The sequence below is a fragment of the Streptopelia decaocto genome (genome assembly GCF_964273445.1).
Source record: "Streptopelia decaocto genome assembly, chromosome: 5".
NCBI lineage: Eukaryota > Metazoa > Chordata > Aves > Columbiformes > Columbidae > Streptopelia > Streptopelia decaocto.
The window spans coordinates 55,145,922-55,247,466 of record NC_138659.1 but is presented as its reverse complement, the minus strand read 5'-3'; the positions used below and the strand labels follow the sequence as shown (position 1 = coordinate 55,247,466).

General features: G+C 37.9%; 3 protein-coding genes across 8 annotated transcripts; 2 read left to right on the top strand and 1 right to left on the bottom strand.

Moving 5' to 3' along the window:
• Positions 1–2,984: 2,984 nt before the first annotated feature.
• Positions 2,985–31,562, top strand: PDE6C (phosphodiesterase 6C; the record flags this gene model as incomplete). Its single annotated transcript, XM_082053838.1, has 22 exons — positions 2,985–3,464; positions 12,938–13,090; positions 13,202–13,291; positions 13,522–13,662; positions 14,241–14,315; positions 14,404–14,468; positions 14,580–14,646; positions 15,396–15,443; positions 15,671–15,820; positions 16,486–16,629; positions 16,713–16,781; positions 19,888–20,034; positions 20,417–20,524; positions 20,632–20,741; positions 22,766–22,853; positions 24,510–24,610; positions 25,674–25,781; positions 26,016–26,079; positions 27,079–27,153; positions 27,287–27,370; positions 28,559–28,712; positions 31,489–31,562. 22 exons carry the CDS (start codon positions 2,985–2,987, stop codon positions 31,560–31,562), a joined length of 2,595 nt encoding a protein of 864 aa, XP_081909964.1.
• Positions 31,563–33,948: 2,386 nt separating this feature from the next.
• LOC309440372 (protein FRA10AC1 homolog) lies at positions 33,949–57,286 on the bottom strand. Its single transcript, XM_082053950.1, has 14 exons — positions 57,153–57,286; positions 53,213–53,289; positions 51,887–51,979; positions 51,765–51,810; positions 50,973–51,049; positions 50,207–50,290; positions 49,768–49,852; positions 44,527–44,572; positions 39,972–40,085; positions 38,939–38,981; positions 37,343–37,467; positions 36,688–36,726; positions 35,187–35,271; positions 33,949–34,719 (listed from the first exon to the last, which is right to left on the bottom strand). Exons 1-14 carry the CDS (start codon positions 57,183–57,185, stop codon positions 34,677–34,679), a joined length of 990 nt encoding a protein of 329 aa, XP_081910076.1. The 5' UTR covers positions 57,186–57,286; the 3' UTR covers positions 33,949–34,676.
• A 152-nt stretch (positions 57,287–57,438) lies between these two features.
• Positions 57,439–89,189, top strand: LGI1 (leucine rich glioma inactivated 1). 6 transcript variants are annotated; one of them, XM_082053948.1, is made up of 9 exons: positions 57,439–57,540; positions 76,299–76,363; positions 77,113–77,184; positions 81,060–81,131; positions 81,235–81,306; positions 85,459–85,530; positions 86,771–86,940; positions 87,363–87,527; positions 87,612–89,189. In XM_082053948.1, the coding sequence occupies exons 4-9, from the start codon at positions 81,106–81,108 to the stop codon at positions 88,427–88,429; spliced, it is 1,323 nt and encodes a 440-aa protein (XP_081910074.1). In that variant the 5' UTR covers positions 57,439–57,540; positions 76,299–76,363; positions 77,113–77,184; positions 81,060–81,105; the 3' UTR covers positions 88,430–89,189. The 6 variants fall into 6 exon arrangements, with proteins under 6 accessions (XP_081910074.1, XP_081910071.1, XP_081910073.1 ...); XM_082053945.1 differs by having other exon boundaries at positions 76,299–76,748; XM_082053944.1 differs by lacking the exon at positions 57,439–57,540 and adding an exon at positions 57,779–57,907 and having other exon boundaries at positions 76,299–76,748.
• The last annotated feature ends 12,356 nt before the right edge of the window (positions 89,190–101,545 follow it).

The window sequence follows — 101,545 nt, the reverse complement described above, 5'->3', positions numbered from 1 at the left end:
TTTGGTGGAACTGTGATAAGCATTTTAAGTGGTCTTGCATATAGGAAAAAATGGACACAGAAATGAGCTTACAAAAATGTTAACCCAACACCCCCAAAGAAAACAATGTAATTGTGTCAGGTTGCCTCTGTTCTCACATGTGATTAACATGAATGTGTAAATCTTATGCAAAAGATAATTTTCTAGAATGTTTAAACTGGGTATTAGACAGATCGTCTATTGACCCTTTATATTTCAAAGAAACTAGTATGTAGAATGTTCCAAAGTCAGTAAGAAAATATGACTGAGCAAGTCATGCAAAAAAATGTTACTATTCCTTCACACAATTTCATTGGAGCTCTTAAACATTCTTTTTTAAATGAGTAGCATGAAAACTATTGAGCTACAAATGAGGAACATGACAGATGAAGAGAAATAATGTAACTCTATGTAAATACGTATAAAATTATTTTCAAGTCTCTATTGCTTTTGTACATATTGATCAAATAATGAAAAAAACCCCACAGCTATTCAAAGTCTAAGATATATGTGCATTTCTTTATGACCATGAGCCAGCACTGTGCCCTTGTGGTCAGGAAGGCCAATGGCATCCTGGGGTGTATTAGAAGGGGGGTGGTTAGTAGGTCGAGAGAGGTCCTCCTTCCCCTCTACTCCGCCCTGGTGAGACCACATCTGGAATATTGTTGTGTCCAGTTCTGGGCCCCTCAGTTCCAGAAGGACAGGGAACTGCTGGAGAGAGTCCAGCGTAGGGCAACAAAGATGATTAAGGGAGTGGAGCATCTCCCTTATGAGGAAAGACTGAGAGAGCTGGGTCTCTTTAGCTTGGAGGAGACTGAGGGGTGACCTTATTAATGTTTACAAATATACAAAGGGTGAGTGTCACGAGGATGGAGCCAGGCTCTTCTCGTTGACAAACAATGGTAGGACAAGGGGTAATGGGTTTAAGCTGGAACATAAGAGGTTCCACTTAAACTTGAGAAGAAACTTCTTGTCAGTGAGGGTACCAGAGCACTGGAACAGGCTGCCCAGGGAGGTTGTGGAGTCTCCTGCTCTGGAGACATTCAAAACCCGCTTGGACACGTTCCTGTGTAGCCTCATCTGGGTGTTCCTGCTCCGGCAGGGGGATTGGACTGGATGATCTTTCGAGGTCCCTTCCAATCCCTACCATTCTATGATTCTTTTGCTGTTTTCTTGTGAACCACACATGTGTACAGTGGTAATAACTTCTTGTTGTGCTGCAGTTGCACAGTCCTGCCACAAAGTTCATCTCACCAGTTCACACCTGTAAGAAAATCCTGTAACCTCTTCCACCCACCAGTGAGGGTCCTGTGTGCCCCCCTAGACTGTGAGGGGTAAGTAGCCCAGCCGGAGAAAAGGACCCAGGCCAGAATGTGTCCATACTGTGCTGATTTTCACATACATTTTTAAATCCTCATGGCAACTGCAGTCTGTCAAAAATTAATGTCTTACACAGTGTTTGATATCACAGTCAGAGGGAAAACTAATGTATTGAGTTAGTGACATTACAGACCAATCACTGACCTATTCTTTGTGCACGAGAGGATCAGTGTCAGTTGCCCGTGTTGATTCTTTTAGATCTGTTGATAAAAATGGATGTTGACACACTGTGGCCTCTGACAGACAAAGTTGTACTTTGACAATTACTCTTTTCAAATTAAGAACTGTCAAAGGATATATGGTCTATTTTCTTTATATCAAGAATCTCTTTCTGGTCTCTCATCAATAGGGATGGCACAAATAGAAATAAGATTGTATTGCAGCCCTAGTACTACACTGAAATTCAGATCTGTTTCAATGAACACAGATCATTTGCTGTCATAGTTGGCACTCAAACTCAGTGTTCTCACACACATAGCCCTGAGGTGTTTGATCCTAAAATTCAGCACAGTTTTCATAATTCCTTTTGCATCCATCTGAATAATGTTGAACTTATGATTGTAGGAAACTTCACATGTCACGAAGATACAACCAGAGTCAAGAGTCTCTTTGCCCACTGTCTGACAGTGACTACCATTTTTCTGCTATTTAAGAAAGCAGAGATCTCCCACTTCTTCTGAAGAAGGCATAGAAGAAACTACCTGCCCAGTTACTTATGCTTATAGAGTAAAAATTTTACTGTCTCCTGAACTCAATTTGAACTCAAGCTATTTTCTGCTTTTACTCTTTCTTTTATACTACTTTTGAAAAAAGTTATATATAAGTCATATCTGGCTGTGCTGAGTCAAATTCTAATTGTTTTATGCCGTCTTCACCTGGGTGAATCACTTGAGCAAGCTCAGACTTTTGTAAGGTCTTTAAGATTTCTCCAGTTATATGCATATATAGCTTCATAATTATTTACTTTAAGTAATCCAGTTTCTATCATCTCCTGGCTATCTCCAGGCAAGCTAAATTTTGCAATTTAAAAATTTTCTCTGTAACATTCTGTGTTCCTCCCCTTAAGTACCTCCCACAAATACACGTGTGCATGTCTGGGCACGTGTATAATGTGGGCTAAGCACCTGAGTGGAATTCCTCATATTAACTTTCAATGGGAACTCCTGTGTGCATAGTACAACATACATACTGTGAATGTTGGAAATAACATACAGGTATACATATCTACACATCAGACAATGTTTTATAAGGTCTAAGAATTAATTGGTTAGTTTAAAATGCTAAAATGATTCCCTTAGGATTTAGGAGCTAAGAATGCTCAGGGGTTTAGTGTCCTGACATCTCTTTAATTAGCAGTCTCCAAGATCTCACACTAAGAAGATGCTAAGCCAGTGCCTTCTGTCATATCTCAAGAGTTTCAGAAGGCTTGGAAGCCACAGAGGAAGGTAAATGTACTATGCCTGTGAGCTATACAATATGTACAAAGTACCATTTTCTTATTAGTATCAAGTCAGGACTTCTTGCTACCACTCCTGCTTTGATGGTGATGCAGTTCTAAAAGAAATCCTAAGAACAATCCAGCAAAAATGGGTGAAGTAAATAAAGATGCCGTTGAAAAATACTTGGAAAACAACCCCCAGTTTGCCAAGGAGTATTTCGACCGGAAATTGAGAGCAGAAGTGCTGGGAAGTATTTTTAAAGTGAGCCCTGGAGATGTGAAGGAAGGAGTCAGCTTCAAAGACATGTCCCGTCTGGAGGAATGTAACATACTTTTTGAGCTGCTAACAGAAATCCAGGATGAAGGAGGCCATATGGAAAAGATAGTGCACAAGGGCCTGCAGAGGCTGGCACAGCTGCTGGCAGCTGACCGGTGTAGTATGTTTGTTTGTCGATCCCGAAATGGTATTCCAGAGGTAGCCACCAGGCTCCTCAATGTCACTCCAACTTCCAGCTTTGAGGACAATTTGGTGAATCCAGACAATGAGACTGTTTTTCCTCTGGACATCGGGATAGCAGGATGGGTTGCTCATACCAAGAAGTTTTTTAATGTACCTGATGTGAAAAAGGTAAGTGCCTTCTCTTAGGGAATGGATTTCTGTGCATTTGTTTACTCATCTTCCTGCATAGGGCTTGTGGTACAGAGTCACTCTTCAAAAACATCCCAGGGACAAAAATCCGGACCAAAAGCACGAGGAAAGCAGCAGCAGAGTTTACTTAAAATCCAGTAGAATCACATATGTAGCCTAGTGACGTACTTCCCATATCCTTGCACAATAGTTGCACTGTAATTTACTATAATAAAGGAGAAGAATATTAGATTAATAGAGACCAATTGGGTACTTGTGTTTCTGTTGAACAAAACAGGCTCCTATTCTCTTTTCCAGTCCAGGCTTGCAAGTGTTCTCTCTTATCATTCCATGCTGCCGTATTTGTACCTCTGAATACAATTAATTCTCAGCTTTTGTCATTAGGATGCTTCCTTGTAAGTAAGTGAATGAAGCCAGATGAAGATTATGTCAATGTTCAGTTTCAAGTCTGTCTTCAAATTTAAAATATCTTCCATTGACCAGATCCAGGGCTTTTGTTCAGAACCATCTATAGAAGAAGATTAATGAGTCAGAACTGCTCTAACATTTTCAAAGTTCCTGTTAAATTCTCACAGAATCACCTTCTTTAGATATGGTGCTGATAAGGGTTACTACAAATCTTAATTAAAATGATGAGTGACCTAACAGAAATTAAACTCGCATGAATAAGAACTGCTTTAAAAACTGCACTGAAACACAAGGGGAAACAGAAATATGCTTTGTTGTAGATTTCTTTAAAAACAGCTAACCTTATATTATCAAATGGTGACACCTTCATCTCTTTTTAGTCTTATGTGGAAAAGCTCAGCATAATAAGTGGTGCTAAGATAATTATATAAGATGACAGCCTGGATTCTCAGAATTTCCTATACAGTCAATTTAAAACTCTGGGCCATTCCACAGGTGGAAACCACCTCAGTGTTCTAAGCCTGATATAAATAATAAAAAACTTTATATACTGCAATTATTGATGTTTTCCAGGATGCAAACAAAAAGCAATATATTTTATCATCTTAAAAGCTGGCGGGCATAAAGCAATAACGGAGTGCTTTTGCAGCTCAGAAACAAATGAAAATGTATATATACGTAAAAACAACATTCCAATATATAGTAAACCACCTCAGATGTGAGTAGTAATCACAGGAGCAAACAGAAGAATGATTGATCTGAGAAAATAAATCAGTTGATTTTTAACTGCCCACTAAGATGCCTTCTTCAGTGGCTGTTGGTCTGACAAGAAGCATCTGATTTACTGCCTCTTACCACCACATGGGGAGATTGGAGGATAATCCTTCTAAATTCTAAAGGCTGATTACATGAGAAAAGATCAGGAGGATCAAGAAAGATGTGCCTTCTATCAGACTCTGCACTGCTCCTTAATATAATGATATGAGAGGTGCCCAGAGCAGGGCTGCCCAAGTATTTCTGCATTTGAAATTGGATGTGTTCAAAATTATGTGACAAATGTAATTTGAACATACTTAAATAAGAAAACCTGTCTGTCCATCTAATCCATGTCAGCTGAATATCTGTCCAGCTGTTATTCAGTCACTCTAAGGTAATCTTTACTTCAGTATCCATTGACTCTCTTAGGATTACTGACGTCTATGCCATTAGGCCCGCACTTAAAAATGCAGTTAAACCATGGTGCCATTAATCCACATTTGTTAACTAAATGTCATCAGAACATTGACATTTTATAAGTTAATTGCAAAACTCTCAGAGACGTCTCTTGGACCAAGATTTTGTTATTTAAAAACAACCCTCAAAATTCTCACCATTTCCATTCTAATTGCAAAAAATGTCAGGTGTCTAAATCCACACTCCTCACATAGGCAAAGCTCCCACTAATGTCACCAGAATATTTATCTCCGTAAGGAACCCAGAACCACAGCTTTAGTCAGTAACATTTAAGGAATATAATTTGTCCGCGGCAGCAGAAATAGGCAGCCAGTGAAGTCTTTATCATGTTTGTGAAATGATCATTATTTTTCAGATGACTTAGTATGCACTTCAGTCAAACTAGATTGGCTGCTACCCATATCCTGAGCAAAAAATGACAAGCAGAGTTAAACCAGAGAGGAATTTTGCCCCCACTACCTTGTCAAATACAAAATGCACAACAAATAATTCTAGATGGCTATAGTACTCTAAAGATGTCATGTCTAACCATTTTCTATTGTTGTCGCAATCCATATCCAAACAGCATAGTGGTTTTTAAGTGTTAAGCACATGATGACATTGATAAACCCACAGTGAGACATTTTCATGCTTCAGTCACCACTCCTTTATAACAAGAGTGAATGTAATGAAAGATCACAACAGCAAGAAATAATTGGAAAATGTAAGACTCCATTTTTAGTGCCTGGTAGCCAGTTCTTTAGGGATTATCTCCTTTTTCAACCTGGAAAGGTACCAATAAACGTGAGGAAGCTCCTCATCCTGACTAATGCTTCAGAAAAGAAAAGCAAATGAAAATATATAGACCTTCCGTAATTTACTTAGTAGTCAGAACAGTCTCCCCCCACAAGATTATGAACCTGTTGACTGTGAGAGCTAATAGTGTCTAATCCAGGATTTAATAGTAGTGAGAAACAGGAGGCCAGGCAGGACCGCTACCCTAATAATTTTCCTCACATTATTCCCAGGGGCTGGCAGAGTATGTGACGCAAATAATCCAAAGTAAAATGACAGGGTGCATAAAACTTGATATCTCCATTAATGATCTTTAAATATTAACTGATAACATGGACCACATGATAAAGTACACTTACCTTACATCTTTTGCTAAGGCATTATTTCCAAATAAGACTAAGAAATAAGAACATTAAACAAGGAGCATGTCTTCTGGGGAAACAAAATCTCATATGCTCAGCCTGTAAGAACCAACAATAAAGACTATATAGATATTTGCGTTAATCTATCATGTATTTAAATTATTGCATTATTCTTTTTAATTCAGAGGTAGTTGAAGACAAAGATTTAACTGAGGATTGGGAACTCAAGAAATAGTATTCCTTGTTATAGCAGAATATAAAATTATATAAATGGTGAAAAAATGCTTCAAAAGAAGTGAAGGCTTTGGATTAGATCCATAAAGGGACTCAAATGTTCTGATACTGAAATAACAAGCCGTCATTTTTAGAGATCCTGCACAGGAATCCGCAACCCCCGGTGAAGTGAAGAAACAACAGAGTGTGGAGGGATTCTGGTGCTTCCAACTCAGATTAAGCAGCCAGAGCATTGATCATTATGGCACATAATTTAACCACTGGAACCCTATGATACAAAACAACTTAAACACATCTTCAAGTTGCAAGCACTTGTGTCATCCCTTTGTAAGCTGATCCAGCTTCAGTTTGCATGAGGTTGTTTTTATTTGTTTTGTTTTGTTTTTCCCCCTTTTTTTTCTCTGGGAACTATATGTCTCTTCAATGCAAATGTGGGAGAGACTTTAACTCCAGGCCTGTCTGAAGTGACAGGACTTTCAGATTCACGGTATGTGTCAGTTCCTTGACTCCAGGCTGTCTGAGGGGCTCCGTCCCTTTTATTGAATCTACACCAAATTGTAAAATAAATGAAAGATTATTTGAAGAGGGGAGAGAAAATTGCAAAGAGAAGCATGGGTTCGCAGCTCAATGGTTCAGACTCCCATGTGGCATCGAGGAGACCCAGACATTAAACTTTGTCCAGCTGCTCTGTGTGAACAGTTGCTCTGGAAACACAGCAGTGGTCCTTGGACCAGACAGTAGTTTTAGACTCCCTCCTAGGGCAAGAAGACATATTCTGGAATCAGGTGAATCCATGTCAAAAATATGAAGCAGTGGGAAAGCACAGGAGAGCATGAGATGGTCAATGACACAACTGGTTGCCCTGAAAATGGAAATAATTGAGTCACTTTGTGGTGGAGCTAGTAGCAGGGCAGTCACTTGCTAATAAGATGTTTCAGTTCTTAACTCATGTTCTGCTAGAGCCCCAACAATATGATCTTGGAGAAGAAACCCAAATATCCAACATAATGACAAGGCAGAGTATGTTAAAAAAAAAGCTTTGAAAGCCAGAGGAAGATAGTTAAAATAATTTTAGAGGGAAGTTCTTGTGAAACAAACTCAAGAGTTATTAAGATGAGAAGAAATGAGAGCAAAGATATACAACACTACAGAAGTACTGCCTTCCTGAATGTCTGGAAAGAAATGAGAATTGAAAGAAACAATCCTAAGAAACTAAAAATGTGGAAAAAATTGAGAGGTAGACTTTTACCTGGGAAGAACTTGCATTGTAAATATTAATGTCTGCTCCTCCATTTTATCATCTTGACAATAAAAACCAGATTGTGATAAACTCACACTCAGTATGGTAAATATTAACTGGAAAAATGGAAATGTGTTCCAATTTGATATAAAGACAAATATTTTGTCAGCTTACAAGAAAATATTTTAATACAGAAACAAATGTCTATTAATTGTGCCTTCCACAAGAATAACCCAAACCTTTCTTTCCTTGAATTAACTTACATTAAAACAGGAAAGCTCCCAAAATGGTAGGAAAAAAAAAGAACATTAAAAATTACAATTAAAAGCTTTGTTTTAGCCTAATATTATTTTTTATTGTGAAAAAAATATATCAATATAATACAGATTCAATTTTTAAAAGTTGCAGAATAGCTGCTACATACAGAAAATGACAAGCAGACATTACAGTGACATGTCTGAAAAGATCAGCCCCAAAATGTTGTTAAATATATATTAATTTCTACTTAATTCAGTTTCAAAACTCTAGTGATCTTGAAATACCAAAGTCAATTTGTTCTGCAATGCTAGTAAGTTACATGCCAAAATGTAGTTGTTTTACATCCCTGACAAAACATGATTATTTGAGTGTGGCCTAATGAATGGCCAACTCATTTAGCTAATTGGTTTTGGTTTTGGTTTTGTATCAGGCTGATGACATTTTCGTAGCTGACAGTAGGTGCTTTCTGTTTTCCATTCATCCTCAATTACATCATTATGAAACAAAAACATTTGTGAGTTGAAATTAGGATAAGCAGAAATAGGAGATGAAGCGATATAGCACACCAATACCACCTACTCAGTGGTAAAAATACTGTTTGAGAAATCTGAGCCAATGCAAGACAATCAGTGGGAGAACAAAATATCAGGAATAGGAGAAGATACCTCAGGGTTATCAGAAAGAAAACCAGAAACATGTAAAGATGGTAATAAGAAATGTGTGACAGTGATCAGAGTATGACACCAGCTCCTGATGTCAGGGGTTCCTACAGCTCCTGTTCCAATAGTGCTCCAGACCCACTCCTGGTCATCACACATGCAAAGGACGACACACTTTGACCAGTCTGAGCTCATCTATCTAAACCAGAACCTCCAGCCCAACATGAGCAAAGTAGTCATAACTGCAAGGGGTTCCAGAAAGGCTCTGTGCTTTGTAAGAGGAAAGAGGTGGAGGAAAATAGGCATCTGCTATCTTGGCATTATCACCTTGGCTGCAGGATTAAGTCTTATCACCTTTCCTTAGCTGTGATATTTGATTAAATTCACCAGACTCAAAATGGAGAGGTAGGCTGCACAGTAAGTATTGACATGTCACTCGGAGTCAACACAAGAAGGAAGGAACAGTAAGAGCTTTTAGAATGAGAGTAATTGTGATGGTGATAGGAAAACCAAGGTATAAATGTCTTCTGTGGGACATGAAGAAAACAGCATCATGCTGCTTCCTATCAAGGCCTCCAGTCAGGGAAGTAAAGGTTTATGGGAAAGCCTCATTTCCTAACATTTCAAATATGTGATGAAGATGCTGATGGTGTACCAAATTAAAAACAATTGGTGATAAACAAGTATACTGGAGATGTGAGAAACCTCAGTACTAACAACTTTGAGCTGCTGTTCCTATTACCTCAAGTGAATCAGAACAGTGAATCTTTACACTGACGAGACAAACAGGGCAGAGGGATCCTTGTTCCCTTATACTTTTGTTTTGAGTTACTTCTCACACTTCTCCATTTCTCTGTCTTTCCTGCATTTGTATAAATTACATACTTTTGCATGTGCAATGGAAATCAAATTAACAAGGGATACACTACCTCATCACTTAGAATAGTTGATGCATTTTCTGATCAAATTTACACTCAACAAATAATTTATACCGCAGACTTTGACCTGACATTTCCAATAGTGTCAAACTCACTTGCCTCAGACTGCATTTTGTCATTAATCCAATCAGAAATGCTAAAGGCTTAGCTCAGTGTTCTGAAGTAGAGTGTAGCAAATCCTAAGATAACTTTATGAATTGGGAGATGTATTTTCTTTATTAAATACTGTAGGATGAGTCAATGAACATTAGAATTATGGTCTTCATCAGTTTTTAAGCTTGACGTAGAATAAAGCCTGTGAAAGGTTACAAATTTTTGCAGTGCTTTTTTTCACAGTTTGCTTGAAGAACTGTGGGATATCTAAAAAACAGCCAATGAAGGAGAATTCATCATGAAAGAAGTAAGGTCTTTAAAAACTGTTAAAAGAAAGGATAGGAGAACATATCACTTGCAAGAAAGGAACAGAGATCTCCAGAGAGAGCCATAAAATGAGACAGAAGACAGTTCCTTCCTCTGGGCAGTCCATGAAAAAGAACCTTTCATAAACAATAAAGAAAACACTGTTGTTTTTTTTTTTTTTAACAAAACTACATAATTGTAAAGTATTATCTGCTTTAAAATTAAATTTCTTCTTGAAATGCCTGTGGTTCCCAGGGGAGTGAATTTTTCTCATTTGTATTTATTTTACCTTATTACAGTTGTGTAGCTACAATTCAGAATCAGATGTGATACAGTCTCAGTAAGCAAGCTCATTTGTAACTGCCATATGAGGAAAATAAAAATTATTTTTAGAAAGAATGGCCCTATTATTCCCTTTCACAGAGGTATAATCACACTGGTTTCACAACAGTGACTTCTGTTTTTGTAAATTCCACCGCTAGCTATGAGATGGAAATTAGGCTTATAAAACTTAAAGGAATTGAAAATTAGAGGCCAAATGATCTAAACATAGAGCATTATATTTATATTTCATTGATAAGAGGCTTATAATAACAATGTATAGTAGCATTGGTAAGTTACAGTGAGATAAAACTTGTGTCATGGTTTAGAAAATCAAGAAACATGAATTAGCTACTAATTTGAAGTGTATAGGTTAGATCCATAGTAGCCTGCCAAACCCCCCTCCAGTTAACAGCACAGGCTTGTATTCTTTACAATTTTCCTGTCCTCTGCAAAAACTGTAAGACCGAAGTGCTGCTTCTGAACACTTCTAGCCACTACTGCTTTTACCTGCACTTATTAAACAAATTAAGACTCAGCAGCTGTGTCCTGCTGATTCAGCTCACTTTGTGTATACAGGTCCCTTATAAGCACTCAGAAATACAGAAATGACTGAAATTTTTATTTATTCCCTCATATCAGCATACAACATTCTAAAACCAGGAACCTGGGCCTCGCCATTATGCTGGCTGTTCTTGGTGAGGCAGAGGGACACCAAAACAGGGTCAAATTCTCTGTTTACTTTATTTTGAAGATTTACTTTAATTCTAATGGCTGAGATAGCCACAGATTCAGTCTACATTCTCAGGGTTGTATATGCTATAGATTGATTCAACATATAACAGAAACCATTGCTAAAGTAGGAAGAGAGGAATAAAGAAATTAAGAGGAAAGATCCAATTGTAGACAAATAATTTTGATTCTTGCATCTCCTAGGCTTTTCATGCTTGATTTTACAACCTAGAAGACATTTGTATGTTTATTTGTTTGTTTGCTTGGTCATCTAAGTATTTTCGTGTATAATTTATGAATGCAGAAATTCCATTGTGTGGCAACCTGGAACATTCCCCAGTCCATCAGCAAGGAAGAGACCTTGAGATTCACCATGCAGATCTTGGATGCCTCAGCTAACACAGTAGTTAACAGTAGCTATACACATCAGCTCTGTGGGTGGACATGCACTAACAAGTCTGTCACTTTATAAGTGGGTTCATAAATTTTTGCTAACAGCAGGGAATTGGTAAGGTTTGGGAATCTTGGTTCCAGGTGGATGTCCCTAAAACAGGAGCCCTTTGGCCTCCCTTTGGCCAGTTGCCTTTCCTACCCATGGTGTTATAATGTAGTCTGACCTTCCCTGGTTATCAGGCCACTCACCACCTCCTGACATTCCCATTTAACACCAACCGTTCATCACCTCGAGAAATCAGGAGGAGATCTGTTAAAGGAAATTCAGGGAGAATCTGCCATTGACTGTAGACCAGGGCTTGAGTGGTCCTGTCTCTCAAGAAGTTTGAGCACTGAATTGTTAGAAATGGCAGATGCAAGGGGATGGAGAAGGGTCAGTGAAGATAGAATCTGGCTGTTTTACATGCTTGGTAGAACCATGTCACTTCTCAGTACGGACATTTTGACAGATTTCAATTCTCCAACTCATAACTCAGCTCATTTAGATGTATTATCATAAGAACATCCCAAAACACAACCACCTCTGACCAACAGATTTCACTGATAAATTTAAAACCTCTTTTCTAAATTAAAGAGAGCACCAAAGCATTTCAAAGAAAACACCGACAATTTCTTTGATGTGAGGAAATGAAAGAGTCTTCTTTGAAACAGGAACCAGCTTCCCAGTATTTTTTACAGAAAGTAATGAAAACAATAGCATTTGGTTTCAAGGATGAAACTGGTAGGGTAGTTAGTTGTGGCTCTTACATCAGTCATATGGTCTCATTCCCACAGGATCCCACACCCAACAAAAGCAGCTCTGTGTCCTGATCGCCCTGGCCCTGCACCCTCCCATTCAGCAGAGGAGTGTGTTGGGCTGGGAGCAGCAGGGCTGGGAGTCTGGCAGCCAGGAAGGCATAGGAAACAGCTCAGACAGATGCAAACCTGCTGGAGATGCCTCCCTGCCAGAAGCATTTTAAGCCATATACATTCAAAACAGGACGTAGTTTTAAACATGGTGCAGTAGGACAGTATCACGACTTTTATCTACAGAAATAACTAAATAATGATAAATATTAACATAGCTATGAAGTAATTCTCCTACATGCAAACCATTGTTATTAGACTCTTAGGTAGATTAAAAGCCATATCACTCTCTCCTTTACTCTAGATTTTCCTGTATTTTTAACTCCTCAGTTTCTCCATTATTCTAATAAAAATCTGCACAGAACATGGCTTCAGAAGCTATATTCATAACCAAAGCCAAGTTAAACTTATATGTATAACTCTGCAAGATTGGCTTAAATAATGATAATAGGTTTTTTGCAAGTATAAACCTACTGCACTGTGAAACTGTGCTCATAACATTGTAAACAAATTATCAAATGAAATGACAATTTGCTTTTGGCATGGTGACTAACTATAATGCATTTCATCTGTGTTTTGTTTTCTTTTCTTTCAGAACAACCATTTTTCTGACTTTCTGGACAAAAAAACTGGTTATACTACAATCAATATGTTGGCAACCCCAATTACACAGGGTAAAGAGGTGCTTGCTGTTGTGATGGCACTCAACAAATTAAATGCGACTGAGTTCTCAAAAGAGGATGAAGAGGTAATCTCAAATGTCACACAAGAGTACAGTTGTTAGTTCAACAAGTAGTTTGAGTAAACCCACCTCTTGTTTTGATCATTTTGTCTTATTTTTACTCTTTGGCATTTTTAGGTCTTTAAAAAATACCTCAATTTTATATCTTTGGTCCTAAGAAATCATCATACGGCATATCTCTACAATATTGAATCCCGAAGAAGTCAGGTATAGAAGAATTCGTTAATGATAATACCTCATTTTTGTGTGAAACCATTATTATTCCCACTATCTTATATTCTTGCAAGCTTATCGAAGTAAGGATAACATCTTTTTAATTTTTTAATTTGATACTAGTAATGCATCTTATCATTTTATTCTGGAATGCCTAGAATTTATACGTTTATGTTTTCTTACTGTTGGGAACATTTACCCGCTTTCTCTTTCATTGTAAATAGATGCTTTTGTGGTCTGCCAACAAAGTATTTGAAGAGCTAACAGATATAGAACGGCAGTTTCACAAAGCCCTGTACACTATTCGAATCTATTTGAATTGTGAACGATACTCTGTTGGTCTGCTGGACATGACTAAAGAGAAGGTAACAATCATTTTGCCTACTTGCTTTAAGTGTGCTACTCCTAACTTTAAGCTATAAAACCCATCCTTCTGATTAATTTGTTCTGCATATTTCTAGTGCATGTCTCTCAAAGACACAAAGTCACCATGCTTGCTAGGCCTTTGGGATAATTTATATAATATAAAACCTAACCATGTTACAAAAATTACACGCAAAATAAAAGCATGGCAAAGGAAACAACCATGATAAACATAAAGGCTAATTCTGAAATAATTTTTCATATGGATAATTCCATGTGAGAAAGGGTAGAAGAGAGAAGTGCAGGTCTGATTATTGCTTTATAAATACCTGCCTTCTAAAACAACAATTAAGCTGTACAACCACCCAGAGATAAGCTTCAGAGTAGCCTGCAATTTACTGGTAAACATGTCTTGCCTGGAATATATTTAACAATGTTTTCTTAATATTATCTGAAATGCAACCATAGTACAGCTATGGAGAAGGAAAAATAAAACTGCTATCCACAGATATCATACTATCTATGAACACAGAACCTATTTTTTTTTTCTTTTGCTAAACCCTTTGTATTGTTTTTTCAGGAGTTCTATGACGAGTGGCCAATCCGGCTGGGGGAGGCAGAGCCTTACAAAGGCCCCAAGACACCTGATGGACGAGTGAGGATATTAATTTCTTTTTTTATGAATCTTAATTTTGACACTGAGTTTGTACAGGTCACCTACATTTTTTTCTGGTTTTATTTAGGAAGTCAACTTTTATAAGATTATTGACTATATTTTACATGGAAAAGAAGAAATCAAAGTCATTCCGTGAGTATTCATTGGCAGCCTGCAAATGAGTGGCAATTAGATAAATTGCTTGGATATAATAACAACATGTCTGTATTGTAGAAATAATTTAATTTCATTCTCTCTCTAAAGGTCACCTCCAGCAGATCACTGGTGTCTTGTCAGTGGATTGCCAACATATGTTGCTGAAAATGGATTTGTAAGTTCATAGCAAAAGTAATACCTAAAAATTGTAGTTCATGCAGTTCTTCTGATTGAACAAAATAAAACCCCAAACCTCCAATGACCAAAAACCTCTACAAAAATACAACGCAGTTTCCAGTGTCATTGGTTCCCAGTGAAATCATGTGAATCAGTAGTGTGGGTGGAGACAAGACCTCAGCACAAACAGCCAACGCATCAGGAAAACTTCCCTCTGATTGTGGTGACATTGGAGGAATAATAATGTGTGTCTGATGTCACTTTCCAGGTGTACTAAGTCTCACAACAAAAGGTCAAAGTAAGAAAATCATCATATATGGAGTTTTATTTTTTTTTTCTTCTTATCTCTTCTTGGGTAGACAATATACCTAAGTCGAAGTTGTGCTGTATGACAGTTATTAGTAATCCTATGGTATTTTTAATAGCAGTAAGGATAGAGCCTTTAGTACTCACTTATTTCTATGTACAAATCCCCACGGCATTTGAAAGTGGAAGTGATTTCCTTAACCATCGTGCTTATGCTCTGTGAGACAACAGACATGAGGGACTTTGCTACAAGCACTCCAGAATTAGGTTTGTTAGAATAACCATATTTAATTTAATAGGAACAGTTTTAATTGCTGTAGCAGGCTAAGGTGCTCACTGTTGTTAGCTTAAAAAATAAATATGCCTTTTACACATATCAGGCGAAGTCTTGGTGCACATTATATTCCAGTTAAACAGTGTCTCCTTTTCTTTATGCTGTAGATTTGTAACATGATGAATGCACCAGCAGATGAATATTTCACATTTCAGGTAATTCTGGTAATCTCTAATTATGTATAGATTACAATATTTATAGTTATAGAAATTGTAGAAAAATATGCTAATGTTTTCCACCAATTATTTATACAGTTGATTACATAACTAATTTCTCCTTTGTTTGTGATGCATGGGTTTTCGTGTTACATTGCCTGTATCAAAGCTGTATTACTACTTTCAAATAAATAAATAACATTTCCTGTTCTTTGGCTTTCCTACAGAAAGGACCAGTGGATGAGACTGGCTGGGTTATCAAAAATGTCCTGTCATTGCCTATTGTCAACAAAAAAGAAGAAATTGTGGGAGTTGCAACATTTTACAATAGGAAAGATGGAAAACCTTTTGACGAGTATGATGAACAGATCATTGAAGTAAGCTTAATAGGATTAGAGGTTTTAAGTAGCCATATGATGTTAACAAAAATGTTATTGTAAGAAGTAATTTTGAAATGTCTAAACGCTTTCAAATAGGCTATATTAACATCTCAGCAAGTGTCTATTTCCTTCACTATGCAGTTTCCTAGGAATCAGAGATTTTGTTTCTCTTTATAAAACTGAAAATCTGAGATCATTTACATTCTGATAATGAACAGAAGTCAGATGTAATTTTATTTTTTAATTATTTGACTCTTAGTGACAGCCAGCATCTCCTAATTAGCAGTGGGTAAGCAGGTATGACATTCTGCTTGCCAATGGATATCATGTCTGTGATCATGGGAGAGCATTCATGACCACATGCACTTGGGCAAGATAACATGCTACACAGTGTACCCAAGTCCACTCAGCTAATTTAAGCTTCATAAATCTCAAAGTCCCATATACAAAATGGGAATATGGGCCTTTAATTACTAGGTTGAGACAAAGAACATCATTAAAAGCTGCACACACAAACCTGCTGATGGAAGGTAAAGGCCCCTAACAAGTAGAGTTATACACATTGCTCATCAAAGCAATGTAGTTTTAAAAAAGTAAGTTCAAATTGTCAGCTTAATTTTATAGTCATGGTGTCACCTTCACTTTGCTTGGCTTTGTTCCAGACTCTCACACAGTTCTTGGGGTGGTCTGTCTTAAATACTGACACTTACGACAAAATGAACAAGCTTGAAAACAGGAAAGACATTGCTCAGGAAATGCTTATGTACCAGACAAAGGCCACCCCTGCTGAAGTTGAATCTATACTGGTAAGTTTCTGTCCACAGTTACAAAATTAAAGAAGAAAATTTCCTACTCAAAGACTGAATTTCTTACTCATTCTTATTTTTAGAAATACAAGGAGAAATTAAATGTAAATAGTTTAGAAGAATGTGATCAAAAGGATCTTATCAGGATTTTGGTAAGTCATTAAACTGAAAATTCTGGTAGCACGCTTATATCAGATATTTATGTGTCTTCATTACAGAAAAAGTTGTGTATAGCCAAATTCTGATTAATACAATTCATCTTAGCTATCGGTTCCACAAGCTAGATGGAGCTGATTTAGTAATACATCTTCAACCTCTTTGGTTCTTTGAGGTGCAGACCCCACTGTTACCTACAGGGAAACACTCTGTCCCAAATATGTGTCAATAGACTTGGATAGCCCAAGTTGTAGAGAAATGTTTAGAATTATAATTAACATTTAAAGTCTTTAACTTTCTTAAATATCCATGGGGACAGTGCTATACTTATAACTGAATTTATTTAATTTTGAAAATAAAAGAAGGGATATTGATGTAAGGTCACATTCGTTTTGAGTAAAAGAATATGTGCAAGAGTGTCCAGTGGAACCGAACTACTTTTCAGATTAATTTTCCTGCATTTTCTTAGGCAGAGAAGTTCAAAGAGAGTGATCAGTGACTTCACAGTGATGAAACAGATTTGATCTAATCAGCCAAAACTCTGCTCCTACTAAACCAAAAACGAGTGTCTTTTCCAGACTGTGCGGTCTTTTGACTGCCTTAGTATTTCAATCTAGAAAGGGAGCACCTTTTTGGAGGAAAACTCCTGCTTGTGCTCACTTAGTGCACTTCCTTTTTTCTTGTGGAGCAGTCCTGGAGTACATGTGCTGGCTTACTTTACTTTTAGTGAATGAACTCCCACTGTTAATAGATCAAAATAGAGCTAGGCTGAAGAAAAAAGGTCAAATACACACAGATCTGTTGACTTCCAGTACCAACCAACTCACATATTTCCTCCTATTCCACCATGTTTGCTAATGTAGAGATAGCCATAGGGAAAAGATCTTATTAAACTATTTTAGTTATGTAAATGTGCATGCTGGAATGTAATGGTGTTAGGGTTTTGCCGGCTCCCACAAGACAGATGCTCACACAGCTTACAAGTGATGAAACCAAAATACATAATCAGACCATGTGTAGCTTCATATACCTTTTAAAGTAAATTTAATTTAGCTGCATGAAGAATTGCAAGAATTAATAGATAAACATTATAAAATATCTCTACTGGTAGAGCAACAAGTGATTTTTATGGTACAGACTCCAAATATAAAAAACATAATACTGGTATGGATTTTTAAATCTCAAAAAAAGCAATGAAAATGAGTTGTCTCAACATCGTGGACTCAGAAATTCAAAGATCTAATATCTTCTGCACTGACAAGGCTGCATGCAAATGCCTTATCCTGTTATAAGACCTGGAATCCCAGAGAGCTAATGGGATAAAGCAGGTGTTTCTAGATCTGATGATTCACAAAGTAATGGGTCTTAGAACACCACTGCCCCAGGTTTCCCTGTCCTTGACCTCAGCTCAGAGTAGATATAATGGAAAATCCCAAGGAGAAGGAAATACCTTTGCAAGGATGTTCAGCCCTACTTGTTGAAATATATGCATACCTTTAGTCATCTTCTTTCCTTCTCCATAAAACGGAGATAATTTTAGACTATTATGGGGGAAGGGAGTAACAGTGATCATATAACCTAATTTTTGTGTTGCATCAGACTTCCCCGAATTAATTCTTGTTTGGACTGGGGCACATCCTTTGAAATATAATACCTGTCCCTAGGCTTTGGGATATACAGATGAAAAGTGTTATAAAACAGTTCAATAATATTGCCACCACCAGTTAGGCTATTCAATGTGAATCTATATAATGTATACAAATAGGCAACTTAAATTGAATACAGGCTCCTTACCTTTCATATCCTCTGCATTTTAGAATTTAGTGTGTGCTATATGGAGGTTCTTCAGTACAGGAAAGAGCTGGTCTAAGCTCCGTATCTGCTCTTCAGAGAGAGAAAAATCCCTGAATGGCATCCAGACAGCTTCTAATGAAATTTAGTACGTGGGGAAAAGATTATGCACTTACACAGTACACTGCTTCTGAAGTGACCCCTTGTTTTTGTCAGTGGTCAGGAATGTTCAGAATAGACAGTTGTAAACTACAGAAAGGCAATGACTAAGACAGAATGACCACCAACTACAGCACTAGAAAGTAAATGATACTGAGGTATTTGAAGCCATAATAACCATGATTACTATATGCTTTGGACATTTAAGCATTGTAACAATTTTTACTTTATGCATACACGGAGATCATTCATGACCCAAGCAGTCAAGAGTCTACTGCAAGCAAACTAAGAAGAACACAAATAAGATTTGTGAATTTTTATGTCTGATCTTGTAGGATATTCCAGTCCACTTTCTATGTGCCAAATCAGCCTTACAGGTTTGTCTGTTAAGTGTATATAGTCTAGCATAGACAAAGAGAGACTGTCACAGGAGATGAGGTAAGACAGACTAATTTTGAGAGCTGGTTGTGGAGCAGAAAGAAACCACTAGCACTCCAGAAGTTAAAAAACATACAGCAATCTTTATTTGCCTATAGTCTCTCCAAGAGAAGACAAGGCAATGAGTAGGTAGGCATGCAAGCAAGCCTTCTGTTATTAAAAAAAAAAAAAAAAAAAAAAAAAAAAAGTTGTTATACTTTATTCTACCATAAAAGTAAAATAATGTTTTGTTCTAGACAGGTTGGTTTTGGTCACTATGTTCACCATTATTCATAAGATCCATAAGTGAAAAGCAACACTTAATAAGAAAAATTTTAGTTGTGAAAAAAAGCTGAACTGCAGCCTTGAGATCACGCTAAAAGGGAAGAACCATAGGATTTTATACCAGGAAGGAAAAATTCCAAGGCCTGAGATTTCTAAGCTAAGAAAATGTTGAGATGGTCACAACAAATAGTGTTGGAATTCAGAGTAGGAAGAGACACTGTCTGGCCAAGATTTTTACCTATCTTGTTTGAGGGGAAAGCTAGCAGTATCACAATTCTGTTTCCTAACTTAATACACATCAGTTTGTACTGAAACCTGAGGTCTTTGAAGATATAGTAAACATACTGTATTTAGACAATGTTTCTACTGAAGTGAGAAAAGAAAATAAAAAACTTTTCCCACCTTTGTTCTTACCAGAAAATCTCTTGTGTGTTTGACCTTTTCTAACAGAAAGAAGAATTACCTGATCCAAAAGATTTAGAACTGTATGAATTCCGCTTCAGTGACTTTCCTGTTACAGAGCATGGCCTGATAACTTGTGGAATACGACTGTTCTTCGAGATAAATGTTGTTGAAAAATTCAAAGTCCCAGCTGAGGTCTGATTTATTTTGTTTTGTTTATGTTGATTTTAAGATAGAAGAGAAATAGCTGACTGTAGGTACTTTAATATAGAAGTAGGCAATACTAAAATATTAGTGGTACAGATAACAGTCTTCCATTCTTAATTAAACGTTTGCATTTGTCACAAAGACTTAAAACTAATCATGAAATTATGTGAGGTATGAAAGGAATTAAGTCAACATGCATTTACATAAGAACAATTTGCTGCTTCTATGTTTAACTCGATGAAAAACAATTATTTTCGTAGAACTTGCACGTTATTACAGTAATTTCATATTGTATTCCAGTAATTTTACAGGAACTCCATCATTTTGTTTCAATTAACAGCACAGTTTTCATCACTTATGTTCATAATAGGTCCTTACAAGATGGATGTACACAGTTAGGAAAGGTTATCGAGATATCACTTACCATAACTGGCGACATGGATTCAATGTGGGACAAACGATGTTTACTCTGCTAATGGTAATATTGCTGATATTAATCTTACATTCATTATTTAGTTTTCATTTCAATTCCAACTGGAAAATTCAGGAAGGCACACACTCAGAATTGTCTGTTTTCTTTTACAGACAGGCAAAATAAAGAAATACTATACTGATCTAGAAGCCTTTGCCATGGTTGCTGCTGCTTTCTGCCACGACATTGATCACAGAGGGACCAATAACTTGTATCAGATGAAGTATGTATAAATGCTCAAATATATGGATATGTAGTATTTTTAGTTGCAAATTAAAAAAAAAACATGTAAAAACTTGCAAAATATAAGGTATATATTCCATATTCATCTGCCATGAACGAACATTTACCCTATAGAAGATTTCTGCCTCAGAGCATTTGTCACGACAGGTGAAACATAAGGACAAAATACAAAAGCAGAATATTTTAATAGACGGGTCTCCCGGAGTTGCAATTTGTTTTTAAGAGAGACAAAGCTCGTGCAATGCTTGGATTGTGTCAGAGGCTCACGCACATGAGGCCACAAAGAAATGAGAGAAGTAAATTAAAATCCCTAACTGGATTACTTTTTTTCAAGACAGGGCACAAGCACTTTTCTGGAGAGGGATTCAGAATATGGCATACACAAGGGTTAGTTAGAGGGAGACAGGATTTAAGATGCATTCTTTTTCTCTGTTTTCTACTGTCTGATTTGACTAGCTCAGTTGTTATCCTCCCCCTCAGTTTACTGACAGATGTAGGTCCTTTCCTGAGGTGTAATCTCCTCATGTTATACAGGATTCTGAGCTAAAGAGTTTGTGTCCTGCCACTGCGTCCACATGCCAGAATGTCACACATCATGAGGTTAAGCTTTGCAATTCATGATCCTTTTTGTTCTGAGAAAATATTCTGAAGGATTCGTTATTTTTCCCTTGTTTGTGATGAAACAGTACTAATTATTAGATGCTTGTTATAAAACCATATTAATTCATTTTGATTTAAAGCTGTCTTTTAATTACAACGTTATGTATCAAGGGGAGACCTACTCTTCTCCTGAAGAGGGATCAATTTACCATTTAGTCTTTTATAAGATGTTAAGGCTTGTTTCTGTGTTCTAGCCAGAGAACCTAAATCTCTCAGAATGTGATATGCACCAGAAGATTATAACCATAATTTTCTGAGTACAGTTTCCCACCAACTGTATCTCCAGAATGAGTCATCCTCCTCCTCTGACCCTGGAGGGGCATTTCAGCCTACATGCTGGAGCAGTGACGCCAGGGGATTTTCTGATTATTCTCAGGGATTCTCCAGGTGACGTAGGAGGGAGAGAATGACAGACACTGATTCTTATTCAACGGGCTGCCTCTTATCCAAATAAGTTTAAGGGAGGCTTTTAATCTCCCTACTGTGGTCTTCCCTAGCCAAAAGCCCTCTGCATGAGGTCATACACAGTAAAGCTATTTATAAAATTTATCAGGCTTTACCACGACAGTCCTAATCACAAGTCAGAAAATACAGACAGCATGTAGCAATCCACCTTGGGTTAGCTGAGTAGCAGAGTTATTAGCCAAGGGAAGAAAGGAGGAAAATACACTTCCAAAGATGCAGAACCACCTGAAACCTATGAAGACAAGACACTTCTTCCTTCCTCCTGCTACCATAGTCTGACACAGAACTTCCTTTGCTTGAAGCTTAGCCCAACATCAGAGGCATGCTTTGAGCTCTGTGACAATACTGAACACACTTGAGCTGTCAGGACTTGTGCAGTCCATAAAACAGTGATTTTGAGGCAGGGGAGGAGCCCAAGGGCATTAGAGGAATTTAACTCTGTCATACTGTTACTTTAGATTTAACTTACTTGCAGCATTAGAATCATAGGGGACATGGCCCAAGTTATTACAGACAGACAAAAATTCAAAAGCTGTGCCACACAAGAAATACTAAAAGATGCATAAAGGCCATTTTTAAGGTACACGGAAGGTGTGTGGATTAAACAAATAGCAAAACTGAACATGCGAAACAAAACAGAGGCATCTGACCACATCTTTGACTCCAGTGGGCACTGAACATCCAGTGCTCTCCAGTTGCCATCATTACTCAGTCACAAGAGAGAAGGCAAGCAAGTATCTTTTTGCATCATACCAGTGTTTAAGATATATAGATTATACTCTCGGACCTGCAGATCAGAAGCATTTTAATCCTAAAAATTTGAATCTTTAATCAAAAATATTGCCTCAAAAATATAAAGAATTGCTTCTTTTTCAACAGATCAGCTGCTCCGCTGGCGAAACTTCATGGCTCATCCATTTTAGAGAGGCACCACCTGGAGTACAGTAAAACCCTTCTGCAGGATGAGGTATGTCTGCAGGAACCTCCTGCTCACACCCATCAACACTAAACATCCAAATCAGTTATGATGTTCCCAATTTCACCATGTCTCATCCACTCCTCTAAGTCTATATTAAGAAATTACACTAGAATTCAGAAGTTTAAGCCAAATTCTTACACATTGCCCACTTTTAGAGAGACATCAGTAATTTCACCAGAAATAGACTCACTCAAGCTTTTCCTTTGCGTCTTGCTCACAGTCCTCAGGGTTTTTTCACTTTCACAAAACAGCTAATATGGAAACCAAAGCAGAAAATACAACATGCACAGACAAAATACTGTCATTAAACTGCTTCCCCTGGTTCAGTAGGTCCGTGTTCAGCTGCTGGCTCTGGCAGCTGAGGAGCAAAGGGATGGAGCTGTTTATTATGCCCAGCTGTCAGCTGTTACCCCAGGCCAGACCCCCCCCCCCCACACCTTACCTTGCTAAAACAGCGAAAGCAGTACCATGAAGCTCTCCCCTGAATTGGGCAGCTGCTCTCAGCAGCCTTTGCAGCTGCTGGAGGTGAGGCTCCCCACCAAATCTCCTCAGTCTCCACAAAATGGCGGCAGCGCAAGCCCGCCTGGGCCCTCTGCCCCACGGGGCCCTGCTCCTCTGGCAGCCATCGGCCACCTTTCCTCAGCGGTGCCTGGCTACAGGGGGAGAGACTCTTTAAAACTCTTTACTATGTACTTTGTAGGGAAATAAGAGATTTCACAGGCATGCTCGAACACATGTGCCTCTTCCATCCCGCTTGTTTGCAGCAGCATGGCAGGCTTTCACTGCCACTCTCATTTTCCATTTTCTAATCTCTGTGGCGGTACTATTTCCTGAACTGAGGCCACAAAATAAATCTTAACACTAACCAGCAGCACAATGATTATAAAAAATCCAGGAGATTTATAATTCTAAATAAAACCAGAAACCATATTTACCTTTATTAATAGAAATGTCCTTTTTCAAAAGTGAGGTGCCAGGGACTAACCCCAGCTTTTTGCTGGAGACGTCGTCAGGATCTCTGTTGGCTCTCAACAGCACCCTGTGCTCTCACAGGTGTTGTCCCCTCCGTTAAAGAAGGAAGGAAAACTAGGACACTTAGAAAAATGCTGAGTGTGACACTCTCAGTCCCTTTGCCTGAGGAAGGCCCGTTGTACTGGCCATAGCAGGTCCCCAACAGTGCGGCGGGAGGTTGCGCTGACCCAGGGTAACAGGGAAAAAGGGTGTCTGATACAGAGCTTTAAAAAGTCTAGGAAAATTAGGTGTATGGAATGTGTACTGCAAAGAAATTACGAAGAACTGCCATTTCTGTACTAATTATGTGGAATACAGGTGGTTTTCTTTGGTTTTAACTTATATATGGCAATAGCAGGACTTGCAACTGGTTTGCGTCACTGTGGATTTAGTTATTTGTGCAGCCTCTGTGGGCAGCATCATAGGTCCACCAGCCATTCACACAGTTATTTAGCCATTTATTAGCTATGAATAAGGGACATCTTTACCAATTGAATAATTTTTCATTTGCAGCACTATTTTCATTTGGAGAAATTTTCATTTTGGCCAATTTTGTTATAGCAAACAATCTGTGTAGTACAAACCTAAACTAGTGTATTAAAAGGAACTGAATTTGTAACTTTCATCTTGCAGAGTTTAAACATCTTCCAGAACCTAAATAAGCGCCAGTTTGAAACTGTTCTACACTTATTTGAAGTAGCAATAATAGCAACTGACTTGGCTTTATACTTCAAGTAAGTACTGAATTCTGTATAACTTCCTTCTGAAAAAAATGTCAATCATATACTATTTGTAACTTTAGTTTTTAATTATGTAGAGTACAGAGATGTTTCTATGCAGAGTACAGTTATATTTAAAATTGTTATTAAGCCTAATTCTTGTAAAAAAAAAAAATGTTCTTAGATCCATTGTAAGCTTTCAAAATAGAGAACATACAAATGTACGTGATACTTAGTATATATGTAGTAGGTCATTCAAATATGCTTTTAGTTACAACAAACACTATATTTCAGAAGTGGGGATTCTGTAGCCTTATTTGAAGGTTGTGTGCATGTGTTATATTCAGTATACCACACTATAATTACTCATACTAAATAGAAGTACGATTATGGCATGGAAATTAAGATGCTGGTTTAAAAACAAAACTGCAAACATCAACTGATCACAGTGCCAAAGATTCCAAATATCAAATAATCCCTTCTGTTCCTAAGTTACTCACTTAATATGCTTTTATAATAGGTATTTTCCTTAAAGATATATGGAACTTTTTGTTTTGGTCCAGATCTCTTATGGTTGGGAAAATTTAGAGACAGGAAACAATTCAGTAAATTGTTCAACAGGAGCTATTAAATTTTAGTGAACAGTAATTCCACTATTTCATTTATTCTAAATGCAAATTAAAATATTTATTAAGCAATAAGTGGATTTTTGAGGGGACAGAGTGGAAGAACATTTATTAGTATTTACCACACTTTTCTCAATTCAATATGTTACAGAAAGTAACAAACATGTAATACTAAAGAGGTAAGAATTTCACCCCAAACAGTTAAATAGGAAGAGTTAGGAAATCGGTTATTTGTTTTTTTGTCAGAAATTCTCACATAGTATTTCACATGTCAGTGGTGTATAGCAAAATCTAACTGTGCTAGGTTACCTGAAAAGTTTGAGTTCAACATGAATAATGTGTCACTTTGATACTACGATGACTAAGACACTACTTTGGAAAAGCAGAAATATGGTTTTCTGTTTCATTTTTAATCCAGGAGCTATATATGGTTTATTGGTATGTTTTAACAGGAAAAGAACTATGTTTCAAAAGATTGTGGATGCAATTGAGAAAATGGAATCCGAAGAGGAGGCAATTAAATATATATCTATTGACCCAACCAAGAAAGAAGTAATCATGTAGGTGGTTAATATTTCATTCTTTATTCAATCAGCTATCTACGACCAGATTTTAAAATAATTTTGGCACCTAAACATGTAAATTAAGACTTAGTGTTATTGTCTGATGTCTTCAATCTTCTCAAAATGTGCATTCATCTGTATCTTAGATAAAAAAGGTCTCAATTTTTAAAAGGAATCTAGATGCCTATCACCATCCTAACTATACTCCTGTTTTGGTTTGTGTTTCCAAAGGGCTATGATGATGACTGGGTGTGACCTGTCTGCTATAACCAAGCCTTGGGAAGTGCAAAGTAAGGTAGGTACTTTTCAAACAGACAATACTACATTTGCTATCTTTTTTACTGCCTATTTGGTGCACGATAATTTAAAACAACAACAACAACAAACAAAACCCTTATCATTTTATGGATATTTAAGTATCTGCACCTAATTATGTTTCCAGAAAATAATCTGTGACTGTGGGTTGATCCACCCATTTCTGCTTGTCTTTCAGCTACAACCAGCATCCCTGATTCTGTCAGCTGTTCTAGCTACCCTTAAATATCACTCAGTTATTTTTGTGCTATCCACCTTTGCTAGTTTTCAGGTATTTTTAAGGCACAGATTTAACATCAGTATGATTTGAATTAATTGTGCCTATTCTGTAAATCTTGGTGCCATGTGAAAGTAGCTTAAACATGCTGAAAATAAATACTGTAATACAGTGTGACACTGCTTTGTACAAAAATACTTAAAGTACTTCAATACTTATTGATCATTGCACTGAAGCTTATCATTAGCCTTACAGGAATAGGTTTTAACAATGCATAATCAAAATACAACTGCAAGATGTTTGTTGAGCCTCCTAAGTAATACACATTACAGATAGCAGAAGACTCTGTTATGTTGCTAATATTGTCTTGTTCCCACTGACAAGAATCTATCATTTACTCAACACGTATCAGAATATTGGTAGAGATAATTTGCTGGAAAAAAGCTTTAAGTACACCAGAGAGTGTCTGTAATTTCTGAAAGCAGCACTTGATTATCTCTACAGGGATTAAAGAGTGGAATTTTATTGTGTTTTACCAAAACTCCTAATTTCTGGAGAGTTTTTAAACTACTTGGAGATAATGCAGCTAGCAAGAAATAAGTCCTCTCTTTGTGGAAGTTAGTAGTAATAGTTAAGTAGTAAACAGTAATATGCCAGTTATCGGTTAATCAACCTTTTCACATTTTCTGGAAAGCCTTGTTATTTTATTTATTTGAATTTACTGCTTTCTGCTGACACTTCCACTGAATTGTGATTATTCAGGTTGCCCTCATGGTTGCAAATGAATTCTGGGAGCAAGGTGACCTGGAGCGAACTGTGCTACAGCAACAACCAATTGTAAGTACTAAATAATATGAGTGAAGAAATATTAACTGTTATTAAAGCATTGACTAATGGTCCATGAATCTTACTAGAACAATATACCAAAAAGCATATCTACATAATCTAAATTACTGCTATTCTCTTCTAGCCTATGATGGACAGAAACAAAGGAGATGAACTACCTAAGCTCCAAGTTGGTTTCATAGATTTTGTGTGTACATTTGTATACAAGGTAAGAATATTTTTTTTTTGTTTCCCCACTGCAGCAGTTTTGATGGCACAATTAGTGACAAACTTGCAGTCAAAAAACTCTAGACAGCAGCAGGACTATTGGTCACAGGGTAAACAACTATCGCAACCACCACAATTTCTCAATCTTTTGTTACATAGAATTGCTCCCACAAAGCAAATTCAAGAGATGTGAAGCAAATTCATAAAAAGTGAAGATCTCAGCAAAACTTGAGGGTGCTGAGATTTTGTTACTACCTTGAAAGACTGAGTTAGAAAGCCCAGTCTAAGTCTTCACAGTCCATTTTAATATAAGCATGCAACATGTGGATGGTCACAGAAAGCAGGAATAGGGATAGGAAACTTGCAATATTCTGGAAATACAGATATTCTATATCTTCTGTAAGGCACTAAAATGCCAACATTATGAATCCCTGTCTAGCTTTTAATATGCCAAAATGTGATGCAGAAGTGTGACATGGAATATTTTAACATTTTCAGATACATCCTCATCAGCTTAGAATATACTATAGGATACTAGACTTTTTAAATTCTATCCTGATACTGGTAATCATATGATAAAATATCATGTATCATACTTATAATCGTATTATATGAATCGGACTATCAAATGTGGGATTAGGGAAGACACTAAAATGTGCATTGTATAATTCAGATCTTTTCCGACTGTGCACAATAGGGCATTATTGTCCCATGGTATACCCTGATACTGGTAATCATATGATAAAATATCATGTATCATAGTTATAATCGTATTATATGAATCGGACTATCAAATGTGGGATTAGGGAAGACACTAAAATGTGCATTGTATAATTCAGATCTTTTTCTGACTGTGCACAATAGGGCATTATTGTTCCATGGTATTTCCAGTAATATGCCATCACTGCATGCCCAATAACATGCTTTCAAATGTGCACCAGCCGTTATACTATTTCTTTTAAAATGTTTTCTCTTCTACAGAAACCCACTACCAGAGATGGAGCAAGTGCTTGAAAAACTGTTAAATGAAATAAAATTAATGTATCTAGCATACATACTGAATTAGATATAGTACAAAAAAGAAAGCTAATGTTTTCTCTGAAAAGCAGCAGTTTTTCTACAAATTCAGACTTTACACATCATTAGTGTTAACAAATTTCTAATTTACTAATTTAAATTGTTTGTACAGGAATTCTCGAGGTTTCACAAGGAAATTACACCCATGTTTGATGGTCTTCAAAACAACAGGGTTGAATGGAAAACACGAGCTGATGAATATGAAGAGAAGATGAAAGTTATTGAGGAACAAAAGAAAAAGGAAGAGGAAGAAGCTGCCAAAAAAGGTTAAGGTTCTATGGTTTTCATTTGTATATATTTGTAAGGCAGTCAACATATTCTCTCTCTCTCAAATTCACACATGCAGTGAACTTTTGGAATATTTATTGACTTTTATGCTAATGGGTACGTGAGTTCTGAATTAGGCAAATTAGCTTTATCTTCACTTGGAAGAGTAACCTTTAAAGATTACACAAATCCAGTACACTGACCTCATTTTCTTAGCTGCAGAATTATAGCGAACACGACCATCACCAAAGTGAAGGGAATGTAGAATTTCTTTTGTCTTAAGACTTAAAACTGAATGCAAATAAATTTATCTGTGAATGCTGCAATCACCTGAAATACTAGAAATGTATCAAAATTCTATGTGGCATCAGCCCCAAACGTATTCAGGTGCTTTGTTTAAGTTGAAAAACGAAAAGCATAAGTGAAAGCGATGGGAATGGATAGTGTGCTTTTGGAAGATGAAAAAGCAGCACAAATCCCTACTTCCATTCCAAGTTTAAGATACACTTTTGGCTCTAGTTCTCTACCATCAGTTTCTTGGCTGAAATACACTCATACAATAAATGTAACGCTAATCTTCCTAAGACAGCCCAAGTCCTAAAATTGAGAGTGTGGCTCTGCATATGATAACCTAGAAGACAATCTGATTTTATAGAAACTGAGAACCTATCACTCAAGTGTAACAGGAAAATAAGTCAGTTATTTTTATTCTTTATTACATGAGGAACAGCAGGTCATCAGCTCTGCCAATCAGCTGACTGAAAATGTTCAGAGAGTAAAACAAAAACATGTGTGATTTCTACAGAATTAGTTATTGTCAGCTAGTTTGAAGAAGAAAAGTTAGTTTACTCTAAGCCTGTGTCTCACATCTTTAAAACATAAAACAGTAGTGAATAATTTATTTGCTAATCAATGTCTGTGGGAAATAGGTGAGTATTCTTCACATTTCACACAAAGAGGGGCTACTCAAGGCCACCCATCAAGTTGCTGTCAGAGTGTGAATTGCACTAGGTAGTTACTGGCTCCTAAAACAAATGATACTAGGCTTGCAAAAGTTGTTACAAAGTTGCAAAGTTGTTACAAAGATGTTGCAAAGTGGTTTTAAAAGTACTGTAAGTTACATGACTTCAATAAAATGAGTCAAATATTATTAGTGTAATCAAATTACAAGAAATATTTTGGCCTACTCATACCGTGATACCACTTACACACACTTTCAGAGAAATTCTGTCCCCCCCCATTGTCTCCCAAATTTCTTTTTAAAGACACTTTTTTGCAATGAGTCATATTTATTTATGGCTAAGTCATTGCTGAGAACTAGCTGGCTGTAAGTAGGAACAAAGTACTCTTTCCTTCCACTGGAACACGAGCATTTGAACTTCACAAAAATACTAGCAAAACAAAACAACCTGGGACCTACACACAAACATCCTTGTACATTTGCTCTCTTGGCAAACATTGTAGTCGCTACAATCTGATCCTATGTCCTTAAACATGCGGTTCTTAAATAAAAATTAAATTATACATTTAGGAAGACTCAGGTAGTTCTACTCCCGCTTGAAGTTAGGACCATTTTACATCATTGGTATTACGGAATCACTTAGTCGCTGACTTAAGAAAAGAAGTATTTTCCCACAAGGAGCCTCACACAGGCAAGCATGGACACACTGATTTGCAGGAGCTAAGGATCGGACCTTTGCATATCGTAATTGGTATCACAAAATGTAAGTGAATTATTTTGCAGCATTTTAAATGTGCACTGGGATGAGGCCATGCACATTTCTGAAGAACAGATCTGACCCTGTCAAATCAAGGCCATGTAAATATATGGGTTTGTTAAGTCAGTTCATACAAACAATAATTTGATACATGCTGAACCACACTGGTGCCTCTAGATCACACTGACCTGCTGGCTATTTTCAGCCATTCAGTAGACGGAAAACAAAACAAACATATTTGCTGAACCACTACAGTGGAAAGTTCAGACCATAAACAGAATACAGTATAAGTATTAGAAAATAAAATAGTAACATTGTGTTGATTATATCCACAAATTACAAAGGGTAGGACACTGATTATGTGACATGTTTCAATGCAGGTGGAAAGGGTCGAAAATGACCTAGTAACATGGTGATCCACAGCTTTCAAATGTAAGTTTTAATTCTAATATTGGTATCTTACCTTAAATGAACCTGAGAACGCAATTTATTACATTGAAAGAATCTTAACTATGACCAATGAACATCTGTGGAATCATTTGAGAGAGACAGCAACAGAATCAGTAACTATAGGTAACAAACATAAAAAGTGTCTCTCTTAATTGGTAATTAAAAAGGGATTCATGCAGGGTTGGATAAAGGCTTATACAATTAGGTCAAATTAAAGTTCTTGTATCATCTGCTTCAAAAATAGATTCACAGATTATATTGATCCAAGACTTTATTTCTTTAGCATGGTTTGCATACCTCAGTTTTGTATGTGTGGGACAGAGCTACATACATTTAACTACTGAAACTTTCCAGTAAGAGTGGTTCAGTGTGTGTTCGGTCCTTTGAGAAAAGTTGGTATCAACTGCTACACTATATACCCATATGTATATATAGCATGCATTGTTGTTTCTTATTCCATTTCCCAGACAAGTAGCGAAAGCACGTTCAGTTTTCAGAAGGTCACACATAATATGCAAGTCACAAAAGCAACACCTTTTAGACTAGAAATTAGAGCAGCTAAAATTAACAGAAAATACTCACTATACTTTTCTTCTCTGTTTTTTAGCTGAAAATGCAGCTGGAGGTGGTGGTGGAGGAAGCGGAGAGGACGGAAAATCCAAAACCTGTATAATTTTGTAATTCTTTGTCTCAGACACTGTTTTCTGCTACAGAAAAGACATCTAGAAAGAACTTCAATAAGCCCCAGTGGATTTCTGTTTCACATAGAATAGTATAGAACAATCTGTTAACAAACCTCTTAAACACTTGCCATTTGTTGGAAATAATTTTTAATGGAGTAAACAAGGAGTTACAATTAAAAACTGGAAAATTAAAAGAAAAAATAATTGTGTGAAATGAGTTAACTGTGTGCTCTAGATATTTTTTCATGTCACTCAATTTATATACAGTATTTTTATTAAAATATGTAACTTCTGCACACTGTCCAGAAAAAATATAAATAATTTTGGTAGATCTTATATGAAATTACCGAATGAAATATAACACATCCAATTCAAACAAAACATTTTTTTTTTAAACTTTTATGTTTACCTTTTTATATTATGCTATCTCCTTAATCTGGAATTGTCCTTTTCCTTCATTCTCAATACTATATAAAGTTCTAGAGTAAATACCTCGTTCATCTTAGGAATGCTCAACGCAATTCCCCAGCTCATATTTATTAAAAAGCAGGTCCATGGGACACAGTATTTTTTTAAAACTACCAGAGATAAATCTGTAAATTGTTGCCGTAACTCAGAGAAACCACTCTTTTGCCCATGTGCAAATGGCTCTGCCCACAGTTCCTAAACTGACCACCTTCTATCGTAAAAATCTAAAAAGGCAGACCATAAACATAATACTTTGCACACAAGTAAGAGTTTACTAAAATGCCCACACCAGCGTATCTAGAGCAGGATCTACATTCACAGGCATTTTTAAAGGCTCATGTGCTCCCAGTGCATCTTTTTTAAAACACAGTAAATGAAAGTATTTGAAAACCAGTGAACTGTCACCAATTTAATCTTGGGACAGAGAGGAGAGCAGAAGTAGACCATATCAGAATTCACATTCCCTTCCTCTCTACAACCAAGGACAGACTGCACACAAATTAGCTCTTCATAAACAACAATCTCCCTGCCAAAACCTTCTGCTCTTGAAGAATGGGAGGTTCCTCCATCCTTCTACTCCGGTCTCACGAAGCTGGTTCTTCCTGCAGATGAAGGAAGGAAAAGGGCTAGTGTTTTATGCACAGATCTGAGTATTTCACTGGAACCAGTTCCACATCTAAGGGGAGACAGATGTCAAATGTAATTCCTGCAACAAACGAGCCTGACGGGCAGACTCAATCCTACCACTTTCTTCCCCCTTTCAAGAAAGCAGACCCATACCTTTCCTTCTCCAAAGGGCCCTCAACATCCACAGAGAAGGGAGAATGATTGAATGATTTGCCATATAACATACCTTTCTAAGAATGCTCTATGAATGTAGATACTGTGTACAAATATCACCCAAAATTGAAGGAATCCACACACATAAAAAAATTCATTTATTACATCCTTATTTATAAATGGGCCAAATATTTTATGCAGACTTGGTTATGACATAAAACTGGGTGTCATGTATTATCTTGTGTTTTAAACGCTGATACTAAAGTAAGCTATTTCAAAGTTGCTTGATCATCTGATTTTATTCAAACTGTATTAAATGTTATATTTAATATCTATACTGTACCTTTTCATAACTGTATTTTGAAGACCCAAAGAGGAGTTAGTTAACCAGAACACATCATATACACTACTTGAAGCAACAAATATAGCAACACATTTGACAAAAGCCCCTTTGGGCAAGTTGCATACATGTAAGCAGATTGCTGCAGATTGGATTTGACTCTCAACCAAGCTTGCATGATGACAGAGAATTAAGCTTTAAATCCACCTTCTTACCTAAAGAAGCCTTCACGCAAGGCTACGTTTATTTCTTGCTCAAGGACACCCTAAATATCTCCTTGTACTGTCATCTATTACGTAAGTACAAACTGTTTAAAATGTAATTATGTTAAGTAATATTTGTAAATAGAGTTCTCAACTTATTCATATGAGTTCATGTAAAATGTTAATAAATAAACCGCAACTATCTCTGCTGTTACACTTTCCACATTAAATACTTTTAATAAATACTTTCTATAAATGTATCTACAGTGGGAAGTACTTATAGAAAATATTTTTTATACAACATTAACTTTCCTCAGATTAACAGAAACATGAGAAAAACTTGTCCTTTATATTCGAAGTAATTTTAATCTGACAAAGAAAACGGCCACTGTAACTATTAATGTGCAGACCATTTCTTTGGAAACATAAAGAAAGCTTGAAGTTGTATGGCAATTTGAAGAGGAAGACGAAGTAGGTTTCTCAAGCAATATACATTCCTTACTTGTATATTTAGGATTACACTTTAAAAGAAGGATTAACATTCAATCAATGTTAAGGAGATCAGAAACCACAGATAGCATACAAGTCACATGTACATTCCCAGTAGAAAGCCACACACTTTATTTATATCAAAAATTTCACCAACCAACCAGATTTTTATAAGTGGAATTATCAGTCACATCATATTATAACTGAAACTTAAAGTCACAATGAACTAAACTTCTCTAAGGAGCAGGGGAAGCATTTCACATATGGTTTACTTAATTAAAGCAAAATACAGATATGATAAAAACTGAACTTCTCCAATAGCATTTCAAAATACTTACAGAGACTAATACCTGAATATTGAAGTCTACATGACCAATAAATTTAAGGCTATTAACTTGTGTTTAATAAATTAGAAATATGAATATATTAAAGTGTATGGCTTTAAACTAATAACAGTATCTTCCAAGATGCCCCTTTACAAAAATCTGACAATAACTGAACTTTGGGATAAAATAAAAAGCAGCCACCTTCCTTAATGTAATGTAAATAAACTATATTCTTGTTTGTTTACATCCTTCCTACTTTTAAGTCTGGGTGCCACATATCTTTTGCACTGAATTGAAAAAAATATTTATTTTATTTCATCACAAGAAAAATGAAGTTGTTACACCTGAAGCCTTCTATAAAGACAAGCTGCTGAGATGGTCCCTCTGAGTGACTGCAGAAGAGGTATATTGGCACAAAGAGGTCTCTGATCCCTAATTATGACCAGATTTCCACACATGAATCTTGGCAATTCATGAAGAAGTTGAGCCCACATCGATTTCAAGTTTCAGAGAAACAAGTCTTGAAAATACTCATCAAACTCCTCCTCCCTGTTAAAAAAAAAAAAAAAAAGAAAAAAGAAGTCAAAGGAAGTTCTGCTTTGGATCTGTACCTAGGAGATAATCTTTGTTTAAAAAGATTCAGTAGACTTCTGATCAGAATTTGTATCCATATAAACCATTTTGGCTTATTCAGTACATTCCAATACCCTCCACATTTCCCCTTCTGTGTGACAGCAGTGAGTTGGCTGTTCAGGATTTACTTCTAAGATAGTTAAGGGTACAGAAGGGGGTAAGACAGCAGTGGCACAGTAGTGGCTTGTCAAAGGCGTCTCCTCCAGTGTTGTGTATGTCTCCTCTTTAGAAAAAACACACTTAGGTTCACTATATGGAAGAAGATCTGACACAATATTACATGTCAGAATATCCATTGAAGGACTCCAGAAAAATCTCTGCCTTTTCAGTTTTGAATGGACACAGTACGTTTTACTGCTACAAGTTCACTAGATCAAACTAACCGTGATTTTTCATCTGCTTCTTGTAGAGGACCTTTCCAAAAGTCAGAATCAGAGGGACCATCTTGTGCATTGCTGTTATCTGAATCTGTTAAAAAATAATTAGAAGTGCTAATGAAATACATTTTAATTTTTTTTTTAAGACAGTATAATGCTAGGAACAATGTTTAATTGTAACCAGGAGAATAAAAAGAACACTTTGCTTTGCATAAAGTAAAAAATGAAAACATTTTCTGATATTATTCAATACAGCATCAAAAAGACTCTTGGACCTCATCTGGGTGTTCCTGCTCCGGCAGGGGGATTGGACTGGATGATCTTTCAAGGTCCCTTCCAATCCCTGACATTCTGTGATTCTGTGATATCATGAACTAATATTTTGGCCAAATTTAACAACAAACATGTCAGAACACTGATCCTGACACACCAGCAGCATACCACTTTGTTCCTAAAAGTAAGGGTTTATAATCACAAGCACCAAATCACAATACAGTTTCAACTCATGGTATTAAGTGCATCAATTACTTCTACTTGAATGACAACTTTTATCAATGGTAACTTACCAGTGAACTGGTCAGAAAACATGGGTTACTGCATAACTGTTTTGTGTAAGTATTCAGAAGGAGTGAAATGCAAAAAGAAAATCTGATTATCAGAAATATGCCACGACCTAAAAAACCCAATCTTCCAACAGAGCTTCCCTGACAAAACAGAGACTTAGGGCACAGTCTGAGGCATAAGTGAACAGCTGCAGGTTTTCCTAGGAAAACATAGGTGCTGAGAACATTCCTAAGAACATGTAGCACAACAGAGCAATCAGCAGAAACACTCAATCCCTTCTGAACAGCCTGCAGCAAGAATGGGTGTGACCCGGAGATGGGGTTTGCTTCACCAGAGAAGAACCTGGGGCTGGAATGAGAGACAGAGCCAGGCCAGTGCCCAGGGAGCCCCGAGCGCCTCCACCTGCAAACAGCCGGCCTCTGAAGTGGAAGCTGGAAAACACTTCAGTTGAAGCCTGGGATTTATTTAAAATCTATTTTTTTTTTTGAGTAGACTACATATTAGTATCATTCCCTGAAAGGAGACGTAGTAGTTATTATATTGGAAAAGTACTTTCTTTATATGGCACACATTACACAGCATAAATTTGCATAACTGGGCCCATGCAATTATTAATAATGTACCTATTTTTGCCCTCTCTACTCTTTTCTGGAACAACCCGACCTCTCATTTTTATGATTATTTCCACTCTGTTATCTGCCTACATTTTTATTCCTTACTTAAACTTAAAAGATTCCCTTCTTAAAATTCCTTACACTTTTTCTCCAAGAATTTGTAATTTTTTGGACCCTTCTTATCTCTGCTTGTTTTCACAGAGCATTCTTATGATCTTATAAAATATCAAAACTGCCAGTGAATAAAACTAAGACTAATGACAAATGACCATGAAATAACACAACTTACTACAAAAACATAAAAAGCAGAAGATATTAAAATACTTTACCTTTATCAGAATTATCTGAATCTTCTGAAGAAACCTCATCTGGAAACAAACACCATTTAAAAATCATAAGCTTATTTTGGTTTTATCTGTTCTCCTAAATTGTTTACAAGGATATTTCTATCCCACTGTACTACACATAAGCACGTGCAGATGCACCCAGCACACATGAAAAGCAAGCAAGCAAACACAGAAGTGAAAAGATTTTTTTTGCACGAGTTCAAAGGTCATCAGTTTGAGCTCAAATACATTATCCAGAGATCTGTGGTGTAAAAAGGTTATATAACATTTCCAAAAGGCTTCCAACCCCAAAGCCTTAAGGAATTAAATACTTCACAACCCTTTATGGTATGCAATGCCCAATTCTTCAACATATTTTCCTTGCAACGCATACTTTTCAAAAGGCTCTCCCTCTCTGTAAAATATAAGAAATTTATCTTTTATTTCCCTCCAAATTTATATTTTTTGTGCATCTAGGAAATTTTACCTAAGAAATTTATTGTTTTAACTACCTGTGTTACACAGTCAAGAAAGCTACATATCTACATTTATACATAACTACATATCTATATCTATCCATATATAGCTATAGCAAAACAATGACTCCACTAATATATTTGAATATGTTAAAAATTGACAGTCTAAAATTTAAATTTACCTTTATGGGTCTTTTTTTTGGACTTCTTTTTTGCTGACCCAGATAATTTTGTCTTCTTAATTTTTGGTTCTTTAGAGTTTGGTGCAGATGTGCCCCTTTTCTTGCGTGCTTTGACTTCTTTCCTCCTTTAAAAAAATGAATGTACATCTTCTGTGTTACATGTTATATGTACTCCTCAAGCAAGAGTAGATCATAAGTATTTAATTAAGTCAGACAGTTGTCTTTTTTTTTTCCCTGAAACTTTTTACTAGGTAAACTGAAAAAAATTAAATTAGTTAAAATGAGAAGTGCTATAGAAACACTAGAGCTCTGTAGCTAAAGACAAAGGACAGGAAATGCTCAAGGTGCTAAAATGACACTGATGCAGGCAACAAAACCAGTGAATTGGCAACCACGGAGTAAAATAAAAAATTATTAAAAAGTAATTTTATGACATGCCAATTTCCTATTGATATTGAAATCTTATTTTTTTCTTTTACCAAACAATTCCGTACATGTAATGAGAAAAACACAGGTTTTGAAAAATATTTTCATATTTGATAGTGACAAAACTTGAGGCAGAAGAATCTCACGCCTAAGAACCTGCTGCAGAGTAACAACCCATGTATTTTATTTTCAGCATTACTTATATAGACTTACTGTATAAACATAGGGTTTTTCCTGCTTCTCTGCACAAAGAATTCACTAAATTTTTTCAAAATATTACTCCACAGTTGATAAAGTGTTTGACTCTGCTTATTCTGAATTCAAGTGGTTTTACAATTTTACTTCCAAACAGAAGCAAGACAAATCAAACTAATCTCAGTTAGGTAACTCTCCTTCTTAATATGTGCCTACACAGTGCTTTAACGAAACTGAATATTAATTAACTTTTAAAATAGGTTAATTAACTATCTCAGATATATCCATATAGATGCACCTTTGATCTGTGTTACTTTGAAAAAGAAATCATTATTTCCTAGCTGAAAGGTTTCCCTTTCATATCCTTTTCAGGTAATTGTACAGCTTAACTACTGAGCTGTTCAACGACGTTTATGCCACATCAAGATTCAGAAAATCATAAAACCTGAATATCAATAGATGTGGAATTCAGTAAGATTATAGATAATGATAATATTAAAACCCCAAATCTTAATGCACACATTTTATAGGTTCAAAATTCACTATTTTCCTCTCCTATTAATAAGTGATTCTTAAAGAAGAACAAATACTCAGAGTTTCAAAGCACAGTCATGTGACTGACACAGAAACCCACTGTTTCTAAGAAATCAAAAGCATTCCAGTTCTTAGCAAGAGGGAAAATAAAAAACAGTGTTGTGCATAAACTTCCAGAAAATAATCACAGGGCTGAAATTAAGCAACGAAAACTTGTGTGGCAACAGGATTCTTCCAGTTTGAGGGGTTTTGTACTTTCATTAGCAAAACAATAACTCTCAACGGCTGTCAAGACAGTGACTTAATAACTCCAGATCTGCATCTATTTCAATACAAACAAAGTCCTTAATCATCTAACTGAAGTCCTCCCTCTATTTGTTGTTCATCATAACTGTTATCTATCAATAACTCAGTCCCCATATTTCCAAAATATTTCATTACCGGTGATGAAAGTTTAGTTTGTAGGAACATTCTGGACATACTCCTAAAAAAGAGAACATGAAAACATTACACCCATATATGATAAGCATAATTAACAAAACTTATTAATACATATATAAAACTAGATAGAACACTATCTTCTAATTTCAGTAGCTTTTCCTTCAAAACAAAAGTTACAGTGTAATTACAGGCAGGGTTGACAAAAATAGCACAAGAAAAGTCTTCAAAAAGTATTTCACTAAACCTGGAGAAGGATGACAAGTTAAGCACTGGCAACTCTTCATCAAAAAGTATCAGTACTTATCATGCACAGATATTCCATTTTATGGATCAAATTGTTCTACAGTTACACTGAAGACCTGTAAGTCTCTTACAGCTTTGCCAGAGAACAAGTGCCACCACATGGAGTGTCTTGTGTACAAAAGAGAAAAGCACCATTGACTTGTTTAACACAAAATAACTGTGTAAACTGCAGTAAGTTTAATTATCTGATGAACATATCAAAATGTTCACCATATTGAGTAAGAAAATCCCACTCAAGAGACAAGACTGGAAAAGGAAGTGATTTAATTAAAGTTAGAATTTTTGGAGGAAAACATAAGTATTAAAAATAAAATTAGTTGAGCTGAAGGTGTGCAAGAAGTTGTCTGGTTCAAAGCCCTAAAATCTCCGAAGCCACATAATTGATTAAGCAATGACAATGATGAAACCCTCCTTGTAATGCAGTGTTGTCAGTTAAAACCAGACATGCTTGTATACAAAAGAGCTTCTAATCAGTTCTTCTAATTTTACGACACTACCAATTACACAGCATGAAGCTCTCAGACTCATCTATAATGATAATAGCCATTCTCTCTAAATCAAGACCATCATACTATCTGCAATTAACTTAACAAAATTATCTCCTGTTCAGCATTTTCCATTTGGCATGAGCTAATATAATTACTTATCAGTGGGTCTCACTTGATAAGCTTTTAAAGCACAAGATATTTGTATTCTTTTAAGTGTACATATCCTTGAAGAGCTGACTTACTCAATTTCACAAGTGCATTCTTCTTTTCACCATGTTCAACGTAACCAAAATTCACCTCCCAGCTCTTCAGGCCTTCTTTCTCATCACAGTGCTTATTTCCACAGGAAAACTGACCTTTAAAGATGTCAAAACCAGCAAACTGTGGTTCAATGATTAACAAGCATAGGTTTGGCGTTATATTCAGTTTTGCTCAGTTTTTGCTTTTTCTTTTCTATTTCAAATAAAAAAGCTCAAATACGAAACAATGACAGATAATGACAGAGCAAGTAATCATACTTGTCTAATATTGCATCTTTGCAGAAAGAACATAACTTGAAAGTATATGTTATGAAATACTAAGCCTAATACTGAACTCTGAAGAAACTGATGTCAAATTCTGTATCTTAAATGATTACTTAGCAGAGGCTGATGGATCAAGAGATGCGATTCAGACATCTATCTTTAATGACATCAAACTATTTAAAGTATCATGTATGCACAAAATTAAGAGATCCATTGTTCTTATTACCTTACTAGTCTAGCTGATATACTGGACACACAATTTGTATTCTAATGACTTCCCATAAACATTTTACTTTTCTTTTAAGAAAAGGAAATCCAATTCTACAAGAAACTATATGGCAGCTTTAAAAGTTTCCTTGGGTTTATTACGCTAAATACAACACTAATCTTAAAACTATCTGCACATAACCAACGTTGTTTACACCACTGGGTTCCCAATATTGCAGCTATAAAGATACATATATTCCCTTTGCAGGAGACCGATTTATATGCAGAACTGGCAGTAAGGACGTGCATTAATAGGCTCACGAGCATGACTGCTGGTGAACGATTAACCTCAGAACATTCTGCTTAAGCTGCTAACTAATGGATTGGCAGTGTCCTCAGATACTTCAGTTCTGCAATGTAAAATCACTTGCAATGCTAACATTTGAATCTAAAAAAATCCCCAGGACTCCCTTTTTAAAAAAGTTTCAAATTAATAGACATTGAATATGTTTAAGCCTATGTAAGCTATGGCTATCAGTACCCTCTGTCATCAGCAATAATTTGTATACTTTATAAAGTAAAAATCTACAAGGCAAGATTTATGCTACACAAAACTTCTTTGAACTTAACTAGACTCTGTTTACTTCACATCTTCTCAAATAAAACCCTAAAACAAACCCAGAAAAATAGGCAGAGAGTAAAGACAGATACATGAATTTTATTTATGTTTAGCTGCTCTTTACAGTATGTAAAATCAATTTTTGATATTCTACATTTGGATGTGAAACTGGGTATGTTTACAAGAACAAAGTTGGAACAGAATCTTCAGAGTGCTAAGGCAAGCAATGAATTCTTGGGTAAACCAGAACTTGACTGCATAAACCACCATAATTCTGTGCCCTTGCACATTCACTTGCATTTATGATTATCTAAATATTTTATATCATGGTGAGGTTTTTTTTAGTAGACCCCTGCTCCATGCCATACCCATGTACAGACAGCCATGCTTCTCTTACCCTCCTTTCATGCTGCAATCCCCACAACACATATTCAAGTGTTTACTTGAATATAGAATTCTACTCTTTCTGAAGGCTTTTTCAGTAGGATTTACCACTTTAGTATATCTGAATGTCATAGAAGCATTAAAAACCATATTTCTGTGAAGAGATCATTATAATCCCCATCATGTATATGAAGAACCAAAATCAAAGGGAACTACAGACCAGATTATTCAGTACTTGAAAAATGATTTTTCCCACAGTTATATGTCCAAGAAAAGTAGACACAGAATCCAGGGTGCCGTGTGGACAGTTACCTCATTTAATCAGCAAGAAAACTGTATGTCCAAATTCCATTTCTGTCTGAAGTTCTGTCACCTTGCTAGGAGCTGCAGGGAAGTTATTGCCTTCGTGTTCAGAATTATAACTCCTATAATCTGGCTGTTAAATGTGTGCTTTTGAATACTATTAACGCCTTTTGCTTCTTGAAGAAGAGCAGAATAGGTGGAAAATACCAGTACTATAAGCTAACATACTAAGGAAATCCAGTAAGTCAAAAGACTGATTCTAATGCATTTTGTTCAGAGCTCAGATGTACCAGACAGGTACACAGACACATGGAGCACCATCCAGGTACTGACACCCTGCCTATTTTCCACGGAGGAAGTTACACAGAAAAGAAAATTAATGGAAACAGGTTGGGAAGAACATTTGTTTAAATGCATATGATATGTGCATTTATATATATATATATAAATATTTCATATATTTTATAAAATAGGCTAAGAAAGACACTTTTAAGTGAAACGTTAGTTTAATGAAATAGTGGAAAAAATGGAGTAGATCAATTAGCAGGTATTAAACCCTATTTTGCCAAATAATATGTCTGGCTTGAGTATTTTACTAATTAATTTACAAATTCAAATAAGTAGAAAACAGAAAATATACCCGCATGTTCAGCTTGCTTTCTGCATATTGCTGAAAAAGTCCTATTTCACCTCTACCAATGAACTTTCTACCAGTATTCCTACAGAAAACTTCTACCACTCTTGCCTTTGGCCTAAAATACCTTTTATTTTAAAATTTTATGCCATATCTTACTACTCATCCTTTGAAAGTAGAGAAAAAGTGCTTGGGACTGCATTGGGTATTTTTTAAATAGCTGAAAAGCTTTTCAATTTAAGGATTTATTTTAAGACCAACTACCTCATTTAAAGTAGGGTTTTTACCTTAAGATTTTAATTAAGAAAATGCCCATTTTGTGGAACCATTAATTGAAACTGGCAACATATTAAACCATTAACTGCCATTAAGGTTATATTTTAAATTTCACGAGATACAACAGCAATCTCCAGTATAACCTCCTTTCAAAACACCTATGGGAAAATATTGGAGTGGGAAAGAAAAGAAGAGGAAGAAACAATCTGGTATTTACAATCAATTACATAGTGGATACCTCTCCTTTCACTCATCCTAACTCTTCTTCTCCATGACCTCTCAAGGACAGACACTGAAAACAACCAAATATGAGTAACCCACTCCTGTGTTCCCTTCTTAGCACACCCCAAAGCACAGCACAGTGCACCAGCACTGGCTCTCATTAACGTGGTTATTGTCACAGCTAAAAGAAGCACGTGCTCTCCGTTTTTTGATGTGAATTTATCAGACAGGTAGGTATTACTGCTCTATTACATTTAGTTAAAGCCATTTACACTACTGATTTATACTTAAAAATATCAAAAGAAAGGCATTAAAGATTCACACTTTTTAAAAATAACAGTTTGAAACTGCACTTGAAAAGTGCATCTAATACACCAGATAAGGTTGAATTCTTGCGCCCCTTAGTGGTGAAAGATTCTATTTCGCAATTCTCACGTACCAATTGTACATTTTCCATTCAGATTTCATTAAAAAGCTTAAAACATAATTCTGCACTTCCCCCCACATTTTAAACATGGAGAACCAACCATTAAAAGTGCAATACAGCTTTACCTTTTTTCCCCATGAAGACATAAATTGTTCCTAAGTTACTAATTTCTCATTTAATTTTAATTATCTTTTAAAAGCGTTCAATAAAGCATATAGCTATATCAAATGTAACTATCTCTTAATGTAATCTGTAGTGCTGAATGCAACATATGACTAAACTACCTTTAGAGCTTTCATCTTTCTAGCTTAAAACCCTACCACTAATGTTCACACTTCCTTCTGTGAAATGTGATTGAATTTTTTGTTTTAAAACAAGTGTATTTCTAACTTCTTGTAATACATTATAATAAATATAGCCGTCTACAGGACTGTTCTGATGCATAGCACTGCCCCATGCAATTTTCTTACGCGTGCATGCATGACTTCTGCAAAGAGTACACACGTATGAAGATCCACCCACAGGGAGAGCGACACATTCACACCGTGTTCTTGCTCGTCCAGCTACTTGAAAAAGTCCCTGTCCCTGGGCCAAGGAATGGGGACCCTGTGCTAAATCCTAGTAACACGTTGGTAAGAACTTGCACACGGAAGCAGCCAGAATAAGCTACCAATTTAGAAACAAGAATGAAAGACATGACAACCATTTCCACCAATTCCCACTGAAGCTTTCAAAATCAATTTAGCCTAAGACAGACATCACATATGGAACTTTAATTTAAAAGTTAGCATTTTGCAAAACAGCATTGGAGAAACTGTCAAAAAAAATATTTCCTGAGGAAAAGTATCAAGAGATTTCAATTAAAGGTTTCAAAGACTAATGAGGTAACGTAGAATGACTGAAGAAAAGCAGCTAAAAAACATATCCATGAAACTCTACATTGTTAAATGCATTACATTGGTGTTCATTACAAATCTGACCTTGTGAAAATAAATAATATGTTCTCTTAATTTTAATATACGCAGGTGAGTGTGCACTTTAGAGCTACGTGGCATGAAACAGAAAAGTCAGGTCAATTTATTGTCCATTATTATCTGATGAACTTACCGCTATTGTCAAATACTGTCTAACAAAATCATGTCAAAAAGCAGCAAGAAAAGCATCAAGAAGGAACGTAATACAAAATGAAAACCGGCATTACCTTTTCCCGAAATTACTTCTTTCTCATGTCGCCATCTAAATCCAAACTGTTAAGATAAGAACCGAAATTAAGTTGTGAATAGTCAACATATTCAGTAATATAAGGACTAATTTCAGTTGACTGATGTCCTGCATGTGGTTCATTCATTCAGTTGTGGTTTGTAAAATTTAATTTCTTTCTCTATTAATTAAAAATATCTTTCTGCCTCTGCTTTCCAGGATTCCAATTTACACATGCAATTTGAATGCCAGTAGATGCTGAACGGCTTTCTAAAGGCTGCAAAACAGGCAGAAGAACAAATAGGGAAGTAGGATAGACTACTTTACTAGATACTGTAATGCAATTTTGTCTACTCTAAAAACTGAGAAGACCACTGGAATACTGAAAAGTCATACTAGCACACATCACTGCACAGAAGTAGAAGTATCTATTGCTGTGTGTGGTCTTTAATGCTTTAATGTTGTTTATTTTTTTTTTTAAACATAATAACTCTTTATCTGAAGGGCAACAGTATGGAGTTCCCATGCATGAAGTGTTATGTGGTTCAAAGAACATTGGAAAAAACAGGGAAAGAAAAGTTTCGGCTTTTAAGAATGTGCCATACTCTAATATAAATGCTCTGCACCTTAATAACAAGGCTGAAAAAAACAAGCAGAAAGACATTGGTAGCAAAATGTTTTGTTGGCACTGATATTCCCCAAGTCAATATATTACATAAAGATGTCCAAGAAAACTAAAAATGTGTACACCAACAAACTATTTGCCTCTTTAAATGAGCCCACTCATTTTCAAATTGGTATTAAAACATAAACAATGTTTTCACACCCACTGGCTTCACCAGTAAAAAAAAAAACTCACAGGAAAAGATCAGGTTCTGCTGTCATCCTGTATATGATGACAGTGTGCTAAGGCTGGATCAGGCTGTGCTTGGCCTACTCTACAAATCTGCAGTGTGGTCTAAAGTACCACCATACCCCTCCAGTCAAACAAAAATTCGTCAGTTGTAAAAACCAAGAACTGTGCTGAACCGTTCCGTGAAAACAGAATGTAAAATATATCTGCAAATGTAGAATTCATGATGGAAACCAACCACTCCAAAGACTGATGGTAATTGCCTTTGCTCTTTTAAAGGACATTTCTTGTTTTACAGGGTATTTTAATTGTGAAAAGCTTGTGATGCAATTGAAAAATACTGCAAGTTTACAATTAAAAATCAACATTATTTTGGCACCAATTTTGCACATGTGTGCTGCTGGCAATAAACATTAAAAAACAATTTGACCTTATCTGCATGTTTGCTTTTTCAGAGTCCATCTGTTACTTTACCAATCACCAAGCTTTCCATGCTCACTTTTGCTAGACTGAAGTAGACTTTTATACAAATTTTCCCTCACAGTCCGTACTTGACTCAATAAGAAATAAATCAGATTCTATCCTTACAGAGTATTTCTGTAATGATATCAAGAAAAAGAAGCAAAAGAGAAGAAAGGAGGGAGCCAGAACTGCCTGTAGTACATCTAGGACAAAAGTTGTCCTCATCTGCATTAATTTTTGCCAATTGTTCTTCCACCAATTAGTGGAAAAAGACAGAGAGTGGCCAAGACTAAGAAGAAAAAAAACACATAAAAAGCCAATATAAATTAATTCCTCTAAGCTAAAATATCACGAACATATTAAACTATGTAGGAAAATTAAAAATTAAGGTATGCTCTCAAATAGTCCACCTGCAATATTAAGGAATGCAAAAGCATAGTCAGCAGACAGTATTTATTCTGCCTCATCTTCTTTGTTAAGTGGGGTCAACAAGATCCTAAATGAGCTACTTCCACACGGTAGACCAAGATCAAGTAGAACAACTCCAAAATAGATGCTTTATAAGAGTATCAAAAGGCTAACTTGATAAGAAATTATAGTTTTAAAAATGTGAAAGACCATTTAATATCCATAAACAATAAAATTCCCAAATTAAATATGGACTGTGTGTGTAATATGCATTGGCTGCAGCAACAACTAACACGTCCACAGTCACCTCTTCCAGAAAAAAAGAAATGTATAAACTTAGACAACACTGTGGAAATAAACAGCAGATATTTTAAATGTTTTTATTTTCACAGGAAGGCCTCCATGCTGAAAAACTATTACAAAAGTGAACATATTCATATTATCAAGTAGAAAACAAGTTGGCCTAGAAATCTGAAAAATATCTGGAAATAAAAACAGAAGAATAAAATGTATTTTTTTTTAATGACCAGGTGTCAGACAGATTTCATTTCTTAGCAAACAGGAGACATTTCCAATCTATTAACCTACAAAACAAAGCACATAAGATTCTTTCTAGGAAAATAATAGAACAAAGAGAACATTTCTAGCCCAATGCGCAGCAAAGTAAAACTTACATGCAGAGCACTCTCCTTTGCTGCACTGCAAAACTGACAACAGAACTAAACTATCTGACAATACAGAGGGGCATTTATCAGCCTCAGAGCTTGCAGACAAGATGCACTGAACGTTCAAAGACAACCTTGACCTAAAAAAATTCTGATCTACGGAAAATGTAAGGAGTGACAGAAGCATCACAACCAAGAGCTGTCAGAGCACGTTCTTCCAGTGTCTCTAACTACCAAAGCGTCACCTTGGCATTTCTCATTAAAAGCAAAGGATAAGATGATATGTCCTAACTACACAAAGAAAAATGGCATCATGGGTCACAAGGTTCCATATGCCTGCGGTGTCAGCAAGCCCGGTGAGTGCAGGTGTGCAAGCACCAGTGAAGACCCAGCCAGACCAGCCCTTCGGCAGGTGAAGCAGCTGGGGAGCAAGGAGGGCGAGTCGGTCCCCACCAGCCCGCTCTGGGTGTGAGAGCACCTCTGTACCTCTAGGGATGAGAGAATAGGAGGGTCTGCTATGGGACCAGAGGAGTCCCAGCCATCTGTGTGTGTATGTGTGTATCCATGCTTGAATGTGAGTGAAACAGCTTGAACCAGGAAGTGAAATGTGGCTGTGGCCTTGAGGTTTCTATGTTTTGGGGCTTCTTAGTGTTTTCTTTTGAGTTTCAGTCTTTGACAAGGTGTTCTGCTTAGTTTTCAGACCTCAAGAGATCCCCTCCCATGAAACTGGTCCTTATCATTATCCAGTACTTAGGAAAACAGTGTTTTTTCTCAGAAGGGAAGTTTTAAATGAGATCTGAGCTACAATCTCTAGGTAGAGGTCTTCAGAAGAATTAGCTGGCTAGAGAATTTTGGCTAGTAGCAAAACAATTACACCTGTGAAAAGTCAGATGGGCATGTATGTGCAAGTCTCAATCTATGCTATGTGTGTATATATACATATATATATATATATATATATATACAAAACATCAAAGAAAACTGATCTCCAACTTTAATTTGACACCACTTAGCAGGATAGAGAATCACAGAAGAGCCCAGGTTAGAAGGGACCTCAGATGATCATCTGGTCCAACTTTTTGTGGGAAAGGCAGCCTAGATGAGATTATCTAGCACCCCGTCCATCCACATCTTGAAAACCTCCAGTGATGGGGACTCTACCCTGTCACTGGTGAGGCTGTTCCAATGTTCTCGCTGCCAATAATTTCCTTCCTACACCAAGAAGAAGCATCATCATGTAAAGCATCAACAACTATCATATGAAAGACTGGCCAGCTGAGAAGCTTGTAACCCACCGTGCACCAGCACTGCAAAGCAGAAGGTACAAGGGGCTAAAGATATTGAACTTCTAGTTTCTGGAAATGCAGAAAAAGAATCAAGGCATGAAAAATGCGGAAGCACAGACTGCATTCCACTGGTGTGAATGGGAACTGATCAGCAGCCTATTTCTGACTTCCAAGAAAAAAATCTGTTTTGACATCCTTCTCTACCAAACACAGACATGGATAAACCAGTAATAGAGAAAAATCTCAATTTTTCTATTTTTCGAAGAATTTCTAAGAGAGGACTCTCACAGGGTCAGAATGTATTTGAGAACAGAAAACATAACCTAATATAAGAGAACAAATTACATGATACAGCGGAGTTATGCTGACATGGCAATTCAAAAAATATAGGTAATGACTTATAAGCACACAAAGGAATTCGGAGTGACCTCCAAGTCAGGACAGCCACATTTGAAGTCTGACAGGGAAACACTGTTCACACAACACACACACAAAAAAGAAACTGGGGCAGAGCAGTTTCCCACAAAAGATAGCAAACATATGGAAACTTGGCACAATTGCGAAAGAAACAAGATCTGTAAGCATGCTCAAGGGAAAATCAGTTGGGAGGCAGGGCAGGGATTGAGGGATATGAACCAGCTATAGGAAAATAAAATAAAATTTACTCAAAAAAAAGGAGGGAAGACATCCTCGGCATTTCACTTTTTCTTAACTTTTTATTTTTTCTGTACAATTTTTCTTTAGAAGGCTGTCATTTTTTCTGCCTAATATTAGAATTTCAGCCCAGTCTTCGCAAATATTTACCAGTGAATGTTATTTTCAATATTATAAATAGTCTCAAGAACTTCATATAGACACTGTTTGCAGGGCTGGGTTACTATGTGCTAACAACACTAAGAAGCATCTGAGTTCGGGAACACTCTTTGCAAAATCACAATAGAAATTCACATATTCTTTTTGACTAAGAGGTTAGTTAGTCAAAAACGTGGAAAGTACAAAGGCTATTCCAGTTAAGAAGAAAAACTGGTGCTGGAATTGGACTGTTTCTCTTAAGAAATTCTATTTATTTACAAGGAACATATAAATCCTGTTTCCATAAACAGAAAAGAACAACCAGCAAAAGACACTGCTTTACAACACACATTTCCAAAATTGTTTCTGCCAGCATTCAAGTACAAAACTCTCTTTTTAGACTTTTTTTTTTTTTTAACAGTAACATTCCCACGGTTTTTTTAGGCTTCATCTAGTGCCTCTCGCCAGGCAAACCTCTCCAGCCTTTTCTCCTTAACCTCTCTGCATTTTCTGCCTTTCTTACACACACTGTACCTCTTATTAAAACACCACCTGACAGAAACGCTCCTGTTCCCACAGAAGCACATTTTTGGGGCAGAGACAATGCTTGGATTCAAACTGCTACTGCTTATTAAATAACTTGACAGCTTCTCATAACTCTCTTTCTAGGGAAAGGGGTACTAACTTTCTGGTTTCACAACATATCCACAATCATAAGGTAATTTTACAAAAGGACATACATTAAAACCAAGATGATTTACAATAATGAAATGTACCTTATTCTCTTTGTATCTACTGAGATCTGCTATACAGTATTCTTTGAACAATTTATCGTAATACTTCTTTGCAAGCCTCTTCTCCCTATAACACAAGGCATTATTTTTTAATTAAATACCGAACATGATACAATTCATTTTACATTATAATGACATTAGCAAGACAAAGACATTGTTTCATCTGAAGAACACAAGTTGCACGGCTAGAAATGCAACAGAAACACATTCATTGAGCTAAGGCCTAATTTTCATAAAACTGTAAAAATACATCTAATATATATCTACAGTATAAATTAAACTACAGGTCTTTCATTTTTACATACATTAAAGAACAAAGAATGATCACTAGGCATGCACAGAAATTCTTAATTAGTAGCGGACAGCACAAATTTAGTACAAATGATCTCAAAATAACACGTTCTGTAACAGTTCCAGGTACCAATTCATGTCTGCTTCATCATCTTCATTCCACAGGAATCTATGGTTTTCTCTAATAACATCAAGATCCGTCTTGTCATTTTCTCTATAAAAGAACATGTTTTTTTTAGTACAATGTAATATTAAAATGAAAAGTCAGTCAAATAATAATTTGGTAAACATCAGTATGTTACAGTTGTGATCTCCACATCACTACATAGAGGAATATATTGCTATGGAATAAAACTATCAAAAATGCTTTCCCTGGCATGCCTTTTCCCAAATGAAAAATTCACAGTGGAAACACTGGAAACAGAAACATTCACTGAAACAGTGGATGACTTGATCCTGTCTGAAAATACTTTTTATACAAGACAGTAATGTTAGAACACATATAGATAGCTCTAAAGAAGATTATCATTATTCTGGACAATGGTTAGAAATTCTGCACATTTCAGAAGTATTTCAGGTTTTTATTTTGAAGGTACTGCCAGATATCTCCCAACGTACTCTCAATTAATGCTCACCTGTCATCTTTTCTTTTACATAACAAAACAAGAATAATTCAGCTTATGGTAAGTTCTTATGTAAAAAAAATGGTGCAACATGAAACAAGGCAACTCTGTGGTTTGGATATTTAAAATGACTGTAGCTACTATTTGTGACCAAAGGAATTAGTAATTTGATACACAGCCACATCCCCCGCCAAGCAGTAATATATATTTAACAGCTTTACATAACAGAGTAGCTTTGCAGGTAAGAGGGGAAAGATTGCTCATGGTTCTTACCCAGAACGTCGGAAATCCTCCATTTTGCCACCATAGTATAAAATGTAGTCATTCACAAATTTTCTATGTCTTTGATACTGAATAAAACAATTAAGGATTTTTTCAGAAATTATCTTCATTTCTTTTACCATAGTTTAAAACTAAAAAAAAACACTAAAAACTTTTTATATACTTAACAGAAAGAAGTTTTTTTTCTCAAGCCAGTTCAGTAATTTAGAAAAAGAAATTTTTACTTAGAAAAAGTAATTTTACTTAGAAAAAGTAATTTTTACTTAATAACCTCTCATAAAAGCTATTTTCCAAATACAGGAATTCAAGGCAACTGAAGGCAAAACTGAACATGATCTTAAATAATCTTACATTAGAGAACCTGCAGAAGATATTACTAAAGATAAGGTTGTTTTGAATAGACTTTTGAATTAACTAATGCATTCTTAAATTTCCAGCACAGATGCTTTTCTACAGATAATAGCAGCCTTATATAGAATTAAGTTCTGCACAAACTCTACTGAAAGAGCAAAGTGTCTTCGTGCCAGTCTAAACAAAATTCACTGTATAATTTTGTCTCAAACAGGACAAATGAGCATACAGGAAGAATCTGGAAATGCCTCTGCTGAGTAGAGGCATTCTCAGAGACATCTCAGCAACGAAAAGAAGCTACTTTGAAGAATGACTCAGTATCCGATGCTGCACTGTCAACTGCTGTGATAACTGAGAAATCTCAGTGTTTCACCATAATGGATAACCTGTGCCCCATCTTCAAACTTGAAGAAAAATGAAACAGAAGGATACGGCATCCATCGATATCAAGTGAAATCTTCTTTTTCTTGCTTCTTCCCTGTTAATAACAAAAATGTTTGAGTGAAAGCTATCTTTACATTAAGTGAAAAGCTTCTCACAAAAGCTAAAGATACCTATCCCATTCTTCAGCTGCGAATCGTCTGTGAACCACACTGCCTTGTTTTGCTTTTTGAAACGGCTTTCTGAGAAGGTCATCTTCCTTTACACTAAAAGCAGGGGAGAAAAAGGAAGAAAAGTTAGTCAAGAACTTTTCATAAAATAAAATCTCCATATCCCAAACTTTGCATTAACTTGAACAATAAAAACTGTTACATTGCTGGTTTCTCCATGACCAAACCAAAACTTCAGTGAACCCACACAGGAGCCCTCCTGGGGCTGGCGGTCGTGTGCCAGAACCAGGGTAATGATTATATTTATGAAAGGCTCCTCATGGTTAATTAATATTGCACCTATAAAGTGGAACAGTATAATGTGTAATAGCTTTATGAAGAAAATGAAAACTGAACAAAACCAGTCACTGTTTTAATGAAGAACAGCTATATTTATAAAATAAATGGAACAGCAAAATCCCTGCTATTATTCCAGTGATTAATACATGAATTTTTTTCCAAGAATGTAGGCAGACACTACAAAACCCACTCTTTCAAATTTACTACAAAGAAAAATATGCAAGAGTCCTAGGAAAGTTTCCAGAAAACCTTTTTAAATAAAGTCCATTAGCAGAGCAGCAGAGAGACAGGAAAATGTAAGAAAAATACATAATAATGTAGGTAAAATGTTCAGTATGGCGCAGAAAGTGTTGAAGGACTATGATGCCTAAGCAAAATAAATACATAAATAAATAAAAATCTTAATAATATAATGAGATCAGACTACAAAATTCAAGGTCAGTAGTTGTGTGAACCACTGAAAGAACTGGCGAAGGAGATTTTAAATAAGATATGTACAGTAACATTTCAAGGGTGGTGTACAACAAAATTCACCAATTCCCAGGTCTCTTCACAAATTAAATAATAAAAAAGAAGCACCAGTTCTTCACTTCCTCTAAGCAGCTCTTTTATACCTACAAAGCCTGCTGCCACTTGGCCTTTTCTGCCTTGCTCTCTTAGCTGTTCCACATATCCTGATGGATCACAGTAAAGAGCGCAGCCAAACCCCAGCAGTTCATACTAATACTCAGAAAAATGAAACACTCTGCTCCGAGAACTGAGGGGCATATAGACACCAGATGGACATGGCAGAACGGATCTGAATCAGCTGTCCCTGGGAGACGATATGCTTTGGCAAGCTTGACACAACATGATGCAAGAATCAAAGAAACTGATTTTTCAAAACCCTTTTCAACACCAGACTTTACATACCACAGCATAGTCTTCTATACACAGTAATAGGCCATTTGCACAAAATACATAATGCAAAGTGTTAATTCTGTACGTTACCTTTTAGTCTTTTGCACGGACTTCTCTCCACTCTCCTCATCACTAAAATCAGAATCATAGTCTCCATGGCCACGTGCCTGAAAATAACAGACAACACAGTCAATACAGCTGCAAATGTGATATGGACACAGAGTAACTAGAAATCAGTGCTGTGCATCAGGCAGAAATGAAAGAGAGAAAGACCACAAGCAACCAAGTGCAAATTCTCATGTATGTCTAAATCAAACCAAATTCAACAGACAATGCAGAGTATATTCCAAGTAACACAGGGCAAAGACAGACATCATCAGTCTGTCAAAAGATTACTTTATAAATAATTGATATGCAGATGTACCCATATTTAATCTTCACATAGATGCAGATAACTAGAAGTATGATAAACATCTCTGGTCTTTACTTCCAATCAATCTCCCTTATATATAAAAAGGTATTTTTTTCCCAGGAGCTACTCTTTCAGGGGGCCTGGAGGACAGAAACTCATGTGCCCACATTATAAACAAACGAAAATGAGAACCCAAGTTTTTTGGGCTGCGGTACAGCATTTTAGATCATTAGATTTTACACTGGGGTAGTTGGAAAACTGACTGAAATTAAAATATAAAAGAGCAACATGCCTGCAAAAATGTACTATCTAATCACTACAACGTTCCTACCATTAAATTAAACGTTTTTCTCCACACACTTTGGGACTACAATATCAAATTAATGCATATAAGAAAACCAAAATATCCCATTTCTTAATGGCATCAAACAATGAAGCACTGACTGATGCCCAGATGTATCACCTCAATTTTTCAAGGCACAGTTACATGTCCAAGTCTTTCAGCAGAAGCAGTTGCTTAAGTAGATCCCATGTCCTCCCTCACGCCTACTCTGGTACCTTCCTTCCAGTTGCCCAGTTACAGCTTTGAAACTACACATGAACCTGACCAAACAACTCACCCAAGTTACAAAGGATCCTACCCCAAAAAAGATTATTTTAACCTAGGTAAGTTTACCGACAGCCCATCCAGAGTCCCCCAGCCAGCTACACCAGTGAGCTGGAGGGGCAGCACAGGAAGAGAACAATCAGAGCTGGGCACTGCACAAACCAGCACTGACACCAAAAAAACATTTACACAACTGGAACATTTACACAACTGAGGTAAAAAGAAGAGGGATGGTTATTGCACATCTGCACGGGGAAAGGTTCAACACATACTTCCTAAGGATCCTGGTAATTCAGATTGTCAACGAGAAAGGAAACTGGGTTAGAAAAACAGTGTATTTGATTCAGAATTGCTGATTCCTATGTTATCTATAATCACATTCCTCCTAAGACATAAACCTAAGAAAAACAAAATCTGCAAAAAAGATGTATCTCTTCAGGATGATTTTGATGAGGTGCCCTCTCTGGATGCAAACACCTCCCAGAAATGCCATGCTGGACAGCCAACCATATCCTCTACTGATATCAACAACTGGTCTGTATCATGCAGAGTATGTAAAGCACTATCTTCTCACACTGACAGTGAAGGATTGATTTTTAAGATGTTATAAAAACTATTTTTATTAATAATGATGAAATGTACCTTTTTTCCTTGCTTTGATACTAGAATGTCCTTCTGCTCTGGAACTCTTCTGAAGAACACATAGCTCTTATATATGTGTATATTTGAACAAAAGCAAATCAGAACTTTCTGATTTGCCTTTATGTTTTCTATTTCCCAGGAGACACAACATTATTAGTTACCCAAAGAAAAGTGCAGCAGAGCAGATGTCTGCAGCATCTGGTGAAAGTGGGCCTCATGCACTACTAAAACAGCAGCAATGGCACCAAGTCCTCCCAGCACGGTCTCATGATAATCCACAGTGCAGGTCTCCCAGCTGAAGTGGTTCTAATAGCAAGCCTGTCACTACTCTTATGAATGAAGCTTATGTGGTCTCTAAAAAAGGCTGAATACCTTATGAGTGTACATCAAATGCATTTATACTTGGCCTCTAAATTTTAAAAATATCATGGTAATCCAGGAATGTTTTAAACAGCAAAAGTAATACTTCCCAGATGAACACTGAGAGCTTCCTTCATACTCAAAAGGGGAGAAAGTCCAAGCCAACACAATGTGCATGAAAGTCAACATGAGACAGATGAAGTATAAAAACAGGCAAGAAGATAAAAGTTTGAATAAAAGGAGATTTTCCCAAAGCAGTTGCCCTTGGATGATGGGCCCCAGGAAAGAAGTAGATATACTCAGTAATCAGCTCCCAACTACAACAACAGCAGCTTTTCTTGCATCTCCAACAGAGTCATACTGCAGGGCAGTCAGAAGCTGATGAGTGCCTTTTGGAAAGCTACGTCAAACAATAATCCCATATAAGGAAAACGTATTTAGTATTTAACTATAGTAAAACAGGGGCAGATACCAAAGCTTTGTGCCCAAGCTAGTAGATTTTAGAAGAGGCATGTGTAGACAGACATGCAAATTGTCAAGAAAATTTAAAATAACTACGTTCAATATTTGATAAAACCTTTAATATAATCTTCACTTTGATGGCATTTGTCAGAAAATGAGGATGCTTTTCGTAAACTAGTACGTTAACTGCCAAATATTTTATCAAACCATGAACGTGAAAGCTACATAACTCAAATGCTACAGTGTGTTTTGTTTGTTTCACCAACTTCAAACGCTTTTTACCCAAACAACAAAACAAAGTGAAACCACAAAACTAAAACAAGTAACAATATGCTTTGGAATACATCTAAATCACTGACATTTAAGTAATCCAAACATCTTGAATTAATAGCAAAGCAACTGGAGACAAAACCAAGCCCACTAACTTAGCGCTCCTAAAAAATGGGAACTTGAAATCACAGCAAATGTACAAACACTGTAGGCAACTGAGGACAGACAGAGGAGATGTCAACTGTTGATGTCAGGACACCATGGACTCTCCAGCTCTACATTCACAGGAGGTATTCGCATCCAGAAAAGGCACATCCTTTAACCCTCTCCACTGGGCTAAATGCACACTAGTGAAATGGACACATCATAGTTCATGTTGACTCCTGTTCACAACATGCAGCTGAACAGAAAAAAGGCAGTTAAAGCAAAGGCAAAACAAACCTACACACAAAATCGCAACTTGTGCCTCCTGACCTCAGCCCTGATCTTGCTGCTCCCCTCACAAGTGTCACTCCCATCCTTTCCTTGATCTGCCCAGCACACAGGCCTGTGCTCATGTTTGCTCACAGACTGGATGTGGCCCAAAACAGACAGAAGGGCTCATTTTGCTACAAACAAACTACTCTGGGAGGGGCTGAAAGGAGTATGGGGATCTGGAACGGGATCCTGGAACTGTCCCGGCTGGATAAAGGGTGCCACACGGAGACTCAGAATGTGTCACTGATGTCGTCTTGAAGGCTTTGTAACCTCACTTGAGGGAAAAACCTGAGAGCAAGTACAAATAGCTTCAAACCTATCCTTCCTTGTAAAACTTGCTACAAGGAATGGTTGCATATACTGTACAGTGTACACCTCTAACAAAGAGAAAGGACATCCACAAGATACTGCCCTTTATTAAAGCTCTAAAACGATGAAAGGAGAAGTGTGAGTAGAAGGGAGGTAACAGCAGACCACGGGAGTGAAGACTAGAGCTTTGTGGGGCTCCATAAAGAAAAAATCACACGGAAAACCGGCCCGTGAGGGTCCCACACGGCCTCCGAAGCCCTTCTCATGCCCCACAAGCCGCGCAGCCCTACCCCGGCCTGCTGCGCGGCCCAAAAGCCCGTCCCACCGCCCCTGGAGCGGCCCTCGGGCGGCCTGGCCCCTTCTCCGCACCGGCACGGCCTGGTCGCGCCGCCCCGATAGAGGCCGCGGCCTCTGCCGAGGCCTGTCCACCGCGCCACCGCCCGCCCCTGCCGGGCCCTCTCCTTCCGTCCCTCCCCCCGGGCCCCACTCACGGCCGCGGAGAGGCGCAGCTGGCTGGGCACCATGGCGGCGCGGCCCGCCCGGTGGGGGCAGCTGGCTGGGGAAACTGGCCGCCCGGTCCCGTTCACCGGCCGCGGCGCTGCTCTGGCGGCCGCTCCCGCCCGCCCCTCCCGGAAACCGGGGCCAGAGGCGGAGCGGGGCCGCGCCGGGGCTGCCTCCCTCTCTCCCGCCGCCGCTGGCGGGCGGCGCGGCGCAGGGCAGCGGGGCGCGGGCAGCCCGCGGGGCGCCGGCAGGCGGGGGAGGGCGAGCAGCAGCCGAGGGGAGGGGAAAGCGGCTCATCATGTTTAGGAGCGAGGGGAGTCTCTCTGCCCGGGAACCCGGTGTGCGGCCCCGGCTGCGGCGGTCTCCGCCTCTGGGAAGGTAGGACTCGGCCGTAGCGGCTCCCAGAGAAGCCTTAGCGAGCCCCTTCGCCTCCCCGCCCCGCTTCGCCCCGCGCCACCGCCGGCGCTTTCGGGCAGGAGCGGAGCGGGGCTAAGGAGGTACGGAACTGCGGGGCCCGGCAGACAAGGTCCCTCGGGAAGGGTCGGGGAGGCGGGGCCGCTCTTGAGGGGCCCCGGAGGGAGGAGGGTGCCCGGAGGGAGGAAGGGCGCCGGGCGGGGGCTGCTCGGCGGGTAGGAGCCGCCAGGCGTCCCCGGGGCTGGGCTCCGGGCAGGAGGCGTGTGCGGTGCCCGCGCCGCGGCACAGACCTTGTTCACAGCCGCATTAGCGCCCTGGCAGCCTCGGCAAGGTAAATGTAACCTTGATTTCCACATGTTTTGGCCGTTTCTCTTCTTTTCAACCGCATCTCGCAGTTAGAAGAAGGAAAGGCAATATGTGACCGGTTTGTGAGGACCAACGGCAGCTGGGTTTAGAGTTTGAGAGCCTGTGGGTTGCATCAGGGAAAAGAGCTTTATAAACAAAACCTGTTTTCTCATGAGTGAGCTGGGAAATACCCATTTCAGCATTAAGTCATCAGATACAGCAAGTAGCAGTCAAGGAGTTGATATTGTTTCTCATCAAACATTAGGGTGCACAATACCTGAACCAGCATTTTGACTGCAGAGCTCTGAAATGCTTTAATCCATCACAGATACTTTATTCTGGACCATATCAGAGTTTCCAGTCATATTATTGATTCCTGGAATCTTAAACCACAGATACAGTTAATACAGGGAAATTTTCAAAATTGAAATACTACTACTGTCGCTGTAATATAGAAGTTGTAAAATCCAAGTTGTAGCTAGTTGCTATTATGCAGTAAGGCAATCACACGCCATAGTTGAGAGTGTACCTCCTTACCCTGGCTACTGAATCTCAGTTTAAAAGCAAAAGTATTTTTTCTCCTGATCTAATATTTGTGTCTCTCATGTTATTATCGCTCTGAAGGGATGTAAATGCGATGCTGAAATGTTCTGTGGAAAGGAACTGAGTGGCAATATGCTTATTTGAGCGTGTGCAGTATTCTGCTGAAGTCCTACTGAATGTGGCCCACTTCCGCTAAAGGACAGAGACTCTGTTGCAAAAATGGAATTATCCTAATTAATTATTTAAATATCTCAAAATAAATAATGTATACCCACAAAGCTGTAATAGCAGGCATCTTTTTGTTGTTCCTCTCTTATGGAAATGGCAGACTGCTTTAGTGTGAATGAATTCTGACATGATTCTGGAAACTGGGCCAACATATCATTGATTATGCACTTTGAAGAAAAGTGGGAAAGGTAGAGGGAAGACTGACAATTCTTGACTCTCTTGGCATTGTGATGTGGCCACAAAAGTCTGCATATAGAGGAAATAAACTTTCTGGGACAGGAAGGTTCTGCAGTGAGTCCAGCTATAGCAACTGTTGTAGATGCTGAAGTTATTTTATAAACAGCTTTTCTAAGAATAGCAGGTAGTTAATTTCATTTTACTATGTTATGCTTTTCTGATGTCTGACTGTGTTGCTTTTAAATATCACCCAACTGCTTTTTATATGTGGGCTGCAGTAAGCTGCAGCTGGGGAAGAGGATCAGAAATGGCTCCCTAAATAAATTGGGAGTTACAAATGGAACTGTCCTTAGCTCTTGGTATATGTGTTATAGTTTGATCCTATGGGAGTATCTCCATAGTTTAAATCTAGCATCCATGTGCTTTGACACCAAAAAGGACACTTCTCTCATCCGAATCCCACAGAACTGAAAAGATATGGGGGAAAAAATAGAAGAGATGGGTATAAGTCTTTGCAGGGTGAGATGTGCTATGATTTGAATTGGATTTCAATGATTGTGCAACCAGACCTTAAGAGCACAGTTTTCCATTACGGTACATCAATCAGTGGGGTAGCTGCTGCTGAAGAGAGCATTTCTCTTCTTCAACTGGCACTAGTGTTTATCTGACCACTTCTGCTGAACTGCAGTATTTAATTTTCTGCCAGTCTAGCTCCTCTGACTATCCTGCTGTGGGGTCTGATGAGTAACAGGGGTGTTGCAAAAAAAAGGTTAAGGATGGAGGGACATGAGGGAAGAGGGAAGGCAGAGGTGAGACTCAAGGGTGGCCCTTTCAGCAGCAGCTCTCTGTTAGATCAACTTAGCGTTAATATGAAACTGTACTCAAATTACAGCAGCCCTGAACTTCATGGCCCACAGAAGAGACAACATCACTGTAGTTCCTACTTTACTCTTGCCCTAAATCTAGAAATGGGTTACATATGAGACCTAATGTATCCTGAGGGCTTAAGTCAGACATGGTTTTAAAACCTTGAAGAAGTAAATGTTTTCTGAGTTTTCAAATCATCAACATATTCTTTACTCAACTTTAATCAGTTTTCTGATGACTCAGTGTAACAATTCCATAGAAATTTTTGGAAAGAAGAAACACAATTTTTTTCCTTAAAAAATTCTTCCCAGAGATATTCTTAATAATAATACAAGGTAAAGTCCATGATTCTTAAATACTCCCAAGAGTTCATCAGCTTCTGTGTGTTTACTTTCTGTCTTTCCTCCAGTCAGCTATGTAATCTCAGATCATATTCAGATCATATTATGTATAATAGACCATGGAGACAGCCTCAGTATGCAAAAAAAAAAACACTAGCCAAAATTATTTGATTGAATTTGCCACTTCTCAGTCATCCAGATTCATTAAATGGGTAGTAAAACTGTTGATGATATCAGGAGTTTTATTAATACATATTGACTCATGTAGTTTCTACTGGAGAGGAAAAGGTGCATTTTAACAACTGGGATGTGTGTTCAGGACAGACCTCTGACCTTCTTATCATTTGGGGGTAGCATGATGTTTACTGAAGTAACCTATGTTCATTTACTTATTTAATTCCACCATATTTTTACGGGGGGTACTTTTATCAGTGTGTATGTACTGAAAGAAGGTATTAAATCATGGAGATGCAGAATTCAAAGAATCATACCTGACATACTTACTGAGGTATTCCTAAAAGCTTCCAGTATAGGTGATTTCACAGCATAAATAGCTGAATCTATTAACCTGTTAAGTATACAGTGTTTTTTCCCTAATATCTAAGATAAATCTCATTTGTTGCTACTTGAGATAATTTCTTAATGTCCTATACTAGTTGGTAAAGAAAGCAAGAACTGAGCATCAGTTGAATAAAAAAGTACTGGAAGACATGAACACCCACAGTCTTCCCTTTTTGAAGCTAAAGAAATGAAAGTGCTTCAACCTTTCCATATAGGTTGCATTTTTGAGAACTCTCATATATTTTATTGCTCTTCTTCAGTCTCAGTTTTCTGTCTCTATTTCTTAGAAGCACTAAGTGTAGCTGTTCAGTCCTTATGAGTATTTAGCTGGGAAGAAATACCTCAGCTTTCTTGCAGGAGATTATTGCCTTTTAAGATCTTCAGCTAAAGTTGCTTAAACTCAGGAGCCGCTGATTTGTTTGGTCAAAATTAGTTTGGTTAGACAATTTAAAAATTAGTCCAGTTCTTAATGAAGCAAATCAAGTAGCTTTTTCAGCAGGCCAGAATAGGCAGCTGCCACTTTTATGGAGAGCAAGGGCAAGGTGGTCACTGCCAACCATATCCATTAGAGGAGCTGTTTGCAGAGGACATGTATGACTACATTTGAGTTTGATTATGAGAAAGTAGTGTGAACCATCAAGAATTCTAGTGAAACTGAAATTTATCCTGTCTAATCTTTCTCCGTTAAGCCAGTTTTGTTGAAAAGTGAGGAAATTAGGCTTTCAAACATTATTTGACATTGGCACTTTCCTATCTTTTACATGTCTATGAAGTTAAGTCGCCAAATCATTTATTTTCCTGTCTTCATAGTACACACCATCTCATGGTATCTGTCGTGTTCCTGATTTTCATCTCCCTCTATCCTAAGTCCCCTAGTAATCTGTAGAAAAGCAAGTAGAACTATAAATGGACATTCACATATGCCAGTAACATCACATTCAGTAAGTGTAGTTCTTGTTTCAGATGTATCTGTGTACAACTTTAGGGATGCACTGTGCCTCCCAGCAAGCCCCAAGTAAGGTAGGTGCTTCAGTCAGACGGACGACTCCCAAGCCTAAGACTTCTGACAGACTGGGAAAACCAGTGGGGCTGTGCTGGGGGCAATGGCTCATGTTCACCAGTTCCCATCATGGGGACTGGTCTTTCCGGACTAGTCATTAAAGACTGCCGTTGTGCTGTAATCATCTAGTGGTTACGTACAGAGAGCAGGCTGTTGAAATGCATATTTATTTTGTCAAAATCAGTAAAGGTTAGTTCCACATTTTTTGGTCACATAAAGGGTATCAACTGTAAAGTAGCCACTAGATGTCGATGTTGCTGTGCTAAAAGGCAAACACAGTTTTATTTGTTTGGCTGATAAATTTATTCAATAAAAGCACTTCTGGATTCCAAATATTTTCCAGCATAGGGTCAGTTACAAAAAATATGATAGGCAAGCCTGTGCTATGTCCATTATTTTGAGAGCAGCTGTGCTGTTTTATGCAATTTTGGAGTTGCAGTTACCATTTCAGTGTATAATCATTGTTAGAAAAGTGCCTTTGAAAAAACAGCATCTGATTGTTCATCAGTTTCCTCCCTTGTTCGAAAATTCCAGGCCTTTGTATAAGTAACTGCAACCATTGTATTGCATTGTATTTGTTAATAATATGAAATAGAGATAATAATATGATATCCAACCCTATTATAAGAGTATAGAATTTCCTATATTTCAATTATGGTTGGAAATTTTCCTCTTAATTATTCCTATTTACCACCATTGGGGATCAATTTCAGATATATCGTGTAGGGACAGGATTTCTGGAACACTAAGGCTTCCCATGTGACAAACAATACAGAAACTTTTTTTTTAATCTGGCTCTGATTCTATATAACTAAAGGCAGATCTGACAGGTGATGGAATTTTAGAAGGCCTTATGAAATAGAATTTGACACACAGACCTTTCTTATTCCAGGCTCCTATACTGCTACAGTGAACATATCTCTGCACAACTGCTCCACAACTCCTCCACAATTACTTATTGCCTAATGCACTGTCAGACTTTATCTGAAGATGGTGTTTCTCTTGGCCATCAACAGAGCATTTACTTTGAGACCAGAGTTTGGGAGTTAGTTTTATAAACCCTAATGCAAATCTCAAGAAGAGGACAGTGCATGTCTCAAATTCCAGTTTACGTTTGCTCTGCTGATAGGATAAACAAAAATCAAAGGCTTTTATTAAAAATGGAGTTGAAACTTCCATTTGATGTGAAAATCTCCCAAGAAGCAAAATATGAGGAAATTGCACCCTCATTCTTAGCTGATCAATTTGGTAAATAGAATCCCAGTTTAGGCCACAATCTTAGAAAATACATCCTAACCTGATTTATCCCATTAACTCCACGTCCTGTGACACAGAAGAGGCCTCTCAGCTTTAAGCACAATTCACAAAATAATTTTTTTGTTACCGTTCACAGAGGAGCAGCCTTAATCTTCATTATCATGGACTGGAGTAGTTTAAGTCATGTGCAAAACTTTATTTGATGGCAGCATCACTTACACTCTTAACACACTAATAAATCAAAGATATATGAAGAACTATAACTTTTAATTTCTAACATCTCTTTTAATTTTCTTAACTATAACTACAGAGTTATGCAAGAATCTTAACATAATATCTTGAAAACAAGATTGTTTCATTCATTCTCTTGCAATTAAAGGAACACTTGTAACAACAACCTTGATGCTAAAATTCCTGTCCATTTCAAAAAATATCATTAAAATGAACAAGGCTACAAGCCATTGTTAAGATGTGTATTGTAAATAATTCCAGTATGACCCTATAAAGACTAACTAACTCAGTTATGGAAATAATAAAGCAGACCTTCATAAAAAAAATAAATAAATATTGGAAGCAACCTCCCATATTATCTCTTTTTAATTGTCACTTCTAGTGCCATGTTTGTTTTATGGCAGGTGATGGTGGTCTCCAGAGCTTACAGTCTGGCAGCTCTACTGAGAACAAAGCTCACTACAAGATTACACTTGCATGTAGGCAGGCATAAACAAGAATAGTCACTTCAGCCTATCAAGAATTTAATTAAAAAGTAATTATCAATATGCACAAAATACTACTTAGTTTTATCAACCTGCATTGAAATAAGTGGAATACAGAAACTAACTCCTCCGATGTGTTCCAGTTTTCATTTAAGGAGATTTTAGAAGTGCATTATTCTTAAATTCCCCAAAGTATGAAAATTTCCTAAGAGAGTAAAGAATGTTTAATCCTGCTTTTATGTCTAGATCTGCTATGGTGGAAAGCAACTGATGGCATTCAAATGCATAAATCCAAGAAGGGAAATTTGTTTCCCACTGGATTTTTTTTTTTTAAGTGAAAATAAAAAGAATATGTGAGTGAAATTACAGTCCATTGCACTTTTAAACCAAAGTGGAAAAGATTTGCATTCCCTTGCTTCCTGATATGCATTTTTGTGCATAATGTCTACTGTGTATATATATTCATAATATTCACTTATCATGAGAATTGAAGGAAGTTACAAATAAATGACAGTTGTATGTGTGGAATCTTCTGTATAAAAAGGTGAGTGACAAGTAACAAGTTCAGCAGTGTTTTTGTACCTAGCATTCTAGAAAACCTAGCAAAGAAAGGTGCCTCAGGGTCTGAGTGCATGGTATAATGTAATAGAGAAATAAGGCCTCATTCCTACATAGGTGATCCAGAAAGCACCTGTTTTTAGAGCTCTGCTGCATCTTAGCCAAAAGTTCAGTACTTAATCCAGGAATCAAGAAAGTCAGTCCTGCAAACTGAACTGTGCAGCTGGTCCGACGCACTCATCGCAGTGTTTTCCACTGGTTGTCCTAAAGCTAAGAAAATATTTCATAGCAGAGATTATTTGCAATATACAGTGGTGTATTCAAGTGTATAGAATCACACAGTTTTTAAAAAATAAGGTATAAGAGCATGATAAGGTATAACGATGTCAAAATCTACCCTCATTCACCTTATGATTTCAGTGGGTTTACTTACATAGTGAAGTAGTACTGTGACTGCTTGTGGAGGCTGATGATATCAAATCAAAGCTCAACTTGTATCTAGTTTGAGGTGCTCCGTAGCTAATCATTCAATGGATACTGAAGGATGCAGGGATATAGAGAGGCTGCTCTGTGCACTGAAGTAGCATGAATCAGTAAAAGTTCCTATTTCTTTATTTTAATGAACATGCACTGTAAGACTGTACTACTGTAAGACCTCAATTAATAATACCATTAGCCATTCTGCTAGGACTGACTTTTCATTAGTAAAACGATACTACCAATTGCCAGATTTTGGAAATAATGGGGTTTATATTTCAAATTAAATACAATTTTGTGTTATTTAATCACCAATATAATTCAGAACTTAAACTGCTGAAATACTATCTACCTTTCAATTGAAGGTATTGCCAGGACACTATTCATTCCATGGCACCTAAGTGGAAAAGGAAGGATAACTATCCTAAATGGGAACAATTAGTCTAACTTAGTTTCAAATATCAAGTTATGTTACTTAACAGCCAGCAACACTGAGCCACACAATATCCACAATTCTAGAAGTAAAAATGGCAGACTCAAAAAATTGCTGTGGAGAGTATTTATAGCAAATAAAAAGCTTGTACCTTGGGGAAGATCCTGCTACTTGCTAAAACCTCATTCAATTTGCAAGCCATACATTAAAATGTTAACGGTTACATACCTAGGTGACTTGCCTTGAATGGAAATAAAATATAAGCACATGGAAGATAAGGGTCAGGATGTGTAGTGAGATTTTAGTGAAAAAACATTTCTTTTAGCATATAATGGAATTTTCTCTCAAGTTTGCATTACACTGTCCTCAAACACACAGTTCTTAAAAGATGGGTTGTATTATTTGAGGTTATGTCAGGATCTTTTAGTATATTTTAATAATGTTGTCTTAGTCAATCTATGACACTCCTTCCCTGTACAACTAACTTTTATTTGAACCTCAGCCTTGACAGAGTCAGTATTTGGCTGGTTTTTGTAATCTGAGTCTGTTAACAAAAGGAAGGTATTATTCTGACTACCTCATTGATCTTAGGTATGGCCGTAGTCCATCCATAAGTTTTGAGAACTAGGAAAACTGGTATTTGGAGATGAAACATTAAATTCAGTTCCTATTATGGGACTCCTGAAGCGTAATCTTTCTCATACATTTTTCTGTTGAGCTTCAACTTTTAATTGTAATTTAATTGTAACCTAATTTTTTAGAAAGTTAACATAGCTCAGTAAGTTTAGGGTAATCGGCATACAGAAATGAACCTGGTTTATGACATGTTTGGGAGCTAATGTACACTGTGGAATAAAACTCCCCTGTTTCTACATGGGAGTTACTTTAATGACCAGTACTTTGACATCCATTCTTCCTTGCAACTTGCCCTTTAACTCTTGTATCTTGCCTTTAAATTCGAAGTCAGATTGTTAGCACTTTGGATTTTCCTACATTATGAAAGAAAAGTGACACTTGCTTATCTCCATTAATCCAATCTTCATTGTCCTGAAAGGATGTAACCAGTGATACTCTCTTAATGTAGAAAAGTGATTTCTAAAAGTTGGAAAATACTTTAAGGTGCCTTTAGTTGCAGAGTATTGAGATAACTATGTTCTAGAGACAGTCATCAAAATTTCCACATGTTCAGGCTTGACAAAATAAAACCTGTCCTATAATTCTAAAATATTTGTTGGATAAATTTTGAAAATGTACATTTCATAACCTTAACAATCAAATGACACTTATCTGTAGCATGCTTCACTGTTTTATGCAGTATGTGATTTGGAAAGTTAAATATAAACAGTTTTTTAGTTGCTGTATCCATTAAATTGTAGACTGGAAGGTAACTTGCAAAATTAACATTAGCTTTGTCAGCATTGTCAGAGGACACACTGCCAGAAGTTTAAAACAACAGTATGTAGTACAATTTTTTGATGTTGTTTCATTGCTGTCTTGAAGGTAATCAAATAGATGATGAATTGTCATCCTTTCAACTCTGTAGCAAGAACAACTAGCAAAGCATTTTGATGTCTTCTTACTTGGAGATGTCAATGCCTGCACGAAAATATGCCCATACAACAAAATATTAAATTGTTTGCCCAGTTAAAAAGAAGCTAATGTGCTATTAATATATGAAAGTACTGTTGCACTGTGATCTAACACTGCAGTATGAAAAACAAAGCCTCAAACCTGTGGTGACAGCCGTGTTTTGTATTGACTTGCAGTTCAGTGCAGACTTAGAACACCACAAATACCCCCCACCTTGGAGCCTGAGAGTCCTTCTGAAAGGGCAGCGCAGCCCAGGTCACAGACAATGACACATCTGCCCGTCAGCCACATCCACGCGGATTCTCCGTGTCCTCAGCAAAGAGAGATGTAGCTGTCTTCCTAACAGCACCCATTCGGAATCTATAGCAACCCTCCTCTAATATGCGAAGCTATTTTTAGCATCAGGGCAGCCTTGAAAACAGCAGGTAAAGCATGAAAAGAATGAATAAGTGGTTGTGGTGCTTGCCTGTGAATAGAAGCTATATATAGCTCTTGAGAGAGAAAGAGATCTTAATACATATAATGTGGATGTGAAGGGAGATCTGCCTCCCTGAGGGGAGGCAGACGTGTCAGAAACATTGAGTAAAGTGTTATTACTACTTCTGACCTGAGCAGTTATCTAAAAATTCATTATTTCAGATTGTTCTGTTGAGGAAAATAAATTGTTAATGGAATCCGGTATCTTTGATTCAGTCTTTATTTGCAAAGAATGTATAGCATTCATTTCCCAGAGTGAAGAGCAAATTGAACAGCAGATTATTTGCAGCTCCGAGCTCTTTTCAGCCAATATTTGCTCCAAGAAGTTCTCTAGGGACATTTTTCTCAGGTGTCCCTTCCCAATGCCTGGGGTCCAAGATCTCGGTTCCTGTGATGTCTCTACTGCTCTCTGAGTGCTCACTCCTGATTTTTTTTGTCCTTCTGTTTTTCTCTTACATATTAATGTTTGCTTCAAAAAATGCTTAGGAAAAAAAGCCAGATATGCCTTTGTTTAATCAGTAGTGTGTGCCATTTATTTAGCTGGGGAACTACACTGCTTCATGAAGGAGCTTATTCTTAGTGATTTATTATGTCGAGGCTGGGAATTAGGCCCTCCAGTTTTAATGACTCTTCGCCTTCACAAGGGCAGCAACAGTGGAAACTTGAAGATGCCTAAATGTGACCGGTGTCTAAAAGAAAGTTGGCTGTATGGAATATGGAGCATCGTCTTAAAAAAGTGATATGTAGGAAGCATTGTAAAGTAAAAATGTAAACGTTATCATACTCAAGGTAGAGAAAATCCTTTAGCTTCTGAGCAGTCGTAACTAAAACATGTATCTCTCTGTTGCCACGAAAATTGCATTTAAGACTACAGCCAGTTCTTAGATAATGATGTTGTGTTGGTTTTGCTTTCCCACTACAAGGAGAGAGCCAGCAGCCAAAAGAGCAAATCCTTTCTTAAAGCTGTACAGAGTAAATGGCATGTTGACATATGAGCAAGCAGATGTGATGCACTTCTTCAGCCTTCCAGATCCCCTCTGCAGGGGGATGTGGTTCGTAAGGAAAAGAGATGGGGGAGTTCAGCTTGGAGCAGTATCTGACACGACAGAGAATCTGCTGGACCTGTGCGGTGGCGGTGTGCTCACCGCAGCCTGCCGTGGGTGCCAGGCAGATCTAGTATTTGCTCAAGGTATTTGCTCAAGTATTTGCTCAAGGCGTGAACTCTTACCAAAACAAGGTGTTTTTCCAAATTACATGAATTGTTAAGAACAATAAAAAGTCAGTAAAATCCATTTGTGGAGCTATCAGCAACAACCCCTTAAAATGCTTCAGTACCGATCCAAATCCCAGACTTGTAAAGCATTTTGATTAGCAATGGTGAAGTAGTAGTTTGCATTTGATGAGGCACATCCTTCTCATTGTGCAATTCATTATGTCAGTGGCACTCCAGCGAGCCTTTTACTTGAACTATTTCAGTGACTTCAGTGGCACTAAGATTTCTTTCATTGTGAATTATTCAGGACGTAGAAAACTTCTGTTTTAATTCTCTCCTCAAAAGCCTTTTTATTATCTCTGCCATGTAACAAATAAATTTCCTATGTACATTTAAATAAATACCATTTAGTTACTTTTTTCTGTCTGTAAAATGACAAGGAAAATTCAATACAAGTTTATAAATATTAGAATAATTGCAGTGAGCCAAGGCCATGAACAAAGTACAGAAGGGCAATGTAAGATCGCACAGGTCAAGGAAAGGATTTTATAACACGCCGTCTGTTTTTAATTAGCATCTTGGCAAACTGGAAGAGCTCAAACATTTTTCCATGAATAAATGTACTATAGACTTCTCTAGCTGCCAATTAAATGGCATTTAGCTACAGTGACAGTGGTATGTTGTTTTGGGTCTGTAAAAGCACTTGCTCACACTTGAAAATCTGGGACATTTTGTTTCGGATACAGGGTTCTTTCTGGACGGGATTTTCTATCCCTTGGTACTTTCACTGTAGGAACGAAGAATACCTCCCATGAACAACTACTAAATCAATAAATAGTGCAAGGGGCTGGTAGAGCAGAGATCATAATTATAATATATCAGTTTGTATATACCTCTTGGGTGTCTGTCCTTCAGTTACATAATAAATTTTAAACAAAGTTAGCTAAATTGTAGGGCATTTTGCAAGGTTCTGTTTTGTCCTGTTTGGTCCAGACAGAGGTAGTTTGTGACCAGTTCTATCCTATGATTCACTTAAATGTTTGTGGGCATTTGTGACATCAATCTGCCCCTCAAACACGTGGCTCGCTATACATTTTCTCTAGAGTGAAACCAATGCTCCCTGCCTGCTCATGTCCTCAGCTGCTTGTTCTGGCTCTAGCAATTCTTGTTTTGTTTTGGACAGATTTAGGCTTGTTCAGTATGTGATTTGGTTTTTGTTTTTCTTACCAGATAATTTATTTGATCCAGTTTAGAGAATAGCATTAGAGATGGAAACACTGGTAGCAAGCTGTGGAAGGGTCAGAAGCAAGAGCCCGTGGAAGAGTGGGGAAGAGAGAAACCACCCTATTAAGGAACATGTTGCACAGAACTATGTTCTCAATATCACCATGTCATTTTCTTCAGAAGTCATGAGACGATTTCCAATTATAAATTAACCATAGATTTTCTGAGTTGCATCATGCTCTTAATGTCTGATCAGGCCTTGTAGGGGGGAGAAAGGCAAAAAAGTAGCTTGTGTATTTGAATGCAACTTTTGCTCTTTGAGAAGTTCCTATAGAGGGTGCTTTAATCTTACAGTAGGATGCACACTGGGTGATGAATCTCATGTCAGGTCCACTTGGATGGGCATGTTGTCGGGCTGAAAAGCACCCCCATTTCTAGCCTTGCACACGTGAGGTACTGATCTTCTCAGAATCTAAATTAATTACTGGAAGGTTTTCTTTGAAGAGTGAGACAGTGCAGATTTCTGCAACAAGTGAAAAGCTGGTGTTCTTCATTATTGTTTCATCTCTTAATACTTTCCTCTGCGTTAGGTGCAGTCTCAGTTCCTGCTGTGAACCATGAAGACAGCTTCACATGTCTTTGAATTGGGCTCTCTTTTGCTCTTGAGCTTGTATGTTTGCTCCTTTCATTTCCCCCCCATCTCTAAATATCCATTCTCAGCATTTTCAAAGCAAAATGCATACAATAGAAACAAAGTGGGAATTATTTGTCTGGAGCTGGAGAAAAGTGTCTGGTATTCAGGAGAGCAGTTAACTTCATGCTACTGGACTGTGTGCTGCAAAGCATAATGTTTTGTAATGGAGCTTATGAGCCTTGTAAAAATCTGAGAAAGCAACTGGTTCCACTCCATGGGAAACCAGAAGGCAGGAGTTAGGGTAGAGCTGAGGAATCCCAGCTCTGGGATTTATACAAGCATCCAGTCCCATTCGGAGGAGCAGGAATAGACAATCCTGAAGGAAACTGGGGATCAATACGTAACAAGATCAGTAGGATTACTGGGGTCTTTCTCATAGTGAAGGGCCAGTCCAGTAGCTGAGGTTATGTCCATGTCTGATCTGAAAGAAGGTTAATGGATTTTTTCTGTTTGATAGTTCATTATGTTCTTTACTTACATAAGGTAAAGCTACTGAGCTGTGGCACTCACCTGCCTGCCTTGGAAGACAGTCAGACTGGCATGAACCATCATCCTGCTGAACGTGTAAACACAACATTAACAGTATTGTCAATATCAGCTGTTCAAAATGATGGATCAGGTCATTAAAATTTTGTGATACTTGTTTAGAAGTCATGCGATAGCAAAACATAGTACATTTTGGATACTTCATATCTTGCTTCTGAGCCTTCATCCCTCTTGGTAACCCAAGAGGTTGGATGAGGTGTCCTCCCTGGGTTCCTCCCAGCCTGAGAAAGCCTTTCAAAAATCACAAGGGGTAGAAATCCTATAGCTTTAAAGTGTCTTCTGAGGTAATTCCTAATATTCTGTACTATTTAAAAATGTGCAAATGAAAACAAACTGTCAAGGATCATAGATTTCTGAAGCCCTTGGTTGTAACAAAATAAAACCTGAACACAGATTAATTTTGTCTAGTTTCTCTTTGGATGAAATACATTGTGCATCTATTTTTCTTAAAGAATGACAGTTCAGATAACAGTACATCTCTCCTGACATACTTTCTGTTATTGGTCAATACCGAAGCCAGCGAGCAGTCCTGGAGCCACCTGCACACTCATCTGGACATGCTCAATGGCACAGGTGTTCTGCACCACTATGTGCTTTTGGCTATGAGAGCAAAGACCTAACTCTCTTCAGAGGTGATCACTTCCAGCTCCATGGTGAACTGTGAACTGGCTACTTTATGCAAGTGAAAGGAGACCACCCTCCGAGGTTTTCTTTCCTCTAAAGCTGGCAGCAATGAAGTAGCCAATTCCTCATAGTTTTCAGACAGGCATTGGCCTGGTTGTTCTGCTTTTAATGAAACTCCTGTGGTATAATAAAGAAGGATATCTGTAATACAGACCTATATATACAAGACAGGGCAAAGTCAGAAGAACTTTCCAAAAAACAAATATTCTGGGCAGCCCCATGCTCATTCCCAGACTAGTCTGTGCTATGAGCTGTTGTAAAGGCATCTCAAGTTTTATTATGCCTAACCTGCAGAAGGCCTCTTCTGGGAATGGCTCTTGGTGCCAGATCCACCAGGAAGCAGAGTCTTTTCAGAAGTGTTTAGAATTCACAAGACTTCATTTTGTTTATTGAAAGTACAGCCTCGGTCTCAGCTGCTTAAAATTTGCCATTTGCTGCAGAATTTGTTAAAAGGGCAGCACGGGGAGAGCAAAAACTCAGACTCGTGAGACATTTGTAGGAGTCTTTGATCTCAAAACCCTTCTGCTCCAAACACAGTGATAACGTAGCAATGGCAATGTTTTGTTCTTTAGGGGACTCGTGAATTTTGGGGTGTGATTTGGACTATTGCGCATCTGTATGGTGAAATATTATGGGTTTAACACCAAGCACAGTAAAGTTCACTGAAGTCTCGCCATCTTCAGCCGTGGATTTTGGATTTGGCCACATGTGCAGGCAGCTCATCCTGAGCATAGAAAAGGCAACAGAATTTTCTTAGAACAGAATGAAATAAAGGATAACTGTAACAGTATATGTATCTGCAAAAGGAAATGTAGTCAGCATGAAACCACAGGAAGCTTACTTAAATTTTGTCACATGTTGTTAATGAAAACATATTGGGCTAATGCAAATATGCAAATACAGTCAGTGGAGCAGAGTTAATACCTCAGAAAATATTCAATATTTTTATAAATAAATTTTAGCTTTGCGTTCTGACCACTTGTGTTTGCTTTCTTCATATATTTTAGGAAACAGGTTTACTCATGGGAGTATTCACTTTTTAACCAGATATTCGATAATACTGGCTAAAAATGTATGTTTAGTAAATAAGCATAATAATAAATGCATATGTTTGCTCTAGAAACCAAGGCACAAAAGTTGGGCTGAGTCTGACCAAAGAACATGAGTAGGTGGTGAATACCTCTAATGACAACTAGGAAAAGTATGTTTAATTTTGACCATCATATACCTGCACCAAGCTTGTTGGATCATTGGATGGTTGGTTATTATCAAAAATTGTTGTTGCCAAATAATTTGGATACATTGGAAGAAATAAGCTCTTTGATTCTTACCACGTAGAGTAACTATGTGGGAAATAATAATTGACTAAGGTTTACTTAGCTCCGGTCAAAAGTGAAGGAGTGAAATATCGCAGGGTATCAATGAAGTGCAGGCAGTGCGGATCACCGCTGTGCTTAGGGCAGCGGTGGATGGTTCTCCATTATTACAGAGCGGACAGCCACCGTAAGGAGGCAGCGGGGAAGCGCCGGGGGGAGCGCGGGCACCCCCGGCCCGCCCGTCCCCTCCCGGGTGTCCCAGCCCCGCTCCGGCCGCACCCGGCGGGCGGGCAGCGCGCGAGCCCGGCAGGCGCGCGCCGGGGCGGGGCGGGGCAGGGCAGCGCGCGGCGGCGGGCGGGAGCGGGTTGCCGGGAGACCGGCTCGAGCGCGGGCGCGCGCGGCCGCGGCCCGGGGTGCGGGGGGTGTCGCTCGGGACCCCGAAAGCGAGCCAGCGGGAACGTGTCTGCCAGCGAGCACCTCCCTTGCGCCGCAGGGCCAAGATCCTCCAGCTGAAGCGTTGTCAGATGACATCCCCCTGCTGAAACCTTGCTGAAAGAAAGAACAAGTAAATTTCCAATCGCATTGTGCCTAATCAGCACCTGAAACCCCAGCGACAACAAGCCAGCAAGGAGCGAGAGGCAGGCGCTCGGATGTGGGCACAGCGGGTCACTGCCTGCTCCAGTAGCCAGGGAACAAACAGCCATGGCAGAGGGAAAGGGCAGCCAAATGTTGCCATGGATGGAGAGCAGACATGCCACTGAAAATCCACGGACCAATTTGTCCTTAAACCACTGCATGGCAAGAAATGAAGTACTGAGCTTGGCACAAAAGGACTCTGGAAAATGTGTTTTATGCTTCTCTTCTGACGGGGCGGTTATAAATATTCATAATATTTGCAATTTTGGAAAAAGTGGTTGTTTTGGCATACAGTTTGGAATAGAAAACAAACTTACAGGCGCTTCCCTGCACCAACCAAACTGAAGTCAGGTTACTGCCCTGCTGAAGAATGTGCTTTTGTTACTGAAAAACCACAACACTGCGAAGTTTTCAGGAGGTTCACAGTGTGGCTAGAGTATTAACTAAAAAGAAATGCTTAAGTAATTGATGGTGGATTTCAGTGAATGAGCTGAAGGAAATGAAACACGGGGTTTCACCGTCAATGGCAAAATATTGCCATGGCAATGGGTGTCTTTGCCAGGAATAAACAAACAAACAAATAAAACCAGGCTTCTCCTCTTTCAGTGAAAAGCTAGAGAATTTTCTGTGCTCACCTCACCAAGGTCTGTGACTTTGCACATCTTGGAGGGGAGAAGATGGTGTACTCGACTTACCCAAGCCCCACAAATCCAGCTCCCTTCTCAGTTGTGCAATTAGATCATTTGCAGAGCAAGAAGTAACCTTTATGCCCAAGGGAAGGCATCGACATTTGCTTTATAACGATTTCAGTGATTTGCTTACTGTAATTCTGTACCATTTTCTTACAGAAAGTGAAGGGCTCAGAAATAACGCAGCTCTGTGTCACTCCTAGTTGAAGTCAATCCTGCTTTGGGAGAGACTGCTGACAGGGAAGATTTTCCTAAGAGCAAAAACATGGGCCTGCACTTAAATTAATAAAGAGCTTTTAAAAAACACAACGCAGCGAGTGGGGGAGCTGAGGCAGCGCCAGCTGCCCTGGCGTTGCAGGCAGGGGTGGCTGGCGGGGAGCGTGCCCATCGCGGGCACCAGAGTCCTCTCCCAGCAGAGCCCTCAGCGGTGGGCCTCTGCCCCTGAAAGCTTTCTGGACATGTGTGGCCATCCCCAGTCCCTTGGAGGATGCAGTCCCACCACCGGGTGTGAGCTCTGTGGGTCTCCTCTCACCCAGGGGATCAGACCTCAGCGACTGCCCAGGCAAGGATTCATCAACGTTGGGGTCATGCTTAGTATCCATACACCGAGTTTCTTGCAGTTTTGCAGGCTGTTGTTCCCCTTTGCCATCTTTTACCCAAAGCATATGGAATTCCTGCCAGGCACCCATACCTGGATATGCGCGGGGGCCTTGCTGGCGTTGTTCCTGAGGACAACATGCACGGCCCAGCATTGATGTTGAGATTTCACGGCCTATAGAGCAGGAGTCAGAGCCAAGTGGCCATGTGGAATCAAAGGAGGAGTAACCAGAAGTCAAGAAAAATCTCATCAGGAGATCAGGTGTCTACTGGTGAGGAGACAGAACCTGTGTGAAGTAGCCAACAGTCAACATGACTGTATTAAACTTCTCTACTATTGGGTCAACCCCAGTAGGTTTTGTGATCTGTGTAATGTAAACAGTGCCGCCAGTCTGATGGGGAGTGTCAAGACCTATTAAAGTTTGCAAAACTCTTCTAATAGCGATCCTATATAGGAAAAAAATAAAACAATCCCATTTGGCTTTCCAGCTATTTGGCATTCATTAATTTTGTCTTACCATTCTTTATATAATAACACTTAGGTGCTGCTTAAGTTCCCTATAAAATATTTAGTGTAGTTTACTGTAAAGTCTTCAGGCTGAGGACTGTTTCTTACCGAGCATTCACACTGCACCCAGCACCAATCTCAGTTGCAGCCTCCAGACAGTATTGTGAAGATTCTTTATTACCATCAAGATCTGTTCCTATCCTGTCACTTTTCTAAAAGGTCCATTCTTAACTACAGGTTTAACATAGCTGGTGTTTAAATAGCAATTTCCTTTTTTCCATCTAAAATGATCAAAACAGTCTCCAAGCAAACAGATTTTTTAACTTGAACTTGGAAGTAATGTTGTCCATTTTTGAACACTGCTCAACCCACTTTATTTAACCAGCTCAGAAAACACGTAACAAGTAAGAACGGTTCTTTTTCTGAAAAAGAAAAAAGAAAAAAAAAAAAAAGGCAGCAGTTGGGGTCTATTTTGCATGAAAAAATATTTTGTTTAGGACTGACAGTTGTGGGCATTCTCTCATACATTGTAATATTTTCCATGTGTGGCAGCTTGTTTTTCAGTGGTGCAAATATGTGCAATAAGGGCTAAGGATAAAAATTAATCTAACAGCTTTTGTAGCAATGCTTTTGATGGTTTCACTTGATTTCATTTTCCTGTGGATAACTGCCGTTAGTTCTGCTGCTTGCAGTATGTGAAGCATAATTCTCAAAGGTTCACGAGGTTGTAGGGATCCAGTAAGAGAAGACTGATTTCTCCCCCCACACACATACACTCCACCCCACACCCACTCACCCACCCACCAGCAAAACATAATGCTGTACTATTTTTGGTAACAGGGAAAGGGCCTCCCTGTGAAAACAGAAAGCAGTGTATTTCTCAGTTACATCACTTTGCGATCTAACGCTGTGTTGTGCTCAGTGTTTTTGTGGTGATGCAAGTATTTTTTTTTCTCCCCTTTTTTTTTTTTCTCTTTCCTTTCAGCCGGTTGGATTTTCCCCATCTTACAGCACCTCGCAGGTCTCTTCTCTGAGCAGTACGTTGCCTGAGTGAGTGGAAACATACAGATCAGCTGCAGGTTTCTGTCTACAGAAACAGAGTGAAAGAGAAAGAAAAGGGTTGGGAAAGCAGAGACAAATACTGACCTGGACTTATAGAAAGACAACCAATGGCTGAATAAAGAACCCCTGTTCATGTTTTGGGATATTCTTTCAACTGGCTGGAACGAGAGCGGATCAAAAGAATGGGAAATGCCAGCAGACCCTTTAGAAGAATTGCTTATTTCTTATGCCTTTTATCTGTGCTTTTGCTGACTGAAGGGAAGAAACCAGTGAAGCCAAAATGTCCTGCCTGGTGTACTTGTACCAAAGATAATGCTTTATGTGAAAATGCCAGATCTATTCCTCGCAGCGTTCCGCCTGATGTTATCTCACTGTAAGGGCTGTAAGCATTTGGTTATTTAATTTATGATTTAAAATGAACTAGGATGTGTGGTGTTTTCAGTGCATACGGAAGGATGCTTGCTGCAGGGAGTACCTCCAGCATTCAGAATCATCAGCTAATGTGTTAAAATTGTGCTGCAATCCTGATTTTTACATCTCTTTCATCTGTCTGTCTGTCTGTGTATATGCACACATACCATTTTATACCTTCTTCTATATTACATGAAACCTGTAACATTCTTTTTTTTTTTTTTTTTTACTTATATACATAATTTTTTCTGTGATGACCAGATCAGTATTATAATCACGGATATATGAGATTACATTAATATAAGGTTGTTTTTTCTTCTTTCCAGATCCTTTGTGAGATCTGCTTTTACTAAAATCCCAGAAGGGAGTTTTTTGCTCACACCATCTCTGCAGCTTCTGTGAGAAATATTTATATGATACAATTTTTGTTATTAAATGTATATGTATGCACAAATATTACAGAAAGGGTCTAAGTATTAATTTTATAAGAAACAGCAAGAGGAGACTCATTAGATGACAAAATACAAGACTTTTTAGCAATTTGAAAGATAGTACATGTATAATTTTTTCAAAGTGTATCTACTTAGTATTTTGCAAGGCTTTCTGTTGTCAGTGCTACTTTGAATGATTACATGTTGAAGCTTTTGGTGACAGAATGTATGCTATCTTTACGATACTTTAATTAACATTACAGTAGGGGTTTTGGGGTTTTGGCATTGCAACAACTATTCTTGTTTCTTTTCTGCAGTCCTGGGCCTGATCCCAGTATAAAGCTGTCCATTTGCAACACTCCCTGACTGTGAGCTCAGAACCCCTCAGATCGGCCCCTTCATTGTGGTGGGACAGGTCCTGAAGCCCCTTTCCATGTAAAATTTCCATTGACTTCTGTGGAAGTTCAGTTATTTCAGTGGGAGTTTGCCTTCATAGTGCCTGGATTTGACCCTGTTTGTTGTCTCATGTTCTTTGGGGGGGGAAAAAAAAAAAGTAATTAAGATTTCCTTTAAATTAAAAAAAAATTAAGCAGTTATTCCAAAATCAAATACTGTGATGAGGTATACACAGAAAGAGAATGCTTTTGGATGTTTAAATATTAGATCCATTTCTATGTAGGATTTTTACAGGCTCACAGGCTTTCCTAGAAATGTGGGCATACGATTATATAATTGTGAGCTATACAGAGGCAGAGGGGGTGTAACCTGAACTGTTTATAGTGGATGTGCCGCCAGCCTGACACACACCCAGATTTGCCTCAGAAAGCCGGCAAGACGGACTCCCCGATGTGATAGAAATGAAAATTGAACGTATGTCCCAGACTGACTTCCCGAGCACTCTCCAAGGGGCCAGAGGTGCAGTGTTGATGTGTTGGAGCCCCAGGGAAAACTGCTGGGGCACGGATCTCTGAAGCCCTGACCCTGGCTGTACTCTGCTACCTCAAGTGGAGCTGATAAGGAGGTGCAGACGTTCTGTACAATTTTGGATACAGGGTAAATAGGTAAATGCAGTTACTATGGAAACCTAAATGCTTTTCCATGGTGCTTTATTCCTGAGCAGCTTTTCCCAGGTGGTCATAGATCACAAAAGGGACACATTTAACATAATTCCTGCAATGGGCCTTTGAAAGGAAAGAAAAAAGAAATAGCAGCATTGTTGGAGCTCGTATCTGAAGAGAGTGAGTAGGACATAATCTCTCTTGGCTACGATACACCACCTACACTTACCAATACCACTGCCAGGGAGGCAGAATGGGGTAGGGTGGAGTAGGACAGACACAGTCATCTTATTTTTAGTTATGATAGTGCCTTGTACAGTGGGGTCCGGCAATGGCTTATGGCGTTTTGGTGATGGTAATAATGTGCATGGTCTGCCATATGCTGAAATGCATGTTCTAGGCTGCTGTTAATAAATGCTGCAGCAAAAGGTCTGACCCCAGAAAAGCAGGTTTTGTTCCATTATGGGCTCTGACGAGTGATCTGTTTTCTATATATATTTCTAACATGGTAGCTGAGCTGTTTGCCGTCTTTGGAAAGTCAGGCTGCTGATCTAAGGCAAATGACTCCTTAAACACAGACCATAGGAGCAGGATTGTATTTGTGGGGCCAATTACTCCAGTTTGTACATGGGAAATAAAAATTTCCACCTTTGGCAGATAATAGTAAGGGAAATAAGAATATGGAAAACTCAGGTTAACTAAAAATTACAGTAAGTTTTAGTTTTGCATGATTATATCTGTATTGGTAGGTTTAAATTAGCAAATAGCTAGATTTAGCAGCCTATATGTATTTTTATGTAATAGTCTGCAGCATTACATTTTTAAAGTCCAAATGTAACTTGGTATCTCCAATATGCCAGTAACACATTTCTGCGTGTGGAATAATATCTGCCACTATTATTATTTACTACTGTTTTTACTGTAGTAGCGGCAATGGTCTCTGGAAAAATCATGGTCTAGTGATAGGACTTCTAAGTTCCAGGACAGGAGAGCTTTTCTTCTTGAATAGTATGGATTGTATACTCTGTTCTCTTCATGTGACAACAAAAGTATGAAGGACCTACGGAGCTATGGTGAAGTGCCAGCAGTAATGTTCCCTAAATGTTGAGAAAATCTCCCTGCTCTCATCTCCAGCACTCGTAACTCTGTGTGTCAACAACATGCTGAGGGTGCCCTTATGAACTGATGACTTGAAAGCCCGTAGAAAGAAGGGAGGTCATCATGGCATCAGGATCTGTACCTGCTCACAGAGTACCAGTCCTGCTAAGCAATACTGTACCTATCGTCAATCTCTGTCCCCAGAAGTACCTAGTTCGTGGGTCACAGATCAAGAAAATCAGGTGTTTGAGGGCACAGAGTGGGAGAAAAGCCACTTTGTGCGTGAAATACGCTTGATAGAGCCATTGAGGGGAGGTATGAGATGGAAGGCAAATGAGCTCACCAAGGGCAAGACCTATGCTATAATATCAGTCTAGCAACCTCTAAAATAGCTATACTATTTAAAGAGATACCACCCTGTTCTTTACATTGCAAGGAGAGTTGAGTACAGAAAAGGAAAAATTATCCAGTGAAATCACATCAGAAAAGTGAAATTAGCTGCAGACAGCAGACTTACTAAATTGGTCCTCTGGTTCAGAGATTTTACAAAAATACTTATTATCTCTAGGAAAGGGAAGTATCATTGTTTCTAACAAAAAGGAAGAATTTCCTGCTTATATTTTTCATACATACATAGCAACATATTTAAAGTGGAAGAAGCACAGTCTGCAATAGCCAAGTGAGAAAATAAATCAACTGCAATTTATTCTTAATGCAAGCTTCAAAATAGTAGATTAACTCATTAAGTGTATTAATTCATACTTAGAAATCTTGAATTCCTGAATGCCTAAAGATGTCATAATGTAAATCTATTTATCCATCAGGTCAAACTGAAAAAAAACATAGATGTGCATCTAGTATTTCACTGGGGTAAAGTTCATCATACTTGACAATGCCTCACCATATTAAGGGTGTGGCAGTCCAGAGCTGAATTAAAATGGATAAATGCAACCATGGCTGATAAGCATAAATAAAGGTGGAAAAATCGATGTTAGTCTATTTTTAATGCTTACAAAATTGCATAAAATTAAATGTGTTGCTGGTATTTTTACTGCTAGATGGATGAAAAATACATGCACACACTAAGAGCTATCTCCAGCAGGTATAATGTGGTCTTAAAAATAGTTCTGATTTGAACACTGACTAAATTAAGAGATTTTCCATTTTTTTCTCAATTAACTTCTAAGTACCTTCAGGTCAAATGTGCCCACATGTTTAACTCATAAGTTAAGGGATTTTCCTGCCTGTCAGTGGTGCAAATTCATCCTGATGTCTGGCTAGAGAGCTGGATATTTTCCCTATGTTTTCACCAAAACTAAGTGTTCTTCAACACAATTTAGACAGGCCTCTGTAGTACTTGAACATTTATTGTCATCCAAGTATGTCACCAGTGGCACTTGTACAATCTCATTGTTTTACTGGCATGATAAACCCACGTTTGCATCCCACAGAAGTCAATGGAATTTTATCAGATGGCCCCAGTAGGCAAAGCAAAGAGTTGTTGGGTCCTTCCCTTTGCACCAGACTATGGTGCAATGTAAAATATCAGCCTCATGTTCCTGTAGTGCTTACACAGACAAAACCGTGAAACCAAGCAGTGCAAATGTGGCCTACTATGACTTGCTGAACTGTTTTCTAAAGGTGCTAGTAACCTAACAGTCTTTTGTTTTTCATCTCTTTTCGCAGGTTGTTTACATCTAACACTTTTGATGTTATTAGTGATGATGCTTTCATGGGCCTTCCTCATCTAGAATATTTGTGAGTGGACAAAAGTATATTTCCTGGCATTATTGAATGAAGTGGGTGGGCTCGCAAATTCCAGGCATTGCTTTGACCAGAATGACTTTACAACCCATTACAGGTTCATAGAGAACAACAGCATTAAGTCAATTTCAAGACATACTTTCAGAGGACTGAAATCTTTAATTCACCTGTAAGTAAAGTGGTTGAATATATTACTTGGTATATTGAATATAGTAACTGAACCACATTTTTATATATAGCTGTTCACATTTGTTTAGGCAGTATTATTAGTCATTCAATTAGAATGTTAATCGTTGTGTTTCCACCAAAGACTTCCAAACTGTGTGATGTGTAGAAGGCTGGGACTCAAACAGCTTCCAAGCAGTACATGTTTGGCAGTAACTCCCCAGCTTTCTCTGCTCAGAGCACTGGGGATTTCCAGCTGAGCATGTAGGAGCGGGAAATAAGTGGGATGGGTTGGGAAGCTTTGCACTGATGAGGTGAGTCCCAGCTTGGGAGGTGGAGAAGAGGAAGGTGGGAGCCGTGGTCAGTACTGAGGCGCTATGGTGGTGAGAGGCTGAGAGGTGGACACGTCTCTTCCCAGGTACCCCAGTCCGGTGTGAGTCAAAGAGAATATTACAGCCATTCATGGGACTGGCCGTCACTGTCTGTAGGGTGTCCACTTTAGCCACTGCCTGTATCCAGCAGAATTTGACCAAATAGAATTTGAAAATTCACATTTAGAGCAATTCTCAATAAAAGAGTTGCAACAAGATGCGCATAGTATAACTTACCGATCCACTTCTTCCACTTGACTGTAGGGCATATCAGCCTTTAGACTACGGCAGGATCAGCTTTGAACTCCTGCACTGCACCCTGTCCTGTCCTCTATGCAAGCCAGAGCATCCCATGGTCGGGATCTGTCATGCACTGACACCAGTATCTGCTTAACGTTCCTGGTGTGGCTGCTCAGCCCTTCAGCTGTCCTGGAAACACAGCCAGCCCCTTGCCCCGTGACGTGCTGCAGCCCCCTGGTGCATTATCTGAGAGGGGACATCAGCCAAAGGCTCACGTGGCTGCTGGGAGCAACGCTCCCTGTGCGCACACCAGCAGAGGCATTTCTCTACCTTGTGCTCACAGGTGAAATGCATGCTGGCAACAAATACCTGGAACATTTCACTGCAAACACAAGAGCAGAATCCTCATGCTCTGAGCTAGCAAGACAGTTTTTAGACAGGCTTTTGTCTCTGTATCTTATATCAAGTTTATCTTTTAGCAATAATTGTATTTCAGCAAGCAATAAATGAAAATTGTATTGAAAATACAATATGCACTGTAAGAAAACATAAAAAATAGAAAAATACTGTAAGAAAAGGAGGCTAAAACATCTGGGGTGTGCCTGACATGGGTTTACACCCAGCTCTGAACATTTGCATTCTGAAGCATATATCTTGGGATGTGTGTCATGGGCAGGGGAGTGGATTCTGACCTTTTGGCCTTAACACAATAACCTCCAAGAGGGTTGTGACACATGGACATTTAACTTTTTCTTTCGTATATTTTGACACAGGAGAGAAAGCAGCGGTTCCATTTTAAATGGTTAATGCATAAGTATAATAGTTGAATTGCAATTCACCACATCCTTCACCACATAGTAAATGTACCATAAACCACTTCACTCTTCCCTTTTTGGTCAGAACAGACAAGACTCACAGCTGGCTGAAACCAAGCCTACTGTGACTACTCTTGTAGATAAAGTTATTTATAGAATGGCTCTAGGTCTGAGGAAGAGGAAGGAGAGAGGAGAGGGAAAAAGGTGTATAAACAGGCTGTGCTCATCCCATAAAAATCCATATTAAAGGTATAAGTATAATCATAGTACTGTTAAAAAAGGCTGATAATTGGATAAGGCTGGTAACTGAACCCTGTCTTCAAAATATTTATGCACATGAATAACTTCATATTCACAAATGGGTCCAGTACATTATTTATCGTATTCGTTTACTTATTTAGTAGCTGTTGCTGCCAATGAGCAAATTGCTTTTCTAACACACAGGAAGGCACAGTTTCTTCTCCACAGAGCATACAGTCTAAGAGTAATGTCTTGTCTTGCCTGTTACATTGGTTTATGGGGATGCTTCAGCAGTTTCATAAGAGGAAACATATGCAAAAGATAGAACCACATCTGAGGATCCACTGCGGTTTGCATGCACATTTTTAGGACGTAGATTTGTGTATCATGCTGCTATTACGCATGGAACACTATTCATGAAGACAATGAGAAATTTGCAGAAAATAACTGCAAAGGCAAGTCTATTAACCACAGAATGTGACTAGTTTAATCTGCTTGCAGAACCGCTCCCCACCCTTTGGGAAAATTGCACATACTCATTAAGAATAATTATTTGGCACCCTGAGGCATTTCTCATTTAAGAAACAGGAGAGTACTTGTGTACATAAAATATATTAAAAAGAATCATAGTAAATAAGCATGCAGATGATTTCCATGAAGTTAGAAGAGAAGATGAACTTTGTTCTATTTATTCTGTTACTTCCTTTTCACAACATAACTTTTGCAATGCAGTAAGCTATCCAAATATTTGTATTTTCATAATGCAATTAACTTTGATGATGATAGTGTGTCCTTATTGTAAAACAGAGCCATCTAGTATTCAACATTATGCAACACAATTTATTTTTTGCTCAGAGTAGATTTAAGAACAGAAAAAATAAAAATAGCATTCATTTTACTAATTCACTAATTTAATGTCAAAATCTTACAGTTAGGATTGCACAATTAGTAATTTTGATTGCATTTCTTTTAGAACTGCAACCATGAGTTTAACTGCATGCTTGATTCAACGTTTACTCTCTTATTATAAACCAAATACCTCATACAGCACCATCTAGGCAAGCCAGTGTTTTCTTATATATAAGTATGCTTTTTAACAGTGTAATATAAAGTGCATAATTTTCATCCAAAAATTGGCAGATCCGTAAACCTTGTCTAAATCTTCTTCTCAGTCATATTCCCATGGAAGTTGTGAACCACTGGTACTTCCAAGCACATCATCCCTTTCAGTTTGCTGTAATCCAGGTCATAAAGAATATATAGGCCATTAAACCTGTGTCAGCTTGCAAGCCTACTTAGCTTTCTCCCTATGAGTTACCTGACTTTTAAAGAATTGTTCTTGAGTATAAAATTAAGCATAAGAGAAGCACATGATACATACACCCAACAGTGTTACAATCAGATGTACTTTGAAAGTGAAGTCAGAACAGACTAATAGCATCGTCCCGTATTTACTCCTTCTGATAAGGCAAACACTTAATTTTAAATGAGGCAGTAGACATAATATGTCTGGGCCTGTTCTTCAGTTTAAGTATATGCCTAAGTGGCTTTGCTTGGCTAGAGAAATCGTAGTTAATAAATAACTCTTATGTTTACAAGTGAAAACAGAAGAGGTTCTGAGTCTTACTAGCTACAGATTAAATCTGGGATCTAAACTAGAATGATTTATTTCCACTCTTATTTCTTGTCATAAGTCATAAATAACCTACAACAAATACCCTACAACATTATTCTTTTCCTGTCATGCCCTCTGTGACATTTCAGAGAACCCAGACCTTTGGTGGACTCACTCAGATGTATCTGACTGAAATGTAATATATTGCCTGTTCAAAGCCTTCCTGCATTTCCTTGTCACTTTTACCAGATAGAATACTTGCTGAATTTAAGGGAGCTTTCCCAACATTAAAAATTGGTAATTAACAGCAGTGTTTTGCTGGTCTCACACATACATACTCATACACACATGCACATTCCAGGAAAGAAATTGATGCTAATCAGCAATTTCTTGTCTATTACTGCATATTTCCAAAAGCCATAAGATGAGCCTAAGTCCAACAGAATGAAACCTTGTGTCAAGATTTTGCTTCCAGAAGATAAAAGCAAGTGTGGAAATTGCAGTAATATGAACACCATGTATTGGTATCTCATAAGGAAAACATTGGTAGATCAAACCATGACTAATTGTTTTAAAATAGTGGTGCTGGCAAAACACCAGAGGTGATTGCACTTTTTACCCTGCTAAGTGAAGTATTGTAAATGCTGCAAGGCTGCTGAAGAGTCAGAAAGCAGAAGGGGGCATAGCATTTTAGTGGGAGAAAGAGTCACAAAGTAAATGAGCTATTCTTAAAAGCAGTCTTTCAGAACTAAGTGCTGGAGGATACCAGGGTTCTTTACCTTAAGAAAAAACCAAACCAAACCCACACAGTGTTATATGTTGAAAAAATGTGTAAATTCATGAACTAGCACTGATACTTGCGTCTTCTTTTGCAGGAGTCTCGCAAATAATAATCTCCAGTCGCTTCCAAAAGACATATTCAAAGGCTTGGATTCCTTAACAAATGTGTAAGAAAGCAATTAATTAATCTATTATTTATACTAAAAATGTAAAGAGATTATTTTAGAGGACATTCTGAGTAACATTCAAACCAATAGCCAGTGATGGGATCTTACTACGGGGTAGACACTACCTGATATGGGTAGGCTTGTTTTTTGTCTAATGTTGTTGATAATTTGCTTTAGTTTTGAATATTCCATCAGTTTTGAGGGTACGCAATATTGTTGGTAGTTATGTAAGAGAGCTGCATGTTCATTAAGACTTAGTGAATAAGAAGGAAGTATCCTTAGGGATGCAAGAGAGAACATGGCATGAGGGGAGGGTAGAAGATATTTAGTGTAGTAACATCTCTGTGTGCAATTAATTTCTGGGAAATACTGTTTTGTCACAAAACCATGTATTAATAAATACCATATCCCTTACTAAATCTAATTGCAACCAAACCAAAACATGACATTGTTTAAATATATAACTTCAATACCAATACGAATACAAAATATTGATAAACAGATAAATCCTATAGTTGCTTCACTGAAATATATCCTGTTTACAACAAACAAATTCTGGTTCACCTGATTTGAGATAATGAGCACAGAACATCCTTTCCCTGCTCCCTGTGTTACCAAGGTAGGCTGAATTCATGTTGTATAGCTGCAGCAGTAAGTTGTCGAGATGGTCAGTGTCTCTGGTAGCATTACTTGGCATGACTGACCATGGCCAGGTGGTTACACAGTCTGGTCCTGGCACTTGCCACGATCTAAAATCTGACCCAAGACAGTTGTGAAAGACTTGAACAGAACTCCTTTGCTTGTTTCTCCTAAAGCCCTAAATGAATACATCTAAAGGAGGTAGCAAATACCGACTGGCTGACCATCAGGTTACATTAATCCTGGTTTTGTTATCTAGAATGCTCTTATTGAGAAAGGGTAATCTGAAAGAAATAACCTCCTGAAATATGGGGCCAACAGTCTGATGGGCTTTTGTGCACCTGTAAACTTGGGGAAACCAACCAAAATTTCCTGCTGATCATGAAGTTAAGTTCTCCTTGATTACCTTAATATAATTCAATCTGTGTGGGTTCTGGTATGTAGATTTAACTATGGGTCAGGACAAATTAAACCAGGGAGGCATCAACTGAGAATAAGCAAGAAAGCCACATATTTAACAAGAGCCCAGTTTACTATTGTCCTGCAAGGAGGAATACATCAGCTGATTGCTTGTTTTCAATGTATGATTTGTTCGTTGTAGAGATCTTAGGGGCAACGCATTTAATTGTGACTGCAAACTGAAGTGGTTAGTGGAATGGCTGGGCAGCACCAATGCAACTGTTGAAGACATTTACTGTGAAGGCCCACCAGAATATAAAAAGCGCAAAATCAATAGCCTCTCTCCAAAAGAATTTGATTGCACTATTACAGGTAACGGGCTTCAAATTATTTAATCTTGTTAAATTTAAGTCAAAGCCATATATATTTTGTTATTGTAGAGTCCATTTTTGAAGGCAGTCTGCATACTGGATGGAGCTTCCTCTAAAATCAATATGAATTCTGTGCAGGTGTAAGTCTGATATGTGAATTATTTGAGAGTGGGGTCTTAAATTGCAGCTTCTACTCAGACTTTAATATGCTATATAAGGATTGGAGAACTGGGACCTAAACCAGCACCTCTTTTAATTGAGGAAGACGGATAAACAAGTTGCAGTGCTCCTTTATCAACAGGAACATTTGACTACTGATGAAATACTCTAATTTGTAATAAATTGGTATCTGTTAAGCAGAATTTTTCAATACAGTATGGAAAGTATCTCTGTGACTATCATATGTTGTGTGCTCTTTTACAGAATTTGAAGTTTATCAGTCCCTTCCATACCAATCTCTGTCAGTAGATACTTTCTCATACATGAATGATAAACACGTGGTTATTGCTCAGCCTTTTACTGGAAAATGCATCTTTCTTGAATGGGACCATGTAGAAGTGATGTTCAGGAATTACGACAACATCACAGGTATGAACACTGCTCATCAAATAACTTTACAACAGCTGATCCAAAAAGCATTTCTAACCCTGTCTTTTACTTTTCTCTTTATAGGTACTTCAACTGTTGTGTGTAAACCTATAGTTATTGAGAGTCAGCTGTATGTCATTGTCGCACAGCTGTTTGGAGGCTCCCACATATATAAAAGAGATATTTTTGCTAATAAGTTTATAAAAATTCAAGATATTGAGATCCTTAAAATCCGAAAACCCAATGACATTGAAACTTTCAGGATTGCTGAAGACTGGTATTTTGTTGTTGCAGACAGTTCAAAGGCTGGTTTCACCACTGTTTACAAATGGAACGGGAATGGATTTTATTCCCATCAGTCTCTGCACGCCTGGTACAGAGATACTGATGTGGAGTTTCTTGAAATATCCGGCAAACCACATTTAATTCTGTCAAGTAGTTCCCAAAGACCTGTAATATATCAATGGAACAAAGGAACAAATGAATTTGTTAAGCGTTTTGATATCCAAGATATGGAAGATGCATATGCAGTGAAACATTTCAAAGTGAAAGAGGATGTGTACATTTGCTTAACAAGATTTATTGGGGACTCTAAAGTAATGAAATGGGGTGGTTCAGCATTTCTGGATTTACAAAGGATGCCATCCCGAGGGTCAATGGTATTCCAACCGCTTCAGATAGATAATTATCAATATGCCATTCTTGGAAGTGATTATTCTTTCACTCAAGTTTATTATTGGGATGCTGAAAAGGCAAAATTTGTGAAGTTTCAAGAATTAAACATACAGGCACCAAGATCTTTCATACATGTCTCCATCAATAATCGAGATTTTCTCTTTGCTTCAAGTTTTAAGGGAACTACATTGATTTATAGACATGTCATAGTTGACTTAAGCGCATGACACTCATAATTCTGAGATTACATCAGACTTTCTACCATAAGTGGACAAAATGAACTAAATGCATGATGACTCTCTTATCTTACTTCCAAATGAATGCCTTTAAAAGTTGAGATTGCTAGAACAAAGTATTACTAGTATCTTCATCTTTAATTGTCAAGTCTAGTGATGTTGGAAGTTGCATTTTTTAACAAAAAGAATTCAAATTAACTGTTCTTTGCATCCACAATATGTAAATATGTGTGCAGCTGCATCTGTTGCTATAAAGAATATTAAAATGTACTTTTCCATTTATTTATTCACCTGTTTGAAACAACTGCCAAATAAAATGTTTACATTTTGTGTCTTTCACATTCCAAATATTATTTACAGGTGATACTTTTTATTTGTGTATATATTATACACATATAAAATAAACCCAAGAAGGCATATTGCACAATGCAGTGTTGTACTGCATGGAAGATGCACGGTATCGAAGAGCAGGTGGGTTTTCCATATAACAAGAAGTTATTGATAAAAACACAGCATTGAACCTCAATCCTTTAAATTATCGCCTGGACATATAGTTGCTGATTTAAACAGGACTCTGCCCAGAAACAAAAAAAAAAGAAAAAAAAAGGTTAAATAGATGCAGTTGTAGGATGGAGAGTTCAGTTATATAGATCCAGTTGTAGGATGGGGCTTTGTACTGTGTATAGCTGAAGTACCTGATTTTCTAAAAAATTATATCAACAGAATAAAAGATGATGCAAAGGTCTTTCTTTCTCCACCTCATGCTGAAGCAGCAGAAAATGAATCTCTGGTATAATGTTGGGGCTGCTACTGGGCTGAAAGCTAGAAGCACAGCACATTTTTCAGCTAGCAAAATTTCCATAGCTGAACCGTCACACATCACTTGCATGAATTCTATGTGCCTTTGTCGGGTCTTTCCACTGTAATTGCAATTATTTCATCTTCAATGAGTTTATTCATTATTCTGAATGAAGCTAGTGAATTTGAAGTTGCTTTTTTTTCCAGTATCCTGCAAATAAGTTTAGTAACAGACACTTCTGAAATTCAGAGAACTTTGAATGTGGCAGGACAGATTCAGTTGGTATAGCATATGCCACTCCAGGGAAGCTACCTATATCTGTTAAATTATGCCAAGTTTGAATTTGGCATGAAAATCTATTACAAACTCAAAATAGTTTTTTGTTGACATACACCTAGTGCATCACTTGTGAGAAACCTGTACTGCTGCTGAAGATCATTTGGTGCAGCTCAGGAAGAGAGCTCAAGTGGAAATCGTCGAGCCTTGTGCTCCAGTGCCATCTTTAAAATATACCCATGAATACTGTACATGTTGATACACATTTCTAACATCTACAGATGTTGATTGACAAATAAGACGTCTAATACCATGCATGGCAGCTAATGACACAATCTGATTTTGCAAGCTGGGTGCTCTGTGTACTCACAGACACCCCAAAAATGTCAGATTATTATGGTGCTGCTGAAAGCACCTGCAGCTGAAGAATAATAATTAGGAAAAAAAGACACATAATGTATGTTTTATGAAGCCAGTCCTAAACAGTATGCTCTGTAATAATGTTTAGAGGGTTTTTTAATATTAAATGTTATTTGAAAAGCAAAAAGTCCATGTGAACAATACTATTCTAATAAGTTATTTTTTCTGATGCTTTTATATCCATAGCTGCCTATGCTCTAGTCAGTATTTGGCTTAACAGCTACCTATTCCATAAGTATTTACAGGGTGACTAGAAAGATTTTAAACTGTTTCACAGTTGAAACCTCCCATTTTTTTCTTAATAAACAAGTTTCCAAAAATAATCACTTGCTTGACAGGCTTCTTTTATAAATGCTTAGCTTTTATATTAGCATGACTTCGAACCCCAGAAGAACCCAAATAATCTCTTTTATTATTTCTCTGTTGGCTGCACATATGTGATTCCCAACGAAGTTTGTCCATCTCATCTTCAATCCACCTTGCATGGCAAAGGAATGAAATGGAAAGTCATGAACTGATGTCAAATCTACCAGCAAAACATGTAGTGTTTTCTACTTCATCTTGTCTTTTGTTTCGCTCTTTTACTTAAGGTCCTGGTGAATTACGTGCACTGATTTTGATCTGATTTCTCCCATTGTACTTGCCTACGTGTGCTCTCTGTCAAATTAAATAGATGATGGCTATATATCCTTCTCATTATGGACACCTGGCTGCGTTTAAGTGGAGTTGCATAACCTTGCTAATTTGCTACCAACATTTATTTACAAACACTACACCCCAATATATTGCCTCACAATTGTACCTTGAGAAGGCTAGGTTTCATGGAATTATATTTCAGAGCCAGCCAGCTACATGACATATGTTATAGTGGTGCTATGATTGTTTTCTTGAGTTAATTTATTTTGAAATAATATGATGGACTTAGGAGAATTCGCTGTTACTCCTGGGTTTAAAGGATGAGTTTAAAAGCCTGCCAGGGTGTGAGTCACTAGAATTTTACATTCACAACACTTAGAAAACTAGCCACGGTACAGTGGAGGGTGGTAAGGGATTAATCTGCTGCGTTAATCTACCAAAGTATACAACTGTGTTATCAATTTGGTTGTTCCTTCAGGAAATTTTACTTGTAGTCAAGCAGTTATGATTTAGGAAGTTCCAAATGCCAATGTCATTTTTGGAATGTCAGCTAATCACAATAAAATGCAGAATCTGAATCTGTTCTCTTTTGAAAATCCCTTTCTCTAATCAATTTGTGTAAGGTGGAGATTCACAGGGACTACAGCTGGTTTCTTCTTGTGCATGAATAGCATCTCATTGCACCACAAAAGGAACTGGGGTATTTTTAGAACAGAACTCATAATCCTTAATGTAGAAGAGCGTAAAGGCTCATTAGGTGACTCCCTGTGCTGTTTCTTCTCAATGTCAGAGACTGGGCATTTTAACAGCTCTTCTAAGGCCATACTCCATCCTGGTTCTCTGCTCAATATTCCTTCTGATAGCAGTAGAAGTCCTGGACAACAACTAAAATAGGACCTTTTATCATATATATGTTTACACTTTTTTTTTTTTTTAAAGATTGCTTTAAAAAATCCATTTCTTTCGCCAAAGTCTGTGTTACTTGCGGCTGACTGATTGTCTTCTGTGGTTGCAATGGATCTTCTAAACTCCCTAATCGTTTGTTTATGACTGACAAGTATGTAAAGTACTAAAAGTATTATAGAAGACATTATTGAAGGTTATTAATGGATACTGCTGATCCTTGATGCTGCTTAGTCATGCTAATACCTAAGACAGAAAAAACCTGTTAATGGTATTGTATGTATTGTATTTCCTACAACTACTTCGTTATATTTTTTAATGGAGCACACACATACAAGAATATACACTCCTTTACTCTGGAAGGGATATATAGAAGACATTCAGGATACCCGATATTAAATCATGTGTAGGTTTTTTTTCTTTTTCTGTTATAACATCTAGGACTCACAGGTTTTTTGTTTCTCCTTATTTTCTATTGAAAAAATATTCCAAAATGCACTCTTCCTACTGAGAAGAAAATTCAGTAAGAAAAATCTCATTCTGTAAGGTAACAAATAGAAATAGGGACAAATTGTATTATTGTTTTGGAGTTGCATTTTAATTATAAATTATTTTAATTCTCTTATTGTTATTTTTGTAGCTGTATTTGAAGGGGTGATAACAGCCATTCACTTGAAGATGGGGGAAAAAATTATAAGCATAGTTAATAATATACGTGATATGCTTTGATATATTCTAGTGGGAAGCTAAATGTCTAACATCTGTATTTATGTATATGAGCATTACAATATATTGTGTTAGTATTCAATGGAAAATAAAGAATATTTAAACAATAGACGTAACAAACAGTCCTCAGACTGTTGGTAAACATTACTGATTATAGCACCCAGGGAAAGCAGAGAAGTCGGCAAGCCCAGAATGCTGCAACTAGGGACAGGGTATAAACCCACAGCAAGTCTCAAGAGTCCCGGAGTCTTCCCTTTTAAGGAAATATTTTCCTTACCATGAAAAAAGTAATGTGTTCCTCCTCAGTGGAGACTCCTGAAAATCCAGATGATCGCGCAGTTCTTGCAAAATAGAGCAAGAGGCTTACAAACCTACTGCGCTACATCCCTGATCTCAATTTGTGGCCATTTTTCCTGTTGACATCTCCATGTTACATCAATCCCAGCAGTGGTGATGCGAATTGAGTGGTGAACAGGCCCACTGAAAAGGCCAGGACTCTGCCCGAGCAGAAGTTAAGCAAGGTTCAGAAGGAGGAAAATCCAACCCCAAAACCTCAATTCACTCAGCTGTTAATGCCTCCCCCACTGCCTACCAGGTTTTCTCTCCAATTTAATACATATTGCAAACGCTCACAGCTACCTTTCATAGGCCTGCAAATCTCCTCTCACACTTGCTGATCTGGAGACCCGAGCGTGGTAGTAAAGCTGTGATTTAGTCTCCTGTTGATTAGGATGGCTAAACATGTCTTTGGGGTTGGGAACTAAGCGATAAATGTTGAGGTCTTGAGGAGTTTGATTCCTCCAGAGCGAGCTGCGGTACACTGCCTGACTCACTGCTAATGGCAACTTTCTTCATTGCTGATGCCTCTGAATTCTAATGGCTGGTGTCACAGCCATGTCTCTGTTTATAGTTCACTTAAACAGAGTGCTCGGAGGCCAACCGAACCATATTCCTATTCAGGAATTTTTCTGAAATGAACTATTGCTACAAAGACCTCCAGTGTGCTATACAGCAATGGTGGTGTATTTGTGCTTTGAGACTTTGAATTTCTCCAATTAGTTATGCTACTGTAATACTTCTGTCTTCAAATTTGTTACAATAGAAAGCAATTTGCCTCAAATATTCATATTTATATTCATATAAGTGTTTATTTATTCTCCAAATAAACTGAAGTGGATGATGGCAATAATTATGTTACTGTTCCCAGTCTCCCATTCATCAAATCAATTTTTGAATTCTCAAAAGATGTTTTCAACTCAGCCTTACTTTTTGCTTCCTACTGAATTATTTCAATTGAAAAAGGACTTTCTGACCCATTCTCACTTCCTGTTCGGGGGCCTGGATAGCGCCAGCAGTATTTTAGCAACTTGTCAACCTGCCCAGATGGTGAATATCCAAGAATGCTGAAAGAGCTTCAGAATAAACAAGCTGATCTGCTAAGAATACACAGTCCTTCATTAAAAACCATTTATGAGCAAAAGAACTGGAAGTAACAACCATCATGTCTGTTTTTATAAAAAGTTCATGGGATAATCAGTGAAGTTTTGCACCAGTAATATCCACAATTATATTTGGTCACATATCTGAAATGATAATAAAAGATGGAAGTGTAAAATTTCAGGAGAAAGTAGGTAGCTAAATGAGTGGGACAGGTTGACTAGTGAAGTTCAGGGTCCAGAAAAGCAAAATATTATACATAGGAAAGAAATGCTTGTAAGGTTTAAAATTAGCAGTAAAGAAAGACAACTTGACATTGTTGTGAACAACTCAACAAGACACTGATCTCAAATTACAGCTACAGGAAAAAGCAAATAGTGTTACAGCACGTGCAGGATAGTAGGGAGTATACAACACTACATGTTACGGCAAATCAGTGCTGTTGCCTCATCTGAGATACTGCAAGCAGTACTAGTGTGTCCACCTCAAAAAACACATTGGAGAATGATTAGGGATTCAGAGAAATGTGGTAAAACTCATTGAAGATGTGGAACAAGATGACACTTGACTTCAGCAAACACCAACCCATAAACCAAAATACTATCCCACCCAAATTAAACTGTGGCATTCATTGCAATAGGCAGTTGTTGAGGACAAGAATGTGGCATTCAGAAAACAGTCAAACATGGTAAAAATACATAGAAATTGTATTTATCTTTTTAGTATTTAAAATAATTTCTAATTGTTAGGGAAAATGAGGTCTTTGCACTTCTGTCAGAAGCATCTGTCTTGAGCCATTTAGGACAAGAGGACAGACAGCCGAGCAGCTGGATAATGACTCTGCTCCAGTGGGGCATTTCCCATGTTCAGTCCTTGAGACACATTGCCGAGAAATTAGCTCAACTTTGTTGCTGAGATTTGCAAAATAAAATATGTAAGATGTACATTTGAATTAGCTGCTCAGAAGCATTGAGAATACTGAGAACACAAACACTGAAAAAGTCCGGAAAATACTGGCAACGTATATTTTGAGGATGACAACAATTAGAAAATTTTGGCAAACTATTTGCAAGAGCTTGAAAATATAATTGCACAACTTTGGCTGGCTTCAGCTACGTCAAGTCCTGACACACATAGACTCCCTTGGGAAGAACAGACCTCAGCCTTTTCAGAACCTTATTATGAAGAGCTGAATATTAGACCTGTGGTAATATTAGTTGCAAAGCTTCTTATGATTAAGCAGGTAATAGCATTGTCCTGTGAGGGAATGATTTCTAAAACACAAGAACAGATTACCAGTTTTGGGAAAAAACCCAAACAAACAAACAAGTAAACAACTCCAAATTTCACAATTTCCAAATAACTGTGAAATTTGAAAACCTCGGCCTGCTCTTTTTGTCGTCTATATACAATAACATAATGATGCTGCCCATTCAGGAAAAACACCAGTAAATACATTGCTCCAGAATGCAAAGCAAAGGAAGAAAAAGGACAAAGCTGGAACAGAAACAATAGTTTGTGGTCAGGAAATCTGTTTGGTTTTGGAAAGTTTAATTGCACCTGTGAATTTCTAAATTTTCTGAGATACAGAACATTACTGAAAAGAGAACATCCTTTTAATGTTTACACTTGAAGGCATTAGACAGCTGGATTATGGGCTGCAAACACCAATAAAAATCCACTGCTTTTAAATAACCAACATGCACTGGCATTATTCCAGTGTTAAACCCTATCTCTAACTTTCCCTCAGCATTATTTGAGATAACAACAACTCCTTCACACTAACCTTGCTTCAAGGCTGAGACCAAGAAAAAATATCTACTACAGTAACCACTAGGAAAGCTCTCCCTTTTCTGTGCAGGGTTCTGGAGTACATCAAACTGCAGCAGCAGTACTGCAATCATATTGTATTAGCTTGAACCAAATAGGAAATGATTGTTTGTTCCAGAATTAAAACTAATTTAAGAATTTCTGAGACCAGTGATACTATCAAAGGATCTAAGAAAAAAGGAAGCTAATTCCAATTGCTTCTCAGAAAATCCTATTATTGTGGTGGCTGTCACTGTTGTCTAAAAGTATGCGTAAACGCAACTAGGTGAAATTGAAAAATAACCAGTAAATTTAACGACATGAACTGTAAAGTGTACCTGGCAAGACTATTACAAGTAAACTATGCTACGGTGATATCACTGTATACGACCGCAGCTGTCTAAGCCAGCCCTGTGTCCCTGTCTGAAAGTGCCTCTGCATCCTTCCCTGTGCCTGCACAAGGAGCGGGCAACCCAGAAGCTGCCCTGGGAAGAAGGGACATGCTCCGTGGGCGCCTCAGCAGTGACAGTTTTCTTTCGGTCCAGCCACAGACCAGCAGCACTCCTCCCAGAGGCAGGGACAACTCAGCAGGGTCTTGAGGACACCAGCTCTTGCATTTCGGAACATTCCCAGTTTTGCTGGTATTTCACAGGGAGTAATCAGCTTGTGTGTGTGTCATCAAATCCAAGCTCACTGAGTGTCCACTTGCTGGGGAGCCAGGAACAGATTGCATAGATGAGCACGCTCTGCAGCGCTTGGTCAGCCCATTCCTGAGGGGCTGCACACTGGCACTGTTAGCAGGATCTGGGCTAGATGAGGTTACAGGGACATAAAAATAACAACTCGGAGTTCATGTGCTCCAACATCCTGCCTGCTTGGCCAGAAGTGGTGTTTATAAAAAAAAGAGCATGGGGAATAGAGCATGATGATTCCCTAGGATAGCCTCTCAGCCTCCAGCAAGGAAGGAAAAGAAACCGCAGTGCCTGCCTTAAGGAAGTATTCTTGTGGAGAGCAAAATGCCTAGAATCAGTGCATTCTGCATGCACGGCAGCAGCAGGGTTTTCTCCGTAATGAGGAATGTTGCTCTGCATTGCAGCTCCTGGAGGTAATGAAGGAACACTGACTTCACTTAAAAAAAATGAAAACAAAAAAGACCCCACCTATATCTGTGACACCGAAGAATGGAAAGGGCTTTAAAACCAGTGTTGAATGGTTTTCTTCCCATAACAACAGCAGTTAGGGTTGCATTTCTGATCATTCCCCTTTGAACATACTAGTACAAGCAAATTCAGAGAAGCAGACATTGCACTAGCATGTCGGAACAAGATGAGAGGTGCACAGGCTGAACCATGTTAGTGTTTTATATGTATGTACATCATATGTTTATATAAATACAGAACACAAATATGTTTTATATAAATAATAAATCATTCATCTATAAAAAAATATATATGTGTGATAGACTCCCAATACTGATCCATCACCTGTGACAAGGTTATGTATGTTGTATGTAATTTTTGTTCTGGGGAAAGTAGAAGCCAAGAAAGAATAATCTCCTTCAAGTAAGGCATGTAAATGAATCCTTAATAATTCATAGGAGTTGCAAGTAAGGAAGTTTCCCCCTTTCTGCCCTGCAGAGCAGCCCCGGGCAGATAGCTTACAGAATAGGAAAGTAAGTGTAAGTGCCAAGAAGTGCCAAGAAATGCAGCTGATTGAAATAGTTGCCTCCCCTTCCACAAAGATACACCACGCATTCAGTCATTTCTGTTGCTGCAAAAACACCGTTAAGGTGACAGTGAAAAAATATAATTGGACAAGTTATCTTCTTCCAACAGCCACAAATGCCGTTATAGAACAGAACAAAACAAAGCAAGCAAAAATCAACTGTGAGCAACTTCCACTTTCCTCTACTCCTTGGGAGCTCTAACACTCAATGGGACTCAAGCCATACTTTTACTGTCTGATTTTTGTACTGTACTGCCTGCAGAAATCTCTGGAAAATGCCCACGAACTTTCAAGTTATACATTTTAAAATTTCTTTTTCTTTTTTCTCCACAGTGCTGACTGCTATGAAGGACAAAAATACTGCCCCTTGTCTTCTACTAATCTTCTAATTAAGTCATTTAGAAAGAGCATGTATTTAATTATTACATTATTTCTAATCAGGCATGTTGCACACTGTTAACTGATACCTGTTTTCTCTGTCTATAGTTCAAAGAATATCTGCCCTTCCTTCGGCCAAGACCTTTAGCTTTGATAGCTGTGTTGAACAAGCTCATATAGTCATCTCTGCAAGTGGCAATTTGCACTAAATAACAGGACAAGTTCCTAGGCGGTTTCTGAGAAGTCCTCCAGGAAAGAGATGGAAAAAAACCCAAGTAAAGTTATCAAAATCGTCAAAGGTGTTTTTTTGAAAGACTCAGAAATTAGGATGGTTTTGGGAAAAAATTTTAAAATAAAAAGATGTTTGAGGCTCAAAATGTCAACTACCAGGGGGAAACGCTTACCAGAGAAGCACCTACCCAGGGCAATGCATACATCAATACTAGCATGCTCATCTCTTCTATACATCAAATGACATCAATGTTTGGGTTTTCTTTTTCTGCATTCCTTGTTCGTTTTCTCTTATTTTCTTTTTGTTCACCGTGCATTTCTGTATGCACTGGATGTTCTTACTCTTTATGAGTAAAGAATTATTCAAAGGGAACAGAGCTTTAATTAGTTTTATAGCTAATCTCATAATGTTCTGCATTCCTAGCAAAAGTACTGACACATCAGATGAGAAAGTACAGTAAGGGGAAGGGAACCTGCCACAGTTGGAAGCTCTTCACTGCTTAAATGGCCCCACTAAACAACTGAAAAAGGAATTACAAGAGTTGCTATGTTACAGTGAATCCATGTTCTTCTCGTTTTAAATATATATATATACACACACATATATATATATATATATATATAAAAAACACCACTTCCTGGAAATTGTTTACATATAGCAAGGACTGGGATACCCTCAACCAATGAAATGAAACAATATGCCTGAATAAAATGCCATGCACACTTCTTTGACTGGAAAGGAGATTTTTACGAATTCAGGCTTTCACATTGGTTGTTTTGCCAAGTTTATATTCAAAATATAGATTCTCCTAAAGAAGTGGAAGTAATAGCCTTGACAATGTATGTTTTATCAAGCCCTTTTGGTTTTATGCATGTAGGAATTCTGTTCATTCGCTTCACTGTCTCACAGTATAAACTAAATACATTCACATGTATGTGTGTGCACCCGAGATACACCTGAGACAGAGGTGCATGGGGTGTGTAAATATACATTTACAGTTAAAAACCTGCTGATTTTGACTAGCTCAGTAAGTTTTGCCTCTTTAGCATGGTATACTTGTAACATGATAACGTCAATCTGCAGAACTTCACAGCAGTAAGACAGCAAGTGCTGCTGTTTCCTGAGAGAACCAGGGCAAATACCTGGATGCCACCTGCCACTGTGCTTTACAAAGCTTACAGTGGTTTAGCCTGTGGCAAATACATTTATGACCAACAAAACCAGTACCAATGTTCATTTTCTTGTCCATCAGCAAGCTACTGAGGTTCACTCTATTTGTTCACTGAGATGTTTATGTTCTTCGGTGTACACAAAATTATGGAGAAAGAAATAAAAATAATCAGATGGCTTTGTTATTAAGAAATTAACTTTTTTTATTTTTTTGTCCAAGATACATGGGAATAACAGCCTTTTCCATGTGCTTATAGAGAACCAAAGAATTACATAATATTTTTTGATTTAAGGATCACCATCTAGATTTGCATAAAATCTTCAGAAGTTCATGTGAAGAAAGAAAACACTAAGCTTACAGTGCTCAGTGTACATGGAAAATTATTTTTAATTTATCCTCCCATGAATATGAGCTACAGAGACTTGATTGCTTAGCAGGCAGTGTGGTTTGCCATCTGAGGATAGAAGCAATGCTGCATGACCAAAATAAGCTAAGCAGCACACCTTTAACACTGGACTGAAAGCACACTAACAAGTATTGAAGCAGAATTTTGATATTGTCCCGCTTATCCATTATTTTTCAGTGATTCAGAAGAAAAAATCATTCTGAAAACACAGGTTTTTGTTACATATACTCCTTACTTGTACCTGAAGGTACTTGTCTCCATACCTTCAGTTTCCTGAACAGCAACAGCTAATAGTGCAATTTGAAAAACACAGTTAAAAAGAGTCCCAGGATGTCTCCATTATATTGACTGTAATTGCAGGATTCCTATTATTACAATGCTCCAGCCCACTTCCTATTATTAATATACTATTCTGTATAAACACCAACTCAGGCGGAAGAAAACTGTGATACACTGAACACACTCTTTGACACAAGAGTAAACATTTGTACAACAGTTGTACAAACACATGTGGAAGCAATTTGTGGTGATTGCAAAAGTGAGCATCACTCACCATCCACTTTAACGGTGAAGCTGTCTCTTCTAGCACATAAGATGGCCAGAAGATCCTCTAAGATGTGCACCAGAATTTTGATGGAGTGGCAGCAGCTCATATGGACCATATCTTCACTGGGCTGCTCCAGTGCGTGCTCAGTGCACAGACATTAACCCTGGAAGAAGACAAAAAATGACACTGTTTTTCAGGACAAAGCACCTTCAGTCTTCTAATTCACAAAGACCACAGGCAAAGAAAGGGTCTTGCAAGCAGTATTCAAAGCACAATGCTCCCATGGTTTTGTGGATCAAGATCAAGACATACAAATAAAGGATGGGAGGGCATTAAGAAGATGGATCCAAGCTCTTCTCAGTGGTATTCAGTGACAGGACAAGAGGCAATGGGCAGAAACTGAAATACAAAAAAACCCCAAACCAAACCAAAACTTTATTTTCTCTTTTTTTCACTGTGAGGTTATCGAACACCGGAGCATGTTGCCCAGGGAGGTGGTGCAGTGTCCATCCTTGGAGATATTCAAAAACCCAAGGGACAGAGTCCTGAACTCTCGCTGACCCTGCTTTGGGCAGGGGGATTTGGACTAGGCAGCCTTTCAAGGCACCAGATGTGCCCATCAAAGTCAGCTATTCTGTGATTCCCAAACAACTCTGGGTTGACCAGAAGTTTGAATGAATTATCAGGACAATCAAACTCCTTAGTGGTGCAATAATCATCTGTTTTATGCCATTTAGGTGCAGAGGTAAACGTTTATTACAGTGCACTTAAGAGTTGGATCCATTTCAGAAGCTGATAAAGTAATTCTTATATATACTTTTGTTAAACGTTTCAGAAAGAAAGGAACACATGCAAGTTGATTATTTATTGTGTTACTTCATTTTCACTAGCCTATATTAGTTTTAGTGAATTTATTGCTAGACAACTTAAATCCCAAATGAAGATCTTAAAAGTGGTTTTACAGAATTAGCATTTTTAGGTAATAAAACCCATCAATACAGATTTCTGTTTTGATTTAAATATTCTACTATTTTTATAGCTTAAGTAGTATATCGCTGTGCTGGCACAGCTATGTTAAGATCAAACTGGGGTAGATGTCACCGGGGTGTTCCACATGCAGTTCCCAGGAATCCAGCCTGCTGGTTTTTTCCACCAGTGCTGTGCAGAGCCAGTGCTGCCCTGAGGTGAGGCGAGGAAGAGACAGTTCAGTTCCAAGGCTCCCTGAATCGGTATTATTTAGTTCTCACTAAATCCCCAAGAGGCAGCAGTATTTCAAAAAGCTTATTAGTATATCTCAGCGGTGGATAAAAGAAATGATGTGATAGTGGATAAAGTTCTTATAATCTCATAGAAAACTCCCACGGTTCTCCACAAAACTCAGATAATTGCTTTGTCATTTGTGCCTGTTTCTGTTAGAGACTCTGAAAAGGCACTCTGAGGAGTTGGAGATGGCACTTGCAGGCAGGGAGATGGAAACCGAACACCAAATGATCCCTCCCTGCGCACACAGACCCAGGCCAGTGACTCATTACAGTACTTTACTAAGTACCTGTCAGGTCTGTATCTCAACCTGAGATGAAGCACTGGCTTGTTCCTGGCATTTTTGATAAAAACTGTCTGCCTAAATTCTGGATGAGGACGA

Excerpts from the sequence above, each read along its gene's own strand:
- LOC309440372 (XM_082053950.1), bottom strand. The coding sequence starts at position 57,185 with ATGGTGCCCAGCCAGCTGCGCCTCTCCGCGGCC. Across the intron at positions 44,573-49,767 it reads GTAGATACAAAGAGAATAAG|TTTGGATTTAGATGGCGACA; the intron begins GTACATTTCATT and ends TTATCTTAACAG. Across the intron at positions 36,727-37,342 it reads CAAAAAAAAGACCCATAAAG|ATGAGGTTTCTTCAGAAGAT; the intron begins GTAAATTTAAAT and ends GTTTGTTTCCAG.
- LGI1 (XM_082053945.1), top strand. The coding sequence starts at position 76,558 with ATGGGAAATGCCAGCAGACCCTTTAGAAGAATTGCTTATTTCTTATGC. Across the intron at positions 76,749-77,112 it reads CCGCCTGATGTTATCTCACT|ATCCTTTGTGAGATCTGCTT; the intron begins GTAAGGGCTGTA and ends TCTTCTTTCCAG. Across the intron at positions 87,528-87,611 it reads GAATTACGACAACATCACAG|GTACTTCAACTGTTGTGTGT; the intron begins GTATGAACACTG and ends TTCTCTTTATAG.